The following is a 144179-nucleotide window of genomic DNA, read 5'->3' on the forward strand; positions in this document are numbered from 1 at the left end:
AAGAGTTAGTCATAATGCATGGCAGATTATAAAACTAAAATCAAGTCTTGCTATATTTTTAGTGAAATAAGTATAAGATCCAATAGGCAATAGGCAGTAGTTGCCCTTGGAGCAAAGGGAGAAGTAGAATTGTTTTGTTGTCTTATACAAATCTTATGTATTTATGTATGTTAGACAGGATACTAAACAGCATGGGAGACATTAATGTTGGGGGAAGACTAGGTGGTTTTGATGATAGCAATGTTGGTGGATTGGTTGTTGACAATGTAGATGGAGCAGAGGAGAACTTTAGTGAAGAAGGTTATGACTCTAACTATGATATTAGTGATAGTGAGGAAGGTGAAGACGATAATGACACTGAAGACCTTGATCTTGAGTTTGAGACAGAGGGAATTGAAAGTGGGGGCTGTGCCAACAATTATTTTTTCTGATTATGAGCCAACTTCCAAATATGAAAGTTTAGTTGGTTCAGATGATGAGGATAACAGAAGACCAGAAATTGTGTTTAACATAGAGGATTCAGAGCTAGAAGTCGGTATGATCTTTCCAACAACTAAAGAATTCAGAGGTGCTCTTCGAGAGCACTCAATCATTAAAGGTTTTCAAATTGTTTATATTAAGAGTGAAAAATCTCAAGTGACTACATGTTAACGTGCAAATGATGAGTGTAAATGACGCATACATGCTTCTCCTCTCCAAGAGGGAACTTACTACATAAAGAGCATACTTGCCCCCATGTTTTCTGAAATAAGTTGGCAACAGATTCATGGCTGGCATAAAAAATAGGGGACAAACTACGTAATGACCCAACATGGAAATTGCAATCAATTATGTCCATTATAACAAGTTATGGTAATTTAACAATATCTAACTATTTCTTAAACCAAACATCAAACAGGTGGTGAGCAATATTCTAAATTTCCTCATTAGAACAAATCTAATGGGCAACTAATAGAAGGGTCAGTACGCAGATTTTGCACCAAAAGGTCAGGGGAAGACTTTGCAACGTTTAAAGGTGAGGGGAGTTTTAAGTACTTATCAAAAACGTCATGGGAGGTCTTTGCAATGTTTAAAGGTGAGGGGAGGTTTAAGTGCTTATTAGAAATGTCAAGGGGAGGTTTAAGTATTTTACCTAAACATGATTCATGGGTGTTTTGGGTATTTTAAAAAAAAATTGAGCAATAAATATCTACTTCTGTTAAGTTTTTTAACGTGCAACTAATAGAAGGGGTCAATAAGCAACTTTTACACCAAAAGTGAGGGGAGGTCTTTACAACTTTTAAAGGTGAGGGGAGGTTTAATTACACTTCAGAAATGTCAGGGGAGGTTTAAGTATTTTACCCGCCCTATGTATCATTATCATTCTTTACATAGCCTGTTACACAACTAAGACGTCCACCTAATCCGAATTCAGTTTTATGGGATTTGCTTTTTCAACTTGGTGTAGTTTGCCGAGGATTCTTGTGTGGGTTATTTCTGATGTTTAGTTTTTTTTTTCAGCATATTGTTTTGTTTATAGGTTTTTTTTTATTGTTTTTTGTTTTATGTTAGGTGGCGTTTGTAACACTTTTCAGACGTCTGATGTTTGAAATATCTATTTTTTATATGCAATGCTTATTCGGTGTTGCATCTGAAATATGATTTGAAATGTTTTTTCAAATCTGAAATTGTAAGACCCAGGCTCATCAGTTAACACGTTCATACGCATTTTAGACGTGGTTTAAAGTCAAAAATACCCCTACCCCATTCGATCTCTCCCTCCCCTGTCTTCCTGCCACCGCCGCTGCAACTCTTAGTAGCGGTGGTTCTCTCCCTCGCCCCCTCTCTCTCTCTCACAGCAGCGGCGCTTGCTGTCAAGAGGGTGAGGGATCAATACTTAATAATAATTATTAATTATAAACTATTTTTACTAATTATTAACTATTAATTATTTTAATATTTTTTATTTTAATCGTTTCTTTTATTAATTAGTAATTTTTCATTTTTAATTTATTATTTTTTATTCGTATTATTTCAATATTATTTTGAAGTTCAAAATTATTTTTTATGAGATAATGCAAATTGAACTCAACATTTCCAAATAATATGTTGTAGGGGTAAAATAATAAAATCAGTGAATTTCAAATGGTAAAGGATTGATCCAACACAAACAAACTTATCGATTCAAAGCCTCTAAAAGGTAGAAAAGCATATATGATTCTTTTTAGATTTCACACAAATAATATCTTTCTAACTTTTCAGATTTTAAATTTATCAAACGCCACCTTAGTATCCGATCTTTTTGTTGATTGTTTTGAGCTTCTTTATAATCTAAGTATGAATGAATGAATATTGCCTTTTATGGCTTAAAAAAGAGCCCCATGGTAGTGCATGTTAAATGAAATTAATTTTTAGGTTGAGTTTGGAAGAAGTACAAATACAAATATGTACAATACAAATACATACAAAATAATACAAAATACAAGGCTTTGCACTCTATATATTTGTATTTGTATTCCTTCCAAACTCAACTTTAGGATTTTTGGTGGGGCAAGGTTAATACTCAAATGAAACCATATTTGAAGTCATGGAAATCATTTCCTAATCTTAGGGAAGGCACCAATCACCCTATATACCTTTTAAAAGGAAGCGTGAAATCAAACCCGTGCATCATACCATCTTTCCATCCAAGGAGCATCCCTATAATCTGTATGTATTACCTAGGATCAAAATGTTAATATGCCCTTTATCGAGCATATCATATCTTTGTCAACACACCTAGATACATATACATACATCAATACAAATATATTTTTCAGACTCTTGATACCTTGTGATGAGGGGTGATTTGAACCTCCAATCACAATGGGCCGCATGGCTGACCCAAACCATTTTATGACACCTTAGTGCCACATGTGATTGGATATCACCCGACCAGGCCAGCCTAAGCTGCCCTCTATATATGACCTGGGTTGTGACCAATGGAAAATTGATAGGCCACACAATGGCAGATTGAAGGACATCACCCTAAAGGATGAGATGGCAGCTCCATCAACTGACCAGCTACCTTCCCCGACCTAGGCACTTGATGACCTAAGCAGTTCGTTGAGGGTGCCATCCTTATCCAGTCAACAGTGGTTCTCGGTTCCAAAGCGCGTGGCGACACGTCGCCCACTCGGTAATGATAATCCCAATTTTGTACGCTTCACGAGGAACATCATGATATCAAGACATTCCCCTAAGATAACAAGCTGATAAGCCTCATCGTTCCCGAATATTTTGGTCGCACTATGCAGACCCCGATGCCTATATAAAGGCACCTCTACACCTTCGCACAAGGTACGCACAATCTTGCTCTCACTCAATTTCTTTGTTCTTTGCTCTCTTAACAATCTTACTCAGCTTAGTTAAATTAACCATCGGAATACCCAACCCAAGCCAATCATTTCGGCTACTCTTTTCATAAATCTAGTCTTCCAACTTCAGCACCCTACTTTCCAGCAGGGGTTCAGGGCGGGGTCGTGCTACAACACCTTGGGAAAGCATTCCTAATCCTCTAATCATTATAAAATAAAAAATGATAAATCCCTCAAACCTAAAGGTTTTAAACCTGCCCTTAAACATCCCTTTACTTTGGGGATAAAGAGGCTTATACACCCCTTTTGTTACTTTATTATTAGAAATCTAATAAATGCTAATGTCATGGATTTAAAAATATTATAATGACAATTTTTCCCTTATGTAAAATCATAAATGCTTGATGATTTAAATACCCTTAAACCTTTAACCCAAGAAAGTATCCATAAATAAAATACCCTTAAACCTCTCTTTACCCAAAAACGGGTTTTCTTGTATTAATGGCTTAAGGGCAAAGTTGGAAGTAGGAAAAATCTACTGCTTGATAGGAGTTAGTATGAGCATAATAGACATTTAATGTCTCGGAAGGGGTGTATAAGTCCTTTTATCCAGTGGAAATTCAAGGCTTTTTCAGAAAACCCATGAAAGGTTTAAGGGTTTACCCTAACAAACATTTAAAAAATAAACAAAACATAAAGTATTTGCAGCCATACCCAAATTTAGGTATTGGATATTGGGTTGGGTAGTGGTGTGTATGGATATTTTGATCCTTATATAATAAAAAGAAAAAACAAAAACAAGGAAGGATGTGGTCTTGGATTGGTGAAGTAGAAGCTCAAAACAAGGCTCTTATTATTTATGCTGGTAATTTTGTAAAGGAGATTGAGGCTTTTGTGGCCTTGTGGGTGAAAGTACCCGTTGCAAAACATTTACAGTGTTGCTCTTCTATGAGTCGAGATGTAATTGGATCGGATTCAGCAAAATCCAAATCCCGTTAAACTTGCATCAGAATTTGATTGGATTTGTAGACATCACATTTGAATTCAAATCCTAATTGACTATGATTAGAATTGGATTTAATCTAACTATGCTTTAATTTTTTTAAAATATAAAAAAAAAAATTAAAAAGTTAATTACTTTTCAACTTTTATGTATAATAAATTAATGTAAATATAACATGCATACTGAATTTATTATTATATATATTCATAAGTAAGAATATATTTTTCATAATTTTAAATACAATTATATAAAATTTATATAATATAATCAAATTCGAATTTTAACTGAATTGGATATAGTCAAATATGAATCTAATCTAATTACAATCCAAGATAATCAAATCAAATGTCAGATTAGACCACAGATTTTCGGATATCATTGACATGCCTATCTAGTAGTTGAATACCAAAATATGTGGTTTCAAAAACCTGATCTAGTATGTTGCAATGCCATCATTTTCTTTGATTTATATGGAGTAATGGAGAGCAAGAAAAAACCCAAGCCTTTCAATCTTGTTCACATCATCAAAAGGCCGGGCCTGTGCTGCTTTTCGAAATTTTTCATAACCTGAAAGAGTGACAGCTGCAGAAGTTATTATTGATGATGTTGATACATTCATGCTTCTATTGGATGTAACCGAATCGTCTAGTGTGGGGATTATCCTCTAGAGATCATGATCATAATGGAACCTGCATCAAGCCATTCCAATACCCAAATGCCCTCCAAACAATGACTCTCGTGCACTGGGCTATTATAGATATAATTAGGCTGTGTTTTACGGGACCGGATCCAGTAGGCATAATATAGAAAGCACATTTAGTGAGCATTTTATAAATATTCTGACAATTGTTAAAAATTGCTTTTAGTCTTTTTCAAGGATAGGTTGAGAGTATTTCAAAGGACAGGTGTCAAAAAAATTCAAAAATACTTATTTAATGTGCTTACAATAACGTGTCTACCTGATGTGGACTCGTGTTTTATTAGGTTGAAATATAAAGGGGTGATCAACAATATTGTTGGTTTTGTTTTTTGAAAACAAAATAAATACCACATTTACAAAATTATATTGTTTTTTTGCTGATGTGGCAATTGCTTTTGTTTTCAAAAAACAAAAGTTTGTTGTTGAATAAATACCCCACAATTTAAACCAATCCTGACCCTATTATAATAAAAACTCAAAATGCAAATCTAGAACTAACCTTATTAACGATGTATCCATAAGTAGGTGTGTCAATGGACCGATTTTGGATTGGACTCGTCCAAATTAAAATCAATTTGAACAAATTGAATGGACCAACCAAACATATTCAATTGGACCAATCCATACTTAATGGTCCAAAGTATTTATTGGATTGGACCTGATCCATCCGTAAAAAATTTATATTGGATTGTGTTGGATTGAACCAATATCTGATGCATTAATAAAAAATAGGAATATACGTGACAACAATAGAATAAGTTTGAATTAGAATTAATCTAAGTTTAAAAAAAATGAACAAATTAAACGGTTCAGACATTAAATTAAACCAATCCAAAATATTCATTAGATTGAATTGAATTGAATCTGATCCATTTATTATGGACTCAGATCGGACCAAATCCAGTCTAATTGACACCAAATCCAGTCTAATTGATCAAGATAATTATAGGCACAAAAAAAACGGTGTTTTCTACCCCATCGTTTACAAACTTTACCTGACCTGTTGGACAGATGGCTTAGTGTCACGGTCATAATATCCATTCGGATCAACCTTTATTTTATAAAAATCAGTTCATTTGGTCAATGACACATTGACTTGATGTCTTGGCGATTGAACGATCCATTTCACCCAATCAGATCCTATTTTTCTAAGTTTGTATGTTAACGGGCATCACTGATCACTGATTGACCCATTGATCCAGATGGATGAAGTGATACCCATTAACCCTAATGGTGGAAATGTTTCAACTTTCAAGCTCCAGGCCGGATTCAAACTAAAATATATAATAAATATATGTACTAGAATGAAAATTTATAATGTTATATTTATCCTATATATCTAAGAAACTACTTAAATTATACACTGAACTTTCAAAACTTATTTATATATCTTATAACATGGCCCCGCATCACATAAATATCCCATCTATTAAATAAATCAAAGCTGTTAGATATGCCATTAAATTATTTTATAATTTCATTTTTACCTTTATTCTTCCTTCTAATGGAATGAAGAGAGGCCGCAGCTATCATGACCAACAAGATGCAACAATTCAGATCTAGAAAAACTGATATAGAATTACAATCAAGGTTTTTAAAATCGAACCGAACAACGAACCAGACAGGGGTTTGGTTCTTGTGTCGAACTGTCCAACCATTCGAACTGAATGGGTGGTCCATTCTAATAATAAAATAAAAAATAAAAATAAATAAAAAATGGTCAAACTATTGGATGGTTCAACCGCCCGGGTTAATGGTTTGCTGACCAAATCAATGGTTTTTGGCAAAATAATGGTTTTGGGGTAAAATAAAACTGGTCACTTGATCGGTTCCTAGTTTTTACGGTCTGATTGTCTGGTCCGGTCCAGTTTTGAAAACCATGCCAAAGGCAACCAGATTTGACGACAAGAAATCACATGACGTAATCATAGATCTGGAACGAAGATGAACTTGGAATGGAAACAGAGTAGATGGAAATTTGAATTAGAGACTTGAGCTCGAGCTTGAGTCAAAAGATCGGAAGTTTGAGCTCGGCTACCTTTGATTATAGGTCTTAGTAGTCAAGGTGCCAAGCCGAGGTCGCCCTAGAAACCGAGGTTCCAAACCAAGGTCTCCCTCAATTGCCGAGGTGCCAAACCGAGGTCTCCCTCATTTACTGAAGTTTCCCTAACAAGCAAGGTGTTGAGATGAGATCTCCTTTAGTTGACAAGGTCCCAAGCTGAGGTCTCCCTCAGTTGTCAAGGTGTTGAGCCGAGATCTCTCTCAGTGACTGAGGTGTTGAGCCAAGGTGACACCCTATGTACACACTCGATTAGGCTCCTGAAACCTTTGATTGCAGGTCTCCCTAGCAGCGAGGTGTCGAGCCAAGGTCTCCCTCAATAGCTGAGGTCTCCCTCAATTGTTGAAGTGTTGAGTTAAGGTTTCCCTAGCAAGCGAGGCGTCGAGCTGAGGTCTCCCTTAGTTGGCGAGGTGTTAAACTGAGGTCTCTCTCAGTTGTCGAGGTGCTAAGCCGAGGTCTCCCTTAGTGGCCGAGGTGTCGTCTAGCTCGAGCTCAATTCGAATTAGAGGCTTGAGCTCGAGCTTAGAAGTTCGAGCTTGACTACCTTCGATTGTAGGTCCCCTAGCAGCCAAGATGTCGAGCTGAGGTCTCTCTCAATTAGAGAGAGAGTGGCATTCTTGTAATTTATAAGGAGAGAGAGAGTTGATAGGAGAAAGAGTGGCATTATTGTAATTTATAAGGAAAAAGAGAGAGAGTTGGTAGGAGAGAGAGAGGAGCATTCTTATAATTTGCAAGGAAAAAAAGCAAAAGAGAGAGTTGGTAGGAGAGAGTGTGGCATTCTTGTAATTTGAAATAAAGAAAAGCATGAGAGAGAAAGAGACGGTAGGAGAGAGTGGCATTCTTGTAATTTGTAAGGAGAAAAAGAAAAATTCAGGCCCTACGTTGCAAGGGCTCGCTCATAAACTATTAGGCTTGAGCTCTATTCGAGTTAGAGACTTTAGCTCGAGCTTGAGCTCAGCTCAAGTCAAAAGCTTGGAAGTTTGAGCTCAGCTACCTTTGATTGCAGGTCTCTCAAGTAGTCGAAGTGCCAAGCCGAGGTCTCCCTCAATTGTCAAGGTGCCAAACCAAGGTCTCCCTCAGCTACTGAAGTGTTGAGCTGAGGTTTCCCTAGCAGGCGAGGCATCAAGCTAAGGTCTCCCTTAGTTGACAAGGTGTCGAGCTGATGTCTCCCTCAGTTGTCAAGGTGCTAAGTTGAGATTTCCCTCAGTGACCGAGGTGCTGAGCCGAGGTGACACCCTACGTACACACTCGATTAGGCTCGTGAGACCTTTGATTGCAAATCTCCCTAGAAGCCGAAGTGCCAAGCCAATGTCTCCCTCAATAGTTGAAGTCTCCCTCAACTGCTAAAGTGTTGAGTTGAGGTTTCCCTAGCAGGCGAGAAGTCGAGCTAAGGTCTCCCTTAGTTGACAAGGTGTCGAACTGAGGTCTCCCTCAATTGTCGAGGTGCTAAGCCGAGGTTTTCCTTAGTGGTCGAGGTGTTGTCTAGCTCAAGCTCGATTACCTTTGATTGTAGGTCCCCTAGCGGCGAGATGTTGAGCTGAGGTCTCCCTCAATTGGAGAGAGTGGCATTCTTGTAATTTATAAGGAGAGAGAAAGAGAGATGGCTAGAGAGAATGGCATTCTTGTAATTTATAAGGAAAGAGAGAGAGTTGATAGGAGATATGGCATCCTTGTAATTTGCAAGGAAAAAGAGAGTTGGTAGGAGAGAGTGGCATTCTTGTAATTTGTAAGGAAAAAAAGCAAAAGAGAGAGAGTGGCATTTCTTGTAATTTGTAAGAAAGAGAGAGAGAGAGTTTGTAGGAGAGAGAGTGGCATTCCTGTAATTTGAAAGAAAAAAAAGTAAAATTTATTGTTAAATTCCATTTCTTACCTTCTTTCATACACATTCCAACTTAATGTATTTACTAGCGGAGGGGGTCCTACATTGTAGGGATTCACTCATAAACTATCAGGCTTGAGCTTGATTCGAATTAGAGACTTGAAATTGAGGTCAAACTTGGCTCAAGTCAAAAGATCGGAAGTTCGAGCCCAACTACCTTTGATTGCAAGTCTCTCAAGTAGCCGAGGTCTCCCTCAATTGCTGATGTGCTAAACCAAGGTCTCCCTCAACTACTAAAGTGTCGAGCTGAGGTCTCCCTTAGTTGATAAGGTGCCGAGCTGAGGTCTCCCTTAGTTGTTGAGGTGCTGAGCCGAGATCTCCCTAAGTGACGAGGTGTCAAGCCAAGGTCTCCCTCATTGGTCAAGGTGTCGTCTAACTCAAGCTCAATTCAAATTAGAGACTTGAGCTTGAGCTCAGACGTTTGAACTTGCCTTGACTTGAACTCAACCTTTGATTGCAAGTCCCCTAGCAGCCGAGATGCCGAGTTGAGGTCTCCCTCAGTTGGAGAGAGAATGGCATTCTTGTAATTTATAAGGAGAGAGAGTGAGAGATGGCATTCTTGTAATTTGAAAGAAAAAAATCAAGAGAGAGTGACATTCTTGTAATTTGAAAGAAAAAGAAGCAAAAGAGAGAGATAGTTGATAGAGAGTGGCATTCTTGTAATTGTTATGAAAAAAAGGCAAAAAATTAATGTTAGATTCCATTATAGATATTGATATCGATATTGATTTTGAAGAGTAATTTTGATCTTTTGAAAATGATGAGTATATCACGTGATACACGCAAAAGAAGACTAGTTAAAGGTAGGTATTAAATTATCACATTTTGGAAATTAAGATATTGGATTGACATTTTTAAAGTTTGAAGACAAAAGTGAGACTAGGCCTAAAGTACAAAGTATCAATCTCCAATTTTCTTAAGGCTTAGTTTAGGAGGAGTATAAATACAAATATGTAGAGTGCAAAACCTTCTATTTTGTATGTATTTGTATTACACACAAATCTAAAGATGAACCCGCATGGATTGGGCTGGTCCATGGATCAAGCCTTGGGCTAGATTGGATTGTAGATTGGGCTAAAGTTATTTATTTAAAAAAATTTGAAGAAAAAACTTATAATTTTAATTTTATATGAATTTTGATATATACAATAATTAAATAAAATTGAAAAAGCATTTATTTTATTAATATATTATATACTATGTGTTATTATGTAATTATGATTTATATAATATATTATATATTATATATTTTATATGCCAGCCCGTGGGCCATGGGCGACACAACACGACAGTGCAGCCCGCTGACCTAAAACCCTAAGCCCGACATGGCTCATCAGCCCATACAATCGTGTCGGGCCATGGGCGACACGACCCAATTTACGCATTTACTTCCAAATTGAACCTAATTGTTTTTATATGCAAATAGGTTTTAATTTTAATTTTAATTGCCTTTTTTTGTTGATTTCTTATTTTGTAATTTTGTTTTCAATAGGGTAACTCTCACCAAACATAACTTTTTTTTGGCAGTAAAAAGCTCAAAAGCAACAGTTTATCTAAACAAAACATTAGTAATTCTTTTTGTTTTTAATAAAAATTTATCCAAGACATGGATGCTTGGACAAGTGATAGGCCTAAGCAGTTTCAAATTGCTTTTTGCCTTAGTTTTGCTTTTCTAATGAAAGTAATTCACGACAACGCAACCAAACCGCTAAAAGTCATTTTTAGCTTCCTTAAGCCAAAAACGCTCCGTAGATCAGCTAACTGCTAACATCTTTTACTTCATCTCTAGTCTCTCAAATTGATCTACAGGAGGAAAGTTCACGGCAAATAGTTGGAGGAAGGATTTCAAGCCCTAAGCAGTTTAGATCAAATCAAGGCTTAGATCGAGAATGCCTCCAAAAGCCGAAACCACTTTGAGTTCTGCTTCAGTGGATCAAATGGATTCCATGGATCCCCTTTTCTACATCTTGAGAATCTTCCCTTACAGCTTCCTTCGCGCCCCTCGAATGCGCCTCAAACTTCCCTCCATCTCTCTCCCTTCCGCCATGACCGTCTACGCTCTCATCCTGCTTACCTACTTCATGGTCGTCTCTGGCTTTGTCTACGACGTGATCGTTGAACCCCCTGGCATAGGGAGCACTCAAGATCGTGCCACCGGTGCCGTCCGACCGGTCGTATTTCTCCCGGGACGTGTCAACGGTCAGTACATCATCGAAGGGCTTTCTTCAGGCTTCATGTTCGTCCTTGGAGGTATCGGTATCGTTCTCATGGATCTCGCACTTGATCGCAACCGTGCCAAGAGCGTCAAGGTCTCCTTTGCTTCTGCTGGGATCTCGTCAGTTGTCATTGCTTATGTCATGAGTATGCTTTTTATTCGCATTAAGATTCCGGGTTATCTTTACTGAGTTTCATAGTAATGTATTAAGGATTCTAGGGTTTTCCTGAGGCAGGCTTTTGAATTACTTTCTCGGATTGTGTATCGAATTATCGATGAAATAGATTTAAAAGACAGTAATATGAGTTTAGCAATTTAACCTGTGTTCTAGCTTTAGTATGCCCATTTGCAGTTCTGATCCGCCTGCAATTACAAACATATAGGTAGAGAAGAGATGAAATGAAATTTAAGCTGTCCTCAATGTGAGTATGGTATTCTTGTTTTTCCAGTGGGTAACCTTATAACAATATTTTCTTCTTAATCACTTCTTGGGAATAAATTTGTTGATGGAAAAACTTAGATATGGGATGCGTAATTCTGTCAGTAAACGGTCATGGGAATTTACAAGTAAAAGTGAATGGGAATTTACAAGAACATAATATCGGCTTTTTATTATAATTATTTTGCATGCCTTTGGATGTAAATATGAAGACATAAAATCACATGCCCGTTAATTTAAATGCTGCCTGGATGATTACTTCATCTAGCTGGAATCTGTCTATAGAATCCAAACTGTGCATTTGGAATTTTAGCATAATATGTTTTTGCACAGAATCTGGCTTCTAGTGTGCACTCCAAACTCCAATGGCCCCCTTGATCTTATTAAGTCATTGTTAGGGGCTGAGCCAGGATTCTTCATTTTGGGGGTGGATTGGGATTGGGAAGGGGTAACACAGAATAAATCCTAACATAATTTTGGGTGGCCACCTATATCACCCCCAACAAATACATAAGGCGATGTTTTATTTTCTTTTCGTATTAGTGCTATATTTTTCTTTAGGGGGCGGATGTATAGCTGCATGGTCCTCCCCTGGTTATTATCACAATCCTGACCTTTGTTTAATGTGTATTTTTCTTATATTATATTTCGATATACAACTAAATATCAAAATATTTAGTTTTGTCCAAATGTTATTTGTTTAATTCATAAACTAAGTAACAATTCTCAATAGAATGATGTTTAGTCATTTAGATCTGGATGAAAGGGAAGGGGATTAAGAGGGAGAAGTGCTATAAAATTAGTAATATTTCCTTATTTCTCTTGAAATAAATTATGTTATTTGCTGCATCATTTAAAGTCCAGTATTTTTATTTAATAAGCTCATATGTTTATTCTGATGAGGAACGTGATACCTTGTCATTACTACCTCAATTCAATGGTGACTTGAAAAGATATCTTGGTGTTGCCTAGGCAACTTAACTGCATGATGTGGTCCCTTGTCACCTGGGAATTTGGTTCAAGCACCTTTTACAATACTGAGGAAAATTTTAACTTTGTTTTGCTGGATAAGCATGATTAAAATGCTTAAGGTCATGAGTGTAAAGGAGTAGAGGATGTGTTTTGCTTCATGGTAGGTGTGAGAGAAGAGGAGTCAAGCTAAAAATAGAAGCTTTTTCCTTTTTCTTTTGGTGACCTTTGGTAGTATTAAAATCTAGAATCTATGGTGCCTAGATATGGATACATACACAAACACGGTAGGAGAAACAAGGATATATTAAGAGGTTGGCAGAAGGTTTCTAATTCATCTATACCAAGGCCTCTAATAGTTTGTGCTCGGACCCCTCCACTGCCAACCACTGTTAAACTGAATTTTGACAGATGCAGCTTAGGTAATCCCAGCTTGGCAGGGATAGGGGTGCTTTCAGAAATGAGGAAGGTGCAATCTTGGCATTATTTCTGGGCCCCATAGGGCATGCCAACTCTGTTAAGGCAGAATTAATGGTTTTGTTGCAAGAGCTGGAAATTAGGACTCTAAATTACAACAATTTACTGGTTGAAGGCGATTCTAGCTTGGTAATCAGATGGTTGCAGAATAAAAGAGTGGGTCCTTGGTGTTACAGGCATACTATAAGAGAAGTAAACAGAATTGCAAGAGATCTGAGAGTCACATGTAATTGGGTAAACAGGACCGCAAATGGATTGGCAGATGCCTTGGCAAGACAATGGACTACTAGGGAGCAGCTTTTTTGGGGTATCACAACAAGGGTGCTGGCCAATGTTTTCAACCTGCCATTGACCCGCTGGTCAAACCGTTCAAACCATCACCCGGCCAGGATTCTGGATCCAGTTCAGTCAAGACCCGTTAGACGGTCAAAAGCCATTGACTTGGTCAAGAACCGTTCAACCCAGCCAGTTCAACCATTGACCTGTCGACCCAGTGACCAGGTCTCGGGTTGCACATTCAATGTATGTAAAACTTTTTATTAATAAAAGTTTCTATTGTTTATCAAAAAAATGTATGCAAAACTTCCAGAGCCCATAACTTTGCACTCCAATGTCTGATTGGGGTGATTTTTTTTTATTTTTGGTAACTTTTCAAGATCTATGTGTCCCAAGGCGTCGTAGGCGCCTTGCCCCACTATTTTTGCGAAAAAAAAACCCTTTTTTGGCCTCAAATTGCAATTTTTAATATTTTATATATATAAAAAATTAAAAACCGAATTAAAATTAAATATAAAATAATACATATAACATATCTAAAACATATTTATACATTATTTATTGCTAAAATATATATTTATACACATATATATATACATATATTTAATACATATATGCGCTGACATATATATACACATATATATGTGTATATATATATATACACATATACATATACACATATATGTACACATATATAATACAACATATATAATACAACCAGCTGGGTCTGAACCATTTGACCCAGCTGGTTGAACCCATGACCTGGCGGCAAAAACGGTTCGGCCTCCAGGTCAGCTTTTAAAACATTGGTGCTGGCTAATGATGTAACATAAGTATCAGTCTAATTTGGGGGGGGGGGGTATCTCCCGTTGTAAGGGGTACTTAAGACATTTTTTCACTTGTTCACTATATATTATTCTTTTCTGATATTAATAAAATTTTCTGTCATCCATCCTGTTCAGTATTATATCTATTATTAAATTGTGGACCCTTAATCATTTTTCACTACTTCACCAGTGTCCTTTTTTGCCTGCCCCTAACTCTTCTAGCCCCTTCAACTTGTAATAGATTTTTTTTAAGCAAATGTTCTTACCATTGCTGAACAAAACAGGATCCATGTTAATAAGAGTTTGGCAAAAGTGTTATTCTAGCTAACAACCTGACACAATACTCCTTTATCCTAGCTTGGTACCAGCAGTTTAAGACAATTTCACCCTGCTGGAGTTTTTTCAAAACTTGTATCTTACCAAATTGAATTAAATTTCTGAAACATACCATACGTACATGACTACATACTTCAAAAGCATTAATGCTATAAAGTACATCTAGAAGCATCAGTGCAGTATCTGGTATTGTATCCACTACCAGTACAGTAAGCATGTAAACTAAAGGCACCTGAATATCATAGCTGTGAACCGGGTTCAACATAAACTAAAGGCATGTAAACTAAAGGCACCTGAAAAGCTAATATCTTATGTTGGATTGACCTCAGTGCATTCTGCCATTCTTCTCCAAAGGGGATTGGAATCCAGTGATTGAGACATCTTAGGGAAAAAATTTTGCCAAAACAGAACCAATTCATGCCTCCTCTCCTTGGATTCAATGATGGAGCAGCTAGAAAGATGAAAAGAAATTTTCTAGGAAGCTGGACGATGGAGGTAGGGGTGCAAGTTGGGTGCAGGATTTATTCATCAAAAAAAAAGGTTGGGTGCCTGATTTAAAGAATTTAGCTCACATGCTTCCTTGCATTCCTCTTTAGCCTTTCTAGTGTGTTCAATGATTGAACAGCTAGAAAGATGAAAAGATATTTTCAAGGATACTGGACGGTGGGGGTAGGTGTACAATTTGGATACCTGATTTAAAGAATTTAGCTCTGTTTCTTTTTTCCTCTTTTTTGATCAATAGAAGAAGGTTTATTGTTTCAAGAAGGTGGATGGCATGGTACTTATCCAATGAGATAGATGACACATTGTTTTCACCGAAGAAGCTCTGTAGGTCTCATGTGGAATCTGATAATTCAGAGGAAAAAACTGCAGCTAAATATGAGTTTCCATAGAGGGTTAAGGATTGGAATGACGTAGAGATTATGTGCAGATATTTCTTTTAGGTTGGTAGATCTGTATTCTCTAAAGATCTTTAGGTTTAGGGTACGTATTCTGTGGTAGAAATCAGTAAGGGATGGCATAACCCATTTTGGTAGGGCCATGCTGTTGAGAGGACGTGCACACCCTGTGCACCAACTTTTTTGTTGCTTCTTTCAATTTCACTGAGAGGTGTAACATTTGTAACAACGGTTGAAGTTACTGAATTGTATGATGTAGCTTTGATTTTCAGTGGATAAATATTTAACTGATAAAAAATTCAAGGGTATAGTAATTAATCCAACTTCAGATTCAGCCATTAAGAAGCCCACAACCTCCTTGAAGACGAAGCAATAAGTCATTAAGTTCAACTACTTCAGCTGCTATCAAATGGTTACTGAGAAGAAGTGATCTGAACCATGGTAAGATGAAATCCTTTTGCAGACCTGGAGCTGCAGGGAGCCAAGATTTTTCTCAGTTTGAAGCTTTTGCGGCTTCCTTCTCAGTAATTTGGAAGCCTCGTTCTTGGAAACATTGTATGTGTTTCAATTCTGTATCTGATTTGTCGCATGTTGTTGATGCACGTTTGAACCTATCGTGTTGCATGTTTGAAATGGTATTCAGGCACCCATTCGAATAGTTTTGATAGCCTTGCATTGAGATTTGGGAATATCTCCCCATGAAATAAAGCATAGAAGTATGGAGATGTTCCCAATGAAAGGCTGTTGGAACGGAGTTTGCACTGACTGAAGCCAATCTCTGCATGTTTAGATTCTGTATCCATTGTTGCAAATTTTTATGGAAAAGTACGGACAGGCCCAATGCAGATTTTTGATTTCTACTGCAGAGCTATAAATATTCAAAATGTCAACAACTCACACTCTATGCATCAATGTCTGCCTGTGAATTGGCATCAATTCCGAGTTGACACCTATCCCAACTGTACTTTGGGCCTACAAATTCTGATCCTGGGCTGAACTGCCATTCTCCCAAATTTTTATGTTTTGAACCTTCATCCTAGACACCTAGCATTTTGATAATGGCTTCATAATTTAAGGAAAACGGGCTCCACTTGATTATTTCGAAGACCAAATTGATTTGGCCATGTATCGTAATCCAACTAAAGCCTATTTGTAGTGATGTCGTAAGTCGAACATTTATTTGGCATGTAAAGAAGGTAAAATTGGGAACATGGAACATGTGAAACCCAGTAACTGTGATGTGACTGACCATTTCCTTGTTGAAAGCAGATGGGTGAAGAGGTTCAAGCAATGCAGTCTGCAACTCATTGTCTTCTACCATTGATCTATGGCTCTAGGCGATAAAATGAAAATAATTTGCAAACCCTTTTGCCAAATCCAAACTCCTATCTGTCAATAAATATATGAAGGTCCAGGGATCTAGGTGTCCATAGATGATAGATCCCACCTTGTGAGAGTCTAAGCCACAGTTGCCCAAAATGTCTCGCTTTAATGGTGTCTTCATCTTCTTCTATTCCACTACCCATTCTCATGTCTTCTACCTACTAAGGCTGTGTTTGAAAACAAATTAAATGCAAATTTGTAAGGTGTAGATTGATATTCTACTGGTTTTGTCAAAATACAAATCGGTTTACATTTTTGTGTTTGATTTACTCTTTTTTCGTTTGGCACCAATGATGTAAATCAATCAGGAGACTTTTGCCAGCATTTGGTAAGTTACACCGACGAAAAAAGTATTGAATGGATCTCCAGGCCTTCTGACTGCTGGATTTCTTGCAGGACCACCATAAAATCTGAAACAAAACAATTATTACTCCACCCTTGATCCTTGCATACCTGTTCATTGAGCAAACATGGACCAGTATGGCTATACCCATATAATGGAGGAAGTTTACCCATTTTTATCATCAAATACTTAGACCAAAAGCATGATCCCTCCATAGTTTTTTACCTCAAAATCGATGTAAATCTTGACATATTTGCATTTTTACATTGATTTTGGGGTGTTTTTACAACGTTTCCAAATACATGTAATTATGGACCGGGCTGCAATAATGCACTGAACTGGGATTTACATTATTTCCAAATGCAGCCTAAAGAATCCCAAAAGTCCTGACGAGTTCATGATGAGCACAGAGCACACATGATATAACAGGAAAAGTCATCAAACGGATTGCCCCTTGACACTAACTACTACAATACCATCACTACTACTTCACAAAGTGGCACAACGATAGAATTCTTTGTATCTAATCCCCTTGGCAAGTAGTCATAAGGCCAAATGTCAAAACACAACAAACTGTTATTAAAGAGCTAATCACTTTTGCATTTGCATGCCGGGAGGTTGAAAAAAGCATGCACCAGCCGGGAATCGAACCCGGGTCTGTACCGTGGCAGGGTACTATTCTACCACTAGACCACTGGTGCTTCTTGACTAATTTACTCACTTTAAATTTTAAATAGGGAAACATTAAAATCGTCATTATTATATATTTATAATAGGGATCCATTTACAACCTTATGCAAATGAAATATATTGCTACGAGTTAAAGAATTCCAAATTCATATAAGGCTACCTGGTAATCTAGGATTTCCATACACCCTAATCCCAGCCTATGTGCTATGGAGCCCTTTGGTGGGACAATATCGTGTAACCAACATCTACTGGTTTTAGGAGAGATTTTGAATTAAATCGTCCCCTCCAATTTTGTTGCCTCATGGGTAGGGGTGATCATTTTTAGCATATCCGACATTATATGTAATTTGTTCATAATTTATACATATGCATGCTATTTTATATGGTTTATATATAAATATTGTATGTAATATAAACACCTATAATTCACATTATATTAGTTTATACATAAAATACATAGGCCTCGAACTCGGGCTCAGGTTATAGCCTTTATTGCAAGTGCAAAACCTGATTGGCCAATTCATGATCACCCTACCCATGAGTCATAAGGGAAAATTACTCAAGGGTTCGACTATGATACTAGAAAGACATGATATCTGAAAATTTTATGATCAATCAACTGGTAGCATAAATGTCTTAATCAATCGGGTGGGGTTTATCAAAATTCATGGATGGGTTTTAATTGATCAAAATTCTTCCAATATCATATCCTTCTAGTATCATAGATTTCCTCATTATTCCAACCTCCCATGTGTTTTTTAATAAATGTTTTAACCTTCTTTGTAATTTTTCTTTTCCAAATTTCTATCACAGAACATTTTCAGTACATTATACAAATAAACCACTTCTATTAGTTTCAGTAAGAACCTAACAAAAAAATGTCTTGCTTTTAAACACTTCAAAATTTCCGATTTGCCCATATATGAACGCCTATACTTCAAAAATGTTCACCTCAAAAATATTTGTTGGGAACATTTTAGCCATTTGACACTTCAAAATTGCCGTTTTTTAAATTAGTCCTTTACATTTTATTACCAAACTAACAAAAGAGACCCTATTTGTGTAATTTTCGAAAATTTGGAGACGTAAAAAGGTATTTGTCAGAAAACACAGGGGAAGTTTAATGTTTAAATAATTTACTAAAAACGAAACTCGGACCATTTCTCCTTGATCTCGCTCACTCGCTGACGTTGCCAGAGTTGAAGTTGGTAGACCCTTATTAAGGTCTGAAAACCTGGGAAACTTTGATCGTCTAGTATTCTTTAGAATGTTGTTGAATCACAACTCACAACGATTCTTCTGTAAACCCAAGCGAAGGGTTCTGCTGCGACTACATTGAAGCAAAGAAAGGCAAAGGATGCAGAGGTTGTGCAGTAAATTCCGTTATCTCTCCGTTTTCTCAACCGGAAACCTCTCATTACGCCCGGCCTCCCATCGTCTCCTCCATTCCCTTCCCCTGCTTCACGATCCAGTCTCATTACCCGCAAACAGAACCATCTTTAATCCCCTCTTTCACAATGTTCCTCCACGAACACTGCCCCGGATGGTGGACCTAGGGTTTCGTCCTTCTTCTGTCGCCGTTGTGGTAAGTATCTTTCTTGTAAAATTTTTTCGCCGATTAATGGTAAAGATTAGGTCTTTCTTTTTTGAATTATTGTTTGATGAATTTCAGTTAAATCAAAGGCGCCATTTTTCGTCGAAGGAGAGGAAGAGAAAGCCGGTAACTCCTGCTACGTCTAAGTTGAAGAAGATTAAGATGAAGTCCTACTCGTGAGTTCCTGCTGTTTTTATTTTCACTACTGTCTGGTTTCTTGAATTTGCAGATTGTTGTTATAATGTATTAATTTTGTTGCCGTGTTTCAGGTCCTTTAAGTACAGATTCAAAACATTGAACAATGGGCAGATTCGGCGATGGAGGGCAGGGAAGCGACACAATGCCCATTTGAAGGTTTGTACTTTTGCTCTACAGCCACTAGAATTGCTTCTGTATGTTTATGAAGGGGCAAAATTTATCATTGGATAAGCCCGAATCTGAAATTAGATAATTTTAATTGATGAAGCTTTTCAAAGACGTGACATGTGAGAGTTCAATTTCACTGGTTTTTCCTTTTCTTCAAGGATGAAGTAAGCATTCTATTAAATGTACAGAAGTCCATTGACAAACTACGATATGCAAAAATCATGACACTATGACTCTACATTAAAGAAGTTATGTAGGTCAAGATAAGGAGCGTCAAGTATCTGAGTTCACCCAACTCTAATATAAATGGGTGGCACAAGGTCCTTGAGTTCTCTAACTATATAAATACCCAAGAAAAAAGCAAAATGTTAACGACCTGATTTGTTCGGCTGTTTTACAAAACTAATATTACATATAATAGTCAAATTCCACCCTTGATTATGAAATTTATGCATTCATTATACTAGGAAGCTGTCAAATGTTTACCGTCCATCTACAAGAGTGTCCTTGACAGAGAGCTTTAGCACACCTTTAACACGTCCACAACAGTCTACTAACCAACCAAGTTATGGTCTAAACTAAATTCCTTAAGCTACACCACTCATTTCTTAGGAATGAGGTCTAAAAATGTTACTGCATTTTCTTACAAATCAAGGATTACCATAAGATTCTTAAATGCCCTATAAGGTCCTTTCTTACTGTTCCAGAACAATGCATATGACCATTAGTAAACTGTCTAGCGCAAGTAGCAAGTACTTTATCCCTTCCTGTATGCCAAAACAATGAGAAGTTTGTTTCCTTGAATCTAATATCTACCTTATAACTTGTGTATTCTGGTTAATATCTAGCCCTTCTAGTTCGATCCAAAATTGAATAGATCAAGTAGCAGGTCAATCAATCAATAAATTTTAAATACAGGAGCTTGGTTATATCCCTTATGATAGAGGTCATTCTGCTTTATTCTTCTTAAAACAAGGCTTTTTAATTTCTGATTTTTGGCACTATGTACGACTACCAAACCCATTTGAACTTGGTCTTCCATGTTTTGCAAAGAAGTTGCCAAATATGGGGAGTGAATCACATCTAAACCCTTTGGGTAGAACTTGATTCTGTTGCTTCTGGTTTTGTTTCCTGAACTATTTAGAAGTCCTTGAATTTTTAAATAGGGGACTTGATCACATGCTTTCTTGTAGTTGACCCCATGCTTCCAAGGTTACAGAAGTAACTTCATCCAGATGACACCCCTTTTCCATATCCTAGATTCTCACTCCATTTCTCTCCTGGCCTCATGATATAGCTCATGCAAATGTATTCCTTGATTTTCATTTCCCCTTTGTTTCAGTAATACAACTTCTATACTTACCTTTCAAACAAAATAAATAAAAACATTTTCAAGTATAGGAGAGTCCATTTGTCCTAGAGTGGGGCCATGAAAATGCTATACATGGTTCTTAATCATCATTGCCCTCTTTGATAGTCTTTTAGTTCCTTGGTATTTTGGCTTTACAGTACTTTTTTTTTGTATAAATAACATGGAATTTCATTAAGATTTAAAAGGAAATATTCATACAAGCAGAGGAAGGTAAACTATCTTAACTCCCTTGCAACCAGCAAAACAAAATTACAGGATTAGAAATGAGCCCAAAACAAAGAATCCCTAATCCCCCCTTTCTTTGCTAGCCCATCCACAAATGAGTTAGCAGATCTCTTCACCCAATTGAATTTTATCTCCATATCTTTTGCCAACCATTTAAATTTTTTCCTTTCGTTGCTGTAATTCCACATTGCAATCTTGTCTTCCTTTAGCCATCTTACCACCACCTCCGGAGTCCCCTTCAATTATCAGTCTCCTAATGTTCAGGTCTCGTGCTCTTTGAACTCCTTCCAATGCCACAAAAATCTCAGCCCTTATAGAGTCACCCTCTCCAATAGGGCCAGAGTAAATAGCTGAAATAATCCTTTCCTCATTCTTGAAAACTCCCCCAATTCCTAAATCCTAACAAACATGGGCTCCCAAGGCTGCTGCCATCAAAATTCAGTTTTAGGAAGTCCAAGGGGGGAGGTATCCAAGAGGGACTTATGTCCCTTTTAATCTGGGCAGAACTTGCTATCTCTTTCCTGCTCCTCAACAGGTCACCCATGATGAAGTCTGTGAATAAATCCAGAGATTTCAGCCAATGTGCCACCCTAATATGAATCAACTCTATTAGGTTCTCACTGTTTCTATCCTTTTCTGGAAAAATTCTTAAGTTTCTTTCTTCCCATAATGTTCAACACACCGCAGCCCTCAGACACCTCCACATGATCCTACTTTTCATTGGCCAGCTACAAAAAGGAAGGGGAAAACGGGCTTTGTATATTCATAGGAGGGTTCCGGTTACACCCAAAAAGGGAGAAAACCCACTCCTATAAAGTTTTAGCATAGTGGCAAGATACCAACAGGTGGTAACCCAATTCCCCATCCACCTTGCAAAAAATGCACCTATGCGGGGATAAACAAGTCTTGGGTCTCTTTCTTTGAACCAGATCACTTTGTTGATTCTTTCTAGGAAAGTTTCCCAACAAAAACTCCCAACTTGAGGAGGAATGGGCCTACACCAGACCTCTTTAACAGGGAAGGACAAACCAGGAAAAGCAGGTTGCTGAGTAAAAGTTTTGAACAGAGATGCACAAGAGAAAGAGCCCAAGGCTGAGGGGGTCCAAAATCTGCTGTCTTCCTTTGAAGTGTCCAAGAAAACATTTTCAAGAATGGCCAAGAGGGTTGATAGGTTACCCAAATTGGTATCCCTAACAGACCTTCTTAGTCCCAAATTCCACCCAAAACCAAAGGCAGAATCTTAGGGAACTAGGAAGGAAGAAATGGTCTCATTTTTAGGTCAGAGAGAGCATACGACGAAAGGAACTGGTTCATCAAAGGGAACCCCCCCCCACACCCAAGTTTGTGACTCACGCTTTCTTGATTCATTCTAAGTCTAGGCTTTTCTGTGGCTCACACTCAAAAGATACTAGCATTTTGTAAAGTTTTAATCATCCATTTTTATCTTCCTCAATCTACAAGTTGAGAATGTATACTCAATTAAATTATTCTACAATCAACAGAGAGGGGGTGTAGTTTGACTTCGAAGCATTAATCTTGATTTCTACAATCCAACTATCACTTTATTCATTTTTTGTTATCTTCAGATTCAGCATGGGTAGACAATTAGACAATCGGTGTAATGAATCAGTATAGAATTGGATGTTTATACACTTTTAACTGTAATGGTAAGAATCCAACCTCATTGCTCTTTTGGTTCTTCCAAAGTTATAAATTTACCATGCCTCTTTCTGGTACTTACTTTTGTTAGAACTTCACTACCAAATCAAAAATAGATCATTGAATCACCACTCAACAAGTTATCAAGACATCCAATCCAGACTGAAAAGACTATACTCTGCATGAAATTCATGCACTTCAAAGTTCAAATTTTATTCTTTATTTGCATCATTATGGGAGTTGTGACAAATTCTTTCTGGGCTTTGATTTTCTTAAAATTCTTCGAACTTTGGTGATTGATCCTGTGATCCATCAAAAAAAAAAAAATTTAGCAACTTATTATCCTTATCCAATTCTTTATGCCCTCTATATGCGTGTGGTACCAACATCCTTTCCTTCTTTTGGCTAGTGAATGGGCCTCACAACATATCCCTGCCCAAAACCCAACATCCTTTCCTTCTTTTGGATCCCAGATCTCTGCTACAACAGCCAGAGAATTTACCAGCAAGCTAGTTAGCACCTTCCAACATCATATTTTGCATGACTTCTAGTTTGTGACTTGTCTATGATGGACCCTAAAATCTCTTGCATAATTTTTATTTTAGACATGCCACTAAGTTCCTTGTATAGATCTTTTATTGCTTCACTTCTATTCCTTCCACTTCCCCACTTCTTTACATGTATTCTCATAAATATATAATGTTTTCATTATCAAAATAAGGCATTGGTCTCTCAGACCCATAGGAAAGGGACCTTTCAATTTTGTACTTCTTCAGAGATGTATTACAGGACTATAAGTGTTCATTGCACTGATAAATTCTGCTTGTAGCAGTAATTTTTGGATCATAAAATTCTGTTCCATTCTCAAATCTTCTCATTTTCTTTTATTAGTTGTCTTCTCTTTTCTGTCATACCTATTCTTTTGATTCGGACACAATATAGTATATAAAGATATCTGCAAATATATTAGACTATGCAATTCATTTTTATATTTCAAAGCAATTCATATGCCTTGTTCTTCTCTGCACATGTAATTATCAAATGCAGTAAGTTCCCAGTGTAGGTAGGTAATTTATCATAGCATTTTAATAATTATGTAAGCATAGAGACAAAATATTTTTTATGTTGATTCTTATCTCTCTTACTATTGGTATCATTCTTCAATCCTTGCAAATAGCTAAATAAGAGCCACTAAAACAAATTTAAATCAAAGTAATGCCAGATTTGAGTTTTCCCCCTCTGTTAGGTGATTGTGATGCAATAGGACCCACAAACTATATTCTAGAGGTGAAGACTTGAGTATCAGTCTATCAGAGAAGTTACATTAGACGTACTTAAAAGGAAAAAGAATAAAAGGAAACACAACATTTTGGATCATTAATTGCCCTTTCCCTTTAGTGGTAATGTTTCTTTTATAATAAAAGCTGTAACTTATTAAGAGACTGGCAGGCAGTTGCTAGCTCTCATAGCTCAAGATCACCAAGGATAGTTCAGTGGTTCCCACCAACAGATGGAAGGCTTAAATTAAACTTCGATGACTGCTGTTTGGGAAATCCAGGAGAGTCAGGAGTTGGGAGCGTAGTGAGAGATGAAACTGGTAATATCCCTTCTTAGTTTCTCAGGTCCAATTGAACATGGGATCTCTCTTAGGCTGTTGGCAGTCATACAAGGGTTGGAACTTTTAAGGTTAAAGGGGTGGAAAGAAGTGGACATTGAGGGAGATTGCCACGGTTATTTATTGGCTGAAGAACAGAGAAGAAACTCCTTGGAGGATGAGGCCTTTGGAAAGACAGGCACTAACCCTAGGGGATCCCTTGAACACCTTATTAATTGGGGTTGCCCAGGGCGAGGTTGTAATTTGTAACTTGTTAGTCTATAGTCTTTCTTTTTCTTCTTTATTTTTGCTTAGCTTCATCTTTGTACTTGGCCTCTTGTTTCTTTAGGGCTGGTCTGATTTATTCTGGGTTTTTTCAGATCCTTAATGAATGGTTTTTACTTGTTACTTGTCAATAAATAAATAAAAGCTGTAATTTTCTGGATAATTATCTATTTCAGATTTGGTAGAATCTGCATCTAAAAGCTATTTGCAACATCTAGGAAATCCACTTTTATGCTATGTAAATATCTCATTGTTTTGGACCTACAAACATTGTCAAAGGTCATTTATAATGCTGACAACTGAAAGTAGGGCTTTACTGTTTGGTGTTATTACTAAGTGCACATAAAAAATATATTTATGCATTGAACTTATTATTTTTGTTATTTAGACCTATGGCTCTTATAAGAACTTTTTTTTTTGAAACCTTTCTTGCAAGAGGATCTACTAAATTGCTTATCTTGGAATCCACCTTAGTTCAAGCCTGTTGCAAGAGCTTTGGCTTTTCCAAGTAAGAACCTAGGGTCCATGGAACTTCTATGCTGAAGTGAAGGATAACCAATTGATAAATACTTGACAGTCAGGCAATCCCCTTCAACTATCATGTTGGACCATCCTGATGAAGAAGCTTGTTCTTTTTAATTTTTTTTCCTTGAAGGAATACCATCACCGAAAATTCTGGCTTTAAAGGTATCGCTTCACCACCTGGGCTGGAGTATCTAAGATTCTAAGTATTTCCCTTGTGATTTCTAAAATACCCTCAATTCTAGAGGTTGCAGGATCTCCCTCAGACAGCAACCATCAAAGTGTAACTTCCTCTGAGTCACCACTCCAACGCAGGTTGTTGTCTTCTAGTGAAATGGAGTCCATTGAATCCCCTTTAAAGTCCTCTGTCATTGCCCAATGTGTGGCTCTCACCATGATAAGGCCATTAATAAATTGAATTTTGACGGCAGCAGCGAAGGAAACCCCGGCCCTTCATGTATAGGAGGAGTGTTCAGGGATGAAGAAGGTCGAATTATGGCCATGTTTTCAGGGCCTATAGGTTGGGGGGATTCTCTGAGAGCTGAAATTTCAGCAGTATTAGAAGGAATAAAAAGAGCCAAACAGCTGAACATTATGAAGCTGCTGGTGGAGGGTGATTCTAAACTGGCTGCAGAAGGAAGAGGCTAGTTTATGGAAGTTCTCGAATGAAAAAAAGAAAATTTACCAGCTCACTCAAGACATGCAAATTCAGTTTCAGTGGTCCAAGAGGAGTGCCAATTCTTTTGCAGATTATCTAGCTAAACAAGGGGTGGGAAGAACTAGTTTCTTTTGGGCTGTATTGTAATGTGATGTTTTATTTTTAGGGTGGGGTAAGAGATTTTACCCCCCCTTCTTGTTGTATCTTTTCCATCTCCTTTTATTAATAAAAGTTTCTGTTATTGATCAAAAAATAATAATTTATAGGCCATTAATAATTTGGTACAATGCCACATGTTTTTTGTTCTTTTTCTGAGCAGTAAGTGAGATGAAAACCGGACTAGAATGCAAGATCTTTGAGGAGTGGCACCAAATCTCCCATCTCCTTTTGGAGCATCTCTCTAGTGTTGCCACTTTTTTGTGCAACTGCCCAGTAAAGCCACTCTTAAGGGGCTTTATTTGTTAGCAACCTCATTTTGAGCAAGGAAAATGCCTTTTAAAGAATCCAAAAGTTTGATCAACTACTTGGTTGATTAAACTGAGTGGCTTGTATTTTTGTTTGTTTGTTTCTAAAGAATCTAAACATGGACTGAACTTTCTGTTTGTTTGTATTTAACTATTTTTATTTCTAGTTTGAATTATTTGATCCCTGTTTCTTTTTCTGTATATTCCTAGAAGGTTTCTTGACTGAAAGGTACAAGAGTTATGAACTCGCATGATTTTTGTATTTGCTTTGAATTTAATGAGATCCTGGTGGCTAGTGCAGTCCAAGAAATCAAAACGAAGGCTTAGACAACCAGCAACTGTCCATCCAGCTTATGCTAAAGTGATGAAGAAACTTAATTTCTGTGGTTAAGATATTGGGGGTCCTTTTAGTGATTCAGGTTCCTGGTACGAGGAGGGGAAATGTTCTTTCCTGTTTGACTTTATTCATGCCTTGCCTCCCCCACATTTTTAATTTCCTTGGTTAAGCTTCTGCAAGAAGATTTTGACTATGCTTTTGATTACTTACAGTAGGGTCTTTTTGCCCCATGTAACAAACTTTGACTTATTTATTCAGAACTTCATCACTTATATACTAGATTCCAGTGATTTGAAGTGGACAGAAGTTTGAAACAACAAACACATGCTTGGGAAATTCGTTATACTCACCAAGTAGCACTCTTGAATCTCAAGAGCAATGCGACCACATTGTTCAATCCATGATATATTGAAATACCCTTGTTATCTTCTTGATGGCGGATTTATTGTCGAAGTCACCATCTCCCAAGAGGAAGGGACAGGCAAGAAAGGGCATGTGTTGAACTGTTGCAGAAGAAGTGATACGAGGACGCATTGTCAATATTTATAACAAGGGTAAATTACAAGGCCCCCCCTTGTACTATCCGATTGCATTCCGTCCATTATCTTCAAAAAAAGATTCACATTCAGCTATTTTTTTTTATTTCCAAATTACCCTTTTCTTATTTATTTGAGTGGTGAGAAGACATCTCTGACCAAATCACCATGGATACCACCGGTATCCATAGCAACAATTGATTCCTGTAAGTGATGGACGCTGGTGGACTTCTCTCTCTATAAATGCAAGTTTCATCTGGATCGCCACACTTTAATACTTGAAGTAAAACCAATTGTTCAATTCTTGATGGCTCTATCTTTTTCTTTTTCGTTTTTATTTTGTTATCTCTAATACTACAATATACGTTTGGAATTCGACTTGTTTGCTTGACTTTGTAGAAGAAGCACGACTGATCGTAAAATATTCACTGAATTTTAATCAATGGTTGAGTTCATGGAAGTTTATCAAAAAATTCAACGCTTCAAGTTTCATAGATTGTAGTCTTTGAGTAACACTTCTTTCAAGGTAACTTTCACCAGGGAAGGGAATACGAAGATTAGATTAGGTTAGGATTTAAGAGAAAAGGGCAATGAAAAGAAAATAACGAAAATTTAAGTAGATATTTTAGTAATTTAGCACATACTTAATGGCTGGGGGTCTTTGTCGCAAATTAAAAAGGGCCTTTGTCACTGACCCCAAATTAAAAGGGGTCTTTGTCAGTTGGATTGGGATTGTCGTTCATTAGAGCTGGATATTCCAAAATCAAATCTCTGACAACTAGCTTTGCTTCTTCCATATCCTAACATTAGCTAGCAGGTTTTCAATGTTACACCATGAAGAGTTTCATCCCCAACAGTCAGCTAACACAACAATAAGATGTTTTCGTCTAGCACGGGATCAATCCAAATCCCTTCGGTTGTGTTTGGTTGCAAACTTGCAATGCAAAACCATGGCAGTACAAATGATCTTGGTGCAAATTATGATTCATTTTTGTTTCCAAATTTATCACATTTTGTTTGTTCACACTCAAGTAAAACCTGTAGCAGAACAAAATAAAGTCCAAAACAAAATTAAACCAGAATTTGTATTCTTTTCATTTGCACTCCCATGCATTTGTACTAGTAAAAATAAAATTGCACTGCAACCAAACACAGCTTTCCCACTAAAGCAGCGGGATTCCTTACAATCAAAAACTTTGTACACACTTTGCAAGCATGAGAGCCGCACATACAAACATAACATCTTCCCACAAATTTAACAGGAGATACTCAATGTGAGGCTCGATGCTATACGCCAAGATCTTTTTCTTGCTGGAGATATGGGCTTCCACCAAAAACTTAAAATTCCACAGCCTTCATGCATGGATATATGGATGTATGCATCATATCATTCGAGCCTTCTGTTGACATTTACTGTTAAATGCAATAGAACGCTACATATAACGATGATGAAAAAAATAAATAAATAACCATATGCAATACGATCGATACATATTGGATACTTGTAATGTTGACTAAAAAATTCAAAAAAATCTTTTCACATGATATGCACCGATTTGTAAGACTGTTGTGTTGGCTTTATTGTCTAATGCTTTGACAAATAATTCAAATTCATAAATCTTTAACAAACGGAGACCCAAAGACAGCCTATGGCCAATTCATTTTGGGAGAAATCTCCCTTGACCTAAGGACGCCCATGATCATATTAAACTTCGAAAATCACATTCCTCGCTATTCTTTAAATCCTTGTGTCAATACTTTGAAGTTTGAACCATGAATCAAGCATGATGTATCCACACTGGTTATTCCACCATTTCGCGACAGTTCCTATACGTGCTTCAAAAGGTCGAAGCCTCGACCTTGATATATATTATTAAAAACATATAACGTTTAGATCTTGGTTATAAACATCAGAGCTTCATGAGATGACTACGTTTCCTTACCTATCCAGAGTTATAAACCATCCAGAGCGCTTCCAACAAGGTAATAGATCCAAGGCTCAAAGTATCGATACAGCCTGTATCAGTACTTTTTTTATATTCTATTTTTTTTTCCAAACCAATTCAGAAGGGTCAATTTAAACCCCAACTACCCTCTGAACCATAGCCTGAATCATACAACCCTGCAAGAGTATCAGGAAGCTACCGGCACAATACGTATCAATGTGTATCGATCAGAACAGAACGATAGGGAACACATTGACACAAACTCATAAGAACCTACAATATCATTATGTTTAATTTAAAAAAACCAAGGCTCAGTTTGGGAAGAGTACAAATACAGAGTTTAATAATACAATATGCAAGGTTTTTGGAGTGTACATATTTGTATTTGTAACGTTCCCAAACCAATGAATGTATTCCATGAGCACGTTACCGTATGAAAACGAAGCCCAGACCAAACCAATGAACCTTGTTTTAAACTTTTAATATTAAGCGCTACGGCTGACAAATACAAAAATAAGATGGGAGGAAAAAAAATGAAGCTTCTTCAATCACTGAAAAATACAATAATGGCTAAAGCAGAAATAAAACCATTTCTGCAAACCCAGCCAAGTTAGTATACAGTAAAACTATGTTGAATCGCCAATCGATTTAAAGAGACATTCCAAATAGTCAGATCTCACCACTAGCTTCGCGATGCCTCGAACTCCAGTAAAAAGAAACACAAACATCGGGCCAAATTCAAGACGGCCAGAAAATTCCTCACTATATCTCTACATTAGCATAACCAACTCCCAGAGAAGAGCCATCTCCTACTTCAACTAACAACACAATCGTCCTGCAAGTATCACCAGCAGCCCACAGACAGCCCTTGCACCAGGTGTGGCGCTTTCACGATCCACCTATCTAACAAGAAAAATTGGCGGAAAACAAAAATAAAATAAAATTAAAGAACGCCAGTCTGGTCACCTAGCAAACCTGGTAATCAATACAAGGCGCCCTTTGAGATTTTAGAGTGAAGAAGGCACATGGGATTAGCACAATCAGAGATCACCCAGTTAGCTTAGCTATGAGTCAACCATCTCGTCTTGCAGTTCGTTCGGCGCAATTAGTCCTGGAATAGTAAGCATCCTCTGGCGCTCTCTCTCCCTTTGAGCCGCTGCTTCTTCAGCATAGAGATCTTTATTATCCTGCAGAAGACTTGGTATTAAATACCATTTCTGACACAGAAAATTACTGGTATTGAAACTAACATTATTCCAATTAGGTTGAAATTAAAGTAAATTAAATGCCAAATTTCGTGAATGTCAACCAGTTTTCACATCCTGAACAGAATTGAGTTGAATTGGAGTGCAGGGATTTGAATTTCATGTAACCATTTCAAGGCCCCAGTTGTATCATTCAAGAGCAAAATAATTTGACAGCATGTAGAAGAGAATGGTTTTCGGCCAAGGAAGTGGAAATGAATTGGAGAAATTAATATGATTTAGGAAGGATCCCACCACTTTATTAATTTCAGCATCACAGTCTCATACTAAAGGCAACCATGCAGTGCAAATATTAATTTTCTAGTTTACTAGGTTACCTGGGCTGAGAACTCCTTTGACTGAACAAGAAAGTCACGGATATGATTCTTAAATGTAGGGAGGTCATTCCTCGACTCAAATAACCCATCTACAAAATGTGTGACCTGTACATTCCCTCGGTTAGATATCAATCCAGACATAACAAGGCAATTAATCATTCCAACCCAACCCTACCTCTGCTGTTGTCATGTTGGGGAATGATGTACCCAAAAGTTTTATGGTGAATTCACGAACAAACATTGTGTTGTTGGGATACGGATAAGGAACAGTAGAAGCATCCCACAATGGTTCTGTCAATAAACCAGAGTCCACCTGAACATGGAACATCTAAATTGTAATCACGTCTATGAATGAAACAAAGTCAACAGAGATTTATTAAGATTTCCTACCAGGCAAAACAAGTGCTGAAGCACCAATACATGAAGCTTGAAACCAGGTTTATGGAATGTGTCGGTCAAGACCGCAAAAATCTCTTGCTCAATTGTCAAAAAGTACGTCCGATGGAATTGATTGCAAAATTCGGAAGCCTGAAAAATAACCAAATGAGGATTAAGTGCATGACATGCATTAACAGATTCAAAAGAATAAGATTGAGCCACACCTGAAAATTTTTCAGCATCGCCAATAAAAGGTTGAGACCAGTTTCAGCAATATTCCTTTCAGTGTGCCGGAAAGCCCAAATAATAGAATCCATGACGAGCTTGAGTTGCTGCAGCAAACCAACAGGACAATTGAGAACAAACAGATTAACAAAATAGATAAAGAACAAATGACAGGATTATCTAATAATGGTACATGCACAGCAATGTATCAATTTATATAAAGAAAAAAAGAATATGCAGAAAAGAGGCAAACTTCGTAATTTAATGATTGCAAAAATGAGATACCATCTAGATATACAAGGTATGGAGGGTACAAAATGCACAAACCTGACTTGACAAATGAATTAATGCAGGGAAACAATATGTTGCAATTGCACGAAGCAATGAAAAGAACTTTAGCCGATGCTCTGGATAATCTTCAAAGTTCTTTGTAATCATCTGTACAAGAAGACCAAAAAATTAGACAATGATACCATGAGCCCTGAGTACCTGAATTCCTGAAACCAAAAGCTGAATCATCACCTCAAGTGTGCACTCAAAAATTGCCTCAAATATGCGAGGAACATCCTCCGTCATAACTGCCTTGTACCTATATATAGATAATCGGGAAAATAAGAAATAAAGTTCAACAATTGCAACCTTACAAAAAACCAATACTATAAAACAACACAAATATTGCATGAAGAGTTCGTTCTACAAAGTGGTTTGCCACATCTATAAAAGGGCAAAAAAACAAGATCAAAAACTCGCAGACCAAAGATGCCATGGCTTGGAAAATTATGCAAAAGCATAAACCATTCACCATAATGCAGACAGTATAATTCATGGTAGCCTCAAGCAACCATAGTTGCCATGCTTTTAGATAACAGAAATTTTATTGAATAATAAAGAAGAATGATAGAATGTCTTATCTCCAATCAGCTCTGGGAGAAAAGGGGCAGAGATGTTACAACCACCAAAGGCTGAGAGAGACCAAGAAATAACAATTGCACATTGAGGCCCCCCTGTCGCCTAGGTGGTGGATTTTTTTAAGTAAAAACATGTATCTTATGGTAGTTCCCTAAGTTCCATAATCATATTTCCTCAATAAATATCCATAATGTTCATAAGAATAGTATAAGCTTCATTTTAAAGTATAGAAAATCAACATGTTCCAACATATTCATGAGAAGAAAAAAGAAGAAAAGAAAAGAAAATTAAAAAATACATAGGAGCTGAACCCCTATTTCCATGCTTATTGGTTCAGGTTTTGAAGCCTTTGAGGATTCAATATAGCATTTAGCAATGCTTGTGTTGATTAAACCCAAACAAATAAAAAAATAATAAAAAGAAATTAGTATACAATCACACAATGAAAACTGCTTGGTGATAAGGCGAGGCAAGCCTCCAAGGGCGCCTTGTCACCTAGGCGTCGCCTTGACAACTATGATAGTGTGTTAAAAAAAAACTTTTATGTTCTTAATTTTTTGGGGTTATAATTATAAAATAGTCATTTTAAACTAAAATGTTCATTTTGTGTGTTTATATACTAATTTCTTTTTATTATTTTCTTATTTGTTAGGATTTAATCAACACAAACATTGCTAAATGCTGTATTGAACCTTCAAAAACTGAACCAATAAGTAAGGAAGAACATAAAATGTTGTCCAATAAACACATTTTCTTCTTTTTCTTTACTAATTTTGTGTGTTTATATACTAATTTCTTCTTCTTCTTCCACCTTTTCTTTTCTTCTTTTCCTATAACAGAAATAGGGGTTCAGCCCCTATATTTTTTGAATTTTCTTTTCTTTCTTTTTCTTCTCACGAATATGTTAGAATATGTTGATTTTCTATACTTCAACATGAAGTTTATACTTTTCTTATGAAAACTATGGATATTTATTAAGGAAGTATGATTATGGAACCTAAGGAACTACCTTAGAATACATGTTTTAACTTAAAAAAATCCATCCCCTAGGCGATTAGGCACCTATTTTTTGAATTTTCTTTTCTTTCTTTTTCTTCTCATGAATATGTTAGAATATGTTGATTTTCTATACTTCAACATGAAGTTTATACTTTTCTTATGAAAACTATGGATATTTATTAAGGAAGTATGATTATGGAACCTAAGGAACTACCTTAGAATACATGTTTTAACTTAAAAAAATCCATCCCCTAGGCGATTAGGCACCCCCCTGTTGCCTAGCCTCGCCTTGGCACCTTGAAATCTATGGAATCAGTGGTTTCAACCCACCATTGACCCGGGTGGTCAAACTGATCAAACCATCATCTGGTCCCATTTCCAGGTCAGGATTTCCTAAAATCAGGAAATTGATAAAAAATCATCGACTTCATGAAAAACATCCAACCCAAGCAGTTGAACTGTTGACCCAGTCATCGGGTCGCAGGTTATGCACAACATGTATATCAAAACTTCTGGAGGCCTTTGGACTCAGTTGTCCAATTGAGGTGATCATTTTATTGGATAATTTTTCAAGATCTATTTATTGCAAGTGCCAAGGCACCTTGCCCCATTATTTTTGGCAAAAAAAAAAACTTTTTTGGCCTCAAGTCCCCATATTTAGCTTTTTATTTATAAGAAATAGAACTGAAATAAAAATATAAAATTAGACCTAAAATAATATGTATATACATATGTTACATGTAGAATGTTATTATAAATTATTTAATTGATAAAAGACATGTTTATACACACACAAAATGTGCTGGTGTGTCATGATCTGACCCATCCAACCTTGATAGTCAAACCACTGACCAGAGACCTGAAGACAAAATGGTTCAGCCACAGTTATACACATACAAGGGCCATTTTGTGCCTGAGGCGTGCACCTTTTTGAGGCAAGGCACAAAATTAAAATAAAAAAAATGCAAAAAATTATAAAACATAATATCAATAAAAATATAAACTTAAGTTTTGAAATAAATGTTTTAAAAAACCTATTATCTAAATTTAAAATACATAAATATAATATGTAAAGCATATTCAAATGAGAATTTAAAAATGAAATCAAACATATTCAAGCATATAAAACCCACAATCTCTTTTTTTTTCTCAATTGCATCAAGTAGCTAATGCGACATATTACATTCCTAATTCTATGAGCCGCCTTTGTGCCACGCCCCTCGAGGCAAGCCCAAACAAGGCCATGTTAGGGTCTTAAATTCTTGGTTTTCACACAAAAAATAATAATTTTATAGTTTTAATTGCTTTTAAGAAGATATTTTATTAGGATGAATGAATGGACAACATTACCAAATAGGGGATTCTCAAAGCTCTGGTGTCCTTGTTGGGCTGGCCTCGAGGGGCATGGCACGGGGGGGTCCGGGGACGGAGCCCCCGGCCCAGCGGCCAGTCTCAAAAAATTGGAAAAAGCGGAAAATTTTCAAAAGGCGCACGCCTGGGCTAAGGCGCACCAGGCGTGGGCCTTTTGAATGGGCTGCGCCAAGGCCCTGGGCGAGGCGCCTAACCTAAAATGTGCCTCACCTGTGTGCCTTTTACTTTTAAATCACTGGTAAAGAGTAAACAACAAGTTCCTTTGACTAGGAAGAAACCTAGGCAACAAGCATCTCCAGAATCGTCTATATGCTTTAGGCAACTAGAGATTCAACTTTTTTTCTTTTTTCCTTCACACTCGCTACTTCAAAATCCAGTTTTCTTAAAATGTTATCTGTGTTTTCTATTCTTTCTTGGTTCTTCTTTTATTCTTTTTCTGTTTTTCATTGAGGATCAGGAATGTATCATAAAAATACATGGAACATTAAAGAGCTAAACGTTTAAATTTAAAAACCCAAGATGATTAAATTGAACCTGATAATAAAATCAGATTATTCATGTTACCACAAAAACAAATGACATGTGTATTTAATAATTGTGACACCCCAATATATGAAGGGTCAATTACTTACATATACCCCGTATATTTAGGAAACTACTTAAATGTACCCTGAACTTTCAAAATCTACTTATACATACCTTGTTGACTTTTCAGAGGTTAAGTTTGACAGATAAAATGAAAAAGACAAAAATATCCTTAACCATTCATTAAATTTTCAAAGTATGTCATTTCTTTATTTCTTTTTCTCTTCCATTGTAAAAGATTAATTCCTCCCCTCTTCGTAAAAACAAAATACCCCTCAGACTCAGATCGATTCCAGCATTTCTCTTTCTACTTCAGACTTCAGAGGTAGTTTCCATGTTCAACTTCTTCGCTTTTTCTAACCAGAGCATGCTGCCATGTATTCCTCCCTGTGCTTTATGATCTTGGTCTCTGCTCTTCATGACTTGACATTGTCCAAACAGGTTAAAGGATGGCACAGAAGATCAGAGAGTATGATTCAAAGCGGTTGTTGAAAGAGCATTTTAAGAGGCTCTGTGGCACATAATTGGGCATTAAAACGGCGCAGGCATGTCCAACTCCAATATATGAGTGCTGAAATCAAACCTTTCCTTTTTTTTCCTTGTTGGTACAAGGTTAATGCTAAGAGCTCTGCATTTCTATTACCTTGCTTGTTTGTAGAAATCCTTAGCAGAGTTAACGTTGTTGCTTTACTGAGTCAGGAACATGACACACCTTTCAGTCAAGAACTGCTGCCATTTCTAAACCAAGAGGGAGCTGACGTCTCTCTGGTTCTTCCATCAAAAGATTGAAGAGCAGAGGACTGATGAGGGGTAAAATGGTATTATAAAAAAATTAATGGATATATCAGATGTCCCTAAACGTTATTTTTAACAGATGGCCTATTTATGTTATGCGGGGCCATCTTATAAGGTACACATAAGTTGTTTTTGAAAGTTCAGGGTTTATACAAGTAGTTTCTTAAATGTACAGGGTATATAAGTAATTAACCCATATATGAAACATTGATGTGGAGGGGACTAGCAACTGTAGCATGATAAGGTTAAAAAGTAGGCAGCATAACTTACTTGTTTATGATAGTAGCGAAAAGTGACAAAACCTCAGACTCCCTAGCATCAGGCAAGTTCCTAGCATAGTCCCCAAGAACGGGATCCATCATTGGTGGCACAAACTGCTTTCCAATTTGTGGTTGATCTTCAGCTTTGTCCAAAAATGTCTCAATAAGTTTCAGAGTCTCCCTCTTAACTGATCTGTTTCAAAGAGCACTAGCTTAAATAATACCAACTTTACAATAACATATACAAAGGTTGATATATTATTAGCATATAAAAAGGTTGATATTGCACCTATTTATATTGATTTTGCCTTATGTTATTTCCTAATGATAATATCTTTGCCCTCTCGTGTGATCAAAAAATATCTTTGCCCTCCCTTGTATCATTCATTTTCTATTAATGAAAGATTACCTTAATAATTATTCAAAAAATCAAAAAAAAAAAAAGAAGCAATCTGATTCTTATCCTACACTCCCTAGCTTCATGATCTTTATATTCCTTGGATTTGGATCCTAAGATCAATAACATGGTAAATAACAAACTAGGCTTTACATATTTAGTAATAGATATTAGGTATTGCATATAAGCTTTGGACTTGATCCTGAATCCCAGTTCAATCTTACCTCAGAAGCTTTACGTAAGACGTCTTAGAGGCATAGGGCCCACCTTCCGCAATGCTATTTGATATAAGCTCGCTGTACATTCTGTTGGGAGCATAAATAAAAATGAAGATAAAAAGTTAAATATCTAGAAGTCAATGTAATATTATTGGAGCATGTTACATTTGGAACTATAATCATGAATACCTGTAAACGTTAAGCATGTCCAGAAAGATCAATGTGATTTGTGATAAGAAGTAAGTCCCAAGTGAACTTGCAACACTGGTATTTGTCTGTGAATTAGAAATCCAACAATTAAAAAGATAGAACCCACTGCTACATTTTTTACGAGTATTCTTGCTACATCCATCCAACAGCATATTGCAGAATGAGACATGTATAAAGATTCAAATTAAAAAAGAAAATAGAAAGTAGGAAAAATACAACCCAAAAAAACAAAACTTATAATATACAGCATCGTACTCAAAGAGGTCAACCCAAATGGAGCTTGCACCCCCAATATCCCTTCTGATAGGCCTTACATTTGAGTTTGGTTTTGTTAAAAGAACTATGGGACTTTAAGAGGTTTCTATTAGATGAATTTCTCAAAGATGTGTTTATATTACCTGACACATGGTAATAAAAGAAGCTACTAACTCATCTTATCAAGCACCTCAGAAGACATGTTCTAAGATCAATGCCTTCAGTTGGGAAGTGTCCATGAGGTGAAGGTGGATACCCAACCAATGTTTTAAAACGCGGAGGCGTGACGCAAGGCGTTCCACTACCTAGAGGCGTGAGGGTGTAAGCCATCTTAAGAGGGAGGGGGTTAGGAGGAGGATGAAGAGGAAGGGGGGACCTCATTTTTTTTCTTTATTTTTTAATAAAAATCTTTTATATTAAGAAGAATAAAGATGTATAACAGTAGTTCAAAGAGAGGGGGGTGTCTTGTCGAAGCGAAGCCAAGAAGACCCCCCTAACTCAAAAAAACAAAATGAGCTGCATTGAAGGGGGGGTCTGGGGGGCGAAGTCTCCCAACCGAAGGGGCAGGGGGCAAACCATTTTCTTTCCCCTTATCTTTTCTTCCCTACCCTTCCCTTTCCTTTTCTTTCCTTTTCTCTTTTTTTTCTTCCTGTATTCTCATATCAGGTGTGTAGCATGCCTCATGAAGAAAACACAAGAGGTGTACGGCTCAGAGGTATCAACGCCTCTGGCATATGCCTCAAGGGGTTTTGGGAGCGCCTCGCCTGGAGGTGCGCCTCCCACGCCTTTTACAACACTGTACCCAACATATTTCACAAGGAAAAACAGAGGACCAGGTGCAACCCAGTCCTGTGTGCTCCATGTTCACAACATATGAGGAACTGAAATAATCACCCATTCATTAATTGGAAGTTCTCTCATAATATATGATGGAGCCAGTGTTTTAAAAGTGTAAGGCGCAAAAAAGACACAGGGGTCAATTTGCGCCTGAGGAGCAAGGCGTAAGGCGAGGCACACGCCGTTTTAAGCAAGGCATAAAAATTAAAAGAAAAATGCTAAAAATCAGAAAAATAAAAAATAAATATTAAACATAATATTATTAAAAATATGAACTTAGATTTTAAAATAAATGTTTTAAAAATCATATTATCTAAAATTAAAATACATATATATAACATGCAAAGCATATTCAAATGAGATTTTAAAAATAAAATCAAACATATAAAACATTTTTAAGCATATAAAACCCACAATCTCTTTTTCTCTCAATTGCATTACTTCGAGTAGTTAATGTAATGTAAAACATATTACATTCCTGATTCTACAAACTGCCTTTGTGCCATGCCTCTCGAGGCAAGCCCAAACAATTCCTTGTTAGGGTCTTAAATTCTTTGTGCTCACACAAAAATAACGATTTTATAGTTTTAGTTGCTTTTTAAGAAGATCTTTTATTAGGATGAATGAATGAACATTACCAAATAGGGGGTTCTCAAAGCTTCAGTGAGCAAGCAAAACCCGGCCCAGCCGCTAGACACAAAAAAAGTAAAAAAGCATCAAATTTTCAAAAGGCACAAGTCTGGTGTGCGCCTTTTGAAAAAGGTGCGCCTAGGACCTGGGCGAGGTGCCTACCCTAAAATGCACCTCGCCTAGGCGCCTAGGCGCCTAGGCGCACCTTTTAAATCACTGGATGGAGGATGGATAAACCATCCTATGAACACTTGGTGGCTACTGAAAATAATGCAATGCTGTAAAAAGAAAAGTAAGCATGAAAGAAGTGGGGCAATGATAAGGCTTAAAGGTTTAAGGAATTATTAGGGTTGAAAGGAAAGGTTAGGATTTCAATGAAATGATTCTAGAGAAAGAATACTGCAAACTCAAAATGCTCAACCAAAAATTATGATGAATTAAACAAAATGGGATGAAAGAAGTGAATGAATTGGTAAGCTGTAAAATAGGGTCATAGAATAGATAAAGGTTCTGACGGCTAGAAGAAGCTTATTGTTAAGACAAATTAAAATAAAGCTCCTTCCAGTGGATAGAATTACAGCTCTGGTCTATATTTATGTTAAATCAGTAGGACAGGAAAAAAAACTAGGGAACAAAATATAGCATCTAGGAAAAGAAGGACAAAGCAATCTTCAAAAGCATAAAATCTAGTTTCTTTGTTGCATGTATAACTCACTCAGAGCTCACAACAACCAGACCCCTCAAAAATATAAAATGACAAAATTACCACTATGACAAATTAAAAATAGGAAAAACCACAGAGCATACTCCCATATTTCAGGGCCAGTTTAACGCAGGCATCAATATGGCACCATTTCCATGTGGAGATGTACTCATTTGTCGATAGTAACAAATAAGGGATGTTGCAACCAAGGATCAAAATACTGATACACCCAATAACAAAAATTGGGTATTGGTGTGTATCAATAAGACCGAAACTTTTGCTTTTATTTTTTTTATTTTTATTTTATTACCCTGAGAATGATGCCTTCTATCATCCCAAACTTTCAAAACCCCCCAACCCTGTGTATCAGTGTATCCATGATCTCCATGGCCTGGGATACCAATACAATATGTCTCATACAATATGGGGTGTATTGTATAAATATTTTGATCCTTGGCTGCAACCAAGCTTTTTTACAGTGCACCATCATCAAGTTATAAGTGTTGGCCTTTCTTACGAGCCTTAGGTTCCATTGGCTTAGTTTGGTCACCCAACAAGTTGTACTTCTTACATCTATCATCAATAGCACAACTGCATTTTTACTGTAAGGGGAAGTTACAGGCTTGATTAGTGGCTTGTTAGCTTCAAACATTTGTTTAAGAGGTAATAGTTTGGTTTTCCTAGTGGCATTGGCATCATCCGGTTTGATTTTGCTTGTGGGTTTGATAACATTCTCTCAAGAAAGAAATACCTGCAGAATGTTTAGTACAGTCCTGATAACATCTTGATCCTTAAGAAAATCCACACTCTGGCGTGCCTGTCCTATAATTTCTGCCCATTTCTGGAGAACAAGATGTGCATGTAAGATAAAAACTACGGAAATTTTAAGATTGAACTTAATCACAACATCAGAAAATAAGGCAAATCAAAACACACCCTATTTGGAAGTTCCATCAACCTCTGTAAATACTCATCCCTCTTCTGGGGATCCGATTCAGCTTGAATCATATGACCAACCTGTGAACGCAAAAAAAGTCACAACACAGAAATCAAACCAAACTAGTTTAGTTGTAAAAAAAATTGTATACTAACTAGTTCCAGTTACTTGAAGAATAAACATCACAACATACAGATTCATAAAATGTATGGATCTGGTGGGGCTCAAGATCAGCAACAGTTGTGGGAAGGCCTGTTAAAAGTTCAGAAACAAAAGGTTCATTTTCCCCAACCTGCAATCGAAAAAGCAACCACATCAGAGTACAAAAAACACCACTTGCATAGTACTACAGGCAATTTCAAGGCATCACAAATTTTAAAGATGCAAGAACAAGAGTTGAATTCATTAAATCATTTATTGCACATATATATTTTGAAATAGAGCTAACAGCTCGCCTATATTCAACAGGAACCAGGCCCCTTTCCAGTTCCAGTTCAGTGAAAATCAGAGAACTGGGATTCATACCAGTTGAATCAGAGTTTCAACTGGGAATGTGCTCTTCTCCATTCGACCCTAGTATGGGTCTCAAAACACTGTTTTACATATTAAAGAAGTTAGTGCAACTAATGCTCAAACTGAGGCTCCAGCACTGCTTCCTAAAAGCAGCATTCATTTAACCTTGCATAAATTCATACAAGTGCGAGGAATGACCTAATTGACACATGTTTTCTATTCTTGAGAGTGTTCCAACAAAACAAGAGAGAACAAACATGCTTGTGAGATAAGAGAAACCAAGATTTCACAATAACAGAACCCACTGCAGAATGTGAAAGAAAGAAAACAAAACTTACCTGTAGAACAACAAATTTGCGCTTGCATTTCTGAACAATTTTTAGGAATGTATCACAGGCCATATCCTGAAAAGAGAAACACTATATAAATATGACATTATAGAGCATGAAGGCATGATATAAACCAACTGCAGCTATATATAAGTAAACTATGCCCATGCATTCATGATCAAAACCATTGATGCACTTCTACCTTCATTAAAGAGCTATTTGCAGTAAAGAAGCAATATGTTGAACTCATTCAGACTACAAAGAAATGGGATAGACTACCAGCAAAGGAATTAGCACTTCTTTTCCCCCCACTATAATCTTACTTCCATACCTTGTGTCATACACTTAAATCTCCTTTCATTAACATAGAGCTCCACCAGCCATCTTCCTCCTTCTGCAGCCAGCCTACCACCAGCTTTGAAACACCTTCCATAATCAGCTTTCTGATGTTCAGTTCCTTTGCTCTGTGTACACCTTCCACCACAGCCAGAATCTCAGCTCTTAAAGAATCACCTACACCAATTGGGACTGAATAGAGAGTAATTATTTTTCCTTCTTCATTTCAGAAAACGCCTCCCACAAATTGGAGGAGAGAACAGTGGGTTAATGAAAAACTTAAGAGGGCCTGAATCAGCCACTTCCCCCCACTTTCTAATCAAATCATCAGTATAGATATCCTCAAAGATGTTCAAGGACTTCACCCAATGGACCACTCTAATAGTAATGACTTCAAGAATTGCTTCTCTACTTCTCTCCTTTTCTGAAAAGATTCTTAGATTCCTTTCTTTCCAAACCGTCCAACAAACAGCAGCTCTTGTATGCCTCCATATAATTCTTCCCCTTTTCTTAGGCCTACTATCAAAGGAAGAAGCAATCAAGCTTTGTGCATTTAACGGGGGATTCCACCTACACCCAAAAGAGAAGAGAAACTGTTCCCGAATAGAAGAAAACAAGGGCAGAAGATTAATAAGTGATAGCAAGTCTCACCATTAGCCTTACAAAGAAAGGCACCAGTGGGGGATAAGTGCCAATTAAGTCTTTTTTCCCTGCAGTAAGTCATAGGTATCTATTCTTTCCAATAAAACTTCCTCCAATCCTAGGAGGAATAGCTTACTCCAAACCTCCTTAACAAGAAAAAGACTGCCCAATACTATCAAAGGGATGGATGAAAGCCTAAAAAACACACTGTCCAACAATTTTCCTAGTTTCTATTGTCATAAGCCTTCTCCATATCCAACACCTCCCTCTCCCACACCTCACTTGGGAGTCAATCAGCTTATTTGCAATTAGCACCACATCCAACATCTGCCTCCCCTTAATAAACGCCCCATGGCTCCAAGAAATGATATATTCCATGATCTTGATTCTTTACGCTAGCACCTTTGCAATTAATTTGTGAATACTACCGATCAAGGTTTAGAAATTAGATGAACTTAGCTTCTAAGAATGTTATAAATGCAAATTTCTAGATTTTATCCTTTTGTCCATAATTCATAGCTAGTCTAATGATCAAAAAAAATCATAGCTAATCTCATATCTATCCCCCATGATTCTATCATCTATCATTTGGCTAGATGGGATGGCACAAAGCATGCAGCATTCATATGGATGAGAGGAAAAAGGATTCAAGAGAGTAAATGCTCTAATTGAGAGTATGAGTGACTATTCTACTTATCTTATCACAATTTTTCTCATAATCTCATATTGTTTTATTTTTTTCCTTTTCTTTCTTTATTAATAATGTTTGCTTCTTTTTCTGTTTATCTGCTTCCTATGTAGTACATATTGCATTTGCCAATGGCATTAACACCCATTAATTTATGAAGAAGATCACACATGCAACATGCAGTTTGCCATTATCAGTCCTTACTAACCCCTTAAGCATTCTGTTTGCAAATAATAATAATAATAATAATAACAACAACAACAACAACAATAATAATAATGATGATGATGATGATGTTTGCTTCTTTTTCTATTTGTTGATATCTATCATAAAAATTATTTTCTATTTGTTGATCAATAAAAAAACAGAAAATAAAATAGTTTCACCATGGAACTTGAATCAACCATCAAGAAAATAAATCGGTAGCTTGTTATTTGCAGTTGTATCAAATATAGGCAACATGAGAAAGGAATGTGAACAGAAACTGTGACCTGAACTCCTGGGTGTGTTTCATGCATGAATTCAAACAACTTGTTAACAACAGTTTTCAAGAACTTCCAATGGGCTCTTAGAAACTTTGGATATTGTCCAACTACATACCTGCCAAACCAAGCCAACAATTATTACAACAACGAAAAACTAATAAACAAACACTTTCAGAAGAGAAATTCTTACATAATGTTGCTTGCAATGACAGCCTTGTTATCTTTTCCTTTGGTAAATTCACACAAGTTCAACAGATCACGAATGACCATCACTAGGAATCTATTTTCCTGCCAAATTGTAATATAAAGAGAGTTATATAGTGGTAGGCATACAATGGGATATGGGATCAAAACCAATATCTATTTTTTTTATGAATAAAAACCAATATCTATTTCATATGTATTTGTATACATATGCGCATAAATGTATTGTGTATGCAAGATTTTTTCTAAGTATAGAATATGTATAAATATATGCATATGAAAAAACATAAAGTTTCATAACCAGGTTGGTTAAGTGTTCTGCTAAAAATAATTGACAGATATATCTCATTTAAGAAGAGAACAATCACTCTTCACTGGGAACAGTAAATAAAATAATAGTGTTACACCCATCTTTGTCATTTCTTACTGAAAATAAGTAATATAGGACTTCAAAGTTATCGGGTTGCAACCTTACAGATATAAAAGTTGCAGAACAAGATCCTTCAAAAATGAGCAAGTCTTCCTAATGCATGAGCTATATATCAACTGATAGGAATCCAGCAAACACCTATGATCTGTTCACCAGTCATAGGCCATTTGGGTGAACGCATGTGGTTTAGAAGTGGATAAGCCCCTATTTTTTTTAATGAGAACTCGGTCTTGATCCAGAAAATGGCATACCTGCTCCTCCATCATGGACCCAGATATAGATCCTATTGCCCAGCATAATGTGTTTAAGTTATTCCACGTCCACTCCTCGCCATTCAGCTGTTTACTTAACTTCTTCAACATCTGTGGTTACCAACAAGAGTATCAAAAAACTTTTGTACAACAACTGCTTTATTGATGCAAATATTAGCAACTATGAATTTCCATGTGAATCAAAACAAACAAGAATCTAGGAAGTTAATCAATCGTAATGACCACAGTAAATAGTGGCAAAAATAATTTTGTCTCCCTATTGTATACTAACGAGGGGTGATTTGGCCCTCCAGTGACATCGCACCACGTGGCAGCCCATAACCATCTCATGGCACCCCAGCACCATGTAGGCGATGACTTGCCTTAGCCAAAATGATAGAGACCTCCTCGGAACCACATCGGATGCGCCTCGCACACTGAGAGCTCTTCGTCACCACCTCGCCATGGCCGACCTATAGAAACCTCATCGGGATCAAGCCAGCCACCTTAGGACCAAGCTATAGACCTCGGCATGAAGGGCAACCTCCCATCGAGGTCTCACCGACCTGATTGAGGCCCAAGTGGTGACCTGCATGACATGGTGGCCGACCTCCATTACGTGTTGGTTATCGTCTCTAAATCCTTCGGAATCAAGTCGCCTCATTGACGGAGCCGACCTCTATCGCTTCATGCAAAAATCATCTCCAATCATGAAACCACCTCCAAATGAGGCAGACCATTAAGCCGCGTCCTCCCAGAGATCTTAGAAGCACTACGTGAAGTCCGCAACAACCTACGCCTATGTAAAGGTGTCCCAGTGATCAAAGAAGGTACATGCGAGTTAGCACCCCGGGTACTCTAACTGTTCTCTTGCTTAAGGTGTCCTATATAAAGGTGTCCTAGTATCCAGACACTCTTCACTAACTTAAGCATCAAAGTGCCCACCCTGGGTACTCTGACTGTTCTCCTACAACTCAACCAGCCGACGTCCAAGCTATCTTTCCAACAAGGAGCTACCAGATCAAGCACCATCATATACAAAAGAAAAAGATACTCCTCCAATGTATTGAGCTATAGAAATTAAATACATCTAAATGATGAAATAATTAAACCAATCCGCACAAAAGAAATATCTAAAGGCCTAGGCATAATTAAATTGTCGCATGACAGTTTGCCGAACGCCTAAAAGTGTCAACTTTAAATCTAATATCCAAACCATGCACTCTAATAAATTCTAGGGTATAACACGTCTAGAGAATTGAGTCATAAAAATCAGTTATGGTATGATGGTTATCAAAAAGGAATTTTACATGTCACATTAAAATATCACGAAACCATATCTTACCTTAACATTTGAAAGATAAAGGTATGCTGAGAAATACTATTTTTCTAGCCTGGATAATGTCAATACTACATTTTGAGTAAACCCAGAACTTCCACTGTGTATTTTTTTTTTGGTGAAAGGGTAATTCATTGTTAAAGAAAAAACACCCCCACCCTACACAGCATGAAACTGGGAATACAACTCAAAAAAGAGTTGTATGGAATATCTGCAAAATTTCTGTTCACTACAACCCAAGAGTGAATTCTAACCCAAAGTATACTTTCATTGTATACTTGAATTGATAAGTTAGGGTGCATAATACATAACAAACTTAAAGGTCTACTTCCCCATTCTAACTTATTTTCCCAACTAAACCATGTAGATTCCACTCTATAAATATCACACTACACCTAAAGCTCATTGCACAACCCAACAGTATTTTCTATCAGCAGTCCTTAGTGTTGTCTTTAGAAAAAAAAAAAGAAAACCTAAAAATATTATAGTGTGAAAAGAAAGAAAGAAAACCATGTTTTGAAAAGACATCTAATAATGCATACTCAACTTCAATCCTAATTACTTGAGGTCATCTATACAAACCCTGCCCTACCATTGTGCTCTATTAAGAGACATAATTCCTATCAACTTGAAGTCCACAAATCATATTTTACTTCAGATCAGCTTTTCTTTGTACTTCCCTAAAGCCTTCTACTTGAACCAATTCACTTCTTATGGCATGTATTTCTATAAATGCATTGTCTCATTTATCCAATATTCATTTTCCAATTGTCTCCTCCCATCACTATGTCATGCAACAATATTGGCATTCTCTAAAAAACTGGCAAGGGTCAACATGAAAAGTGAAAAAACTATGTGCTTATTTCTAAAATGAATAGATACTTTTCTTTACAAGAGCAATATAAAAATGCTATGAGATGCATACAAACCACAAGAGGATTGTTTTTGTGCAAAGGAGGTACAATTCTTTTGAACAAAAAAAATAACAGATCATGATAAATACATACCTGTTGCTCAGTATCCTCGTGATCAAGATGTGTCAAATATATCAGTGTTTCCCTCATGATCTGCAACACCAGGACATCGCCAACATATGCAAGTACAAGAAATAAATACATATAAAAGGAGATACCAAACAAAAAAGCTATTAAAACTGTAAAGTGTTACTGCAAGTAGCACTTCAACTATTTAAAAAAATGCCCGTAATAGTCTAGAGTGTTTTAACATTTACTTTTAGACACTTCAAAGGGTAAATATCCATCTCAGATAATTTTAGTTTTTTATATTAAATTCCATATCCACTACCTTGTGCATACATACAATATACTTGCATGTCTATGTAACAGAAGAGTTTCTTCTTCAGGTTTAGATGAAGTGAAACTGACTACATTGTCCAAAAACGCACAAACCTTATATTGAACAAGAACATCATTGTCTTTCATAGTTTCACGCACAATATTCCCATTTTCATCCTCAACAATCAAAACCTCTTCAGGCTTGGCCATACGACAAATCATCAGCATTCTCAACTTTGACATCGGTATGGCATAAAGCTGTCTCCGTTGCATAAGTTGTGACCCATCAGGCATACCAGAAGTAAATGGCATCTGCAGATTCAGTAAGAAATCAACAGAGTAATGATTCAGCTACCAGTTCTCCAGCAAAAGCCCATGAGTATGTATACATAACATATTAAATGAACCATAGCAAACTACATATATCATCATATTTTAATATGTATAATGTATACATAATATGCATCACAATTATATACATGCAACATTAATATATAATATACACATAATAATACATTGCAATTAGCACACAAACATCATATCGCAATTATAATACCTGAAGCCCCATCATGTTTGCAGTAGCTGCAGGATTATCTAAATTATGATGTGCCTCAAACAACTCCAAGACCAGAGAGTTCCAATAGTCCAAGCAGACCTGTGGAATCATATCACAAGCAAGTATAGATCAATTACATTGAAATTATGGTTAGTTGTAAACAAAGCCAAGTACATGACAATGATCATACCTTAAAAACCTCTGTATCATCAACATATGAAATGCCAATTAGATATTCAAGACCCATTAGAAGTGCAGATCTATTATCTGGAGTGGCTTCAAGCACTCGAATATGTGCCTTCACAAAAAGAAAGATGTTATTAGCAAGCCTTTTAATCTTCCAAATAACCAGACAAGACCAGAATGAACAAAAAGCAAAAAGGATATCTTTTCAAGTAAAAAAGGTGCCACACAAGGCAACCAATTCTTCAGGACATATGAACAAAAAGGAAATCTCTCGAAACATTGTAACATAAAACCCAATTCAAAGAGTTCCTTAAGCAGTAGAGTAAAACCACCCCATGGGAGTAATTTAAGCCAAAAGACTAAGAAGCTTGCCTTGTAAAATGAAGTGAAAAACAATGCCAGGTTCTGAATAAATGCCTGAAGGAAAAAATCCAAAAAAAAATGAAAGGGCACTGTTAGAGACAGGTGGATAGAAAAGTAATAAGGCCTCACATCACATCTGGCAGAAATTCTACAAATCAAGAGGTTCACCTGCTCCTCACTGGAACCGTGAGCATAAGCATCTGGAATGTTTGTTCCAAGTGGAAGAATTGTCTGGGAACAAAAAAAAACTCCAGAGTTGAAAAATAGTAAAGGGAACCAACAAACCAATATAGAATGAAATAATAACACAAGAAAGTAGTGTGATTTCCAGCATAAGTATAAAGAAGAAATGTTTGCATTTAGTACATCCATGTTTAGATTTTGATTACTCCAGGTAGCAGGTACCAGTTAACTTACCTGTAATTGCACCATAAAAAACTCATACATTTTAACATACTGTGCATCATAGAAGTCTCCAAATTGAAGGGCTGCGACCTGTGAACACCAAGACATGACATAATGCTACAGCATTCTGAAGAAAGATAAATAAAGTAGAAGAAGGGGATTCACAACTGGTTGTAAATTGGCTGCACAGTGCTGAGATGAAGATGTGGGTTTACAATAATGAAAAGAAAAAATTCAGATGGCTAACAAGGGATAAGGTAGTTTCTATCTGGTGCAAGCATAGCGCCAACTCCTTTGCTGATTCTCTAGCAAAACAAGGGGTGGAATGACAAGTTCTGTTATGGGCAACAATTGTAAGGGAAGGGTGTATCTAAGGGGAGAGATAAGTTGTTTTACCTCTCACTATCTTCCCTTTGGTTTTACTCACTGTACTATATTATTTTTCTAATCTAATGAAATTTCACAGTTAATGATCAAAAAAATCTATATAAAAGAAAGATAAATGCATACCTCTATCAAACACTGGAGAGTAAGATTCCTATATGATGCCACCGGAAAGAAATTAAGGAGTTTTTCCAGCTATCAAAAAAAAACAATAAGGAATGTCTTAGACTAGTATATAGAACTCAAAAGAAAAATATTGATTTTTCTAAGAAATTTATTAAAATGAAGAGAAATTGTCAGAAGCATTTCTTAACACAAAAGATATTAAACTAAACGTACGCAAAATGCATGTACATAATGCCATAAGAACAATGCAACTAAATAAATTCGGATTAATGTGCATACCAGTGGAGATTCAAAAATATATCCCAGAGGAATCCATGAAAGAAAAGCATGCAATGTTGCAAGTGTTGCCCGTATGAGCTCAGTCCTTTGTGATGCCGATAGTACATACAAGCATAACTCATGAATAAGTTGAAACTCACTGTAAATAAGACCAACAAATTTTTAGTAAGCTATAGTAAAAATAGGAAGCAAGCAAAGATAAGTATAACACTTGATTGCAGTGATAACGTAGTATATCCATAAATGCACCAACCAAAGTATTTGTACAAATATAAAATCAAAAATCCATGCAAAAGCAACAGTTGCAGATAAATGGAAAGGTGATTTCATGGCAAACCAGATACAGATATAGAAAGCTTTTTGAACTTCTTAAAGCAAACAGTTTTTCAAAGCCTTTTAGAAAACATTTGTATTTAGGTAACCCTAATAGCAGGAAACTGGATTAGTGGAATAGTGGTAAGCCAATTCCCAAGAAGGCTGCTTATTCTGTCTGCTACTATTGGGGAAAAACACTTCAAAATCCTTAACTTTTGGGGAAAAGAAGGTGAAACAATTTCACGGTTTTGCATGGAACAGGTTTGTCGATGTTCCCATTTATTCACCCAATTTGCAGCACATTGAAGTAACACTATACCTAGGAAGCCATTCTGAGATGGGCAGAAGCCACAGAACCATCAGTGCAGGATTTTAATTACTAGCAAAACAATTTTCTAATTATTAAGAAACTAGTAGAAAATTTTATCATTTAATCATTGAAACTTATAGGAGAACAAGCGCTCTCACTCAAATTTATAAGGACATTTTATCTTTAGCAATGTTGTTGGTGTGGCTGCAGAAGGAAGAAAAAGGTTTTGTTTTGGGTTTTTAACAATGAAAAGAAAAGGTTCAAGTGCTTGACACAAAATATGGAGGTGAAGTTTAATTTGGTAAATAGAACGGCGAATGGGTTTGCCGATGTGTTAGCAAAGCAAGGGATGGGAAGGGGTAATATGTTCTGGGCTCAATTGTAATAGGTAAATAAATTATAATATGGAGAGTAAGAAAGTTTATCTCCCCTGCCCGTGTATTTCTTTTCATAATACCCCTAATGAAATCTTGTTATTGATCAAAAAAATGTTGCTGGTGTGGTGGCATGAAAGGTGAGTGAGAAGCATATTATCAAAGAGATTAGTAGCACTATAGTGGTTTTCCTAATCATAAGGAGTTTGAGATCATAGATGAAGAACTTTCCACTCCCATCAGAAGACCTTATAGAATGTTTCCATCAGGTTGGTTTTCCTGATGCGGCTTGCGCCTCAGCCTAGGCGTGCGCCTTTTGAAAATTTGACGCTTTTTTGCTTTTTTTGAACGTAGCAGCTGGACCCGGGGCTCCACCAATGGTAGACATGTTCATGGGCCAGGTAGCCCGACGGCCCGACCGGGCTTGGTCATATAATTAGGCCCGCGGGCCTGACCTCGGGCTTAACACAGTAAGCCCGACTGTGTTTCGGGCCGGGCTCGGGATTTGTCAAAAAAGCCCGGCCCGGCCCGGCCCGACTCAGTATTATATATTTTATAAAATATATAATATGTATTTTATATATTATATAAAATATATAAATAATATAATATTTATTAAAATATATATTTATAATTTAATATATATATATATATATTTTTTATTCTTTTCTTTATAATTTCAATCTATCTCTCTCTTTATTTAGTTGCTTCAACATTAATAATAATAATAGTATAGGCTAAATTCCGGGCTCGGGCTTCAGGCTTTTTATGAGGGCCGGGCTCGGGCCCAAATTGTAGGCCCGATGGTCGGGCCGAGCTCGGGCTCGGGCCTTAAAAAAATTTGTTAATACACAGTAAAAGCCCGGCCCGAGCCCGACCCGGCCCGAGCCCGACCCGGCCCGAGCCCGACCCGGCCCGGCCCATGAACAGGTCTAACCGCTGGACCCCCGTGCCACGCCCCTCGAGGCAAGCCCAAACAAGCCCACGTTAAGTCTTAAGTTCTTAGTTTTCACACAAAAAGTAATGATTTTATAATTTTAATTGCTTTTTAAGAAGACATTTTATTAGGATGAATGAATGAGCAAAGGTGGCTTGTAGAATCAGGAATGTAATATGTTTTACATTACATTAGCTACTTGAAGTAATGCAATTGAGTGAAAAAAGAGATTAGAGGACTTAATGCTTTAAAATGTTTTATATGTTTGATTTTATTTTTAAATTCTCATTTGAATATGTTTTTCATCTTATGTTTATGTATTTTAATTTTAGATAATAGGTTTTTTAATTTTAATTGAAGTTTATATTTTTATTAATATTATGTTTAATATCTTTTTTAATTTTTTGGCATTTTTTTAATTTTCTGACTTTTTTTATTTTTTAGCATTTTTTTGTATTTTTGCGACTTGCTTCAAAAAGGTGTGTGCCTCAGCGCAAATTGACCCCTGCGCCTTTTTTGTGCCTTGCACTTTTAAAACATTGTGTACCACTGAGCAAGTCAATCGGTTTATTGTAAAGGGAAGGCAAATGCCAAGGAGATTTTAAGTCAGTTATATGGATTATAATGTGAAGGTGCAGAACACAAAGTAATGAAAGAGGCAGAGGTAGTAAAAAAGAAAGAAGATGGCATCCTTGGCAATGAGGTGGAATCCAAGCAGAAGAGAAGCTTTAAAAGAACCAGAGGAGGGGTAGAGGTGGAAAGAGGGAAAAAGACAGGTGCTGTAAAAGTTTTCATGAAGATCAACCAATGCAAGTGCAGGGAGTTGGGCAGCCATAGGTTAATATTTTGTATGTTTTTCTGGGCCTGCACGCCTTCTTGCCAGGCCCATTCAAATTTTAACAAATTCTCCACCCAAGCCTGCCCACGTTGCACCACTAAAGTAACAAATGGAACTAGACCCTGTATCCATTTCTGGAGAGATAAAATTCTGCTAAATTCCAAACTAAGCTTGTGCAAGGATATGGATCAAACATTCACAAGATAGGCAAGGAATCCACAGAAATCAGCTGTACTGGGGTCAACAGATTGATCCGATGACTCTGATCTACCAAACAGATGTGCAAGGCATACCTATTCTTTTAATAATCAATAATGTTTTTTGGTTATCAATCAAAAAGACCATTCACAAGAAAATAAAAGATTATATGAGCACAACTAACTACACCCCCTCCCAATTTTAGTTACCAGAGGAAACATTAACCAAGGTTAATGACTTATAACCTATCAAAAAGTATTGGCAATGCTTTAACAGGATTAACCAAAAAACAAGTGTCAGCACACTACATGTTTACCTATTAAGTGACTGTTTAAGCTCCTTAATCTTCTGCTGAGTCATTTCCCCTCTTGAAAAATCAAAAACCTCTTCGCTGAGAAGCTGTTAAGTAATAGCACCCGTTACCCTCCAAAAGCAGTAGATTAGATCTCAGTACAAAAAAGAGAGAGCGTAGGAGGTTACCTTCAATATAGCCATGCAGTTTTCACATATTGTTTCACTAGTTTTTGCTGCTGAAACAAGATCAGGAATAAAACTTCGCCATCTTGCTGGCCACTCATGTTTCAGAATCTGTATTCTCAAAATCACATATAATAACAATAACCAATTTTTGAGTAAAGTGATGTAGAAGAGACCAGAAAATTTGAAGAAATATCAAAGCTAAACGATTGTGAATGCAGAAAAGAAGTCTTGTAGAAAGATAAGTAGATTGAATCAGATGTACAAGGAAAACAAAAGGCAGGACATAATAAAAGATGTAGAAAAAATGGAGGAAGCATTACAAAGGATAAGCTTAGAATATGAATGAAGATTTCCCCATGAAAATAAGATAATAGAATTAACCATGATCAGCATACTTGAACCCTACTCATAATTCAACCAATTGGGCAACATAAAGTAAAAAAAAAGTAAGACGTGAAGATGAGCAACACTAATAGAGAATGTTTACTACCTGGACCAATATGATATTGAGTTTATTGACATAAAGCCTTTCCCGCCGAAAAGATGCTTCATTACTTGAAAGCTATAATCAATTATCAAAGCAACAGAAGCAATGGCAATAAGTTAAAACAGCATGTCATTTACAAATAATTCAAAAAAAAGTATCACACATACCTGCACAATGACTTCTGAAATGTAATTTTTCATTCCATCTCGTTGTTCAACAGGCAAAGCATTCCACCTGTACTTGATGACACCTTCTAGAACCTATAATATATTCAAAATCATCAGCACCTCATATAATACGAACAAAAATAAATGGTGCATTTTCCCCAATTTTTGTGTTGAACATGGGAAGATTTTACTTTATCAAAGAAAGTCTAACATTTGCCATGAAAACCAAGATTAAATATGCAAAACATTCACCTATATCCTTTAAGTGTGCAAGGACATGGTACAGAACTAGCTGTACTTACATGGTTGTGCTTGGATCATCTTTGAGGATTCCAAATATCTAGCCCCTCCATGGAATCATCAAAATTTTCTTTTTGATAGATAACAAAATTTTTATTGCTGAGTTAAACAAAAAACATGTATATACAATTTCTGGGCCTTGCCAATAGGTCAAAACAAGTGCCCGTGCCAAACAATTAGTAATGTTACATTTTAGCCCAAATTGTTCTCTTTGTACCCTTTGTTTAGCCAAAGCATCAGCCATGGCATTTGAGGACATTTGCACCCATTGAAAATTTGCCACTAACTATCTTGTCAGCCAATTAATCTCCTTATTGACATGTCTGAATTGCCACATTGCTGTGTTCTATTCATCAACCAGCACACCACTACTTTAGAATCCCCCTTCTACCATAGAATTTCTGAAATTCGTCATCTTTTCCAACCTCAATCCTTGCAGGGCAGCAAGTAATTCTGCTCTTATTGAGTAACCGCTATCAAGCAGGCTGAGAACAAAGCTAAAATCCATCCAAATGCATCTCTAAACACACCCATTATTCCTGGTCCTGGCGGACACCATTTGCCGAAGCTGCATCCATTAAAATTAAATTTTAAGTGATTTCTTGAAGGCGGTTCCCACTTCCTTTGATACCTTAATTTCTTAGCAGATGAGATTGCTACCACACTCCAACCTCTAAGTATGTCATACACTAAGAATGGGGCAAGATTATCCACCATCTTCAGCCAATGAACTACCTTAACTTTGATGTGCTCAAATATTGCTTCCTTGGAACAACTCTTCTCATTGAAGACCCTTCCACTTCTTTCTTCTTAAACCATCCAAATAGAAACAATCCTACAAACATCTCCGCATGATCCACCCTTCATACCTCATGCAGATGGAGAAAACAATTCAACCACATCTCGTGGAAGTGTGCACCTACAACAAAGAGTGAGAAAAAACACTCCCAAATACAAAAGGCAAACAAACAGGAGATGGTAAATGGTAAGACAATTCCCACTAAGGAACTATCAATTATCAAATACAGCACCCTGCAGAATTGGAGGGTTAAAACCCAATAACTTCTAAAGCAAACAATGTAGAGAGAGATAGAGAAACCAAAATGGTGGAATCAGTGTTTTAAAAGCACAAGGCACAAAAAAAAAAGCGCAAGGGCCAATTTGCACCTGAAGTGCAAGGCACAAGGCAAGCCGCGCGCCTTTTTGAAGCAAGGTGCAAAAATACAAAAAAAAAGTAAAAAAAGTAAAAAAATTAGAAAATGTCAGAAAATTCAAAAATTGCCAAAAAAATTAAAAAATCAAAAAACAATAAACATAATGTTAATAAAAGATATAAACTTAAATTTTAAATTAAATGTTTTAAAAAACCTATTATCTAAAATTAAAATACATAAACATAACATGTAAAACGTATTCAAATGAAAATTTAAAAATAAAAGCAAACATATAAAGCATTTTCAAGCATGTAAAACCTACAATCTCTTTTTTTTTCCTCATTTGCATTACTTCAAGTAGCTAATGTGATATAAAACATATTGCATTTTTTATTCTATGAGTCACCTTTGTGCCACGTCCCTCAAAGCAAGCCCGAGCAAATACATGTTAGGATCTTAAATTCTTACATAAAAACAATGATTTTATAACTTTAATTGCCTTTTAAGAAGATATTTTATTTAGAATGAATGAATGAACAATATTAGCAAATAGGAAGTTCTCCTAACCCAGCCGTTGGACTCAAAAAAAAGCAAAAAGCGCATAATTTTAAAAAGGTGCACCAAGGGGTGCGCCTAGGACCTGGGCAAGGCACATACCCTAAAATGTGCCTCGCCTATGCGCCCAGGCACGCCTTTTAAATCACTGGGTGGAATTTCATGTAAAGGAAGAGAGAATGCAGAGAGAGAGAGAGTAACATACCTGTGTAATTTATATATTAGATTCAAGCATTTAATGGATCAGGGTAACACACATCTAGACACCCTTTACAGCAAAATCAAAGTACCACCTTGTCAATCATTTTGTTTAAATATTATATATAAGATTGGATTGACAATAGCATGCAGTGAGAATTGCTCATCCAATTCCACCCAGATCCAAGTGTAACCTAATGCTCACCCATGCTCTACTATGATTCAGCTATAAGATAACAGTACCATGACTATCAAAGTGTAAACTAGTTGACCAACTAGTCAGCTGAGAGCCCTATTAACTGTATCACTAAACAAAAGGTCAATATATTGCCGAGAACAACTAAGCATAGACAAGGTTGATTACCAACAACTAGTAGATAGACTAGTGAAACATGAATCTATTTTAGATTTTTAAATTTTAAGTTTGCATCTAGTTACAATCAGGACCAACATTTTTAATAGAAAAAAGAATTTCAACAAAAGAAAAGAGGGTTATGTTAGGGTTTTAGGCAATGAGATTTCACCATTTTTAATAGAAAAAGAAATTTCAACATCTGCCTCATCATTTTTATACAGCATTCACATCTTTGACAAAACAAAGCCCCTTTGACATTAGATGATTTGTAGTCAATATGCTATACACAGATGGCAACCATGCAATGTCTCCATTCTTGGAGGAATTGAATTATCTAAAAGTAGCTTCAAAGAAGAATCTTCCACCTGATCTCTGATGAGTGCTTCATAAAATGAATGCCATTTACACTGTCTCCACGGTTCCACATCCATGAATCACAATTCCACACATTGACCTTCAGCTCCTCTAATTTGTTTAGCAAATTGATGCATTCTACATTTCTCTTTCCAAAAACCTGTATAATTTTGAACAGAAATTACACAACTAGCCAATAATACACCATTCATCTTCCCAAGATCTAATTCTAGAACCATCTCCTACTAAATCCATTGAGGACTGTCCTAACACTTTGTAAAAAAATCATACTACCCTTCATACATAAACCCAAATAAGACGATCTTATCTCCCCTGTTTATCATTCAAACTTCCATACACATACTTCATCCACAGTGCATCTCTTTCTAAGCCTTTTTTGATAAATGTCTTTTGATGCCAAATTTCCATTGCCACTTTCCCAACATAGCTTGAACAAAATGTGGATAATAGCCATATATTAATCTCTTAACTGTAAGAAAAATATTATTCATAATATACATACAATACATATATATATATACTTTAGCCTTTATTTTGTTTTGTGTAGTTTAAAAGGCGTGCCTACGCACTTAGGCAAGGTGCATTTTAGGGTAGGTGCATGTCCGGTGCACCTTGTGCTTCAGCCCAAGCTCGCACCTTTTGAAAAATTGCACATTTTTTCTTTTTTTATGCTTAGCAGCTGGGGAGGGCTCCACAAACCCCATATTTGCTAATGTTGCTCATTCATTCATCCTAATAAAAGATATTTTTAAAAGACACTTAGGCCTCATTCGCGTCTTAATAATCCATTTACTTGGGTAAATGCACTTATCCTAGCAAATGTTTCCTAGGAAGCACTTACCCGGATAAGTGCACTTACCAATGTTCTTTTATTCCCCAGGTAAAGTTGTATAGTGACTATTATATCCAAAAAAGTCACATTATTGAAGGGAAAATAGTGTCCCATCACATATTAGCAATTTTCTGCAAGGCTGGTAAGTAATTTACCCAAGTCTAAGGAAGGTGTTACTTGCCCAAGTAAATGATCCACTCAAGAATCGTTCTTTTCCATGGGGCACACTAATTCTGAAATATGAATGCAGGCTTATTTTTAATGAAATTTATCTCTCTTGCCCTTGTAATTGTTCTATACTATTTTTAATGAAATTCTATTATTGATCAAAAAATGCAGGTTTATTTGTTTTTTGTGGGACCCACCAATTTAAATGCTCCCACTTCCCAAAAAACGAACAAGGCCTTAAAGTTATGAAGCCCTTTTTACAAGGAGTCTGGGAATAAAAATTTAAGACCCTGATATGGACTTGTTTGGGCTTGCCTCCAGGGTATTGGTACAAAAGCAGCTCATAGAATCAGGAATGCATATTGTTTAACATCACATTCGCTATTTGGAGTAATGCATTTAGGGGAAAAAGAAAGAGATTGAGAGTTTTACATGCTTGAATATATTTTAGATGTCATGCTTGATTTTATTTTTATATGTTCATTTTAAATATGCTTTACGTGTTGTGTTTATGTATTTTAATTTGAGATAATAGGTTTTTTTTTAAGTTTATATTTTAAAAATAAAAATAAAAGTTGCACAGTGGATAAACACTCTTGATCTCCTTCAAATCTTTATAGTGACTGATATTAATAGGGGTGTGGCATGAAGTTGCAAACTCCTCTAAAGAAAAGGAAAGAAAGATGATAGAATGGAAGCCCCCAGCAAGGAATAAATTAATAAAATAAGGTTAAACTTTGACAGGAGCTCTATGGGAAACCCGGGGATGGCGGAGGTATTGGCGGTGTGTTTAGAGGTTTCTCAGGTGAAGTGTTGGCTATGTACTTGGGACCTATAGGGGTAGGGGACTCACTAAAGGCCAAACCGATGGCACTGTTACAAGGCTTAAAATTAGCTAAGCAATCAAACTTCAGAAATTTGGAAGTTGAAGGGGATTCAAAGATGATTATAGACATGCTCAAGGGAGATAGAAAGCCTGACAAGGGACCCCAATGCCTCTTTTACCTAGACAAGAAGGACTGCAAATGGGATGGCCAACACTTTAGCAAAGCAGGGGGTCTATAGGAGCAGTTGTTTTGGGCTTTATTGCAATTTTGTTCTTAGGCATTGCTTTAATGCTGTTACAGGTTTAAGAATTCTTGGGTGACTGGATACCCATTCTAATGCAAAACTTGTCTTTCACTTATTAATATAATTAATCTTTTCTTGCTGATAAAAAATTAAGTTTATATTTTTAATTAATATTGCGTTTAATATTTTTATATGTTGCATATTTTTCTAATTTTTTGGCATTTTTTATTTTTAGCATATTTTGCAATTTTGCACCTTGCCTCAGAAAGGCATGTGCCTTGCCTTGCACCTCAGGCACAAAATGCCCCTTGTGCTTTTTTTGCACCCTGCATTTTTAAAACACTGGTTTTATGCCTATTTGTTTTTTAAGCATTCCAAATGACACGTGCTGAATATATAATATAGAAACAAAGCATAAGAAAAAACAACCAAGGGACTCTTTTAGATCTTCCGATCAATAGTATGTTGGTATGATATTGCCATGAACAAGGAAGGCAACTGTATTAAAAAGTTAAAGTTGCACTCTTTCTTCACAAAACGTGAACAGTACATTTTATGCTTATAGCATTCTTTTATTGCATGCATATTTGAAGTCTTTTTTTACCTGTAAGGTAAAGTATTTCATTGAGATCAAATAGCCAAAATGCAATAGGGCCCCTGTACAATGAGAACTGTATAGTGGAATAAACAGTAAAACTCAAAATAGACATCCCCCAACAGCCAAAAAAACACTATATGCTTCTTACAAAAAGGAAATCAAGCTCAAAAAAAAGAACAGGTGTGTCTGCTTCTCAATAGTGAGTGATTTGCCAACCACGAAAGCACCATCCCCATAATCCTGTTGAGCACCTATTCTTTTGACTTCTACCTCCCTTCAAAAACTCTGTTATTTCTTTCACACAACACTGCCCAGAAAACTGCAGAGGGGGGAATGCTCCATGCTACCTTTCCAGCCCTGCTTAGGCCTCCTAAGAACCAAGCCTCTATGAAACCCTTCACATCAGCCAGGAAGCACATTTTAACTCCAAATAGTTCCAGCAATCTTAACCAAATCTAGTAAGTAAAGTCAGTGTAATAGAAGATGGCTAGCACCACATTTCCATTACATAATGTGCAAGGCAGATCCGCCACCTCTAAGCCTCTTCTAATTAAAATTTCCCTGGTTGGAATCTTGACCAGCACTGCAGACCAAGCAAAGAAAGCCAGCATTGATGGTACAGACCTAATCCAAGATCCTGTCACTCGGAAAGGGAGAGGTATCCTCCCTTGATAAGCAGTTAAAAGAGGATTCCACTGAGAGGAACCCCACTTCTCAAACAGCCACTTCCTTTTGTCCTCCCCTATTCCAGATACCTTGGAGTCATACAAAATCTGCAGCAAGTTGACCAAAGACTCCACCTCCCGATCATTTAAATTCCTCCTGAAATGAGGGTTCCAAGTACAATGTCCATTTTGTCTCTCCAAGTAATCAGCCACTGTTGCATCCTTATTTACAGCAACCTCAAACAGATCAGGGAATAAGGCCATTGGAGGATCATCCCAACACCAATAGTCCTTCCATGAAAGTACACAATGGCCACTTCCCACTTCCCAATTCCCACTAGTAGTCCTTCCCTATTTGGTCTATATAAATTGACATATAAAATTGCATTAGCTAAATTTTACGTATCATTTTGTGGTTGACCCATCAGAACACATAGTTGCCTACAGAAGCCAAGATGCCCAATACAACTAGCCATTGCCTCATAATATTGACAACATGATAAGATACATAAATCTGCTTCTAAAAGATAATGGTATATGGGGCATATGCACCTGCTTTTCTCTATGTGGAAGAGGTTGCAGTGCATTGACAGAATCACAGAATCAGACAGGAGAGGAATTTTTGCTAAAGCAACAAGGATAGGCATCCGAGAGAGAGAGAGAGAGAGAGAGGGATTTCTCCTTCACTTTTTTTTTGGCTTCAGGGGGCTACACAATGGGAGGCATCCCACCCCTACCCACAACCCCCCCAACCCTGGTGACAGCGGAATTTGATCCCAAGTCCTACAACCAGCCAGAAAACATACCAAACTGAGCCAGTTGGCACTAGCTCTCCTTCACTTTCTAACTGATCATTTTATCAATGCATCTTACAGAACAGGTGGACAGGTACAGACTAGGAACATGTTCAGAGATAATATCCCTCTTTTTGTTCTCCACAAACCATAAATGGAGGCAAGCAGCCCTTCTTAAACGGGAAGAAAGGTTTTCAATAAATCTAAGTTATGTCTGGCTTGTGGAACCCAGTCATATGTTTTCTGTGAACCCCAACTCAGAAACCAGATGGTGGGTAGCCTTTGGGAAACTACCGAATTTGCAGATCTCATCACTTTTTGAGGCCAAGAGGAATTTGTTGTAGACTTCATTTCTGTGGATACATGATTGTTTTCTTGGGAAAACAATCATGTATCTTGATTGTTAGCATTGTATCTTGATGGCATTGGGTTCAACCAAAGACACTAAACAGTATACTCAGCTAAATAGTATATCAGAGATCATTGTGGTACTAAAAAACCTAAAGGCATGGACATAAATAAACCTAAATTATTATTGATGACATCCCCCACTCTTCCTTCATGAAACTTATGATCCCCATTGAATGAGTTGCATTTTAGTTCATAAACATGGGACAATAGATTCAAATTTAGTCAATGACTTCTTCCTAAAATCTTCTATTAGCATAAAGATGCTGTTGCCATCATATAAGAATAAGAGTTGATAGTTGTGCATCTTTCAGACTTCAAGCAACAGCATCATCTAATATTGCACAAAACATTCTCAATGACTTCCTCCTCCCATAATAATCTTCTCCATTTCCTTTTCAAGCAGAAGAACAATGAAACTCCCAAAACAATCATAATACATGAAGAAATCATCTAAGGAAGACAGATCTCCTCACCCATTTAAGAATAAACAGTGCTAGCAGCAATATAAGCTGTCTCACTAAAAATAGCCTCAAAGGAAAATCCCATCATGTTTCCAGTATAATCCACTTTATATCTCAGAAGATATTCCTTTATGGAGATAATACCACCCTCTTGATCGATGCAAAAGCTTTGGTTCCAGGAAACAAATCAAACCTGTAAAATTCTATATAACACAAAGTGAATGCTATTAACTAACCTGAAGGGCAAAGAACTTGGTGTTTAGGTTCTGTGTGTTTTGTAGAATGTGAACTACTTGCAGCCATGTATCTGGATTGTTCTGCAAATCCCGCAATATCCGGTCGGCAGCTGATCTCTGAAACACCACAAGAGAGTAGAAGAAACAAAGGAGTAAGGAAAAATTTTGCATAATATTTATTTTCTTTGAGGGGAGTAAATAAAGATGTCTGTAGTTACCAATAAATCTTCTAGACGTGCAATACAAAAAATGGGGTTTCTGCCGTGTTGCAAACCTTAAGAACATCTAAAAAGGGAAGAAGGAGAGGATTCGTGTTGAAAAGCTTATACAGCAATTTCATAAACTACAGTAAAATGCGGAAATTTAATACCAATCAGATCCCCCAAACTGACTTTGGCATTTACAGTAGCTTTAACCAACTCCAGTTTAAGAAAATAGAATTCTAAAACCAAAATAGTACAAATGCTATTTCCCATTTAAATGGATTCAAAATTTATTATCTTCTCGTATGTGTTTCCCATTCCAAATCAGAATCAAATCCACCAAAAATCAAAAAAAAAACGGCACATAGTAATAGATAATCCCAAAGAATTTCGAACGCTCAAAGAACAAAGTACTAACATTGAAATGTTTTCCATGATTAAAAAAATACATTTTTCCGCACCAGTATAACCCAAGCAACAAGAACCCCTCCTTCCCCCCCCCCCAAAAAAAAAAACAACAAACAACAAAAAGCACAAGCATCCCTCTTTCCACTCCGTCAGAACCACGAACCCAAGAACAGAAGCATATATCAATCACGAACTCCATCAAACAGCAATCACAACGCATACAAGAATTGAAATGCTCACCTCCTCCTTAGATCCCGTCCCATAGAACGCCGCGACCGTGGCATCGAGCAAGGGCACATCGATCGGCTGGCTCAAATCCAGAAGCTTCTCGGCGGCCATAGTTGAACACAGCCCTCAAGCTCTAACACAGTCCCGAATCGAACCGAAACAAGCCCCAAAACCCTAGAAAACCCCCCTAAACCCTAATTCCCGGGCTTCGATAGCGAAGTAAGCTTCAAAAAGAAGCAAACCGAAGAAAGAACACTTTGAAGTGGCGTGTTTTTTCGTTCCACCTCCCCCTTCCCTCCTCTTTTATATGTTTTCAATCCGTCTCCGCTTCTTGTCTCCCAAAATCACAGTCTCTTCCCTCTTGGTTGAAATCTTGAGCTCCTCGAACAGGAGATTAGGGGGAAAAAAAAATAAAGCGAGGGGCGAGATGTAATTTGACACTGGTTTCGGGCGTAATTTCGGAATTGCCAGTCAGTGTCTAGAAGAAACTTTGGGGGGAAAACAAATGGTTCTTTAGCGTTGCGAAGAATCGGGAGATGCTTGCGTTGATGACGCTCGATGCCTTTCGCGGCATTGCGGTTGCGGGAGTGAAGAACGTGTGTTGCCTGTGGGTTTGTGACTCGTCAGGTGGCTTAGGTGGCACTTTTGTCTTTTTGGTGTTGTGAATTTGAAATGACCTTTAGCCTTTTGGTCATTGGTTCAATTACCAATATGCTATTGTAGTTTCAACTTTCAAGACGCTGGTTTGCTCAACGCTTGGCACTCTAAAGTCTAAACCCGACTAGACCTGGACGGTACAAGTGATTGAACCGGTTGGGCCATCAAGGGTTTGATGTCTTTGACCCTAAATTCATTTGATTTGATTCATTGGAGTAAAATTGCTCTTTAAGTTGTGTTTGGTTGCAATGTAATTCCATTTGCACTAGTATAAATGCATAGAGTGCAATTGAAGAGAATACAAATTCTGATTTAGTTATGTTTTGGGTTTTACTATATTCTGCTTGGGCCTTCGGGTGTTATTTTACTTCATTTGTACTGAAATCAAACTAAATAAGGTAAGATTTGAAATAAAAAATTAAATAAGAATTTACACCCAAATCATTTGCACTGCCATAATTTTGCATCAGTACAAATTTATTTGCCCGACAACCGAATGCAGCCTTATGGAAAAAATCCACACTTTTTAGCACAAAAAAAAGGTCTGATGCCTATTTGTAGCCTTCCATGCACTTCTTTTTTTTTTTTTTTTGCATTTAACATTTGGACTTTCATCCAAAAAAGTGTTTGGGGTTTATTTTTAATGCAAATTTGGTTTTTTTTTTAATAATAATTTTGTTCTATTGTCAAATGGTCCTTTTTTAGTTTGTGATAGGTATGGTATAAATGTGAATTGGCTGAAGTCCACCCTTTTTACATTGAACAATTTGACTAAAAAAAAGTTTGCATCAAGCACTGAACTGGACAATATTTGCATACACTATATCTTTAAACTGATTCATGTGCTTTAAAGTGCTATGGATAAGCTACTTAACAGGCTGAAGTAGACAACCCTCTAAATGTCTAGCATGCAATTGATTGATCTGGGCTCTTCAAATTTCTCGTGAATTTAGGCTATCCGTCTGGAACCCACCTCAAATAGCCAAAAGCCATTGCATTTTCAGCCCTCCCAAATAAGCACACAAATCCTCAGCTTATACAAAGTGTTTGCCATACTGTTCTACCCTAAAAGCTCAAAGGCTTTAATATTATTCTTCATGGTAAATTAAGGCTCCATTTGGTTTATAGAAATATAGGTTTTGGAATTGGAATCGGAATGGGCTATTTTGGTTTCAACTGTTTGATTGGGTAGAATTGGAATCCCATTCCCATTCCTACTGGAATGGTCATTCCCTGTCCCTCCCTTGTGAATGAAATTCCATTCCTATTGATTTTAATTCTCATACCCATTATTGTCTAAACCATACAGATTATAGAAATGGACCATTCCGATTTCGACTCTAAAGAATTTTGATTCCAATTCCAATTTCGATTATGGTTGCGAATCAAATGAACACGGAGTATTGGTTCAAATATGGTTAAATGTATCCATTGCACCATAAGAGGTTTTACATACAAATATGGTTTGTAATATCAATATCGATGAATGTTTCAATGTATTGGGTTGGAGAAATTTTATAGATATTTTTCTAAGGGCCCATTTGGCGCATCTTTTGGGGACGATCTTCTGATAGCTAAAACAGTCAAAAGACACATTGAGTTTTTGCATGAAGATCCAAGCAGCTCGGAGCACATTTGGCATACGCATGTCTTTCTACACGAGAATAAAATGTGAAAGACGCGAAAAGCATCATTTGGAGCTTTCCGAAATCAACAAAAAATTGGGTCTTTTGGCCTTTTCGGTGTTCCGTCTTTTGGCGACTATATTTTTCATGCACCAAGCGAAAATGGACCGGAAATCAGTCTTCCCAACTTGTAAGCAGTGGAAATACTGTGTGGAAATACATGCCAAACATAGCAAAAACTACAAAACCATGAAAGTTTTCTAGAAACACTAAATTAGTTATTAAACATTCATTATAACATTAGAATAAATATCATTGCGCATTTAAGTCACAAAAAACATAATATAAAATTGTATAAACCAAGTAAAGAAAAAATAAGCGATTGTAGCAGGCATGTTTCTCTTTGTAAAACCTTTGACCTTTATCCATTCTCCCTTCTTTATATATGTCATTTAAACTTTTGTCTTTGCTAGTAATTAAACACATGCATTTGCATGTGATAATTTTTTTCACATTAATTATTTGAATTTTAGATATATCATAATTAAGATAAAAATTAAAAATTAATAAAAATAACAATATGATTAAAAAACTCAAATACTTGTAATAAATGCGCACATGCATTGCATATGAAAATTTTAAATTACAATAACAATTATTATTACTATTTTTATTATTATTGTTGTTGTTGTTAAGTTTTGTATCATTAATTTTTTCCATAAATAAAAATAAATTTTATTTTAACAAATATTTTTATTTATTATGGTGAATATATAACATTCCAAAATGTGATAGAATTTTGTGTTTTATTTTTTTTAATATTTATTATTCAATTATGACATCATGAGTTTCTTTGAAAAGTTGGATCATTGACCTACCATCTAGGTAAGAAAATAGCTTTACTTTTGGATTTTTTTTAAATTATATAGCATCCACATTATATAAATAATTTTTAATTATTATACTTAATTTTTGTTTGGCATAATTAATATATAACTTTTTATATATTATTTTGATTACTTCTACTTTTTATTCTGTAAAGATTTATTATTTAACTATCATATCATCGGATAATCCATTTGACTCAAACCACTAATCCACAACCCAAAAAGGAAAATAATTTGATTTTATAGGTTGGCTCTAAATTTTATATTACATTTTCATCATTGATAATGAATGTATAGTATTAGAGATGTACCCAATATTTATTTTTATAAATATGTAACATTAGATATGTTTCCAAAATTTTTTATATTTTTTGTTATTATTTATATTTTCTATTTTTTAAAATTTATTATTTGACTATGACATCATTTCATTTATAGGTTGATTTTAACTTTTTTATTCCATTTTCATCATTAATAAAATTACTTTACATTTCATATGTGTTTTTATTCAGTATAATGAATATGCAATATTAGAGATATGTCCAATTTTTTTTATTTTTTTCTATTATATATTTTAATTTTTATTATAAAATATGATATTATTTATTAACCCATTTGATTCAAAATGGTTGAATTACTTACCCATCATTGGAAGGGAAGAAAATAATTTTATTTTTAAATTAATTTTCAAAATATTTATTTTTATAATATTAAAATTAATTTTGTGGGTTAAATGAGAGAATATAACTTAATATGTGATTTAATGAGAGAGGATATGAAAATAGTTTTATTTCTAATTGGTTTTAAATTTTACATTCCATTTCCATCATTAATATAAATATTTCTTATTTATCATACTTATTAATGTTTACTATGTCGAATATTTGATGCTAAAAATGTTCCCATTTTTTTAATTTTTTATATTTTTGCATTTTATCTATTTTTTAATTTTATTATTTAATTGTGACAACATGGTCGGCCCATTTGACCCGAAATGGTTTAATTTCTTACCACTGCCTAGATGAAAACATATTTTTTTCAAGTAGATTTTAAAAGTATTTTTTATATTATTGGAATTATTAATTTATTATATATGAATTTAATTAATATAATTTAATGTTGAGAAGAAATAAAATTGCCTTAAATATATGATTCAACGAAGATGAATGCAAATTAATACCTTAAGTGTTGGATTTAATGAGAGGAAATTGAATGCATTGAATATCTTATAATTATTTCTTTTCATTTTTTTATTAATAACTGATTACCCTTTTGCCCTCATTTTTTATCAATAAATGTAATAAATATGGAGGGGTAAATTTAGTACTAAAAAATTACAAAAAATATTAACGAGAATATTCATGCTTTTTAAATTAGTATATATATAGTAAAATTTTCTTTATTTTCTCAGGCCCCAAACAACATGACAAATGATTACAAAGTTTGGTAGTTTAATCTCTAGGTTTTATTATGGGGAATTTTTAGAAAATGCTCTTATGATTTCCAATAAATACTCATTGTTCCATCTCAATTTAGAACAAATACAAATGTGTATAGTATAAATGCATAAAAAATACAAGGTTTTACACTCTACTTGTTTGTATTTGTATTCATTCCAAACTGAACTATGAGAAAAGGGGTAAAGCAAGTTGTCAAATTTTACCCTCTACATATTTGTATTTGTAGAAATATATACTCATTCGCCCAAATGTGGTTGCACCTTTTTTTATAGTGTTGCACCTAATTGACTAAAGTCAAATCAAACTATATTTTGTCTTGGTTAGTGTTGCAACTTGGGTGGGCCTAACCTCATCCAATCCTAATTTTTGCATGGATCGGGATTGAGTTTTTGGGTTGCGGGTTGTATTTAGGCCATACAACTTGGGTCTAATTATAGAGGTGTAAATCAAGTCAGGTTGCCCGCGGCCCAGCCCGACACGACGGCTAACGGTCCGTGTCGTGCCGGGCCTGGGGTTTGAGGCCCATGGGCCGGCACGACACGGTACGATAACACGTGTCGTGCCACCCACCAAGCCCATAACAAGCCGCGCTCAGCCCGCTCAAGAATATAGTCATTGGGCCCCCCTTTCAAAGGGGCCCAACGACTAGCTTCAACTTTTGGGGGGTTTATAAAAATACCCCTCCAACAGCTATAAATAAGCATATTATGGGGGTATTTCTGTATTTTGCTTATGGGGGCTGATAAAATGACATAAATGCCCCCAATAGTTATATAACAACTAGTTTATGGGGCATTTTGGATAAAGTTATAAGTAACTTTACAATGACCAAAATACCCCTCCCAATAACTAAATAACAGATAGGTTTTTGGGCAATTGAATTATGTTCAATTCCTATAAATATCCCTATCATCCACCATTATCATCACACCAATTCAACAATTCTCTTAATTATCTCTCTCTCTCTCATATTCATACATTCTCAATTATCTACAATATGAGAAATGTTGATTAGTTGATTGTCTGATTATGCATTCTCCAATTCTCAAGTCTCAACTTTATCAAAGTTTCGACTTTCAACAAGAATAAGGCTTGCTTAACCAGCTCAAGTATCTCAATTCGAGAGGCTTGGACGTTGAAAGGCTTCAACCATTGAAATAAAGTTGGGATTTTGAACAAGCAAACCGGGTAAGTCAAATTATATTAATTTTTATATTTTTAGAATTAAAAAAAACGGTCACCCTTCTCAAAATAAATTCCCCAACATATTCACCATGGATGACATTCAATCACATCACAATAATATTAGTGTTACCATTTATGCATTTGATGTCAATGGAAGTGGAACTTTCACCCTCGGTAATAGTGATACTAGGGGAAAAAGAAGGGCTTCTAAGCTAAGTAGCCCAGTTTGGAAAGTTTTCAAAGTAGAGGATATTGAGGGGAAGGAGAAATGGCCGTTTGCCAAAAATGTAAGAAAGACTTTAATTATTGTAGCAAGGGTGGTACGGGTCATTTGAGTAAACGTCATCTGCTCACACATGAGAAAGAAGAAAATGAAGGGAGAGAAACAACCCAAACACAATTTGGGAGGGGGTAGTTTTGGTACTTTCAAATATCCACAAAGAAAAATGAGACAAGAACTTGCAAAGTACATTGTACATGCAAAACAACCATTTATATTAGCTGAAGATCAAAAGCTAGAAAAATGGTTGCACAGTTTTGTAAACCCACAATATAAAAAAGATTTTAGGAATACTTTAAGAACTGATGCTTTAAAAATTTTTTATTCATATAAACAAAATTTGATTTATTTGTTAGCAAATCTTAATATAAAGTTGCAATTACTTCAGATGTTTGGACATCCAAATTTTATATTAGTTATATTTGTGTTACCGGCCATTTCATTGATGAAAATTGGCTTTTGAATAAAAGAATTTTAAGTTTTACTAGGCTTGAATGGCCACATAGTGGCCCAGCTATTGCTGCAAGTATTTTAAATGCTTTGCATGCTTATGGAATAGAAAACAAATTAGTTTTGATAATGCTAGCAATAATGATTCTGCAATAAATATTTTAAAATCTTAATTAAAACCATGCTTAAATGGTAAATTATTTCATATTAGATGTGCATGTCACATCTTAAATTTATGTATTCAAGATGCCTTGAATATTATTTCAAATCATATTTAAAAAATTATAAATTATATTATATATATAAAAAGTTTAAGGGTAAGAAAACAATAATTTAAATATTTATGCCAAAATTATGGTTTAAATATAAACATTTTATATTAGGTGTAAAGCATAGGTGGAATTCTACCTATGCTATGTTAGAGAGTTGTATATCTCATAAACAAATTATTTCTGATTTTTAGAATTTAAAAATGCCTAATGATATGATATTTGAGGAAGATTGGGAAATGACAGTTTGTATAAGAGATTTTTTAAAACATTTTTATGATGCAACAAATGGATTATCTATAATTTATTATCCAACTAATTGTAATTTACCGTATCAATTAATGGTAACTAGTGATTGTTTTGCCAAATATAGAAATAATCCACAATTCCAACATATTGTTGAAATGATGGAAAATAAATTTAAAAAAATATTGGGAGAACATTTCTCCCCCTTTATTGTTTAGCTACCTAGGATTAGGAAAGATGGTTTAGATATTTTACTTGAAACATATTATGAAAATATGAATTTTGATATAGGAAATAAATAATTTATTATTTGAAATGTACAGTTTGTATGAATTTGAAGTTGTAGGAAATTGTTCATCTTCTTATTCTTCTCCTTCTGACTTTGAACCAGTAGTAGAAGAGAAAAGCTTTTTATTTAATAAGTAGAAGGCAAAAATCTGCTAGTTCTACAACAAGTTCATTTACTGGACGTAATTACTATATAATTTTGATATTTAAGCCTGGTGGAGTGAACACTCAAAAAATTATCCGGTTCTCACCGCCATGGCACGTGATCTACTAACCCCTCCGGTGTCGACAGTTCCATCGGAGTCTTGTTTTAATGCAGGTACCAAGGTGCTGGATGACAAAATAAGTTGCATGAACGATGAGAGCATAGAGATGTGCATCCGCTTCAAGGATTGCCTAGATGCAAAAGATAGATTACAAGACAAGGGAGGGCATGATACAACACCAGACATTTCACCCGAAGCAGATGATGAAAGTCATGAATGATGATTCATGAATTTGACTACTTGTATAATTTTTCATTTTTTCAAATTATTGCAAAATTTTATTTTCTATTTAATTTATTTTATATATTTTTAATATTTTTTAACAATGTAATTTTGTATTTTCAATTTGTAACCATATTGTATTTTTTATATTTTATTAATTTATTCCATTTTTATATTTCATTAATCCAAATATGCAATGATCCAATCATTGTATTTGTAATTCACTAATTTGTACCATTCAAATTTAAATGAAATGAAATTCCTATTTTTCTTCCAATTTGTTATTCCATCATTCTTATTTCATTTTGGTTAAGTATTTTTTTCATTTATGTATTCGATAACTTAGATTTCTCATTTCTTAATTTTTTAAATAGTTCATAGGAAAATTAAATATTTTAGTTTTACAATTTTACTTAGAAAATAAATCAAAATTTTCAAAAAAAAAAAAAAACGGTGCAGCTTGGTTTGGCCTAGGCCCAAGGCCTGTCTTGTGGTCCAGCTCAGCATGGTCCAAGGCTGGGCCGACCCCCAAAATTTCCACTGCGGAGGATGGCACGACCCGTGGACCAACACGGCACAACTCGCCCGTGGTTTACACCTCTATAATCAAAATTTGGCTTAGACTTTTTGCATACTTTTAATCAATTCAATTCCTAAATTGAACTATAAAGCTTAACAAAAGATGGATTTACAAAAATAAATTCATGTTTTTTTATAAAATTAATCATTCTGTTTAAGCTCAACCTAATTCTAACTTTGAAGTCACTATCCTAAATTTCATAAAATAAATTTTCAAAATTGTGGTTGGTAGATAGGCATTCAAACACAGGAAGTTTTGGGCTCTAAAAACTATTCATAGTACAAATCGAGCCCATTTTTTAACGGCCACACTAAGTTGTGTAGATCCCCATTCATTGGCCAGTGATCACTTAGATTATTATTAGTAGAATAATGAGACAAATAGTGGTTACTTAAAAAAAATGAAAGGAAACAGGAATCAAATTGGAAATGATGGATGAAAACGCACACGGAATTGATGAAATTGTCATTTTCAATATAGGTATAGGTATATACGTTGATTAGTATATGGATATTGAATAGGGAAGAATGAATTTATGGGGCTAAACAGTGGAAAAGTAAAATTGGATCATTAAGGATTCATAAAGAGTGAAACTGTTAATTTTAATATAGTTGATTAGCATTAAGTGTTAAAGAAAAATCATTTCTAATAAGCATTAAATGAAAAGGCAAAATTACATTTTTACCATTGATCATTCTCCAATTCAAAACTTAGAAATGGGGCATTTAAGTTTAGTAAAAATTCCAAAAGCCAACCACACCTATTCATACTTTTATAGATATTATAGATATAGATTATTATAGCGTGTTTTAATTTGGATTGAAAATACTCTTTTGTGGTTATATGCATTTATAATTTTCATTTGAATTGTAGTGCTTTATCAAGTGAATCGTATCAAAGGTATTAAACCAATTATCCAGTCACTAATTCCCTGTTGGTTCTTTTAGGAAAATATTTAAAAAGAAATAATGATTGTAATCAAATTATTGGAATTTTTTAATAATATTATAAGATTTGAAACTTTAAATATACAGTTTATCAATGAAATCCGAAATATCAATGTCATATTGGCAAAATGCTAGTGATATTTGTGAAATAAAGACTTCCGAAAGATCTTGTATCGCCACATAGCAAATGGGGATATACCAAGGATATTTTGCTAAATATCGTCGATATTTGCAAACCATGCAATGCAAATTCTTATAAAAAAATTATGTATGTTTCTTATGCTATATTTGGCTGTGCTATAAATACACTTTTGCACCGATGGAGTAGGATAGTGGTTTACTGAGAACGTAAAATGCAAATTAGGTCATTATAGAATATAAGAAAGGACAGTCTTACATTGAAAAACTCAAAATTAACATTGCACGGATTAGCAATGTGAAAATTTCCTTTAATTGTGATATACATCGACTTGTGATGTATAAAAAATATTGTTACCAAATACAAGTAAAACCGACCATAATGCGTATTTACATCGGTTCGGAGTTTTACACCACAAATAAATACAGCCTCATGCACTTGTTCTACATTTCAAAAATGAAAGAATTCCCATACATAGTGGGATTGTTTCTACAAAGTTTGTTCATAAGTAGTTGGGTGCTTTCAAGTAGAGTTCTATTGATACAAGATAATTAGATTTGCAACTGATATGAAGTCTTCTTCTTCTTCTTTTTTTTTGGGCAAAGCCACTTAAGACAGAGTATAAATTTAAGAAACAACTGCCCTATGATTACTCATTTATTCATTGCATACAATTCTATAATTGTTGCAAAGGTAGTTGTCAATAAAGGCAAGCATTTCATTAAATCATCTCAAGTTTATGGTAGAGCCCCTAACCAACAAGGGAACCTCTTAAATTTTGAAATTTATTTTAGCAAAAATTTACATTATAAACTTCAAAGATTATTGCAATAACCCTTCCAATTAGACATACCTCCTCGGTTAAAAAGTAGCAGGGTGGAATTTGAGATCTTGATATTGAACCAAAAATTATAAATTTTCCATGGAGATGTTGTTTAAATAATGTGGCTGTAAAGTAAAAAAAAAAAAATGTACGAAGATTTTGATATTGTAGTTTTCTACTAAACTTTCATGCTTTAACTGAAATCAATGGAATGAATTTAATTTTCAAAATACTAATCTAAATCCTTTGTTGTTGGTTCGTTGTTTTAATGGTTAATCAACAATGTAACCTTCCTTGAGGCCCATGCTATTAGGAATAAGGATCTACTACCCATTAATATTTGTGTGTGTGCGCTTTCAAGTGGGTTCAGCTTCTTTTAGTCTTGTGATGCATAATCACCATAGTTCTTTTGTGGCTACAATGATGAAACGGGGTTAGTAGAGGTAGACTTAGGGGAACTATCCCCACATGCCATATGACTTGTAAATCCTTATTTATATTGAATTTGGATCTTCTGCCCACATCTACCCACATAACATTGCAGCCACACATGGGGAACATCTCATCCCCTTACATAGTATTATGCACAGGGAGATGTTTCCATTGCACGAAGGTAGTGTGTTGTGGGCATAGTTCTTGTGGATAGGAGATTCAAATTCATTTATATTACCCCTCTATGTATATTTCCCATTTCCCTCCACCTCACCCTAATGGTTGGCCCTACAATGGTCTAGGGTTGGACCCCTCCCCCCCCCCCCCAAAAAAAAAAAGTTCCACCCATGAATGTTGGGACTTCGTTATTTATCCTCATGTTAATTGGAGTGTGATCATGTTCATTGGTTCATGGATACTGACATTTTGTGTTGGTTTCAATAGCACGATTTCTCTAGTGGTATTATTGGGATAGATGGCAATTTGGTGGTTCATGAGCATCTTCTTCTCATCATTGTTGGTTTTGTTAGCTAGGTGTTTTTTCACATTTTCATTGTTTAGTTATAGTTGCTAATTTTTTATATTCTCCTAGTGTTTAATGAATTTTCCTTTATACCAAAAAACATTGAGTTTAAATAGGATGCATACTCATTCGGTATCCAATATGCCTAGGTAAAAGCAACAATCCCTTGTAAGCAAGTCAACTCTTGCCTGTCAAGATCAAAGCATATACAATTCCTATCCAATCTGCCATGTGGATAGTGAAATTGTGCATAACATTTTATTTGAAAGTGAGCCAACATGTATGACCTGATTATCTCTCCATGTAAGCATTAAAGTGAATGATTCATATGGATGTGAATGGGTTAGGTTAAATGGTAAATCCAACTTAACCCGACCCTATAGGTTTGGGTTAAGGTCAAGTATATTTGGTTTAGGGTCGGGTTATGGGTTTGATTATTTGACCCAGTTTGGGTTCTGGTTTTGGTTGTCCCACTCCGCTGAGTCATGATACCGTGCATATATACCAAGTATTCTTCCATTTTTTTGACTTCTAACTATATAGGCTTAAAGTATATAATTTATTTACTAGCGGGGACCCATGCGATGCATGGGATTCCATTAGATGACAATAGAAAATGACGGTGTTGACCCTAATGTTCGTTTAAATAAATTTAACCAAAAGAGAATAAAAAATAAGATTTTTGCCCATAATAAGACATGAACAACCACTCTATTGGCTATAATTGGTCAATTTTGTTTTCGGTACAACAAAGTATTAAGGGTATTTTTGGACTAAAAAATCATGGGCCTAATGACAAAACAAACACTCATTTATGAAAGGTTGATTAAGTAAATAAGTTGTAAAATATATGGGATATTTTACTAAAATAAAAACTATAAGGTAGGTTTAAGTAAATTTGTAAAATTATAAGGTGTATTATAGTAAATGACCCTAATAGAAGCACATAAGAGTATACAATTTTTTTATATTTTTGACTTTTAAATAATTAATAATTATTCATATTTTATGTGCTACTTGTAATAATTTTTTTATAATACAAAAATAATAATAATTAATTTCAATTAGGTTTATTCATCAAATTGATGAAACCAACCAACCTGATCAACTCGACCCGAGTTAGTCGATTTTCGAATATTTTACGTTGGCTTTGGTTAAAAAATTCCCTAACTCGACCAAGTTGGATTAGTTTCGCTTTGGCCATTTGTAAACCAACCAAAATCATAAATTTCCCATGTTTCTTAGTCTAAAATGTTTTATATCATAAATTTATTTTTTAACAATTGCACTGTAATTTTTAAAATTCAAATTTAATTTTTTTAGTTTAATTTTTTGAACTGACTGACCAAACTAACAGGTAAACCCAAACCGATACAACGTGAGTGGGTTAGTTTCACAAATGGTTAGTCGATTTCAACTCACCAACTCTCCAGCTTGACCAGGTGAATTTGCTTGGTCAAACGGCCTACAATCGAACTAAACCAATTCATAAACACTCATAATTTCAACTAAATCAGTAGTCTCATCTCTGATAAATGATAATAGTTTAATCTTCAATAATTATTAAAATTTTATAGCAAAAATACACAATTATTGAAAATACATTAATAATGAAAAATACAATAGTTACTAAAAATATATTAAATTAATCATTTAATAGTAGAATCTCAAATAATAGTTTAATCTTAAATAAATATTAATCAATAAGTTATAACAAAAATACAACAAGTACAATAAACAAAATTTAAAATTTTCAATAATAGTAGTTTAAACCCAATAATTGTTGAAAGTTTTCCGTTAAATAACAAAACAAAAATAAATTTATACATAATTATTGAAAATACCTTTATCACAAAAAATAATAAATAATTATTAAAATGCAATAAATATTAATATTAGTATATATAATTATATAATAAATATATATTAAGAGTTTAAAATTATTACTAATTTTTATGAATGATATTTTATCAAATTATTAATTGATATAAGTGAAATTAGTTATTTACAATATTAAGTAAAAATATTAAATTATTATTAAAGTTTTTTCTATTATTAATTTTGCAAAATACTAAATTATTATTAATTTCAATATTATGTTTTCTATTTTTCAGATTTTTTTTTTAAATATATTACATGACTTCTATATTTTAACTAATTTAAAATATAGTTATGTTAAATATTTTGTTATTTAAAGTATTTAGTTATTTAAATACTTAAATAATATGTAAAAATATTTAATTTTTGAAATATTAATTATTTATTGAATTTAATAATCCATAAAATAATAATTTATACTATTATTACATAATTTCATTATTACTTTTGAAATATATTAAATTATTATATCTTGTTATCAAAGACGAAATGGGGGAGCCACCTGGATATTCTCGAGGTGCTCCTTCCTTTGCCTCGGAGGTTGCTATTGTCGCGAATCCTTTTCCTACTATTCTTGATCCAACGGCGGTGGATATTCCTTGGAAGGTACCTTCAATCAAATGGGGAGAACCGGTGATGCTGTTATTAAAATAAGATATTGAGAGATCTCTCTCCCCTCTCCAATTTGCTTTGGTTGGAAAATGTTCATATGGTCGTCCTTCCCTAGCGGAGATCAAGGAATTTCTAGTAAGTACTTTTAGACTCCAAAAAGCCATTGTGGTCACTGCATTTGATCCGAGACATGCGCTTATCATATTTGAAAGTAAGGAGGAATATCTTAGGGTTTTGTTGAGAGAGGTTATATTATCAAGGATTTTCTGCTAAGATTTCTGAAGTGGACGCCTAGGTTGGAGTTAGGTTGGGAACTGTCTGTGGTTCATCTTTGGATTTCTCTACCAATGTTGCCGATTAATTTGTACAATGACAAGTACCTACGATCAATTGTGCAGGTAGCAGGAAGGGTGCTAAAAGTTGATCAGGCTACTACTCATTTGACCATAACAATCGCGGCTAGGGTTTGTGTGGAGGTGGATCTATTGAAAGAAAACCCTGGTCGTGTTTGGGTTGGGCTCGGCAATGAAGGTTTCTGGCAGAAAATTGTTTATGAGAACCTCCACAAATATTGCACATTCTGCCTCAAACATGGTCAGGGTGAGGGGGAATGCAAACTAAAACTGAAAAGAAATTCGAAACCTGAGGGAGAAGTCGCAAAGTCTAAACCCACTTCAGCTAAAATGCTTAGTAATCTTGAAACACCTAGAAAAATACAAACTGTGAAGCAGGTTTACCGGGAGGTTTGAAGAACCCTAGCACCGGTACCAGAAGCTGTAGTGATAGAAAACACAAATACAGAAGAGATCCAGGATCAGCAACCTAAAATCCCATAACAGTTGACATTACTTGCAGAATGGGTACGAATGTCTTTTGCTTCTAAAGATGATATCAGTTTGAAGCCTGTTCGGCTAGTTAGTTTGGAGACGATTTATTTCTCGTATAGGAAACTTGACAGGATCTGGAGTCTAGAGGAGTTGCAACAATCCTAGTTGGAATTGGATGAGAGACTTTCTCGTAGGGGGTACAACACTGGCCTCAGTTTTAATGTCGAGCTGCTTGATAAAATTACTAAGAGAGCTTAAAATTCTTATTGTGCCTTATCTGAGGATGAAGCTGGGCTAGAAGTGGAAGCGAACTAGACACATGTGGTTCGCAAGAAAAGGCCTCGGAAAAAATATGTTCAGAGTGAGAACAGACCAGTTACCAAATTGCAGACTGGCCAAGGTATGACTATTTCTAGATGTTCTCAATGAATGGTCTTTTCTAGAATATTAGAGGGTTGCAAATGATCCCTCTACCACTCATTTGAAAAAACTTTGTAAATTGCATAAGTTAGGGGTAGTAGCAGTTTCTGAACCCATGATTGGGGATGATAGACTTTCCTAGATTTCTAGGAGACTCAATATGACTGGTTTTATGGTCATTATCAATAGCAAAATTGTTATTTTTTTGTAATTGTCTTTTCTCTGTACAATGAGAGTTTCATTTTTTGTGGTTTATGCCAAATGTGATCAGCTGGAAGCCTAGAAAGAATGTCTCTTTGAGACAAAATTCAGAACTTAGCCTCTGGTATTTCTGAACCTTGGTTGTTAGTTGGAGATTTTAATGTGATTACTTGTAGAGAGGAGAAAGTGGGGGGAAGAAATCCTGATGTGTCTATAATAGAGGATTTTGTGGATCTAATAAATGTTGTAGGACTAGTTGATTTGGGTTTCTCTAAAAGCTGATTTACTTGGTTCAAAAATAGAAAGGGCTTGGATTGTGTTTGGGCTCGTCTAGATCAAGTTCTGGTTAACTCAAGTTGGGCGTAATCCTTCCCTTTGAAGCCAGTGACTCATCTTAACCGCACCTATTCAAACCACTACCCTCTAGTTTTACTGTGGAGGAGGAAAGACATACATGTCCTAAACCTCTATGGTTTCAGCAGATGTGGCTCTCTCATCACTCTTTTCACACAATAGTTAGGGATTGTTGGACTGAGAAGGTTCATGCCAATCCATTGATAAGTTTATTTCTCAAATTACATAAATTAAGGAGTAAAACAAGGTTCTGCAATTTTTTTTTGTAGTGTTCTCTCAAAGGAAGGAGCAGTTGGTGATGAGGAATTGCTGGATATCATTCCGAATGCGGTTAATCAGGAAGACCATGTCAATCTTTTGGTACCTTTTGAGACAAAAATTAAAGAGGTGATCCATGCCATGGACAGAGATAGTGCATCGGGGTCAGATGGTTTTACAGGACATTTTTTTTGTCTCGTGCTGGGACATTGTCGGAGCATATGTGGTAGGGGTTGTCCAGTTATTTTTTAATGGTGGCCAACTTCTGGTGAGTTACACTTCCTCATTTATTTCTTTGATACCAAAATGCAAGGTCCCTGAGAGTTTCACAGATTTTTGTCCCATCAGCTTAGGTAATTTCTGCTACAAACTTATTGCAAAGATCTTTACTAAAAGACTAGCGGGTATTTTACCCAAGTTAATTTCACTAGAGCATGGTGCTTTTATTTAGGGGTGAAACATCATGGATAATGTAGCTTTGGTATAGGAAATGATAACAGATATTGATAGCAAGGTTGTGGAGGGAAATGTTGTGCTGAAACAGGATATGGCCAAAGCTTACGATCGGCTGAATTGGGATTTGCTCTTCAAAGTCCTCAGACGATTCGGATTTAGTGAACATTGGATTGATTTGATTAGAAAAATGGTTGTAAATTGCTAGTTTCAGTTTTTTAGAATGAAGGAGTCACAGGATTTTTTCAATCCACCAGAGGCTTGCGGCAAGGGGATCTCCTTTCGCCATATTTGTTTATCATTGCAAAGGAGGTACTTGTCCAAACCGGGCGTATAGTATCCTGCAAATGCTTATGTGACTCACGGGGGCTGCCCTCCTATCACCCACAACCTCTATGCTGATGACACCATTATCTTCAGAAGATGGTCCAAGCAGGTGTTAGAGAAAGTAATGTCAATAATCCGAAGGTACGAACAATGTTCAAGTCAATTGGTGAATAAGGCGATGAGCTATTTTTTCACTTCAATAAAAGCCTCTCGCAACAGAATCCAAATCATAACTTCAATCACAGGCTACGTGCATAAGTATCTCCCCTTTGACCTACCTTGGGATCCCCATTGGTAAGGGCTGAGTGAAAGCAGAAGCATTTGATGGAATTATGTAGAAAGTGGCAGCAAAAATTTTGGGTTGAAAAGGGAAAATGATTTTAGTGGGAGGTAAGTTTGTCTTAATTAGACATGTGTTGAGCAGTATTCCGATATACTTGATGTCAGCGGTTGCAACTCCCAAGAAGATTATCAAACGCTTGGATCAATTGATGAAATGATTCCCTTGGTCTAATTCGGAGACAGGTTGTTATCACCATTAGATAGGTTGGAGGAAAATTGTGAGACCTTTTTTTGAAGGAGGGATGCACATTAAAAGTTTATGTAATGTCCAAAAAGCACTCAGGTTGAAAGCTTTGTGGCGAGTGATGTTCCATAATTCGTTGTAGGCGGAATTTTTCAGAGCTAAGGTGTTGAAGGGTGGTCATTTCTATACAGCCATCCTTCAGTCCTATAATTCTTGTACTAGAAGGTGAACATGAAACTAAAAGGTGATTTAGTCCTTCTCTCGAGGTGGTTAGTGGGAAGGGGCGAAATCTGCTTCTAGTTGGATAATTGGACCATGGATGGTCCTTTAATTGAGAAAGCCATTCAGCTAGAAGGTCTTAATTTGCAGTTGAAAGTTTGTGATATTGTTGATGAGTTAAGAATTTGGAGTTTGGATGATGAGTACATGGTTTACCTACAATTTATGAAGTTTTATGATGGTTTGTTTAAGTTTCACTCCATTTTTAGTTTAATTTCAATAAATATTTTAGGGAAACGAATTCAAGAAAAAAAAAAGATCCAAAAATTTAACTAATTTAGCCCAGCACAGCCAAGAAAACAATAGATGATCACTCGGCCCATGTAGCCCATGCTACACTCTTTGGGAGAACCCAATGAGAGAACCAAGTTAAAAAGCTAAATTCGGCCCAGCAAAGAGGAGGTCCATTTGAGCTCAAAAACAATCTAGATTGCAGCCCAAAACAACTCAAAATCCAACTAAGTTGCAGCCCAAAAGGAGCTAGTGGCGGCAACTTATAGAGGCTTCAAGAGGAGAAGAGGATAGCATTCTCTAGAAGGTTAAAGAGGAGAGAAGGGCAACCGATTCTATAAGCTTCAAGAGAGGCATCTAGACTCCTTGAAAGCCTATTTAAGGAGGTATTTTGAAGGGGGAAGGTGTTCAATTGCCTAAGTTCAAGACTCTCTAGTCCATTGGGTTCGAAATTCAAGAAGAGGAGAAGAGAGAGCAAGGCGCAAGAAGAAAAAGAAGCTGAGGAGATCCAAGCTTCCAAAAGAGAAGAAGGTGAGTTCGAAGGAGGGGAAGCTTGATTGAGAGATCTAAGTTACATTCTTACTAAGTTTTTGTTTTCTTTGAATTCAAATTCAGCTTTAGATCATGTAGTTTCTCTTCATTTTTTCTTTTTTTCTTGCTGTAATGGAAATTAAAAGTTGTAAATTCAGATTATGTAATTAAGTTTTCTTGAATCATTTGAATGGATTAGATCCAGTTTTGATGTTTTTCTTTGATTAGATAATTGATTGTAGAATTGATGGGTCGAATTGTTTTCTTACAAATCCAGATCTAAAATTTCAGATCTGAGATTTGTAATGTCTGAATTTTTTGAGAAAGAATTCAAACATTCATTATTCAGTTTGGCCGATCTGTTCAACCTTTTGGAATTTCTAGAGTGTTTGAGAGAGACTCTAGAAATTCGGATCTGCTACTCAAAAACTGAATTGAGCGCAATGTTAGAAATAACTTGCACAGTTCAGTTGGTGATCGATTCAATCTGTATTTATGCCTTTGAAGTGATTGATCTAATGCATGCATGAATGATTAGATTCTTGATAGAGATATAAGAATCATCATTCATGCATATGATGAACATGCACTTGAAAGAGGTTGTTCATTGCCTTGGGGTTTCACCTAACCAAGGCTGAATCATATTCTATTCGAATGATCTAAGAGAGCTGATTGTTGAATCATGAATTTATAATTTTAGCCTATTTTCTCAACTTGAATGCAAGGTGTTGAACCAATGCCTATTAGGTAGTTTATAGTTTAGAATTTCATATTTGAATAAACTATAGTATTCGGTTAATCAGATAAGAGCTTGCTGGTTTAGTATTAGTAGTTGCTACCTAAATCCTCGAGGGAATGATACTCTACTCATATCTTTATTACTTAAGTGGGTAGTGCACTTGCTAGTGTCACAATAACCCACCACTGGATCAAGTTAGGGGGTTTCTTGAGGATGAGGCACTCCGACAAATTCAAAGGTCAGGTTTGAAGCTCTCTAACAATAAAGACAAGATAGTTTGGCTTCTTGAAACGAAAGGAGAGTTCTCTATTAAAATAATTTGTTTCTTCTATATGGATGCTCATCATACGGTGGATTGGTACAAGGTAGTTTGGAATGCTCTTGTGCCTACCAAGATAAGCTTCTTTGTTTGAAAACTTATAGTGGGGAAGGTAGGGGTGGACTATGATATAAAGGAACTGGGGATCTGTTTTGTATCCAGATGTGTCTACTACCATGATCACTCAGAGGAGAATGTTAATCATTTACTGGTGCATGGCAGTCTAGCTCGAAAAGTTTGGCTTTTCTTTAGCAGATTTTTTGGGCTTCCCTTCAAGGGTAATGAGAGTATTAAGGAGCTACTCTCTGTTTGGTTTTCAGCAGCCTCAAGAAAAACCAATGGTTGTTACACTAGGGTTGATTGCTTGTTTTGTAGTCTAGGAAATCTGGAAGGAAGTAAATAGGCGCAGAATGGAAAATAAATTCAGATGCTCTAATATGGTGATTTGGGTAATTGTGCGATGGATTCATGAGGTATCATCTCCTCTACATCTCACCCATAGAGTGAGTTTTTCTCAACAACTCTCTTTACAAGGTTTGGGGTTGCGAATTCACCCAATTAAGAATAGGTACATCAAGGTGATGCATTTATTATCAGTTCCAGAGGGTTACTTTAAGTTGAATGTTAATGGTGCTTCTAGAGGAAATCATAGCCCATGTGGTGGAGCGGGTATCATCAGAGATGTAAGAAATGGTTTCATTAGTGCTTTCTCTAACACCTATGGTTCGGACTCCAATTTAGTTGCAGAGGCTATGGCTTTGCTGGATGACTTACACCTGGCAGTTGCTCTTAATCTAGAGAAGATAATGGTGGAATCAGATTCCAAACTTCTGATTGATATTTTCAATGGTACTTGTACAGCCCCTTGGAAACTTCGGTTTTGGTTGTCTTAGGTTCAGGAGCTTAGGAATAGATTGGAATTCTTTTGTGTCCCTATTTACAGAGAGGATAACCAACCGGCGGATGCTCTTGCGAAATTGGGTTGCTTAGAGTCTCAGAAAACTGTTTATGATTGCACAGATACACTTCCTTCCCACGTACAACACTTGATTATAGCAAACGTTTTAGGTCTTCCTTTTTTGAGAATTCGTTGATTTTAGGTTGCCTGGACGCTTGATGTTTACATGAGCCTGGTTCCCTTTGTATAGAGCGAGGGGTAAGGTTTCACTCCCCCCCCCTCCACAGTTTTCTTCATATTAATAAACTTTCGATGGCCACCCCTCCACCGGGAGTAAATTTAGGGGCTAAAAAAATATATTAAATTATTATTAATATGAATATTATGTTATAATTATTTTTCTACTTTTAATAATTTTTTAAAATTCATTACATAATTTTGTTATTTTAACTATTGAAAATCTAGTTATGTTAAATATTTAGTTATTTGAATATTTAAATAATATCTAAAATATTTAATTTTTTTGTTATTTATTGAATTTAATAATCCATAAAATTATAATTTATACTATTAATACATAATTTTATTAATAATTTTCTAAGATATTAATTTCAATATTATGTTATAATTATTTTTCTACTATTACGAACATTTAAAAATTTATTACATATTTTCGTTATTTTAACTATTTAAAATCTAATTATGTTAAATATTTTGTTATTTAAATATTTAAATAATATGTAAAATATTTATTTATTTTTTGTTATTTGAGTTTTATTTATTTAAAGCTATTACATATTACTAAATATTTTGTTACATAATTATGTATATATTTATAATGTTTTGTTATTTAAGATATTTATTGTTTGAAATATTTAAATAATATTTTATTTCTTAATGTTAAATTTTTGTTATTTGAATAACATTAAGATATAGATAAAAAGTGGGGAGAGGATAAATATGAATTATAGATAATTTAGGAAAAAGTGGGGAGGTAATTTAGGAGAAATATTAAGAGAAGAGATTATTTAGATTATTTAGAAAGTGCATTTCATTGGTTGTTTCAAAAATGACATGAAATTAAAAAGTAAAAAATTCAAAAAAGGAGAAAATTTCTAGATCGCTTTGTTTATATATATATATACTACCTAGTATCGTCATAATGTCAGCTGAGGAATAATTTGCAAATGGATAACACTTGGTGGACGAATTTTCTATCTCCAGGTAAAAACACTATGATCTCCTATCAGATAAATTCCCAATTCCCCCATCGGGGCTTCCACTCTCGCATAAAGTTATTGTTTCGACAATTCAAAAGTGGGAGAAGGCTAGGCTTTTTACTAATGAATCGAAACTCAAAATCATTCCATCTGGAATCTTTTGCTATAGCAAAGCGTCGGACATCTAAATTCTCATAGCCCCCCCTGGAATTATTTCTAGAGCCTGTTGAATAATTTTTATCGATTCTGTCATTTCACCAATTCGTACTAAATAACGAGCTAATGAATCTCCTTCTTTTTGCCATTGGACTTCCCAATCAAATTCATTGAAACACTCATAATGATCAACTTTATGAAGATCCCATTGGATTTCGGAAGCTCGTAGCATTGGTCCTAATAAACCCCAATTTATTGCTTCCACTCCACCAATAATGCCCACTCCTTCAACTCTCGTTCCAAAAAAATAATCGCAAAAATCCAAACATTTATCTATCCAGCCATAAGGTAGATCAACAACTACTCCTTTGATACGGAAATAATTATGCATCATTCGCATACCTTTGGCAGCTTCGAATAGATCATATATTAATTATCTATCCCTGAGAATATAGAATAAAGGAGTTTGTGTACCGATATCCACCATAAAACGGCCAAGCCATAACAAATGGGAAGCTATACGACTCAACTCCAACATAATAACTCTGATATAGCTGGCTCTTTTAGGTACTTGATTATTTCCCAATTGTTCTGGTGCATTTACAGTTATTGCCTCAATGAACATAATAGCTAAATAATCTCAACGAGTTATATAAGGCAGATATTGTATAATTGTTCGGTTTTTCGCAATTTTCTCCATCCCTCTGTGTAAATAACCCAATATGGGGTCACAATCAATAACATCTTCACCATCTAGAGTAACGATGAGTCGAACAACACCATGCATTGATGGGTGGTGAGGGCCCATATTGACTATCATGAGATCTTTTCTTGTAGCTGGTACAGTCGTTTTTTCCTCAATTCATTATTCCATGAATTCTTGAAAACGAAACGAGGTTCATCAAAGTTCAAGATCTAATAAATCAAATAATTCAAAATGAATTTTCAAATTAACGAGTTTTTGGCTCCCGAATATCCAATTGATTGATTCATTTTTTATAACGTACTCTATTTTTCTTTGACAAATAAACTAGCAACCGTTGACGTTTTCTCAAAATTCTCCATAAACTTCTCTGAGATAAATAATCTTTTCTGTGCAATTCCAAATGTGAAGTAAGTCTCCGTATTTTATTGGTGAAACTTAATACTTGAAATTCAACAGATCCTCTGTTTTCGTTTTCTTCTTTTTCTTTTTGCGAAATCACTAAGATGAATGGATTTTTTTTTACCATAAAAATAATTTTTTGCCCCCTTTCTTTTATATCGATTTGAATTTTACCGATCAGTAATAATAATACTGCTTGTTATTTTAATCTGGTATACACGATAATTTGAATTTATTTTTGTATAACTTTTTTCTATCAAATTAATCAATAATCAGCCTAATTTTTCAATTGGATTTGGACACTGATACAAAAGGATAGTACATTTCTGCACTCACAAAAGAAATATTTTTAGGTTAGTACATCCAAATTGAAACAAATTTGAATTCTCAATTTCTACGACGTCTTTAAGATAAAATACTTTTAGGAGCAAGCAAATCATACTGATTTTTTCTTCCATTCCCAACCATCCGTACATGTTTTGAAATGGATTCACCAAAATCATTCCCAACCATACCTTTTTTCTCGGCATCTTTGATTAGTTTGGTGCTTATTCTTATGGACCAAAGAAATACCTATGGTTTGATACATAATAAATTGCCCATCCCATTTTATAGACAGAAGAATAGGGTCAACAATAAATATCCCCTTTTTTATCAATTCTGTAAGATTTATATATTTCTGAATCACCATTACATCTAGACTCATTTCTCTTCTTTGGATAGAAGATATAGCAATTTCCTTTGGAAAAGGAAATATATAAATATCCCCCCCCCCCCCCCCCCCCCCCCCCCCCCCCCCCCCCCCCCCCCCCCCCCCCCCCCCCCCCCACCCCCCCCCCCCCCCCCCCCCCCCCCCCCCCCCCCCCCCCCCCCCCCCCCCCCCCCCCCCCCCCCCCCCCCCCCCCACCCCCCCCCCCCCCCCCCCCCCCCCCCCCCCCCCCCCCCCCCCCCCCCCCCCCCCCCCCCCCCCCCCCCCCCCCCCCCCCCCCCCCCCCCCCCCCCCCCCCCCCCCCCCCCCCCCCCCCCCCCCCCCCCCCCCCCCCCCCCCCCCCCCCCCCCCCCCCCCCCCCCCCCCCCCCCCCCCCCCCCCCCCCCCCCCCCCCCCCCCCCCCCCCCCCCCCCCCCCCCCCCCCCCCCCCCCCCCCCCCCCCCCCCCCCCCCCCCCCCCCCCCCCCCCCCCACCCCCCCCCCCCCCCCCCCCCCCCCCCCCCCCCCCCCCCCCCCCCCCCCCCCCCCCCCCCCCCCCCCCCCCCCCCCCCCCCCCCCCCCCCCCCCCCCCCCCCCCCTTTTTTTTATTCAAAGGATAATCCGGTCTCAATTGAAAAAGCAAATGTTTTTTTTTTTTTTTCAGGAAGAAATTAGGTTCCATTTCTATGTTGTTCTTGAATTGCTTTTTCTTTCTATGGTTTTTAATGTTTGATTCCGCATAATATTCTTTAAGGTCGTTTTGTTGTTTTGATAGAATTGATCCAACATTCTCCTGGTTTTGCGCATTTGGTCCAAGACCCCCTTGGTCTGACGGTCCTTTTTCTTCTTGATTTTGATTTTCTAATTCAAGATTTTTTTTCATTAGATGATATACGTGATATACGAAAATCAATTTTTTTTGTTTTTCGTTGACGTTTTTATTTTCACTAACATTTTTGTTTCTATTCCAATTTAAAATAAGTAATTTGATTGGTATGCCCCATGGTTTAATCTTATATGTATCATAAAATAGTAGTAATGCCGGGAAGAACCAAAGTTTCAGATTTGATATGGAACAATTTAGTATTTCTTCATTCATTCTCATCCAATCAAAAAAGTTTTTCTTTTTATTTGATGGGTTGATTTCTTGATGAATCATGAGATAAAAAATGTCTTTTTTGTAAAATTTTCAATTTTTTGATAATCATTAGTTCTAGTCATAGTTTTTTTTATTAATGTTGGTGCCAGTATCCATATTGGCCCAGACCTCAATATCTATTTTTTGTCTATTTTTAAGACAAAAATGGAGAATTCTCCATTCCATTTATTTTCTATGCAGATTTTTTTCATATCAATAATATAATCTTCTCCTAGATAATCACTAATAGGTAGATCCCCCAGCACATCAAATGGTTCGGGTTTATGTGTATTGTAATTATAGAGAAGCCCTGGGCCCTCATTTACTTATAATGGCGATTCAGAAATATATGAGTCTTTCTTATCTTCATAGTTAGTATATTTATGTGATAGAAGATCATATCTGTAGTGTTTTTTAATTTTGTCTTTTTGATTCGGTAACGAATTTAGTGTTTAATCATTTTTTTTCGTAAAAAATGAATTGGTCTTTTTCGTATGAACCCAATTTTTGTGAGTCTTTTTTCTTTTTGAATCGTACGACATTGATTGACTCTGTTTTGCCATTTTTGCGGTACTAATCTAAACCATCTAGTCGGAGATAAATCGTATTGATAATGACCCTTTAACCAATTTTTCCATTCATATTCATTCATTCCCGAATTCCAAAGTTTTCTATGCTTTGATTCGGAATGAAATATTCCTTGTGTTCGAAAATAATCCTTTAGTCTATCATTAATAAAAAGAGATGTTTCATTATATTGAAATACAGATCTCAAGTGATATTTATTAATATTAATAACTTGGTTTTGTGATAATTTATAAAATACATATGCTTGTGATAAGGAGGATAGGTCACAAGAAATCAGTGAATTCTTATTACTATTATTAATATTAAAAGGCAGCTTCTTTATAGTCGAAATAAAATGAATTGTATTTTCATTTGTTTCATCAATTCCTTATTGAATTTGGGAATATTAATGATACATAAAAGGGTATCTATGTATAGCCTTCAATAAAAAAAAATTATAAAAAAGTGTCATTTACGTATTAATCGGGCACTTCTTCTTTTGAATATCAGCCAAACACAAATAATTTTTGGTGATTCTGATATTTTATTATGACAACTAGTTTCCTTAGCATTAATATTTATCTCCAGGGCTAGAAATATTGGTTGTGTTCGAAAAAAATCTGGTTTTGTAGTAGAGATGGAATTGATAAATAATCATCAACTATGACCCTAAAAGAACCAGATTTCGTAAACAACATCGAAGAAGAATGAAGGGAATATCTTATCGAGGTAATCGTATTTGTTTTGGTAGATTCGCTTTTCAGGCACTTGAACCCGCTTGGATCACATCTAGACAAATAGAAGCAAGGTGACGAACAATGACACGATATGCGCGTCATGGTGGAAAAATCTGGATACGTATAGTTCCAGATAAACATGTTACAATAAGACCTACGGAAACACGTATGGGTTCGGGGAAAGGATCTCACGAATATTGGGTATCCATCGTTAAGTTGGGTCAAATACTTTATGAAATGGACGGGGTATCAGAAATTGTAGCCAAAGATGCTATTTCAATAGCTGCATCCAAAATGCCTATACGAACATAATTCGTTATTGCGGGATAGGGGTGTGGAACCAAAGGAAAGAGATTAGTGCGTTGAAAAAAATGATTGCAGTATTTTTTTTTGGACAAAAAATATTTCTTTTTACTCATTCGCCCTTTACATTGAAAGAACAGATAAAAAAAATATGATTCAACCTCATACCCATTTGAATGTAGCGGACAACAGCGGGGCTCGAGAATTGATGTGTATTCGAATCATAGGAGCTAGTAATCGTCGATATGCTCATATAGGTGACATTATTATTGTTGTAATCAAAGAAGTAGTGCCGGATATGCCTCTAGAAAATCTAAAGTGATTAGAGTTGTAATTGTATGTACATGTAAATAACTCAAACGTGACAACTGTATGATACTACGATATGATGACAATGCAGCAGTTGTCATTGATCAAGAAGGAAATCCAAAAGGAACTCGAGTTTTTTGTGTGATCGCTCGGGAATTGTGACACTTGAATTTTATTAAAATAGTTTCACTAGCCCCTGAGGTATTATAAATACTAATAGATGAGACCATGATAGGGTATATGGAATAAATTAAATTAACTGAGAACTAAAAAAAATCAATTAAAAATGAATTAGTAGATTGTGTCTCACGCATATACCTTTAAAATTCTTAAAAAGAAAAAACACAGAGCTTGTTGATTATATCGATACTCGGAGGCACCAATAATTACAGTTTGTCATGGATAGGGACACTATTGCCGACATAATAACTTCTATACGAAATGCTGACATGGATAAAAAAGAATGGTTCGAATAACATCTACTAATATTACCGAAAACATTGTGAAAATACTTCTACGAGAATGTTTTATCGAAAACGTGAGAAAACATCAAGAAAGCAACAAATATTTTTTTGTTTTAACCCTGCGATATAGAAGGAATAGGAAATGGCCATATAGAACTATTTTAAAATGTATCAGCCGACCCGGTCTATGAATCTATTCTAACCATCAATGCATTTCTAAGATTTTAGGTGGAATGATGATTGTAATTCTTTCTATTTTTCGTGGTATAATGACAGACCGAGAGGCTCAACGAGAAGGAATCACAGGAGAAATTGTGTGTTATATATGGTGACCCTTCTGATATCCAAATTGGATTCGTAACTTCCTATTTGTGGAAAAGAAAGAGGAAATACAAGATGTTTAATATCACTCCTCCTCCATTAGTTGATACTTCAAGGGGGTTGCTTGGAATGAAAGAACACAAATGGATTCATGAAGTTTTAATCACCGAATCACTTCCCAACGGTATATGCCCCGGGTTCGTTTAGATAATGAAAGTATGATTCTAGGTTATGTTACAGGAAAAATCCGATGTAGTTTTCTATGAATACTACCAGGAGATAGAGTCAAAATCGAAGTAAGTCGTTATGATTCAATCAGAGGGCATATAGTTTATAGACTCCGTAACAAAGATTCAAACGATTAGGTGGCTTTTTCAACATTCTCTTCATGGGGATTACAATTCGAGGTTCAAAATTTCAAGAGACTTATTTTCTTCCGAAGCAAATAGTATATTCAGAATTAAGGTAAGGAATAACAAATATGAAAATAAGGGCCTTTATTCGTAAAATTTTTGAATAATGTTGACTGATTCGTAGGCGGGAACGAATTATAGTAATTTGTTCTAACCCGATACATAAACAAAGACAAGGATAATCTTTCTAAAAAGGGACTCTCTAAAGAATCCGATGTACAAATAAAGAATCTGTTTTGACATGAAATAGATGTATCCGTATATCTCTAACTCATGTTTGTGAGATGATCAAATATGGCAAAACCTATACCAAGAATTGGTTCACGTAGAATACCAAAGGGAGTTTTCATGTTCAAGCAAGTTTTAACAATACCATTGTGACTGTTACAGATGTACGATGTCGAGTAGTTTCTTGGTCTTCTACCGGTATTTGTGGATTCCGAGGTACAATAAGAGGGACACTATTTTCCGCTCAAACCGCAATAGGAAATGCTATTCGTACAATAGTGGATCAGGATATGCAACGAGCAGAAGTCATGATAAAAGGTCCTGGTCTCGGAAGAAATGCAACATTACTTGCCATTCGTAGAAGTGGTCTACAATTAAGTTTTGTACGGGACGTAACCCCTATGCCACATAATGGATGTAGACCTCCTAAAAAATGACGTGTGTAGAAATAAGAATTGAACTGATTTCAAGAGAAATAAATGATTCAATGATCTGATCAAATAATATTATTATGGTTCGAGAGGAAATAACAGTATTTACTCGGACACTACAGTGGAAGTGTGTTGAATCAAGAGTAGACAGTAAGTGTCTTTGTTATGCACGTTTTATTTTGTCTCCGCTTATGAAAGGTTAAGCTAATATGATAGGCATCGCGATGCGAATGGCTTTGCTTGGAGAAATAGAAGTAACATGTATCACACGTGCAAAATCTGAGAAGATACCACACAAATATTCTACCATAGTTGGTATTGAAGAATCAGTACATGAAATTTTAATGAATTTGAAAGAAATTGTATTGAGAAGTAATCTGTATCGAATTCGCGACGTGTTTATTTGCGTCAGGGGTCCTGGATACGTAACTGCTCAAGACAACATCTCACCACCTTCTGTGGAAATCGTTGATACTACACAACATATAGTTAGCTTGACATAACCAATTGATTTGTGTATTGGATTACAAATCGAAAGGAATCGTAGATATCGTTTGAAAACACCAAATAACTCTCAAGGTGGAAGTTATCCTATAGATGTTGTATTCATGCCTGTACGAAATGCGAATCATAATATTCATTCTTATGGGAATGGGAATGAGAAACATGAGATACTTTTTCTTGAAATATGGATGAATGGGAGTTTAACTCCTAAAGAAGCACTGTACGAAGCCTTCCGGAATTTGATTGATTTATTTATACCTTTTCTAGATGCGCAAGAAGAGGACATCCAATTAGAGGACAATCAAAACAAGGTTACTTTACCTTTTTTTACCTTTCATGATAGATTAACTAAACTAAGGAAAAACAAAAATAATAACATTGAAATGTATTTTTATTGACCAATCAGAATTGCCTCCCAGGACCTATAATTGCTTCAAAAGGTCCAATATACATACATTATTGGGCCTTTTGAATAGCAGTCAAGAAGATCTTATGAAAATGGAACATTTTCAGATAGAAGATGTAAAACAGATATTGGACATTCTACAAAAGCATTTCGCAATTGATTTACCCAAGAATAAGTTTTAAATCCATTGCATTTATTTCATCTTTTTTTTTGTTTATAAAATTTAAAAAGAAAATGGATTTTGAATCTTCAACACAGTCCATATATTCAGACTAGATCCAGAAAGATAAAAATATAATAGATGTATCTAGGGAATAATCACTTCAAAGCAAATCCTCCCTAGATACATACATCGTGATATTTTATTTCATTTCATGGTTGAATCAATTTAAAAAAGACCTAAAGTTAGAGATTTATCAATTGGTAATGTTGCTCCAATACCCAACCAAAGGGCTACCGCGATACCGATCAAAATGACGGTTGTAGCTACTGGACGACGAAATGGGTTTTGGAATTTATTGACATTCTCCAAAAAAAGGTACTATCAATAATCCCGCAGGAACTAAAACCATTAAAAGAACACCCAATAATTTATTGGGTACTATACAGAGTATTTGAAATACGAGAAAAAAGTACCATTCGGGTAATATTTCCAAATGAGTTGCAAATGGATCTGCTGGTTCACTAACCATTGGTGATTCTAGAACCGCTAAACCTACATTACATGCAATAGTACCTAGAAGAGACATTTGGAATAGCTACCGGGCGGTCTTCATAATAGAAGAGACATTTGGAATAGCTACATTGTAGTTAAGTAGTAACTACCTAAGCCACAAAAGACGCTTTTTGACCAATAGCTACATAAACACATATTACATTTTTGCCCTTTTTGATTGAGAATAGTATCTGCGGCTACTGCTGCTTTACCGGTCTGTCTGTCCCCAATAAATAATTAGTTCTCGCTGACTGCGTCTTATAAGGATCATCGAATCAATAGCAATAAGCCCTATTTGAAGAGGCTCATATACAGAACGTCTCAAAATAATACCTGGAGCAGGAGATTCAATTAACCAAGATTCAGAAGCTGAAATTTCACCCCTACCGTCAATAGGTTTAGCCAGAGCATTTATAACACGACCCAAATAAGCCTCGCTTACAGGTATCTGAGCAATTCTTCCTGTTGCTTTTACTGAACTTCCCTCTTGTATCATCAAACCATCACCCATTAATACAACACCAACATTATTTGATTCCAAATTCAGAGCAATGCCTATTGTACCATCTTCAAATTCTACTAATTCACCTGCCATTACTTCATCAAGACCATGAATACGAGCAATACCGTCGCCTACTTGAAGTACAGTGCCGGTATTCACAATCTTTACTTCTCTATTACAGTAGAAGACTAATCAGTTATTTCTTTCATCAGGCCAAACATGCCAATATTAGCACTGATGGTGCGTAAATGTAACTCGCTGGTCAAACAACTATTCAAAGTTCCTAAAGCTCTTTGTAAGGCTTGTTGAAAAACTCGTTGTCGGACTTGATTAATCGCTCTTTGTTGTTCAAAATGAATAGTTTCGTTTTCGTAATTTTCTAATCATTCCAAATTCTTTTAAGTTGAATTAATCAAATTCAATTTTTCTCGTTCTATCTCAGAGTATCCATTTAATCGAAACTCATCTGCTTCCATTTCCACTTTCCGTAAGCGAGGGGCGCCCGTACTAAGCACAGGCGATGAATATCGAATTGCATCAATTGTAAAAAATTAAGAAGAAAAAAAAAAAACAGGATTTCGCTCATTTAAGACTGGTCATCCCCGAATACAAAAATTGAATTGTTTCTTGGGAGATCCCTTGGACTGGTATCTCTCCCCAAACTAAAAACTAAGCTGAAATGCTGTTGCTAAAGTGGGTTGAGATGGTACAGGGGAGCCAGATTTAGGGGAGTTCACATTGGCACCCCACATGCACATCTCAAGTGCATTGGGAGCACCTCCCGTATTTGTCATTGAAAGATGTTTCCAATACATGGTTGGGATGTGTTGTGGAGCGTCCGTACACCAGTGCAACTTCGGCTTAGGGATTAATGGTCCTAATGAGCTGAAGCGAGAGCAAATAATTTAGAATAGCAGACTTAAGCAATCTATCAAACATGATGATTTTGTGAAAAAGAAGGGCGGCTAGGATGGAGTTTTGAAATGGTTGCACTATTTTCTGTTATTTACAGCAGGAAAAAGGCTAACAAAGGATCACATAAAGGCCACGTTCTACTGGTATTTACAACAGAGGAACACCTCAAAGAGGGGCCTTATGGCGGTTTATACGGGTTAATGGCATTTAATTTCCAGCACTAGAGGGATGCAAAATGAGAGGTTCAAATTTCAAAAGAAAACTGCACTTCCAGTTCCATACATCTACATTAATACCTCCAACTTCAACCCAACATCAAAATACGGTTTATACAGGTTAATGGCATTTAATTTCCATATCTTTCTACCCCCCTTCGACTTTAACAAATCAATTCCTCTTACGGGTTGGTTCTGTTGATGGTCTTGTATATGCACATGACCCATCTACAACAACGACGATGGTGGATTCCATTGTAAGACTGTATTGGTGGTTGAATTGTTTATTATTGGTATGAGAAACAGATCCGTTCTGGAACAACACAGTAGCTGGAAGTCTGAAACAATAAATTTCAGTTCAAAGAATATGAATAAATGGCAAAAATCCTGAAAATTAGACTATATAGGGCGGCCTCTCATGCGAAGGTCAGTGGCTCTAGATGCCATGGCTCTCAAGGCTTCCCTGGCCGAGGAAAAAGAGCTCCTTGTCCTTGGTTGCACATGATGAGCTCCCCCCCTAAGAGCCCCCATGAATTCTTCCCTCTGCAATCTAAAAGCCAATGCGGCATCTTCCTCTTGATTGGGGACTCGTCTTCCTCTTCTCACACTCTGCTCTTGACTACTCCCTCCTCTTCTTTTCCTCCAACTTGAACCCAATGCCTCCTCTTCCTCCTCCTCCACCTGAGTAGACGTTCATCTTCTTCTAACTATTGTTCCTATTCTTCTGGGAATTGGGATATTTCAACTTGCCTCTTCAGGGCTCCGGCGCTTTGCTTCATGGCTATTCAGCATTCCTGATGCCTTTCTTGCTTCAACTTCTTTTGGAAACAGTAGTTGTATCGTGTTCCAAAGAACTATGTTGATTGTGCAAGATCACCCATTGCTGCAAACTCAAAGGAAGATTACTTTTAAAGCCCTACAAACTCATAATAAAAGAAAATTCTTCAAATCTCCAATTTCTTATGACTGTCATATCTAATTAGCTGCCTGCCTGCATTTTGGGCATCGCTTTCCACATTTATCGCCAGCCGATCGCAGGCATTTCTTGCAAAAGCTGCGAGACAAAAATCTCGATCAGGACAATAAATTCAAAAGAAAATACTCAAAAGGAGGGAATTAATCCACTGAAGAGCAATTACTGTTTGAATTTGTTTTCTTTTGCTTGTGGCCACAAGGAGTGGTATTCGGTTCGGAGCAAATCTCAAGACAAATCTGAACTCAAATATATAGTTTGATCAGTACAAGTGGAAATCTACAACTAAAAACTAGGCAACCAACATTAAGCTTAGAAGTTCCTTACCGCGCAAGAGAGCTCTTCCCTTAGTTTATCCATGCAAGGGAAAGATGAACCTGAATAAGAAACATCAGAAGATTCCTCTGGCAAAGCAACTTTGCCTTCTTTTCTCTGCTTCTCTTCAATAACTTTACTTTATGAATCCATCTTCTCTGCATATAATCATAAAGAAAAGAGAACTTCGAGCGAATAAGCAATTCAACATCTAGACATGACTCCAAATAGAAAACAGAGTCCCCATTTCAAAATAAACAAAGTTTAGATAATGATGGAGGAGAAACATTGAAAGGGGAGGAACAAAAAAAAGAAAAAGAAACATTACCCTCTCCAGCAGTCTCTTCATCATCAAGGTTAAAGACAACAATAGGAATTGAAGCGGGACTCTGTCTCTGTGCTTTGCGTTTTCTGAGAAGATGAAAAGAACAACTAATGTTGAAAGGAAAATATCGCATGAGAGAATTGGAAAAATAAGGAAGAAGAATTGGATTACCTTCTCGAACTGGTTTTTGGGGACTTAAACTAAAAATGGCCACGCTTCTTCTCTTTGGGTTCTCATTCAAAAGTACTACTATCAATCACACATGTTGTCAGTCCACTGAAGAGACGGTGCCTGCATGACATAATTAAATAAAAGATTTATGAATAAATGAGGTTTCCATCCACATCATTCAAAAGTACTACTACTGGTATTAGTGCTGCTGCTGCTGCTAGTGCTACTACTAGAATTAATAAAATATAAATAATCGAATTATTTTCATGGTTAATAGGAAAACCAAGAAACCAAAAATCACCTCTAACCCTTCACGAAACCAGAGAACACAATGAAACAACCAAAAGAAATCATCGGTAACCAACAACTTTCCTGGCTACAATTCTGTCTTCGTTTCTAACATCTCTACAAGAAAAAAAGTTCTTGGCTACAATTATGCCTTCGTTTCTAACAACTTTGATAGAAAAAAAAATGGTTCTGTTATAAAACTGTACAAACTGGTATAGTGAATAGTGATAGTATATGAATAGTGAAGGATGGAGCCTATAGAAATAAGAATATGGAGATGAGTATGTTATGCAAAAAAACATAACGAAGACAATGATCGAAAATATTTCTTAATATAATGAAAACATAAATTGAGATATTTCTTAATATTGGTACTTACAGGGATATAGATCAAACAGGTAGATGATACAACAACACACAATCTCACACAAAATTACAAAGCTCACAAATAGCACATTTCTAAGATCACTTGGAAAGAAAAACACTCAAACTATTGCAAAGTACTTGAGAACTTGGAGATTCTGCACTTCGGAGTTTTTTTTTTTGCACACCTTCAACTAAGAGAAGAGCTCCTTGTATAGAGGCTGCCGAGACTTCCAGAGATAGACAGTCTGGAGCCACTTTATTCGATCTTATCTCTAAGGCCTATATAATTGAGATGTCTTTTTACTTTTCTTATTGTGCATCTTAATTATTGAGATGTTAATTTATCTCCATCTTGTCCTATTATGAACAACTGTCAAAACTTTTACTATTTCGGATGAGATGGCATCTTCAAATAGTGTCATGTCTGGTGCGGGCTGAGAGAACGAACACTTTCAGTCTCGAGGTCTTTCGAGATTCTTTTGCTTTTGACATAACTTATAGGTAACAGGAATTTCTCCTATGGTTGTTGTGATCCCTAAGGAATCAATCTGGCAAGGAATGATAGACAATAGAAATGGAGTGCCCAAGATAACTTCTTGTCGTAAGTCTTTTACCATGAGAAAGGTGGATTTCAAATGAATTCCTTGATTACAATGGGCCATAGGGATTTTAAATTTTATCTCAAGTTTTCTTTCATCTGCTGCATTAACTTGTTAAGAGGTTTTCTCAAAGTATCTAGAAGGTACAATTCATTCTCTAATGAAGCTAATGTCTGCCCCTGAATCTATTAGGACTACCATCGAAATGTTGTAATCTTTGGTTCTAATGGTAATTTTAGAGTACCATTTTTTGTACTTTACTTCATCTATAGAGTATATGAACTCTTCATCATTTTTGACAAACACAACGGATTCTTGTTCTGAGGATTTCTCTTATTGGTTTTCCCAAAATTTCCCAACTTATAATTGATCAATCCTTAGTTTTAGGGTTTTTATTTCTCTTTTTATTTGACTGACCTCTGCACGCAAATCATGTATAGTGGGAGGTCTGGAGTTCTCTGCCTGAGATCTTTTAATAAGTTCTCTGTAGGAAATTACATTTCTCTCATCCAATAGCCTTTTAGTATTTTCTTTACCTTCCTTTTCTTCCCTGCTTTGTAAAGCTGTAAGCAGATATTTTTTCTTAGATTCCTCATTAGGAATTTCATCGAGTATTTCGATAAGATATTCTTCATCTAAGGTTAATACATTGATTTCTCCTGACTCTTCCTTTTTGGTACTTGTTTAATTTTTACAAGTACATATGTCATTGGTACAATATTCTTCTGAGGAAGTAGATGATTCCCTTAGAGAGACTTCTTCTTCTTCCTTTTCTTCTAGTTCATTGATTTTCTTGGAGGTGTTTTTATTTTTAAAACACTTATTGGCATAATGACCTTTTTGCCCGCATTTGAAATAAGTTGGGGTTGAAGGTTTTCTTGTTTTAGAAAACCTTTTAGATTTCTTGTATTTCTTATTTTCCTTTTTCCTATAGAAATTTGTTTTCTTTTTCTTATGGGTCGGTCTGGAAGCGGAGGATTCAGAAGCCATTCCAAACTAATAACAAAAATCTCCTAACTCTCTTTTAGAGTTAAATCTTTCCTTTTTAACTTATCTCTATAGACGTAGATCATTACATAATTCTAATCCTATATGATTTACTACTTGGACTAGATATCCATATGAGTAATTAGAGTAAATAATTCTACCACCTCCTATTTGTCTAATGTAGGTCATAACATTTTCAATAAATACTAGCGGGAGTCTATAAATGAATTGTTCTTTCCATAAATCCTGTCTGGAGTTGGTTAGCCTATGAACTTTAGACAATAATACATCCTTATACCATCTAAAATCATATAGGATTTTACATTTAATATTTATTAATTGTTCCCTTATCGTCTAAGCCATGTCGTAGGAATTTCCTATAAACTGACTTAAGATATTAAGGATTAGAGTCATAACCACATCAGGTATTGTTGGCCCTGACTAAGGATTATGTCACCATCTTCATCTCCTTTAACAACATTAAGGATATAATATCTTTTTGCCTCAGTGAGATAATTGATTCACCAGCCTTTTAATTTCCCTGTAAAGGATTATGTGATAACTACAACTATTACCTTTTCATCATTACCAGCCAAATTGCTGGCACATGCATACATAGTCATGTGTTGTATCATATCGTGGATCTAGTATTCAGATTTTTCATCTAAATTCCATTTGTAGAATGTGTTCTAGTTATATCCAACTTGGGGTTTCATTGGCTCTTCGAATAAAATATCAACTGGGGTATGCCTATGGTAATAAAGGCTTCTTACTATAATAGGAGAGTTTATTTATCTCAAAGCTTTTTATAGATTCATCATCTGCTGCTGATTCATCATTTGATTTTTCACCCATAAAATTCACTGAGTGGGAATCTGATAGATCGTCATCTTTCTTAATTTTAGAGGATTTTGAAGTTTCTCCCTTTTCCCAATTTGATGGGGATATCAGTTTGGCAAATAGTTCCTGATAACTTACTTTTGATAAGTCTAATGGGGTTGTTTCTATTTTCATATTTTATGGGAAATATGGCATTATTGCCATTGGTTTTTCCTTTTTATTTATGGTTCTAGATTTAGAAATTTCTAAGGAGCTTTATAAGGATTCTATCCTATTAGTTTGTTTACCTAAACCATTTAGGCATATATTTGTATAGTTAATTTGTTCTATAAGTTGAGAATAATGTTATGGAGAGATCTTTTCAGATTCTTTTACTATTGTCGAATTTTTTTATTGGGCTAACTACGAGCTCATCTTTTCCTATTTTTATTGCTTTCAATGGTGGATGTATGGATTCCACAAATTTTCTAGTGACTTCTGTCTTCCAGGCATTAGACAGCTTTTTAGTAACACACAAATCTAATTCTTCAGAGGGAGGTTTTATTTTCTTGAACTATTTTTGTTTTGCAAACCATTCCCAAAATGAGATATTTTCTTTTAATTCCTTCATATCTTCGTACCATAACTCTTTGATACGATCTCTTTCTTCTTTAGAGAATTTTCCAAATAACCATTTATTCTTTAAAGGTTGTGAATTAAAGTTTAACCTGATAAAGTCTTTGTGTATTTGGAAATCTTCTTCTATTTCCAACATATTAATTTCAAAGTCTGCCTCTGTAGGCTTGTAGGATTTAACTGACTGGTTTTCTCTTTGAGTTGTATGATAGTCCGAATAAGGGGTATACATCATTGGTGTTTCATAAGTGGCATAAATGATGCTTGGAGGAGGACGTGTTAAATCTACCGATCTTCTGGATCTTGTATCTATTGATTCGGCGTACGATGGCCGCGATGATGTCAATGCTCTTCTAAACCTTAATTTTACCGATCCATCTTGTTCACTGAATATAGATGCTAATTTAGTATATTTGATAGGGCCGGGAGGTTCTGCTTTAGTAAGTGACCAACTTTCCGGTAATTTACTTCATTCCAAGTGATTTGCCTAGGAATTGTAACATTATTCCTAGCATTGGTCTGGAATAGGGTAGTCATTCCCCTAATTCATGTTATCCTGTTATTAGGACAGATAGTATTCATGGTCTTAAAGTATACTCAGTACAGTCCTGTTATCCTGGTTTCATGTTGAACCCTTGGGTTTGAAGCCTGAGGGTTAAGGCTTCATGAATCCCTGGATCTGTTAGTGACAGAGAAGTTTGGGAAGGCATTGAAGTAAATTGGCCCTTAGTGAAGGCTAACTTCTATCACCCCTAATAAGGAGTCACTAAAACTATTATGTATAGAATATGTCAAATAGGCTAAAGCGGTTGTTTGTAATCCCAGTCTGGTTAATGGTTTAATGGTTACTTGTATTAAGCTGTATGAAATTACAGTCAAACGGCCCACATGCTAGCACGGTATGGCTTGCGAGGCCTTTAGCGGGCCACGCTCGGCCCACCCAGAATTGGGCCCCCCCAAAGGGGCCCAACAGCTAGTTTCAGCTTTTTGGGTTTTTTTTTTGTATAGAAATACCCCCGCAATAGCTATAAACAACCATATTAGGGGGGTGTTTGTGTTTTTTGCTTATAGGGGTTGAAAAATGACATAAATGCCCCCAACAGCTATATAATAACTAGTTTAAGGGGCTTTTTGGGTAAAGTTATAAATAACTCTACAATGACCAAAATACCCCTCATAACAACTAAATAACAACTAGTTTTTTTGGTATTTTGGGCAATTGAATTATGTTCAATTCCTATAAATAGCCATATCCTCCACCATTCTCACTACACCAATTCAACAATTCTCTTAATCTCTCTCCTCTCTCTCTCATACTCATACATTCTCAATTCTCTGCAATCTGAGTAATTCTGATTAACTGATTGTTTGATTATGCATTCTCCAATTCTCAAGTCTCAACTTTAAAGAAGTTTTGACTTTCAACAAGAAGAAGGCTTGCTCAACCAGTTCAAGTATCTCAATTTGGGAGGCTTGGACGTTGAAAGGCTTAAACCGTTGAAATCAAGTTGGGATTTTGAATCGGTAATCCAGGTATGTCGAATTAGATTAATTTTTATCTTTTTAGAATTAAAAAAAATGGTTGACTCTTCTGATAATCAATTCCCCAACATGTTCACCATTGATGATAGTCAATCACATCATGATAGTGTTAGCACTGATGTGATTGATGTCGATGGAAGTGGAACTTTCACCCCCGGTACTAATACTATGGGAAAAATGAGGGCCTCTAAGCTGAGTAGCCTGGTTTGGAAAATTTTCAAAGTATAGGATATTGAGAGGAAGGGGAAAAGGTCCATTTGCCAAAAATGTATGAAGGACTTTAGTTATTGTAGCAATGGTGGTATGGGTCATTTGAGTAAACATCATCTGCTCACACATGAGAAAGAAGAAAATGAAGGGAAAGAAACAACCCAAACACAATTTGGGATGGGGGTAGCTTTGGTACTTTCAAATATTCACAAGGAAAAATGAGACAAAAACTTGCTAAGTACATTGTACATGCAAAACAACCATTTATATTAGCTGAAGATCCAAAGCTAGAAAAATGGTTGCGTAGTTGTATAAACCCACAATATAAAAAAGTTTATAGGAATACTACAAGAACTGATGCTTCAAAAATTTTTTATTCGTATAAACAAAATTTAATTTATCTGTTAGCAAATCTTAATTCTAAAGTTGCAATTATTTCGAATGTTTGAACATCCAAATTTAATATTAGTTATATTTGTGTTATCGGCCATTTCATTGATGAAAATTGGCTTTTGAATAAAAGAATTTTAAGTTTTTTCTCGGCTTGAATGGCCACATAGTGGCCCAGCTATTGCTGCAAGTTTTTATTAGTTTTGATAATGCTAGCAATAATGGTTCTCCAATAAATATTTTAAAATCTCAATTATGATCATGTTTAAATGGTAAATTATTTAATATTAGATGTGCATGTCACATCTTAAATTTATTTATTCAAGATGCCTTGAATATTATTTCTACTCATATTTCAAAAATTAAAAATTCTATTATATATATATATATAAGTTAAGGGGCAATAAAACAAGAATTTAAATATTTATGTCAAAATTATGATTTAAAATATAAACATTTTATATTAGATGTAAAGCATAGGTGGAATTGTATATATGCTATGTTTGAAAGTTGTATTTCTCATGAATGACCTAACCATGGATATATATTAATATTTTATATTTTAAATATAATTTTAATATTGAAAATTGTGAAATTCCCCATATTTTGTAGTCTTAAATCTTTTATATCATAAATCTAATTTTTAAATTTATTTTTTAATAATTGCACTGTATTTTTTTAAATTAAATTAAATTTTTAAGTTTAAATCTTTTAAACCGACTAACCAAAACAAAAAAGTCGACCCAAACCGATACAACTTAAGTGGGTTGGATTTCACAAAAGGTCAATCGGTTTTAGCTGACCAACTCCCCAACCTAACCAAGTCAATTTGGTTGGCCAAATAGCCTAGGATCAAACCGAACCAACTCACGAACACTCATAATTTCAACTAAGTTAATAGTCACATCTTTGATAAATTAGAATAGTTTAATCTCTAGTAATTATTGAAAATTTATAGCAAAAAACACAATTATTGAAAATATACTGATAATGAAAGATACACAATTATTGTAATAATTACAATAATTAAAAAAATACAATAAGTACTAAAAATATATTAACTTAATCAATAAATAGTATAATCTTTAATAAAAAGTAATCAATAAGTTATAACAAAAATATAATAAATACAATAAGTACAATTAGTTAAATTTAAAAATTTCGATAAAGGTAGTTTAATCTCCAATAATTATTAAAAGTTTTTTGTTAAATAGAAAATAAAATAAATGTTTACATAATCATTAAAAATACATTTATCACAAAAAACAATAAATAATTACTGAAATACAATAAATATTAATTTTAGTATATATAATTATATAATAAATACAGTTTAAGAGTTTAAAATTATTATAAATAAATATTATCTTTTGAAAGTTATTTTCTTGAATTCTTATTCGATATAATTGAAATTAGTTATTTACAATATCATGTAAAAATATTAAATTATTATTAATTTCAATATTATGTTATAATTATTTTTCTAATTTTTAGGTTTTTTTTTTTATATTTATTACATAATTTCTTTATTTTAACTATTTTAAATCTAGTTATGCTAAATAATTTGTTATTTAAAATATTTATTTATTTAAATACTTAAATAATATGTAAAATATTTAAAATTTAAAATATGATTTATTTGTTGAATTTAATTATCCATTAAATCACAATTTATACTATTGTTGCATAATTTCATTTTTTAATTTTGTAATATATTAAATTATTATTAATTTCAATATTATATTATAAATATTTTTCTACTTTGAAGAAATTTTTTAAATTTATTACCTAATTTCGTTATTTGAACTATTTAAAATCTAGTTATGATAAATATTTAATTATTTAAATATTCAAATAATCTATAAAATATTTAAAATATTTTTTATTTAAATTTTATTTATTTAAAGATATTACATATTATTAAATATTCAACAAACATTTAAATTGATAGTCTACAAAAATATAATTTAAATTGTTAGTACATAATTTCGTGATATATTTTGTAAAAATATAAAATTATTTTTTTTTGTTTTTAATAAATATTTTAAATTCATTATATAATTTTGTTAGAATACTTAATTAATTTTTAAATTTTTTAGTCTAAACTTTTCTTTAGATTGATATAGATAAAAAGTAGGGGAGATGATAAATAGGAATTAGAGATTATTTAGGAGAGATTCTTTTCTAAATTAGAGATTGTTTTTGAGATAAATAGGCATTAGAGATAATTTATAAGATAAATAGGAATTAGAAATAATTTTGGAGAAAATAGGGGATAGTGGGGGAGGTAGTTTAAGAGAGATTGAGTATAATTGGCAAAAGGGAGTGGAGAAATCGGGCCACCTGGAGACCAAACCATATACAATCCGATTATAGTTAGGTCAGGGATTCAATAAATATGATCGGGTTGGGGTTGGTTCCAACCGGACATAACCCAACCCGATTAGCAACCCCGAATAAAGGCTCAGTTTGAAAGTAGTACAAATGCAAATATGTACAATGCAACTATATACAAAATAATACAAATTACAAGATTTTGCACTCTAGTATTTGCATTTGTACTCATTCCAAAATAAATGACCCTTAGACTTATAAAATATAAATACATACAAAATAATACAAAATACAATGTTTTGCGCTCTATATATTTGCATTTATACTCCTTCGAAATAGAGCTTAAGGAGTAATATTTGTCGAGAATGAAAATGATTACAAACCGGTTCCGAAAACTACCACGTTGGAAAACGGGTAATGGGTGTTATTGAAAAATGCCGTTTTTACAAATCGCGTCCGTGTTGTCGGAAACCCTGCAGACTAATGTCGAATGGGATGGGCGTGTCGGGTCAAGGCAGACCACCCGCAGGATCGAATTTAATGGGAGTTCCATCCATTGGAAACGAGTCAAAGAAACCGAAAGTCTGAGAGAGCTTCCGCAGAGCAACTCAGGAGGGAAGGAGCCAGAGAGAGAGAGAGAGAGACACCAAAGATGAACGTTTTCAGATTAGCCGGGGATATGACCCATCTCCTCAGCATCATCATACTTCTCCTTAAGATCCGAGCGACGAAATCCTGCACAGGTATATTCTCTGTCCACCTTTGTCGGTCTTTCTCTCCTTGTTGTTTCCATTGATTATGCGGTTTTTCCTGTTCCTTAAATTCCATTGTTGGGTAGCGATAGAAATTAAGAAAAGGACAAATAATTATTGGGTTTTCCCTTGGTTACTGCTTCTAAATAATGGATAATTGACAAGTAGTAACAATGAGGAAATGAGGCTTTTTTTTTTTTTGAGAAAAAATTGATATCATTCTTGGTTATCAATGCATGTCTTTCTAGTTAAACAGGGAGGTTTCATATAAAATTTCCCATCTGTATCCATAAATAAAATTCAAACAGTTGTAGGCAGTTTCATTGAGCTCTTGACATACAAGGGTTGACACGAATTGCTCATGGATCCAGCTAACTCCCGTGCCCCTGTCATGATATTTCTAGTTCATTGCGTCAAGTAACCTTTTTTTTCCTGTTTAACTGTTTGTTTTTTTCGTGTATATCCATTGTCCAGTTATGTCGATTTAGTAGTGTTTTTGTTGTTGGCTAATATCTGTACCTCCATCGTTGTCTTTTTATTGTTTTGTTTTTCAGCAGTTTGGCTCTTCTGTGCTCTAACTTTAGATTTGATGAGATTAGTTTTATGTACTCGCTGCATTGGAAAGGCTCCTCATCTGTTCTCATTGTTTTTTTTTTTTTTTTTTTTTTTTTGTAAGCACCGTCATGGTTAATTTTCACCCACCCTTGAATAGGGGCTGGAAACATTGCATTTCTGAAATTGTATCATGCATTGTTTCTCTGGGCTGTCTGCTAACCTGACTAATTTAAATTGCATTTGGATAAGCTTCAGGATTTGTGCTTTTGACGCCCAGAAGCACAAAATCTAGTCCCAATTTTAGCCATATATGTAATTCTTGACAGAGGCTTCTATTACAAAATATTTTAATTTTGTAATAAGGGGTTTTCAGTTTGTATTCAGTTCTGTTGTCTTGCACATTTGTAACCTCTATGGGTTTTAGTAAGGTAGCCAAAGATGGACCGACCCCAAAAATTTATTCTGCTTTGATAAAAAAAAAGGTTCTGCTGAGTGGTATAACTGTGTGCAACTGTATCAGGCTATGTCTGGAGGGGAAGTTGGGGAGTTAGGTCTTGATTCTATTCCCTACCACACTACTGGGGCTTATAAGGTTCTCAACTTACTGGTCTCTTTCTAATTCTCCATCACATTCCCTTCAGAGCTGGTTCCTAAGTTTTGGTCCATGTGAATGATGCCCCTTTAAATATGACATTTCTGTAAAATAGCTCAAGTTAAAATACACAAGGAACACAGTTGCATTGAATTATCGAAATACTTTGAGAGAATCAATGGGTGCCTAGATCATCAAACTGCATGGCTGATACACTTGCAAAACAAGAGAGCAAACGTACTATGCGTCACAAATGAAAGTAATTATTTGTACATAATTACTAGCCCTAAAGAGGAAGCAATTATTTGTACATAAATCATTTGAATACTACATATTTTACCATTAACAAAGTAGTGCTGTTTTTTTTTGATCAGTAACATTAACGAAGTAATGTTACCAATTAAAAGAAAAAAAGAAACATAAACATAACATTTAAAACACGTTCAAAGTGAAAGTGTGGAAGTGAAAGCAAATGTATGCTCATTGTTCGAAACTCCATAGTGCTTAAAGCAATCAACAATTCAAGCATGTGAAACCTTCAATATGTTTATTTACCTCCTAGCTGCATTACTTAAAGTAGGTAGTATGAAATATTTGGATGAGGTGTTTATGCAATCAGGTTTGGATTTTGCAATACGCATCTGAATAATAATAAAAAAACAAAAAATAAAAAATATATAAAGTTTATAAAAATTTCGGATATATTATTATTATTATTATAATTATCATCATCTAGAATTGTCATGTGCGAAGCACGTGCATACTTACTAGTCATCACAAAGGTGTAAAACACATTAGATTCTACAAAAAAAGGCATATTTAAAATGTGTGCACTTGGGCTGAGGTGAAAAGGCACACCGAGTGTATGTCTTTTGAAAGGGGCTGCACCTGGGTTTAGGTAAGGTATATGCCGTAAAATGTGCCTCATCTATATGCCTAGGTGTGCCTTTTTAAAACACACTAATAGCATTTATTTTCTTTATATGGTGTTAGGTGGAAATCTCTATATAGTGTTGAATCATTGTTCTAGATGGAGTTTTATCCCCAAAGACAAAAAGAAAGGAGGTGCCACCAAGATGCATGTGGGAAGCCATTTTATGGATGACTTGGGAAAAATGGAAACACGAGAGTTTTCTTAAATACAGATAAGCCTAAGGAGGACCTAATTGACTTGACAAAATCAGGGTTGTACATTGGGCAAAGAAGAGTTCTCACACTTTATTGTTGATGATATTCTTAGAGGATGACAACTGCTAGTGCTAGCTACATTATCCTCTAGAAGGGATAGAGTTATGGTAGATTGGACCCCACCTCACACAACTGAAAAGAAATAAACTTTTGATTGTTGTAAATTGGGCAATCCAGGTGAATCGAGGGTAGAAGGAGCTCATAGAGATCATAGAGGAGATATTCTATTTGCTTTTTCAAGCTTGATAACTTTGGAGAACTCAATAAAGTTTGGACTCCAAGCAGTGGTTCAAGGGCTAAGACCAGTTGGCACTTTGAGCTTCAAGGATCTGCTTATGGAAGGAGATTCATAAATGGTCATTGGATGTTTAAAATCAGAATGTAAAGGATCATGGCACCTTAGGCACTAGATTAAGGATTCAAGACATTTAGCTGATGAAATGAAAGCTGTTTTTAGTTAGACCCATACGCCTAGGCGATGGATTTTTTTAAGTAAAACCATATATCCTAGGGTAGTTCCCTAGGTTCCATAACCATCTTTCCATAATAATTATCCATAATTTTGATAAGGGAAGTATAAATTTCATGTTTTAAGTTTAGAAAATCAACGTTTTATGAGAAGAAAAGGAACAAAGGAAAGAAAATTCAAAAAATATAGGGGCTGAACCCCTACGTTTGTTATAGGAAAAGAAAAGGTGGAAGAAGAAGATCTGTAAGAAGAAAATGTATTAATTAGACAAAATTTGAAGTTCTTCCCTTGCTTATTGGTTCAGGTTCTGAAATCTTTAAGGATTCAATCAAGGATCAAAACTTAGATACAATACGCCCCATATCGGGTGTATTGTATTGTATCTTTGGCACCCAATACACATGTTTACAGGTGTTTTCGGGAACCCATTTTTTTTTTTTAAAATAATATATATATATATATATATATATTTAAAAATGAAATTGAAAACCAAAGAAATAAAAAAATAGGGGGAGTATCATTATAAGTACTGATACACCTCTGCCGATACACAGAGGTGTATCAATACTTTGAACCATGGGTTCAATATAGCAGTTAGCAATGCTTGTGTTGATTAAACCCTAACAAATAAGAAAATAATAAAAAGAAATTAGTACATAAACACATAAAATGAATATTCTAGTTTAATAATGCCTATTTTATAATTATAGTGTCAAAAATAAAAAATATAAAAGTATTTTATGACATATTGCACAAAGCTACTTGGCGACTGGGCGAGGCAAGCCTCCAAGGGCGCCTTGTTGCCTAGGCGTCGCCTTGACGACTATGGTTAGACCCTCCATTCTGCCAACTCTCTAGCTTGACAAGGAGCAAGCAGACAATACCTGGTTTGGTTGAATATCCTTTTGGGGGAAGCTGTAAGAGGCTGGGAGCCTGGCTCTATATAGACATATACTGCTTGTATGATAAAGGGCAGCCCAGTGCACGAGGCTCCTGCCAATGCGGAGATTAGAAGGGACAGATATACGCAGCCTTACTCCTGCAGATACACAGAGAGGCTATTTCCAAGATTGGAACCCTTCTTGTATGATCCTACATACAAATTCACTATCATTAATAAAATTTTAAGTTTTTTTTTTTTGATCAGAAAAATTTATATTATTATATTAATTGGAAGTGAATAAGTACAAGAATGTCTTCACAGTACATAAGCTGATTTACAAAGAAGCCCAGTACAAATGCTGTCTTACATCACTTTGTTTTGCTAGGGAGTCAGCTAGCCCATTTGCGCTCCTTCTAACCCATTTCAATTCAGCATTTAGGTCCTTCTCCATCCTTTCTACTTCCTGAAAACATGTTTGAGGGTCCATGGGATATGTCTATTACATCTTGCCCATCATATAATGACTTTTGAGCCCCTTTCCACCTCCACTTGTCTGAAGCCCAATTGTTTTGCAAGCCTGAGCCCCTGTAGTAGTGCCAAAATTTCTGCCTTCACCAAATTTGCAGTACCAATTTGCCCTGAATATTAAGCCAGTATCCTAGTATCTGAGTTTCTAATTGCACCCCCTATTCCTGCCAACCCCGGGTTGCCCAATGAGCTCCCATCAAAGTTACGTTTTATTTTAGCACCTACTGGGGGTTTCCACTCCATTCTTATCTCATCTCTTTCCTTAGAGGAAAGTGCTATCACCCTCCAATTCCTTATAATGTCAGACAGTGAGAAGTTGTGGAAACTGTTCATGGTTTTTACCCAAAAGGCTACCTTCACTTTAATACTATCTAGCATCTCCTCCAGAGACCTGCTCTTTGCCAAAATAATTCTATACTTAAGGTGATAAGGTCTCATTCAGCCAGTGATTCAAAAGGTGTACCTCAGGCATACCTAGGTACACGGGCGAGGCGCATTTGAGGGCCTGCACCTCGCCTATGCCCAGGCACAGCCCCTTTAAAAAGGTGCGTGCCTGGTGTGTATGCCTTGCACCTCAGCCCAGGTGCGCACTTTTTTTTTTTTTTGATTTTTTGTGCATTTTGCGTTTTATATGCTATTTATTTTATTTTATTTTTGCATTTCACTTTAAATATGTTTTATATGTTATGTCTATGTATTTTAGTTTTAGATAATAGGCTTTTTAAAATATTTAGTTTAAAATTAAAGTTGGATTTTTTAATTAATACCATTTTTATATTTTCTTAATTAATTTTTAATTTTTTTACATTTTTTGAAAATTTTAAAAATTTTGTGCCTTGCTTCAAAAAGGCACGCACCTTGCCTTGCGCCTTTTGCCTTGGGTGCAAAATATCCTCTGTGATTTTTTTACGTCTTGCGCTTTTAAAACACTGCATTCAACTCAAGGGATGCAGGTTCATTCACTCAATTTGGGGAGTTCTCACTTGCTTGGCCTGACCGGGGGAATTGCTCAACTTTGTAACGGAGGCTTCATGTCCTCGCATGCAAGGATTGCTTAGTCTAGAAACTTTTCTTTACAGGATATGTATTGTATATCACCACATGCATTATGTTTGTCTCAGTTATTTTGTAGCTGTTCTGGTCGTGATTATAGTTTGCTATTATCTGTTTGTGCATATTTTTGTTTTTGTATCCTTTTTTGGTCTCACCAGTCTTCTCTAGAGGGAGTGGATTGTATCTTCCTTTGTTATATTGTTCCCTCGAATGGAATTCTTTTCTGGCTTTCCCATCTCAAATTAAAACATTTTCCTTGGTTGTAGTTTCAATAACCTTAAGTTGTGATATATTATGCCTTTTAAAATTTAATATTTGCATTTCATTACTAATTATGATTTATTTCTATTTTGCCTCAGGAATATCACTCAAGACACAAGAGCTATATGTTATAGTATTCCTCACTCGATACCTTGACTTGTTCACAAAGTACATCTCCTTCTACAATACTACAATGAAGCTGGTCTTTCTGGGCACTTCAATTAGTATTGTGTGGTACATGAGGTACCACAAAGTGGTCAAACAGACATATAACAAGGACCAAGATACCTTCCGGCATTACTTTCTTGCTATTCCTTGCTTCTTGCTTGCTCTTTTGATTCACCATGAGTTTACCGTTATTGAGGTATAACATATTATCTTTTTCTTTTGGAATTAGTTTGAATTTTCTTCTTGCAGTCTATAGTTCCTGAAACATTAATTCATTTCTCAGCCTAGCTACTGAAACATTTTAAGGACCAAATCTAGTCCATGGCCATATGAGGATATTGTCCTTGGATGACTTCACTGTGTTTATTATAATCATTTACATATCTATCCTTTTGTTCTGTACAATCCATCAATAAAGCTTCATCCCAACTTAAGGTCTAATATTTAACTTATTTGCATTATCATGTCTATTGTGTTTTTAGTAGTTCTACTGTAATGCTATGTTCTGTTTGGATACCTTCTCCCATGATCAAGTTCTTTGGGAAGATATTTTTGACAAATGGGGGACTCTGAATTCTTAATCTCAAAATATGCTACTTAGGCGAAGAGTTTGATTTTAAACCAAAAGATGGAGAAAGATAGGTACATTGTTTTTGGGTTAGATGAACATGATTGTGTACTTTTTAATCCTATGTTCTCTATTTGGCCAAAAGGAAGGGAAAAAAGCCTGACCATTTTACCTCCACAAGGCCACAAATTTGGTGCCTGATGGGTTGATATTAACTTGAGGTGCTTCATACAAGGAACTTCAGAAAGCCGTAAATGGAGAGTCATCTAGACTGTACCAGTATGAGGGGGCAGGGGGTTCTGATAGAGGCCAAAAGTCCTCAGGGAAGCTAGAATAAGTGGTGGGAACTCTAAATGCAGTTAGAAGCTGCAGAACTCAAAATGGCGTTGGGCCTAACAAGTTGCTCAAAAAACCTAAATGATCTTTCAGAAGACGTCAAGAACAAAAAATTAAATAAAGAGTTAATGTGTTGGAATTCCTTTTAGGATTTGGGTGCTTTGTGGGTTCAGTTTGTTTCTTTTGTTTAGTTTTAGGCGTTGGTGCTTTTGTGCATGCTTTGTTTTGTTTTGTTTGGGTGTTTTTTTTTTCCCGGTTAGTTTGTTGGTTTCAGTTGGTTGGGTCTTTTATCATCTGTTTGCAGGCTTTTGCATTGGGTTGCCACCTCCGAGGTGATTGCTTATCACCTTCCTTGTAATTTCTTTTTTGTTTAATAAAATTTTATTTTTTCTTAAAAAAATCTAGACTGTTCCAATAGTAGGAGGATCTTCTTCAGAAAAACCTAAATGAGGAGCTCCTCCTCTTTGTAGCACCTCAGAGAGATGGAACTAATGGAAGTTCGCTTGGAAACCTGGGTTGACCTATTATCCACGGTGGTTTTTTCATTAACATAGATGGCCATACTGTTTAGGCCTTCATTGGTTCCATTGGGATGTACATTCCAAGGTAGAGGTGGTGGCTCTTCTTATAGGATTGAGAATCACCTCAAAATTCAAGTCTCCTTCCTTGTCCATTGAAGGAGACTCAACAAAGGTATTGGATGCCACGGGAACAGGTGGCAAATGAAGGATTTTTTTTTTTTTGATCGGCAACACAGAAAAGATTTCATTAATGAGAAAAATCAGGTTACAACAAGAAGTAGTGAAAAGAAAAAACCAGCTTTAGGTCAGGATTACATTTGAGCCCAAAACGTGTGTTCTATGTATCCCTTGTTTGGCTAAGCTATCTTCCAAACTGTTGGCAGTTCTCCTCACCCATCTCACTTGGATTGCCATGTCCTCTGGTAGCCATTTAAATCTCCTGAATTCATTCCTTAAATGCCATGTCACCCCCTTCCCCTTATGCAGACATTTTACCACAGTTTTTGAGTCTCCCTCAATAATCAGTTTACTAATACCCAGTTCTTTCACCTTCTCAACCCCATATACTGCAGCCAAAAACTCTGACCTTGCCACATCATCTTGCTCAACAGGACTTGAGTATAAAGCAAGTATGTTCCCATCTTCATCCCTAATGGCCCTCCCATACCTGAAGGGCCCAGATTACCCAAACAACTCCCATTAAAGTTCAGTTTCTTCCAGCCATTTATTGGTGGAGACCATGTCTCAACAGATCTCTGTCTTGTAGATGAGGTGGCAAATGGAGGCTTAATGAAATGAGATATGACATTTGTAACCTGACTGTTCATAACCATTGCATTTCTAGATAGTTGAATGCAGCAGAGAATGGATTATCTAGGTCAGCTGTTGGATGGGTTATTTTTGTACCGACTATTTTATGTCTGTACAGTTTTTCTTCTGAGCATAGAGCTGCAGAATAATTCCCGTAAGAGCATTGGACATCCTCTAATGTGTGTGTGCTGCTCTCATTGGAGGGAGGGAGGGGAAGAGGAAAACCATGTGTCTGGATTCGGTTTACAATTTTCTTATGTTTACATATGAATCTTAGTTGAAATAAGTTTTCAAAATCTTATTTATTATTTTCCTTTGTTAATTTGTGTATAATGATTTGACACAGGATAGGAAGACCATAATTTGTACGCCATTTTAAATAAGGGAACAGGGCATTTACTGATAGGAAGACCAAAATTGCACAAAGAATCCTATAAAATCAAGTTCAACCAGAGGAAACTTGTATCTTCTCAGTCACTTGCCAATCGTATGGCCTGCTAATGTCAGCTGCTGGTGATGATGATGTCAGCAGATGGCAGGTATCCTTGTGACCAGAGCCTTGAGCTCTGATACCAACTTGGTAGATTTATTGAAGAAACACAGAAAAAGATGTGGAATAAAAGAATATTGGAAAGGGCAAAAAAAAAAAGAGAAATAAAAGAGAGTTTGTGAGAAAAGGTGTCTTTCTTGTGTTTAAGACCCCGTTTTATTTTCTTATATAAGAAGCACCATAACTAAAATACCCCTGATTACTCAATGGTCCTCAGATTGTTCAAGGACTTCTTTATGCCACTTTGTATGAGTAGCTAGATCCTTAGCATACAAAATGAATAGAACATTTGGATGAAGTCGGGTCAGTGACATTGCTTGCTGACTAGCAAGAGGGGGAGTAAGGAGTTCATTGTATTAGGTGCAACCATCCTGTGTTGGTTTGTTTTTAGTTTCTAATATTGTATTAAAACATAGTTTCTGTTTTTAGCATCATTGTTTCTCCTCCAGTTCATTTAACACATAATTTTTCTTTCATTTTCTGCACTATTCAGATTATTTTTTCACTCTCCTATTTCCCCTTCCATATGGCATGTGCACATTGTGAATTAATTCTTATTATCTGTTTTCAATTCCATTTATTGAAGATTTAGTATCATTAATATTATATAATATATTTTGTTATGGACTCTAATAGAAACACAAATTAATGTGATAGGTTTTATGGACATTTTCAATATATCTTGAGGCCGTTGCAATTTTACCTCAATTGGTGTTACTACAAAGGTCAAGAAACATAGACAACTTAACTGGAAATTATGTTTTTCTACTTGGGTAAGGCTGGCATCCTTCCAAATATTAAGTTGTGTTGGTTTAATTTTTTGGTTCATTTCTCACATATATTTTTCATTAGAACTCTGCTAGAGAAACCCTTTTGATATATATACTAATGGTTAACTGATAACTTTATTGTTAAGAAAAAGAATGAGATGATTACAGCCGTTTCCTATAGTTGGGATAAGGCTTGGATGATGATGATGAATGGGATATTTACATAAGTGCCTTGAAGACCCTCTATGGGGGCCCCTACCCCCAGCCTACACTCATCCATCGTTTTTTATCAGCAACAGACTGACAGAGAACAAATTTTATTAATTAGAAGAAATATAGATACAACAAGAAGTTGTTCAACCCAGCTTTAGAAAATTACAATTGTGCCCAAAACAGCTGTGTTCTTTGTACCCCTTGCTTAGATAAGCTATCCGCCAAGCTATTGACAGTTCTCTTCACCCATCTCACTCGGATTGACATATCCTTTGAGAGCCATTTAAGTTTTCTGAGTTCGTTTCTCATCTGCCATGTCACCCCTTCACCCTTCTGCATCCAGTTTATCACTATTTTTGAGTTTCCCTCAATAACCAGTCTGTTAATACCCAGTTCTTTTGCTTTTTCCACCCTAAATACTGCATCCATGAATTCTGATCTCGCCACATCACCCTGTCCCACTGGACTGGAGTAGAGAGCAATGGTATTTCCATCTTCATCTCAAATAACCCCTCCTATGCCTGAGGGGCCCGGATTCCCCACACAGCTCCCGTCAAAGTTTGGCTTCTTCCAACTGTCTATTGGGGGAGACCAATTCTCAACAAATTTCTGTTTTGTTGATGAGGAGGCGACAATAACACCCCAAACCCTGAAAAAATCTTCTACCTTGAAATTTGAGAACAACTTCATGCTTTTTGCCCAGTGTGCTACTCTCAAGGTTTTTGGTTCAATCAATGCTTCCTTGCTTTTTTCTCTTCAAATATTCTTGTATTTCTTTCCTCCCAAACAGTTCACAATATTGCTGCTCTAGTCACTTCCACATGATCTTACCCCTCCTTTTAGTGCAACTAATGCTGGTGGAGCTAAATAAGCCGTCCAATCTGTCCAGGAAGACCACCTGCAACCAAAGAGGTATGCAAACCAATACCATATAAAACTAACAAAAGGGCAAGAGATTAGAAGATGAGTTGCAGTTTCACCATTCAACTTACACAGGACGCACCAGTTGGGGGACAAAGACCTGTTTGGACTTTCTTTGAAGTAGGTCATAGGTATTAATACAACCATGAAACACTTTCCAACAGAAAGCATCGACTTTAGGGGGAATGGGAGAGCACCAATACATCTGTTCATTAGGGGGAAGTATGTCAAACTCGTACATAGTTCATTATAGCATGCATTAATCACCCCAAATACATCTGTTCCCAGTTTACCCCATGTTTTGCAAGTGGGTCAGTCATGCTGTTTGCTGATCTAGGTACCCAGTGAACTGAGATGACCATCTCCCTTATGCATGCTTAATTTCTCTCAAGGTGTGTTGGTACTGCCAGGTTTCCTGATTACCTTTCTGTAGCCAGCTCATTATGTTCTTCGAATCTCCATCTACCACTGTTTCTCATATTCAGCCTATTCCCTAATCTTAGTCCAAATAAGACTGCTAGAATCTAAGCTCTTGAGGAATCCCCAAAGTCAATAGGTCCTGAAAACAATGCTAACACAAACCCATGGTTATCTCTAAAAACTCCTCCAATTCCTGACATGCTTGGGTTGCTCATGCTGCACTCGTGAAAATTAACCCCTTTGATATTTAGCCTTATAATCACGTAAAATAACAAATAAATGGGCCGAATGGGCCCTAGTGTTCTTTATTTCTTTTAAGTAGTGTTTAAAAGTTATGCTTCTTAGTTATGGGCCTTCTTTTATTTTCTTTAATTATTTCTTTAGTGCTGGCTGCCCCATTAAGGGCATCCAAGTAATTGTACTCAGACTTAGAATTATTAATAAAAGTGATGAAAGGGGGCTAGAGAGAGAGGTTCAAATTCTTCTTTTCTCTCTTCCCTTCTTTTCTTCTTCCACAACCTATTGCTGAAACTTCTTTTCTTCTTCTTCTTCTTCTTCTTCTTCTTCTTCTTCTTCTTCGTCTTCGTCTTCGTTCTCTCTTTGCTTCTTTTCTTGCATTATCTGAATTACTGTAGGTGTAATTTTCAAATACATCATTTATCAATTGCTCAGTAATCAATATTCATGATGTTGCTAGAATGACCAAGTTTCAACTAGGTTGACTGGGTTAACCAATAATTAGTTAGAATAAGAACTTTCAATCTTTCGATTCCAAGGGGTTGAGGCATAGAGGAACATGTGTTTAAGAAGAAACTGTTTGGTATTTACGTTTACATTTCTCATTCTCATGAGGTATGAAACCATTTTCTAATCAACAAGGGGCTATAATCCAAGAGGTTGGATCTTTGGAGTTTCTTGCTGCTCTCCCCATGCTTGGGCCTGTAGGAGGAATGAAACCATTTAGCAACATTTGGTTATTTTGGTGTCTGTTGACTCTGTTCTTAAGAATTTCCAAAGCCTGAAATATGATCACTTTTGTAATAATTATCAAAAAAATTTTGTAATAATGGGATGTTAAGGGGAGTATTATATGCTTTATTGCGTTCTTATTATGTTTCTTATTCTATTCAGTTATTGGGCCAGCCTAGGCCCAGCTCAACTTTATTTTATTATTCATTATAGTATAGCCGACCTATTAAGGGCATTATTATCTTTTTGCTTTTATTTGTACTCCAATCGAATATAACAAAGATTAGGGTGCAATCAGCTCAAGATTTGCATTTTCTCACTCAAACACTTGTGTGTTCTCTCTTTCTCTCTCAACCGCTGAACACTTTTCTTCCTTTTTTTTTCTTCTCTAAATCTTTCATTAATCTTTAATTTTTCCTGTCTTTGATTTCCATACTAAACATGTATGCGTTGTATATAGTTTTATATCATTAACCATGTAAAGTTCTATATGGACTGATGCCTATTTTTTTTTACTAAACTTAATACAATACAAATGTGTAATTATAAAAATGATTAGTTTATCACCAATTTATTTTAAACTTTTACTTGCTTGTGTTTATTTCTTACCATTTAAAATAGTATTATATTTGCATTTGTTTTGTTTTATGACGTGGGTTGGTGATGCAAGCATTGGGTAAAAGAACATAAATCATGGAGGAAGAAATCAACTTTCTCCAACCCCAATGGTAGTTATGTAATTTATGAATTTCTTTTCTCTGTTTAGGTCATTGTAGGAGATGAATCTGTAGAGTCAAAATAGTTTAATGTCCTATTAGTGAGTTCTTAGAAATTATTGAAATTGAGGTTATATGTTTGTCACTTTCCTTTTAATACAATTTTTTTTGGCTTAAAACTTGTTCTTTTTTGGCTTGATTTGGTGTCACTAGATAGGTTATTATGTATACAATGAAACCGGGATCTTGTTTTCTTTGGCCGTTTTATTGATAGGGTGTCAAATGGTAACATGAATTGAGTCATTCTATTTTTGCATTCAAGACTTGGGTTGTAGTAGGATCAACAGTAGGTAATTAGAGTTTTTTTTTAAGAGTCATGATCCTTATTGGATTGTGCTTATGGATTATATATGGATTTGTTTTGATTTTAGCTTCAAGGAAATTAGCAATTGTCTTTTGGTTAGTTTTTTTTAGTCTAAATTGGAGTCTGGAAATGGAGGATTGGCTGAATTTATGAATGAAGATTTAGTGTTGAGTTTACTGCTCAAATCTGTAATCACTTCGAGGGTGATTTAACCTCCTATAGAAGAAATTAGCAGAAGAGAGGTGGCTGACCCAAGGTATGGAAGTAAGATTGCCGTGGGTTAAAAGAAGTGCCAGTTCCTTTGTAAATGCACTTGCCAAACAAGGGGTGGGAAGGGATCAATCTTAAACCTCTTTAGGTTGTTTTTCTCGTTCTTCCTTTTTCAATGCTCTGGTGCTCATTACTAACCTGGTTACCTCCCTTTTTTTTGATCAGTAACAAAAAACTTTATTAATGATGTGAAGATTTATGAAGCTTTAGATACAATAGGGGAGGTAAAATGTCTTAACTCCCCATCAACAGAAAACAATGAGAGAAAGTTAAAGATTAGCCCAAAAGATAGCCTCCCTATTCACCCCTTGCTTGGCCAGCCCATCTGCAAATGAGTTAGCAGTCCTCTTAACCCAGCTATATTGTATCTCAATGTCCCTGCTCAGCCAACTGAATTTTTTCTTTTCATTGTTATAGCTCCACAAGCCACTGTCCTCATCCTTCAGCTAGAAATCACCACCTTCGAGTCACCTTCTAGGACCAAACGTCTGATATTTAGTTCCCTTGCTCTTTGAATTCCTTCCTGAGCTACAAGGATCTCAGCCCTAAGAGAGTCTCCTTCCCCAATGGGGCCAGAGAACAAAGCAATAACAACCCCTTCCTCATTCCTGAATACTCCCCCAATCCTAGAAGGCCCTGGATTCCCCAAATTACTGCCATCAAAATTCAGTTTTATAAATCCAGAGGGAGGAGGGGACCAGGAGGGGCTAAGAGTCCTCTTACACAAAGCAGGGGTAGCTAACTCTTTCCAAGTTCTTAATAAGTCAGCCACAGGAAAGTCTGAGAGAACAACTCCAAAGATTTTAGCCAATGGACAGCCCTTAAAAGTATTAGGTCTAATAGGTTTTCTAGGGTTCTTTCCTTGTTTGAGAAAATTCATGAGTTTCTTTCTTCCCATAGGGACCAACATACAACTGCCCTAATGCTCCTCCACATAATCTTCCCTCTCTTCTTAGGCCATCTGAAAAACGTAGGAGAGAACAAACTTTGGACACTCTCGGGGGAATTCCAAAAACACCCAAAGAGGGAAAGAGCCCACTTCCATACAGTTTTAGTGACCTTACAAGAAACCATAAGGTGGTAACTAGTTTCCCCATCAGCTTTACAAAGAGTACACCTATGTAAACAAGAATTGGGTCTCTTTTTTTGAAGTAAACCATTTGTGTTAATTCTTTCCAGGAAAAATTTCCAACAAAAACTACCAAACCAAGGAGGAATGGGCTTGCTCCAGTTCTCTTTAATTGGAAAGGACACCCCAATTGTGACAGGAGGCTGAGTTAAGGTTTCAAAAAACGAAGCACAAGAGAAAGTACCTAATGTGGAATGAGTCCAAAATCTAGTGTCCTCCTTATTAGGATCCAAGGAAACATTCTCCAGGATGGTTAACAAAGATGAAATGCTGTCCAAGTCTGTATCCCTAATTGCCCTTCTCAGGCCTAGGTTTCAACCAAAACCAGAAGTGGAGTCTGAAGGACCTAAGAAAGAAGATATAGGTTCATTTTTCAAATCTAACATAGCATACAAGGATGGAAACTGGTCCTTTAGAGGTGAATCCCCAACCCAAAGTTGTTCCCAAAATTTTATTCGATTACCAGAGTTAAGACCATACCTGATCCAAGGGGAGAAAGCTGGAAACAGATCATGAATGAATTTCCAAGGAGAAGTAGCTGTAGCCCTTGCCACAAATCTAGGATCCCAATTGTTGTCTTCCAGCCCATGTAGACCAATCAAAGTGACTCTCTCCCCTAAGGAGAGATAATTTTTCCTCTAGGACGCAAGCCTCTTCTCAAATCTCTCCACTACCGGGTTCCAGAAGCTTTCATACTTAGGATTATCTCCTAAGGGGAGGCCCAAGTACGTCAGAGGCCAAACTGAGACTGCACAACCTAAGACACCTGCATACTCACTTAATTCCCTCTCCTCCACATTCACACCCACTACACAACTCTTGTCAAAGTTCACCTTGAGGTTAGACATCTACTCGAAGAGTTGTATTGCCAATTTTAAATTCCGGATCCAATTTATGTCCCCACCTTTGTAGAACAGGATTGTGTCATTTGCAAACTGCAGATATGTCAGTGGTTAGGTGCAATAATGAGGGAAGGACCTTCTTTATCCTGAAAGACAAGACTTTTGCAATTATTTTATACAAGCTATTCACCAGACTGATAGGTCTAAAATCCCCTGGTTGTAATGAGGACTTTTTGTTGGGAAGTGGTTCTCCGAAAAATTAATACCTTGGAAGTGCTTTAAAGAAAAATACCAAATTGGTGCTTGTCCCCACATGTCTATAGCCTTTGCTTGAGGAATGGTGAGACAGTGAATCACCTATTAATATCTTGTCCTTTTATTGCTTTTATATGGGATTGGTTCTCTTCTCTCTTTGATTGTAGGTGGATTCCTCCTTAAGTGTAGTAGATCTCTTTGACCCTAGCTTCTTCCAACAACCAAAGAAGAAGGGAAGGATGATGTGGAGAATAACGGGGGCAGCTATCCTGTGGGCAGTTTGGGAAGAGAGAAATAACATGATTTTCCAAGGGAAAGAAAAATCAGTTCCTGAACTTATAGAAGGGATCATCATTAAGGCCATACAATTGACTGAAAACTCTAGACTTGTTCAAGGATGTCTCTGTAGATGATTTGACTAGAGGATGGAGTATAATAGTAGGATCTTCTGTTTCATCTTTTACCATACAAGCAGTTTGGTCCCCTCCTTTGCAGTGCAATGTGAAACTAAACTTTCATGGCAGCTTTGTTGGGAACCCTGGACCCTCTAGAATTGGGGGTGTAGTTAGAGATGCGGGAGGAAGAATCCTGGCTATGTATTCTGGTCCAATAGGATTGGGGGATTCGCTTAGAGCAGAAGTGATGGCCCTCCTCCAGGGGCTCAAATTGGCTAAGTAATTGAGTATTCAACAACTAGAAGTGGAGGGAGACTCAAAATTAGTGGTAGATTGGTTGCAAACAAATAGTTTCGGAACATGGTCCCTTAAACAACCTGTAAGGGAATTATTGAGCCTCACAAGGGAGTTGGGTGCACATGTTAATTGGACTAAGCTAATGAAAGTTACCGTTTCCTATAAAAAAAGGGGTGGGAAGGGATCAAATGTTTTGGGCTATGTTGTAATCCTGCTTCTCTATGTGGGGAGAGTTAAGAGAGTTTATCTCTCCCTGCGCCTTTATGTACTTGTATCTTCTTTCTTAATTCCAATAAAATGTTTCTGCTATTGATAAAAAAAGCAGAAGAGAGAAGAGTTGGTAGTCAAATCCTTGAATTCGTATTTCCCTCAAACAACTTTTATACTTGAGAGTTACAATTAAGCAAGATTTTGTTTTGATCTGAACAATTAAGCAAGATTTGAATTGATCTAGAATATTCTAGACCTTTTCTCCGTGGTTCACCACTGTATTTTTTTTCCTTAATTAATGAAAGTATTCTGTTATTGATAAATAAAGAACATTCTAGACTTGGATCTAATTAACTTTCTGCTGACGTGTCCTAATTGCATATACAAAACAAATTAGGTGTGATTTTGTGGATGAGGCTGTGGGTTGTGGGTCAGGACCTACATAGGCCTGACCATGGGCCTCACTAGTGTCCATAGAAGGTGGTCTTCCCAGGTTTCTATCACTTGGTAATTGGCTTTTAAGAAGAGAATGAATGGAAAGTTAAATCTTGAAGCTTGTGAAATTGTGCAGTGTGAAGGATTGGCATTCTTGGATTTTCCCTATTTTTATCCTCTCATCTATCTCTTGATGACATTTTCCTTTCAAATTTCTTCTTATTATCTATACTCCTTGATGTTAAGGCTTTCTTTTTTGTGGTAATAAAAAGGAGAAGATAAAAAGCAACTCCCACAAAAAACCACACTACAAACCCGAGAAATCCAAAACCCAAAATACCAGGAAATGAAGAACTCACTAAAACTAACAAGCCTGCACCACGAGACAAGCAACCTAGCCCAAACATAGACTAAAAAAACAAATAAACTTCAACCCAATTCCACCCTTGAGAGCCACCCTTACTACTATGACCCAAAGCAACAATGAGGGAAAAAAGCACCCCAACAAGACACAAGTACACAACTAATCCCTCCTTACTTCTTTAATGTTCTCTTGAATTTTAACATCTTGGTTGGTCCAACCCCAAGATGACCCCCCTTTTCAGCCTAGCAAAAACTTTTGAGACCAAGACATCTTTATGTTTCTTCTGTTTTCTAAACCTTTTGATTGCTAGAGTTCCTTCCTAATTTCATATTATTTATGAAATTTCAACCCAGCATTATTTTATTTTATTTATAAGTTCAACCCAGCATTATTATCATACAATTTAGTCAACTATGTTTCATGTTTCTTCCACAATCCCACCATAGGCACCTACAAATGTTTGTAATTATTCTAAAATCCCATATTCCATATCAATTTGTCCATTATTTGGTTTAAGTTTTTTGCAATGGCATATAATTGAGTGAGGGACAACAAAATAGAAAAAAGGCATGGAAATAGGAACAGTGAAGCAGTTCTTTTAGGTATTCTTTCAATTGGTGGTGTGTTGTTATAGAGAAGTTACCCTATAAAAGGGAATTGCATAAAACAATCATGGTCACACAAATTAGAAACTATTACAAGGGTCTATGAAGAGCAGAGACTGTCCCTGTTCTTAGCCTGTCATCTATGGTAGTGTATCAGTGGGTCACCGGATGGGCGTATCGGTCTGTATCGTTGAGCGCTTTACTTTTTTTTTTTTCAAACCTGTTCAGGGGGCCGATATAAGGCCTGTCTACCCCCTGAAACAGGTCAAACCTCGAAACAGTGCTTATAGTAATGTATCGGTGTGTCCCCGATACAATATGTATTGGTTGATACAGATTATGAAATTTTGATCCTTGCTATTATATGTTTGCAAATAGGGACAACAATGCTAAATGTTCTATACTTCTATTCTATGCCACATCTTTTGTGGCACATAGATAATGCATTTGCTAGTTGTGTTGTTCAAGGAAAGCTCCCTAAATGAGCCAAGAATCTTTCACATGACAAATGAATTTGGAATCCAAAAGGAGACTCTATAATACTATTCTCACCCTGTATTGATCAAAAGATATCATGAAAAAGACCTTACTACATGTTGAGGATTAATAACTGGTGAATCCAGGGGAATCTCTCAGGTCCTGTGTTACTCAATTTCAGAGGATGGGCTGGAGAAAGTCTCAGGGGGTTGAAGCTAAAAGTTGTCTTTGAGGAGCTCGGGTTCAAAGAAAATCTAGCGGTGAAGATGGAGAACAGGACAGCAGAGGTGTTGTTGGTAGGGGAAGCTATCTGGTGGTTGAAAGGATTTCTAGAGGATTCAATTAGTCTCAGAGAGGGATGAGGATTGAGATCAGATAAGGAATTCCTGAGAGAAGACATATCGCAGAAAGAAAAAGGAACTCAAAAGGAAGGTTCATAGCAATATGGGAATTCTTTGGTCAGGGAAATAAACGTTTGGTTTGCTTTCCTGAAGGAGAAAGGATATAGGCTGGAAGGAGATTCTCAAGGTGTGTAGGAATTTGCAATGAACATGGAAAAAATCTTGCGGTTCCTAAAGAAGGGAAAAAATCTTGTAGTTCCTAAAGAAGTACATGAGAAGGATGATGGAAAGTCTGTGGTTATGGGTATTGTTGGAATGCTTACTTATTTTTCTTTTATGTTTGTATTCTGCTGAGTTAGGGTCTGTTTGGTCTGGTTAAAGTAAGTTTTTTTGTCATTGTTTATGTACTCTTAACTTAAGCAGGGGCATGAGGGTCTTTTCCTTTTTAATTATGGTCGCCCTATATATAATAATATAAGCTGGCGCCGCCAGTCAGTTAGTTGACTCCAAAACCTTTCTCTTCTCTTCTCCCTTCTCTCCTCTCTTTCCTTTCTCTTCTTCTTCCTTATTTCTCTTCTCTTCTTCTGTTAATATGGTATCAGAGCGGTTCTACTGGGTCTGAGAGCAGATCAAACAAGTTCTCTCTTCCTAATCTTGCTGTCTTCTTCAACTGAGATCAGAAAGGCTGACCTACAACTGGTACAAACTTGTTCTATTACCTTTTTTCTTTTCTCTTGGTCGTGTACCAAGAAAAAACAAATGAATCAAGAATCCTGAATGTCGTCAGAGAAGTTGTGAGGTTCTAACCTCTTTTTTTATGGGTCGTGTGATCCCATACTGGAAAATAGAAAACTTGTAGGTTGTGGATGGCCTGGTTTTTAACCTTTGTGGTGTGATGGTACTGTTTTATGACCCCTGTTGTCGATGTGTTTGGATGGTCTGGAAGTTGGTGGAGTGTGACTTATGGCAGTACAGCACTGAAATCAACCTAAAATCTTTCTCTTTTTTGGACAATCAAAGCTGGTCTGTATTCAGATTGTGTCCAGATTGCAGTGTGTGCATGTGGGCTGCATCTTTGGTGTGTTTCTAGGACTGTTTTTGGTCTCAAGAGGGATCATAAGGTGTGTGTTGAATCAGAAAAGTGTTTGAATCATGTCCTCGGAGAATTCTGCAACTTTTGGAATTTCAGGAGGTCAAAATGGAATGAGTGGGGGGATGGGTATGAGTTTCCCCATGGCTGTAATCCCCTTTGATGGACTGAACTACCTTGAATGGTCTAGGGGAATTAAACTTTACATTACTGCTGTAGAGAAGATGGGCCGAATGGCCCATAGGTGGTTTATTCTATCTTGTTATTTATGTTTCTTTTCTGTAATGGGCCTTATTCTGGGCCCATCCTGTCTATATTAAGTTCTTTGTAAATTCTTGCCCACCTAAGGGCCTCCTTGTAATTATTCAAATATATCTTAATAAAAGAATGTTAGGGTGCCGAGAGAGAGTAGATTCGACACTCTCATTCTCAGACCCTCATTGCTGAACTCTCAAGCTCTCCTCTCTTCAGTTTTCTTCATGGTATCAGAGCATATCTGAACCTGAATATCATAGGGCTGGAAGCTTAGTCACATACTGCCTGATTCTTGGAGGTCAGTGGACAAGCCCAAGACTAGAATCTCTTGGGGAAGGGGTTCGGTGGCCAGGAAGAATCAGAGAAAAAAAGGGGAAGGAGGAGGGGAACAACTCGGTTCTGTTTTTGAAGCTCGACTGTGTTTGGACTGTTGAAGCTCGAACTGTAAGTTGTGCTCAGTTTTCTGCTTTGAAGTTCGACTGTGTTTGGACTATTGAAGCTCGACTGTGTTTGGACTAGTTGTTCTGTTTCTGAAGCTTGATTGTGTTTGGATTGTTGAAGCTCGAACTGTAAGTTGTGCTCAGTTTCTGGTTGTTTTGTATTATCTTCGACTGTGTTTGGACTGTTGAAGTGTCCGAAAACCCTAGCTGTTTTATACTACCTTCGACTGCATTAAATCTGGTTTAACCCAAAAATTTCTGGGCTGTTTTTTCTCTTCTTCTTGGACTGTTAAAACCTGCCGAAACATCCTTGTAACAAGGTTGTGTATTGTTACTCATATTTTGGCTGTTTTAAGGGGTTGTACGAACTGCTTTTTGGGGTCTTTTCTCTTCCTTGACAGTGCGGCTGTCTCTATTGCCCACCTGTGTTTGTGAAAATGCCTGTTCAGCAATACCAATTGGTATTTACTCTTCTTGGCTGAGTGCACAGCTTTGAAAAGGTACTTCGGCTGATTGCACAGTGCCTAGGAGTTTCTGATTACTTCTTGAAGGCTGAACTCAGTATATTGTCTTCTTGTGGTCGGCTGAACTCTGTTTAGAGTGTTTACATGATGTACTCCTCAGAGTTTGAAAACAAAAGTGGTGCCGAATATGGACTGGTTCAGGGAACTCCAAATGATTCCTTATTGACTGTGACCACAGTTAAACTAGATGGAACTAATTATCTAGCATGGTCACAATTAGTAAAGATTCATGTTTGTAGTAGAGAAAAGTGGGGATTCATTTCTAGGAGTAAGAAGGCTCCCCCAGAAGATGATCCATCCTACGAGAAGTGGATGCAAGAAAATTACACTGTCATTGGGTGGCTTGTGAACTTAATGCAGCCGCAAATCAGCCAACACTACCTATGGATGAATTCAACAAAAGAAATTTGGGACAGTGTTGCGAAAACCTATTCACAAAAACTCAATGTGGCCTGGGCATATAAATTGAGAAGTGATGTAAAGAATTTAAGACAAGGGGAGAAACCTCTTGCTGTATATTTCTCAACCCTGAAGTCCTTATGGCAAGAGATTGACCTAATAGAAGCTGTACCTTGGGACACCACCAATGATGCAAAGACCTACAGAAAATTGGTTGAAAGGAACAGGGTATTTGAGTTCTTAACTGGACTAAACCCAGAATATGATATCACAAAACAGAATATTCTTTCCAAGGAGTGTGTCTCTTTGTCACAAGCTTATGCATTGGTGAGTAGTGAAGAGAGCAGAAGGGCTGTTCAGGTTCAAGGGGCTGATATGAATGATCACTTTGCCAATATGGGGATTAAACCCAAAGGGAATACTGGAACTTCTGGTGGCATAGGAAAGAAAGAAGTTATATGTGAGTACTACAAGAAGTCAAAGCACACCAAAGATAAGTGCTGGAAATTACATCCTAATCTTGTTCCCAGTCGGTTTCAGAAAAAGTATGATAGTAAAAGATCAGGAAGTGCAAATGTAGCTGCCGGGCCAGATAGTGAAGAAATGTCTACTTCTGCACAGTTGGCAGCCATGAGAGCAGAATATGAAAAGTTTGGGAAGATGATCAGTCAGCTGAGTGATGTGACCTCTTCTTCCAACCCTTCAGGCAATTCTTCTGTTGCTTCAACATTTGCTCATTCAGGTATAAAGGGCTTCTGCCAATCATGCTACCACTTCAGGTAATCTCAAGATCCCTTGGATTATTGACTCAGGTGCTTCTGACCATATGACCAATCTTTCTACCCTATTTGTTTCATATGACTTGCTCCCTGGACGTGATAAAATCACTTTAGCTGATGGTTCACTTGCCCCCATCTCTGGTAAGGGAACCATCAAGGCTACGGATTCCTTGTTCTTACCTTTTGCCCTTCATGTACCTAAACTAAATACAAATTTGTTGTCTGTAAGCAGTTTAACCAAGTCACTAAACTGTTGTGTAACCTTCTTTCCTTCCTACTGTGTTTTTCAGGATCTGGAGTCTCAGAAGGTGATTGGGAGTGGCCATGAGGCAAACGGAATATACCTGCTTGATACCCCGGAACAATGCACTGATCATCTCGGGAATGCTGCTCTTGGATCTGTTTCTTCAGAGTCTGTTAGTCGGATTATGTTGTGTCATCGTTGTTTTGGTCATCTGTCTTTTTCTGCCTTGAGTCATCGTTTCCCTGAACTGTTTAAGGGAATTAGTTTGTCTAGTCTTCATTGTGAGTCTTGTGAATTGTCAAAGCATTGTAGAAACAATTATCCTTTGAGTAATAAAAGATCTTCTTTTCCTTTTAATATTGTGCACTCTAATGTGTGGGGGCCTTACCACTTACCTTCCATGGGTGGCTATAAATATTTTATCCTATTTATTGATGATTTTTCTCGATTCACTTGGATATTCCTGATGAAATCCCGTGATGAAGTTCCAAGACTTGTAAGACAATTCCATGAATTTGTTTTAACCCAATTTGATACCAGGATTAAAATCTTCAGATCTAACAATGCAAAAGAATACTTTGAGAAAAACCTATCCTGCTATCTCTCTGACATGGGGGTTATTCATCAAAGCTCATGTGCTAGGACCCCATAACAGAATGGGGTTGTTGAGAGGAAAAATAGGCATATTGTTGAAGTTGCAAGAAGTATCTTATTTGCCTCACATGTTCCTACCAGGTTTTGGGGTGATGTTGTTCTTACTGCTACCTATCTTATAAACCGTATGCCATCCAGGGTTTTGGGGTTTAAGTCTCCCTTCAATCTTCTTCATCCAGACAAGGACCTTTTTCTTGTTCCTATTCGAGTCTTTGGCTGCACCTGTTATGTACATGTTCCAAGTGTCCAAAGGCATAAATTTGAACCCAAAGCTCAAAAGTGTATCTTCCTTGGTTATTCCCCCACACAGAAGGGTTATTGTTGTTTTGATCCAAAGTCTGGCAATCGGTATGTCTCAATGGATGTCACCTTTGATAAGCTTTCTCCCTTTTATGGTTCCTCTCCAGAAAGATTTGTCACATGTGTTTGCTCTTCCTCTTCCTGTTCCTGTTGAGTCGCTTGATGTGTCTGCTTCTCCTTCAAATGCATCAAGGGTGGATCAGTCGTTCCTTTCCCCTTGTCCCAGTACTCTACCTCCTCGTCCTATCCTCAATCCCAAGGTGTATCAAAGGCAAAGATCCAAAAATGTGCAGGTTGTTTTTCCTACAACACATGGGCCTCATACACTTCCAGTCACAGAAGAGACAACATGTATTGTTTCAGCATCTTTGGATTCATCCTTCCCTGACCTTGATATTCCCATTGCTGTTAGGAAAGGAAAACGGAAGTGCACTGCACACTGCATTTCCAAGCAGCTTTCTTACAGTTTGCTTTCACCTCCATACTTTGCCTATCTCTCTTCTGTTGCTTCTCATCCTATTCCCAGGTCTGTGTCAGAAGCTCTTAAGATTCCAGAGTGGAGGGATGCTATGAGATCTGAAATCGATGCCCTATACAAGAATGACACATGGGAAGTGGTGGATTTGCCTGAAGGGAAGGATCCAGTCGGTTGCAAGTGGGTCTTTACTATCAAATACCAAGCTGATGGCACTATTGAAAGGTACAAGGCCAGGCTGGTTGCAAAAGGCTATACACAGACATATGGGATTGATTATTTAGAGACCTTTGCACCTGTTGCCAAGATGACATCTGTGAGGGTTCTTTTATCTTTAGTTGCTCACTTTGACTGGCCCCTTTATCAATTGGATGTGAAGAATGCATTTCTGAATGGTGAATAACATGAGGAGGTTTATATGTCTCTTCCTCCAGGGATGTATGAAACTGATATGAAAGGGAAGGTATGCAGGCTGAAGAAATCTCTTTATGGACTAAAACAGTCTCCTAGAGCATGGTTTGAGAGATTTAGAACATCACTTGTTAACTTTGGTTATGTGCAGACACAGTCCGATCATACTCTTTTTGTGAAGAGGAGTGGACCTCTGGTAGTATACCTCATTGTGTATGTAGATGATATTGTAGTGACTGGTAATGATGTTTCAGGAATTCATGATCTAAAATCTTTTCTCCATACAGAGTTTGAGATTAAAGATTTGGGGGACTTGAGATACTTTCTTGGTATAGAAGTGGCTCGATTCAAGGATGGGATTCTTATCTCCCAAAGGAAGTATGTTCTTGACTTGCTCTCCGAGACTGGAAAGATGGGTGCTAGACCAGTTGCTACTCCTATTGATATGAGTCATAAACTCTCAGCCTCAGAAGGGACATTGTTAGAAGACAAAGGAATCTTTCAGAGATTTCTTGGGAAACTTTTGTATCTATGCATGACTCGGCCAGATATTGCATATGCAGTCAGTTGCATTAGCCAATTCATGCATGCTCCTCGAGACACTCATCTGGCAATAGCAGAGAGAATCCTATGTTATTTGAAGGGCTCCCCAGGAAAAGGTATTCTGTTTGCCAAGCATGGTCATATGAAACTTGAAGCCTACACCGATGCTGACTGGGCCGGAAACATTGATGATAGAAGATCTACTTCTGGGTATTGCAGCTTGGTGGCTGGTAATGTTGTTTCTTGGAGAAGCAAGAAACAATCAGTTGTTGCTTGGTCCTCTGCTGAAGCAGAATACAGGGCCATGACACATGGAGTTTCTGAATTATTATGGCTAAAATCATTGATGGAAGAACTTGGAGTTGAATATGACAAGCCAATGATGTTGTACTATGATAATCAGGCTGCCATCAACATTGCTCACAACCCAGTGCAACATGATAGAACCAAGCATATTGAAGTTGATCGACACTTCATTAGGGAAAGGATCTCTTCGGGTGAAGTGTGTCTTCCTTTCATCACATCTGAAGGACAGTTGGCAGATTTTCTCACCAAAGGCATTCCCAAGGCAAAACTTCAGCATGATACCAGCAAGCTTGGCATGATTGACATCTATGCTTAGCTTGAGGGGGAGTGTAGAGAAGATGGGCCGAATGGCCCATAGGTTGTTTATTCTTTCTTGTTATTTATGTTTCTTTTCTGTAATGGGCCTTATTCTGGGCCCATCCTGTCTATATTAAGTTCTTTGTAAATTCTTGCCCACCTAAGGGCCTCCTTGTAATTATTCAAATATATCTTAATAAAAGAATGTTAGGGTGTTGAGAGAGAGTAGGTTCGAAACTCTCATTCTCAGACCCTCATTGCTGAACTCTCAAGCTCTCCTTTCTTCAGTTTTCTTCAATTGCTAGAGGGAAAATAGGGTATATTAATGATAAAGTGAAGGAACCAAAGATTGGAAGTGCTGAATATGACAGATGGGACCAAGAAAATAGTATGGTGATGTCATTGCTCTTGGTTTCCATGTTGCCACAAGTAAGGAAGACATTTATGTGGGCTAAAACAGCTTGTGAAATATGGGAACAAGCCAAATCTACTACCTATTCAGAGCAAAAGCATTATGCAAAGATATATCAATTACAAGCTGAATCCTCCACTTGCAAGCAGGGGGAGAGGAGTCTCTCGGTGTACTACTTAGATCTGACGTCAATTTGGAAGGAACTGAATCATTATCAAAATGTGAATTGGAAGTGTGATGAAGATGCGAAGGCCTACAAGTCACTTGTTTCCCAACAACGGGTATTTGCTTTTCTTTTGGGGCTGAATCCTACATAATCCATGAGGGTACAAATCTTAGGAATTTAGAACTTACTTTCAGTTCAAAAAGTTTATGCCTTAGTTCAATCTGAAGAGAGTAGAAGAAGTGTGATGAATTGTACAAAGGGGGAGCCAGTTGCACTAGCTGTCCGAGGAGGTACAAATTTAAATGTCGAAGGTTCTTCTAAAAAGGGTGATTCACAGAAGAGAGTGGATGACAAAGACAAGCTTTGGTGCACTCATTGTCAGAAGTCCAGACACACTAGAGACACATGTTGGGAACTTTACGGCAAGCCTAAATGGGCTCAGGAATTGAGTAAGAAATCAACAGTTGATCCGAGTAAGAAGCCATCCTAGCAGAGTCAGAAGAAATATAACTCAACAAATGTGGCATCTCAAGAGACTAGTCCCATGGTACCCTAGGAGCGGCACTCTGGTTCTGACCCCAAGGAAGAGATCATCAACTCTTAATTATATGGTAGGACACTTCACCAGATGGATTATGGCCCTACTCCTACCTCCTTTGCGTCTACATCAGGTAACACTGCCACTGCTTTCCATGTGTCATCTCATACATTTAATTCCCCTTGGATAATCGACTCTGGAGCCTCAAACCACATGACTGGTAAGTCAAATTTATTTCAGGCATATAATCTCCTCTTTGGGGGAGATAAGGTGAGACTGGCTGATGAGTCATTTTCCACTATAGCTGGTCAAGGAACCATCTCCCTTCCTTCTTCGTGTGTGTTTCAGGGTTTGGCCTCGGGGAAGACGATTGGTAGAAGAAGCATGGTGGCCGGTCTCTATATGTTGGAGAATAAAGCTGGTCTTGTGGCTACAGAGTCCTTAAGTTCATCTAGTGAGATCCATGCCTATTTGTGGCATAATCGTCTTGGTCATCTTTCGTTTGAGTCTTTAAAACTTATGTTTCCTGAGTTATTTAAGTTTCTGTCAGTTAGTGAGTTGTAGTGTCAAACATGTCTGAATTTCCTTTTCATATTGTCTATTCTGATGTTTGGGGCTCTGTTACTCTACCTTCTGAGACTGTATATAACTATTTCATTACTTTGATTGATGACTACTCTAGATATACATGGGTTTATCCTATGCGATCTAGAGACAGAGTGCCAAAGATTGTGAAAGATTTTCAACACATGATTTTCACTCAATTCCAAATTGAGATTCATATCTTCCAGTCGGACAACGCAAATGAGTACTTCCATAGTGATCTCATAGAGTTCTTTGCTTCGTGTGGATCTCTTCATCGGAGCTCTTGTACTAGGACACCCTAACAAAACGGTGTCGCTAAAAGAAAAAAAATCGTCATCTTCTCGAAGTAGCTTGTGGTTTATTACTCCATATGAATGTTCCGAAATGATTTTGGATGGATGTTGTTATGTGTGTTGCATATATCGTCAATTATATGCCCTCGGTTGCTAGAGTGTAAGGCCCCAGTGCCCCACATCAACTTTTGTTTCCTACGGCTCCTTTATCTCCTATTCCAATGCGTGTTTTTGGGTGTCGTTGCTTTGTTCATGATTTGTCTCCAACTCGTGGTAAGCTTGATCCTCGTGCCATTCCCTATGTGTTTCTTGGTTATCCTTTATCTTAAAAGGGTTACCGTTGCTATGATCCTGCCTCACACAAGTACTATGTCTCCATGGACGTTTCCTTCTTTGAGAGTCAACATTTTTTCTCGGTTTCTCCTTAGGGGAGAGTAGGGTTGAGGAGGAGAAACACACCCAAGCTCAGACTCAATTACCTCCGCTTTCTGATCATCCTCCATTTTGTGTCTTTCTTCACCGCCATAAGAGCCAGTAGAATTCAAGAGCCGTGGAATCTGAAACTATGCAACCAACATAATCAGGCTCTCCAGAGGCAGATCATCCTCATCGGCTAGGTACACTTGTTCCCGTTGATATGCCTGAACCTCTTGATATTGATCCCCCTATTATTAATGATCTTGATGTTCCTATTGCTAAGAGAAAGGGTGTTAGATCTTGTACTACTTAGATCTTGTACTACTAATCATCTTATCTCTCACTTTGTGTCCTATAGTCATATTTCACCTTCATATCGTGTGTTCCTTTTCTCCGTTGATAGTGTTTCTGTTCCTAAGAATGTGGCAGAAGCTTTATCCAAACCTGAATGGACAGGTGCAATGAAGGAAGAAATTAATGCCTTACACAAAAATGACACTTGGGAGTTGGTGGATCTTCTTGAAGAAAAGGAACTAGTGGGATGCAAGTGGGTATTCACAGTAAAGTATAGGGCTAATGGTTCAATAGAAAGGTACAAAGCCAAATTGGTGGTCAAAGGGTTTGCACAAGTATATGGAGTAGACTATGAAGAGATCTTTGCTCCAGTAGCCAAGATGAATTCGATCAGAATCCTCCTTTCACTGGCAACTAATCTTGATTGGGAACTTCACTAGTTGGAGGAGGAGGTTTACATGACTCAACTTCCAGGTTTCTATGCAAAGGTAGTGAGCAGAAGGTGTGCAGGTTAAAAAAAATCATTGTATGGGTTGAAACAATCACCTCGAGCCTGGTTTAGTAAGTTTCACTTAGTTGTACAACAGATGGGGTTCAAACAATACTAGTCAGATCATACTCTGTTTGTGAAGAAAGGTGAAGGGAAAATTGCAACTTTAATTGTGTATGTTGAGGACATAGTGGTCGCAAGAGATCGGAAGACTGAAATACAGAAGCTGAAGAAATTCCTAGACACTCAATTCGATGTGAAAGATCTAGGCCCCTTATGTTATTTCCTTGGGAGTGAAGTCACCCGCTCTCAAAAGGGCATCTTTATTTGCCAAAGGAAATATGTACTAGATCTATTAGAGGATGTAGGCAAGTCAGGAGTGAAGCGAATTGATTCACCCATTGAACCCAACCATTAGCTGGGAGACAGTCAGGGGGAGCTTTTGAAAGATGTGAAGAAGTTCTAGAGACTTGTAGGGAGACACTTATATTTGTCTATGACCAGACCTGATATTGCCTATGCAATGGGTGTCCTTAGTCAGTTAATGCATAACCTTAAGACAACATACTTTGAAGTTACAGAAAGGATCCTTAGATACCTCAAAAAGTTCCCAAGAGTTGGTTTTCTATTCTAGAAACATGGGCATTTGAAAGTGGAGGTGTATACAGGTGCTGATTGGGCAGGGGCAGTCGATGACAGAAAATCTACCAGTGGGTATTGTACCTTTGTGGGTGGAAACTTAGTCACCTGGAGAAGTAAGAAGCAAAGTGTAGTGGCTAGATCTAGTGTTGAAGCAAATACAGAGTTATGTCTCATGGAGTTGTTGAAATCATGTGGATAAAAAACATTTTAGGAGAGCTGGGTTTTACAGTTAACAAACCTATGTCACTCTATTGTGACAATAAAGATGCTATCAATATTGCTGCTAATGGCTAACCTAGTCCTCCATGATAGAACAAAACATATTGAAGTGGACAAGCATTTTATTTGAGAAAAAACTTGTGAGCGGAGAAGTGTGTACTCCATATGTTAGTTTAGAAGAACAACTTGTAGACATCATCACCAAGGGCCTTCATCATGTGCGGCATAATAATTTGTGTGACAAGTTGGGCATGATTGACATCTATGTCCCAACTTGAGGGGGAGTGTTGGAATGTTTACTTTATTTTTTATGTTTGTATTCTGCTGAGTTAGGGTCTGTTTGGTCTGGTTAAAGTAAGTTTTTTATCATTGTTTATGTACTCTAACTTAAGCAGGGGCATAGGGGTCTTTTCCCTTTTAATTATGGTTGCCCTTATATATAATAATATAAGATGGTGCCCAGTCAGTTAGTTGACTCCAAAACCTTTCTCTTCTCTTCTCCCTTCTTTCCTCTCTCTCTCTCTCTCTCTCTCTCTCTCCCTCCTCTTCTTCTTCCTTATTTCTCCTCTCTTCTTCTGTTAATAGGTATTGTGGGGGAGATTAAATTGGTGTTTAATAAAGGAAAGGAGCGATGCGAGAACCGCTTTGTGGTTACAGCAAAAGAAAAGGTTGAAGATTGATATGCAATCGGAGAAGCATTCAATAACTTCTTGAAATTGAAAGGCTCGTTAATGCTAACTCCATTTGATGAGAGCAAAGTGATTCTTGATATTTTGGAAGATGTGGTAGAAATAGTAACTTCCTCTCTTCAAACAAAGTGTGGCCAGTTTTTAATCTCATGATGGAGTCCTGGTTCAACCCAAAGGATCTGCAACCTGATGGTGGGATAACAATAAGGATCCTGGGGTTGCCCTTTCATTTCAGATGCTTTCAACTTTTAAGGCAATTGCTAAAGCTTGTGATGGCTGTCTAACCGGTGTCTTTGCTAAAGATCTTCATTCGGTGGCTGTGAGATTGATGGGAGTGAAGCCTAAAGAAATTCCAAGAAAGATGGAAGTATTGTTAGACGGCAGGTTTCATAGTATCTAGATTGCAACTTCTGTGGAAGCTGCTCTCTGGAGTGGAGGACACAGGGTGGAACATGAATGGTTTGAAGAAGATGAGCTACGTGGAAGGAAAAGTTTGGAGAAATCTTTTTTATTGGATTCTTGTTTGGAAAAGGGCGTGGAGAATTTGTATGAGCAGGATGTTATGCACCATTTTGCTAACTTTGGTACCTCAACAGCTGGAGCACAGTCTGGCAGCCGAACCGACGCACAGGCATTAGCTGGTGGGATAGTTGAACAACACCTTCACAGAAAATGGATAGCATGCAGGGTAAGATTGGGGAGGTGAACCAATAGAGTTTAGAGGGAGATCTAAATGCGGATGGCAATAAAGTTGATTTTAAAGCTGCTCCAGGTAACCACGTAATCAAAATTGGTAAGGGGTGTTTTGGGCTTCGCTGAACCATTTTATTTGAACCGGTCGATTTAACATTTCAAGGTTTAGGAAATAACATGACCTAGTTGAGAGTCTTGAGGGAGGATATTTATTCTTCCCCATTTAAGGCTCCTGTGAACATTTCAGATGATGAGAAGGGCATAACTTCTGGATAAAATCCTTCATCTTCAGACCCTGGGATTGGTCCGAGAGATGGAAAGAAGATTGATGGGAGAATGCAGATTTCCCTCGATGGAGGTCCATGGGAAACTCGAAGGTACCTGGTAGACTGGAGAAACAAGGGTAGGGGATAATTCAGCATCTGATGAAGTTTTGATGAGAACTTCAAAAGGAAAACCAAAGACACCTGTAAAGAAGCATGTCATGAGGAGAAAAATCAGACTTGGGAAAGCAAACGACATTTGGGAATGGGTGACTACAAGGTATGTGAAAGAATCTGAATGGTTCTTTTGGTTGCATGGAGTTCGGTGGTACAAGGGAGGCTGAACTTCTGACAAATATGATCAGTGAGAGGAAAGTTTGTGCAGTACTGTGGGAAGAAGAGGTTGAACAGGTTGGCCCTTTGGAGTCGGTGAATGATCCACAAGCAGATATAGTTTTACAGAAAGATGATGTGTTGATGGAAGTTTCGGCCAAGCACAAAGGGGAGGTGGAGATTGAAGGTGGATTTCAAGAGGGAGTAACAGGCGAGCTAGCGTTTAGTTATCAGGAAAGAATTGAATATTCTGGGAGGATAAAAGGGAAGGTGAAGTGGGAGATTGAAGGGTTGGAGAGGAAAGGGAGATTGGGACAGGCAGTGGTGTGAAGAATCGTCAGATGCAAATGTGTACAAGAGAAAGAGGAGGTACAGAACATTTCCATTTGGCACAGATGAGGAGAAAGAAATGGAAACGGAAGCTGAGTCTTTGAAAGAGGAAGGTGAAGTCATCTTAGATGAACCTCATGAAATTGGAAAGAAGATGAATATGGAGAAGGTGGTCAACAAAGGAATGGAAGTTAGTAAAATATTGGGTTTGTTTTTTCTTGGAGAGGATTTTGCCAGGGAAACTTTCAGGGAGGTGGAAGAAGGCTTTTACAGGGAAGTGAGGAAGAAACTAAGGTAAACTTTGATCGGGGGTTGTCACAAGCAATTTGGAAAAGAAAGAAACGTTGAGAGGCTCTAAAACTGAAGTGATTGCATGTGAAGATCCTAGAGAGGAGGCAACTCGAATCTTTGAAAAAAAATGCTATGTTGGAGTTAGAGAGATTAAATGTGTAATAAGGAGTAGGAGTTAGGAATGAGCTGCCTAATGCACTAATTAGATTTAGAAACAAGAAGCAATTTTGAACTGTTCAAGTTTCGACGGTTTTCAGCAGGTTGTAGTTGGGGCTGCTAGGGGGTGGTCCTAGAAAGAAAATTAAGAAACCCAGGAAACAGAATGTGTTTTGTTTTTTGACCAAGGGGAGGTTTAAGAGGCACCACAAGGGGTTTGGGTTTGGAAGTTCTAGTTGGGTGAAGGCTGGGGTTGGGGTGTTGTTTGATTCTTAAGTGAATTTAATTGGGTCCATGGTCAAATTGAGGTGGTTCGTGGCTGTGCATTTTCTTTAATATGAAGGGTTTTTCTATGTTTTGGGTGGGTTATTATTAATGATATTGATTGGTCTGGTTTTGTAAGTTTTTGGTGGTAGGCACAGTCAGGTGTTGGTAATATCTTCTTTATCTTTCTTAATAAAATTTCTTTTTTTATTTATCTTAAAAATAGGATGGTTTAGGTATGCTAAACCATCCTTCATGTACCAGAAATAGGGTTGGTTACGTAAAGAAGTCCGGTCCCTACTTGACCCAATTAGGAAACCTTTTTCATATACACACACATTGCATATTGTTAAATTTAGCATATATCTGTTTTGTGGAATGCATAAGTAGTGACTGGTTGACACATCTAAAGGAGAGACTGAAAGGCTAGTTATTGCATCACCAGATTTTTAACATGGCACAATTAAGATCATCTCTAATCGAAAATAAGCAGTGCGAGGAGCACTATCTTTAACTCAGTAAAAAGGATGTATCTGCACGGTCCCTTGTTTCCTTGGAGTTTCTGTAAATTCTTTTGTTGGTTTGGTTTTGGTTTCATTATCAAGATGCAGTCAGGCTTTTTCTTTCATAATCAATCAATTTTCCGTATTTTTTTTTGGTAGTAATCAATTTTCCGTATTGAAGCAGACACATGTGACTATCATTTCCAGGAGTGCTTTTGTTAAATGTCCAATGAATCTTGTGATTATTTTTTATTTTTTTGGTCACATCTGTAGTGCCTAGCAAATTCTATAAGCGGTAACATTTCTTCTTTGGTAACCTCTGTAGTGCTTACCGGGCCCTATATTTGGTCAACTGGGTTTATCGTTACTTCACAGAGAATCACCTGGTCCGGTGGATACGTAAGTTCTTCAGCCCACTATTAGCATTTTCTTGACCTTATCCCTCTTTGGCTTAACTGTATGCTTATAAGTGCTAACAATGGTTATTTACCTTATGCAAAATGCAGCTTGGTTATCAGGCTTGGTTCAGACGACTCTTTATGCTGACTTTTTCTACTACTATATAAAGAGGTATCTTTTCCTTTCTACCATTATAATAATTTCTAAAGATTGCATCCATACTTACAGTTTTTCCTTTTCTTCTTTTGTGTTCAGCTGGAAGAACAATGAGAAACTCCAGCTTCCTGCTTGAAGAGTAGCTTCTTCATTCAGATTTATTAACTTTACAATCCAGGCACAACAAAGGGGACTAGATTCCTATGGTCATTGTATCGTCTTTCATGGTAACTAAACAGATAGCACCATAGCACATACTAATCTTATCAGGGCCTTCATTTTCTTTGTGTGGGGCCTTTCTACAACAGATACATTTGATGTTTGTTGTAACCCTTTTTTTTTTTGGTAATCTATGTTTATTGTAACTAACTTTTGTTTCTTGCAACTAAAAATCAAACAAACAAGAAAGCGGAGCTAACAATCCCTTCAAGTATCACGAATTTTCAAAAGACAATGACTTGGATTTTTAGTGTATGGAAATAATGGCTCAATGGACTATCTCGATTAAGGAGGCTTCACATTGACAGGGTGGTTTTGTCAATTTTCATCAAATTCGAAATTTGTTTTTACACTACATTATAGCTCATGAATCTCGTCTGACAACAAAATTAATGGACTACGGGTGTGACTCATGTGAGGAGCTCTTTGTATCTCCCTAAATCCATATTTTTCATGGATTTGAGCAAGCTGAGCTAGGTTACCAAGAGCCCTTTTTTTGGGTAAAATACAAAAAAGCCTCCCCTGAAGTTTCTGATAATCATACAAACCTCCCCTATAATTTCATTTTAGCAAATACCTCCCTTGAACTTTTGAGAAACTTGACAAAAACCTCCCTTCTATCACCTTTCCATGCCAAAACATTAGACTGATGCACCGATTTTTTTCCAAAGGCCCATTTTACCCTTTTATAAATTATTTTACATACAAAATTATTGAAATAATCCTATTTTAATTTGACAAAAACCTCCTTTAATGGTCATTTTCTAATGTTTTTGTTGAGTTAAAGTAGGGTTATTTTAGTAATTTTATATGTAAAATAATTTATGAAAAGGTAGAATGGGTATTTGGAAAAAAATGGTGCATCAATTTAATGTTTTCGTTTGGGAAGGTGATGGAAGGGAGGTTTTTGTTGAATTTCTCAAAAATTCAAGGGAGGTATTTATTAAAATTAAATTATAGAGGAGGTTTTTATGATTGCCAAAAATTTCAGGGGAGGTTTTTGTATTTTACCCTTTGGGGTGGGGGCCTTTAGCTTTGTTTGAGGCATTGAGCTGCGTTTGGAAACAATGCAAATGGAGTGTAAACCACAGTTCAGGGTAAATTTGCACTTTGGTTCACTTTTGCCTGTGTTTGGCAACATTACATTTATGCATTAACGAATGACAGAAAACACATTTTCCAATGCATATTTACATTGATAATAAGATGTAAAAATACATCAATAAAAAAAGAAGTAATTTTGCATTCAAGTGGGCTACTGATAAAAAAAGGCATATTCACATTTTTCATACTTTTTTTAAGAAGATTCTACCATTGGGGTCTACTTGCATTTCTATCAGAAAGTTAAGGGGAGGTAATTGCAATTACTAAACTTTTGGGGATATTTCAACAATTTACCCTAGAATTTATTACTGTTTTTTCTTTGAAAGTGAGAACTTGCACCAATTTCATCATTAAATAAAAAGTTAGAGTGAATTACAAAGACCCCCTATATTATGGGGTTAGTGACAAATACCCCCTAAACATTCCTTTGCGACAAATGCCCCCTTAAACTTTTACTTTACGACAAATACCCCTGATCGTTAAGTAAAATGATAGAATGTGTTAAGTTACCAAAATACCTACCTAAACTTTCCTTGTTTTCTTTTTCTTGTCCTTTTCTCTTAAACCTTAATCAACCAAAAATACTTCCATTTTCTCCAAGTGAAACCATCTAAAATAACAAGAATCGTTTCATTGGCATAGAAAATAAAATTTATTTTTTTGTTTTTGATTCATTTCACTCACATGAATGTCTCTCTTCATCTTAAAATGTAAAAATTGTCCACTCATTTCTCCAATAATTCAAGAAAAAACAAACGAAACCATAAATATGTATCTATTAGAAAGAAACCTCTAACATTTCATATGAATATTGAGTCTAGCTAAAAGTCTGCAAGGATCTATTCAAGCAATCAAGAGGGCTTCAATGTTATATTTAAAAAACTAATCGAATCATAAATCATTCAAATAAAGAATGGTAGTTTGGGGTTTTAAATAAATTAAACATTTGAATGAGACTCTTTTTTGAAGTTAACTGATGGAACTCTAATGGAGGGAGTATTTGTTGCAAAGTGAAAGTTCAAGGGGGTCTTTGTTGTAAATGAAAGTTTAGGGGGCATTCGTCACTGACCCCATAGTGCAAGGGGGTCTTTATAATTTGCCCTAAAAGTTATATTCATATAGTTGAAGAAAAGTCTCTCAAATGCAATATTGGTTGATTAGGCTTCTATAAAAATAAGGTAGGCTTGTTTTACTATTTGGACAAGATAGGCTTAGAACTAGGGTTCAAAGTATAATTATATTTTCAAGTATGGAGCTTTATTACTTTTTCATGATGATATTTCATAGTTTCAAGGTTAGGGTCAGGGTCAGATAGGGGAGTTCACATTGGCTCCCCACAAAGTACATCACACAACACATCCCAACTGTGCATTGGGAGTATGGAAGATGTTCTCAATACATGGTTGGGATTTGCTATGGGGCGCACTCTGTGGGACACTGGCATTAGGAGTTGGGATCTCTTGCCAACAAAATGTGTTCCAACATCCTACCAACATAATCTAATACTACACATCTTACCATGAGATAAGGTCCCACTTTTATGAGATGTGAGGTATCAGATCAATTGTTCATTTTGGTTGCTGGATTTTTTTTACATTACATATATACATGTGCACATCTACCCATTACCCTAGACCTCCCAACTCGTACCCTCCCCAAAACTCATAACGGATTAGATTTTCAAATTCTAAACCTTCTTGCACATGAAAATGCAAAGGCCTCCCCAACCCTACTCTCCCTACATTTGAGGGTGAGGTGGGTCGCATTGGCTAGTTAGGTCTAGAAATGGCATCTGATATCTTATTATAAAGAAAATAAAATAGCATGAACAAACATAAAAATTTCTAATTATTTGATTAAACATGTAAAGAACGAATTGGAATTTGTTCCTCACAGGGCGTGCCTTGCATCGACCTCATAGCCACATCACACCCTGTATTTGAAACATCTCCCCATGAATAATAAATACAAGTGCGGGAGATGTTCCTGATGTGCGGCCAGGACATGTTGTGAGGTCAGTATGAGGTACACTTTGCGAGAAGTAGATACAAACTCATAAAAAACACATAAACTATCAATTATCCCTTACATAAAATTTAATTATTATTATATTCAACACCTAGCACATAAGTTCATACACCTTCCAACAATATGTAAGTAGAGAAGGGTCGGGATTAACCTAATACTAACACCCTATCCATACCCACAAGGCTATTGATGATGTGCAAAATTGCCTACTTCCCTGTTGGAGGACAGCTTGGAGTGTCCAGGGGTTTAGACTCAGGGTGAGCACTTTGATGCTTAAGTTAGTCGATCTAGTAAATCAAGAAAGCAAGAAAACAAGAAAACAAGAAAACAAGAGCTATGTTTATACTAAATTGTGCATACCTTGTAAAGGTGGGTCGAGTCCCTTTTATAGGAATCGAGGTCCGAATTCCGTGTCCTAGATATTCGAGGGCATCAGACATTATCGGCTCATTATCTTCGGGGTGCATCTTTCCCGTGTTGGTGGAGATCCTCATCCAACTCTCCAAGTTGTATAGAGACTGGGGTTATCCACACTATGTGGTCAATGTGCTACCAACTGACTTGGAATCGATAGGCGCGTTACTTTGGATAAGGTCAGCCTTCCACGCGAGTCGTCAGGTCAGTACCCCAGAGGCTAACGGCTGCCCGGGTTAGAGGAGTGTAGGTCAAAGGAACGCAGGTTGGCCTTTGAGGTCCTCTTACTCCTGAGGTGGAAAGTGTCGCCCTATTGTGAGTGTAGAGACTTATCTATGTCTCTTACATCTTCTTTCCTTTCATCGTCCCAGTGTGTTGGTCCTGTATCAAACAACCATCATGGGAAAAGGAAACAATGCTACCATCCTCAACTAGTTGACCGACTGAGATCAAATTAGTTGTAAGTTTAGGAACAAAGAAAGTTTTAGGTAGATGAAAACAAGAATTAACAGATGTAGTTAAGGACAATTCATTACAACCAACAATATCTAGTTTCTCTCCCTTAACAGTAATAATATGTTTATTCAAGGATTTGGGTTTAACGAACTGACTAGTGTGAGCCCCTGTCATATGGTTAGAGGCCCCGGAATCAATGATCCATAAGTGGCTAGGAGAGGAACAATAATAGGATGACTCACCCGAAAGACTGATGGCTGGAAATGTAGAGGAAATAGCTGAGGATACTAGCTGTTGCATTCTTTCTTCTGTAAGATTCCAAGAATTTTCATTCATTCTAGCTGAAGTTGTACTCCCTGTGTCTATACCTTCAGTGGTTGTTTGGAAAGCCTTGTGTTGATTCTTCTTAGAGCTTGAACCATTCCCCTTTGCTGGTTTGGTAGGACATTCAGGAATAATATGTCCATGCTGTTTGCAATAGGTGTAGAAAATTTTCTTCTGGCAGTGTGAAACAACATGTCTGTATTCCTTGCATTCATGGCATTGTAAATGAGACAAGTCCTTCTTGAACTTGGATTTATTCATCAGAAAGGTTGTCTCTATTCTTGAATTAGATTTCGACCTCAAGGTTGATTGAGTAATGAGTCTAGTTTCCTCCCTGAGAAACTCTGCCAAAACTGTGTCAAGTGTGGGAGGAGTGCCCCTACTGAAAGTGTTGGACCTTATAATTTCATATTAAGGTCTCAGATACATAAAAAAATGCATGATTTTCCTCCTATCAAAGTGTTCTTTTAGACTTTTTATGTATCAAGCAGAGGTGTTTTCACCCATGTGAACTAATTCATACTCCGTCCACAGGTTTACAAAACCAGCATAGTAGTCCTATATTTTCTTCTCACCCTGACACCCATGTGAACTAATTCATACTCCGTCCACAGGTTCACAAAACTAGCATAGTAGTCCTATATTTTCTTCTCACCCTGACTGTAAGAAAATATATCTGTCTCCGTCTGATACTAACATGAGATGTTGGACTGTTGATACACCTTTTCCATGTAGGTGAACATCTCACTAGTAGTTCAATAACTTCTCATTGGAATAGCAATCTTGGTTTCAATAGATCCGAGAAGCTAAGACACTACTTTGGCATTGTCGATCTTCTACTGTTTCAACCCCTTAGAATCAGACTCATCTGGTTGTCTTGTGGAACCACCCACAAACCCCCATAATCCATTTCCTTCAACATAGAACTGGAAATGGAATTTCCAAAAGGCATAATTTGTTCCATTGAACCTTACTGGTAGAATGTCTCTTCTCCATGGCCATTTCAGCAAAGTAAGCAAAGAAAAACTGAGAAAATAGAGCAGATGAAGGTTCAAGAAAGTCCAAAACTTGGTGGAATAAGTGGCCCAACCACACGCCACATAGAAGAATCAAAATCCAATAAAGAAACCAGTTACACAGAGATCTCAAACTAATAACAGTCCAAAAATGTAAGTTTTTTGGACTGTCGAACAAGAAGAGGGGCAGAATACTCTTCAAAAGGAATCCGAACAAAAAAATTATAGATCTATGTAGATCTAACCTGGGTGACTTCAAATCTGTAGTTTCATAGTGATTGGAGTAGCTGATTGAGAGAAAATGAAGAAACCCTATTTCTGATGGTGAGCTTCCAGAGAGATGTGTGTAGACCAGTACAACAACATACGAGATCCAAAACTGAAGAAGATGGGTTGATCTCACAGATCTAAAAGGATCTCAATCAAGGATAGGTTGAAAAACCTGCTCTGGTACCATGTCAACTCGGATCAAAACAGAGAAGAAAGAGTTGAGAGTGAAAAGGGTGTGTT

General features: G+C 36.3%; 4 protein-coding genes, 1 long non-coding RNA gene and 1 other non-coding gene across 18 annotated transcripts; 3 read left to right on the forward strand and 3 right to left on the reverse strand.

The window, feature by feature from the left end:
- Positions 1–10701: 10701 nt before the first annotated feature.
- On the forward strand, positions 10702–11505 carry LOC104587256 (uncharacterized). The gene has a single exon (XM_010244792.3). The coding sequence runs from the start codon at positions 10866–10868 to the stop codon at positions 11379–11381; it is 516 nt and encodes a 171-aa protein (XP_010243094.1). The 5' UTR covers positions 10702–10865; the 3' UTR covers positions 11382–11505.
- A 6265-nt stretch (positions 11506–17770) lies between these two features.
- On the reverse strand, positions 17771–17841 carry TRNAG-GCC (transfer RNA glycine (anticodon GCC)). Its single transcript has one exon. It is a non-coding gene; the product is annotated as a tRNA-Gly (tRNA).
- Positions 17842–19015: 1174 nt separating this feature from the next.
- LOC104587255 (Ribosomal protein L35) lies at positions 19016–27185 on the forward strand. Of its 13 annotated transcripts, none has more exons than XR_016080706.1 (7): positions 19016–19415; positions 19503–19600; positions 19694–19778; positions 25400–25433; positions 25503–25612; positions 25693–25762; positions 25879–26358. XR_016080706.1 is itself a non-coding variant. In XM_088895384.1 (6 exons), the coding sequence occupies exons 1-5, from the start codon at positions 19188–19190 to the stop codon at positions 25562–25564; spliced, it is 507 nt and encodes a 168-aa protein (XP_088751510.1). In that variant the 5' UTR covers positions 19016–19187; the 3' UTR covers positions 25565–25612; positions 25693–26358. The 13 variants fall into 13 exon arrangements, 5 of the variants coding, with proteins under 5 accessions (XP_088751510.1, XP_088751511.1, XP_088751509.1 ...); XR_016080705.1 differs by having other exon boundaries at positions 25882–26358; XR_016080708.1 differs by having other exon boundaries at positions 25702–25762.
- Positions 27186–29837: 2652 nt separating this feature from the next.
- On the reverse strand, positions 29838–63087 carry LOC104587254 (protein EXPORTIN 1A). The gene is made up of 32 exons (XM_010244788.2): positions 62621–63087; positions 61770–61886; positions 53597–53689; positions 53433–53504; positions 52943–53050; positions 52779–52861; positions 49491–49629; positions 49212–49280; positions 48714–48791; positions 48465–48527; positions 48306–48350; positions 47938–48045; positions 47748–47846; positions 47306–47503; positions 46904–46963; positions 44558–44668; positions 43863–43960; positions 43679–43787; positions 41531–41596; positions 40873–40971; positions 40679–40759; positions 40494–40583; positions 37297–37382; positions 37114–37194; positions 36503–36685; positions 32096–32162; positions 31901–32011; positions 31573–31680; positions 31361–31498; positions 31146–31283; positions 30971–31075; positions 29838–30575 (listed from the first exon to the last, which is right to left on the reverse strand). Exons 1-32 carry the CDS (start codon positions 62717–62719, stop codon positions 30453–30455), a joined length of 3225 nt encoding a protein of 1074 aa, XP_010243090.1. The 5' UTR covers positions 62720–63087; the 3' UTR covers positions 29838–30452.
- Positions 63088–94129: 31042 nt separating this feature from the next.
- On the reverse strand, positions 94130–96667 carry LOC104587252 (uncharacterized). Its single transcript, XR_733564.2, has 6 exons — positions 96528–96667; positions 95861–95980; positions 95693–95775; positions 95377–95522; positions 95216–95288; positions 94130–95130 (listed from the first exon to the last, which is right to left on the reverse strand). It is a non-coding gene; the product is annotated as an uncharacterized LOC104587252 (long non-coding RNA).
- Positions 96668–104581: 7914 nt separating this feature from the next.
- On the forward strand, positions 104582–138541 carry LOC104587250 (ER lumen protein-retaining receptor-like). Its single transcript, XM_010244786.3, has 6 exons — positions 104582–104774; positions 110411–110676; positions 113923–114038; positions 137879–137952; positions 138060–138123; positions 138208–138541. The coding sequence occupies exons 1-6, from the start codon at positions 104684–104686 to the stop codon at positions 138242–138244; spliced, it is 648 nt and encodes a 215-aa protein (XP_010243088.1). The 5' UTR covers positions 104582–104683; the 3' UTR covers positions 138245–138541.
- Positions 138542–144179: the final 5638 nt, after the last annotated feature.

This window comes from Nelumbo nucifera, chromosome 1, assembly GCF_055504915.1.
Source record: "Nelumbo nucifera cultivar China Antique chromosome 1, China Antique-T2T, whole genome shotgun sequence".
Lineage (NCBI taxonomy): Eukaryota > Viridiplantae > Streptophyta > Magnoliopsida > Proteales > Nelumbonaceae > Nelumbo > Nelumbo nucifera.

What these genes read in the sequence shown, in the direction of transcription:
- LOC104587256 (XM_010244792.3), top strand. Translation starts at nt 10,866, where the DNA reads ATGCCTCCAAAAGCCGAAACCACTTTGAGTTCTGCTTCAGTGGATCAA.
- LOC104587255 (XM_088895383.1), top strand. Translation starts at nt 19,188, where the DNA reads ATGCAGAGGTTGTGCAGTAAATTCCGTTATCTCTCCGTTTTCTCAACC. An exon ending in CTTCTTCTGTCGCCGTTGTG is followed by an intron (nt 19,416 to 19,502) that starts GTAAGTATCTTT and finishes GATGAATTTCAG; the next exon opens with TTAAATCAAAGGCGCCATTT. An exon ending in ATTAAGATGAAGTCCTACTC is followed by an intron (nt 19,601 to 19,693) that starts GTGAGTTCCTGC and finishes GCCGTGTTTCAG; the next exon opens with GTCCTTTAAGTACAGATTCA.
- LOC104587254 (XM_010244788.2), bottom strand. Translation starts at nt 62,719, where the DNA reads ATGGCCGCCGAGAAGCTTCTGGATTTGAGCCAGCCGATCGATGTGCCC. An exon ending in CTGTACTAAACATTCTGCAG is followed by an intron (nt 37,383 to 40,493) that starts GTATTTCTTTCT and finishes TCTAATTCACAG; the next exon opens with ACAAATACCAGTGTTGCAAG. An exon ending in CAAAGGAGTTCTCAGCCCAG is followed by an intron (nt 30,576 to 30,970) that starts GTAACCTAGTAA and finishes AGTCTTCTGCAG; the next exon opens with GATAATAAAGATCTCTATGC.
- LOC104587250 (XM_010244786.3), top strand. Translation starts at nt 104,684, where the DNA reads ATGAACGTTTTCAGATTAGCCGGGGATATGACCCATCTCCTCAGCATC. An exon ending in AATTATGTTTTTCTACTTGG is followed by an intron (nt 114,039 to 137,878) that starts GTAAGGCTGGCA and finishes TAACCTCTGTAG; the next exon opens with TGCTTACCGGGCCCTATATT. An exon ending in TCACCTGGTCCGGTGGATAC is followed by an intron (nt 137,953 to 138,059) that starts GTAAGTTCTTCA and finishes TGCAAAATGCAG; the next exon opens with CTTGGTTATCAGGCTTGGTT.